General features: G+C 44.9%; 3 protein-coding genes, 1 long non-coding RNA gene, 3 other non-coding genes and 1 pseudogene across 18 annotated transcripts; all 8 read left to right on the top strand.

Moving 5' to 3' along the window:
- The first annotated feature begins 12,082 nt into the window (after nucleotides 1-12,082).
- ARFGEF2 (ADP ribosylation factor guanine nucleotide exchange factor 2) lies at nucleotides 12,083-48,670 on the top strand. Of its 2 annotated transcripts, none has more exons than XM_068208117.1 (39): nucleotides 12,083-12,267; nucleotides 18,835-18,865; nucleotides 19,672-19,795; nucleotides 21,533-21,679; nucleotides 22,521-22,700; nucleotides 23,120-23,321; nucleotides 24,593-24,664; nucleotides 24,933-25,081; nucleotides 25,471-25,601; nucleotides 26,125-26,359; nucleotides 26,620-26,719; nucleotides 26,943-27,082; nucleotides 27,575-27,683; nucleotides 28,196-28,397; nucleotides 29,122-29,233; nucleotides 29,829-30,034; nucleotides 30,893-30,977; nucleotides 31,069-31,240; nucleotides 32,333-32,484; nucleotides 32,671-32,799; nucleotides 33,109-33,267; nucleotides 34,360-34,507; nucleotides 35,363-35,462; nucleotides 36,230-36,270; nucleotides 36,341-36,510; nucleotides 37,144-37,295; nucleotides 37,444-37,616; nucleotides 38,028-38,188; nucleotides 39,046-39,176; nucleotides 39,285-39,414; nucleotides 39,856-39,991; nucleotides 40,722-40,860; nucleotides 41,000-41,054; nucleotides 41,340-41,454; nucleotides 41,725-41,855; nucleotides 42,867-43,035; nucleotides 43,451-43,589; nucleotides 44,458-44,575; nucleotides 45,203-48,670. In XM_068208117.1, the coding sequence occupies exons 1-39, from the start codon at nucleotides 12,129-12,131 to the stop codon at nucleotides 45,386-45,388; spliced, it is 5,370 nt and encodes a 1,789-aa protein (XP_068064218.1). In that variant the 5' UTR covers nucleotides 12,083-12,128; the 3' UTR covers nucleotides 45,389-48,670. The 2 variants fall into 2 exon arrangements, with proteins under 2 accessions (XP_068064218.1, XP_068064217.1); XM_068208116.1 differs by having other exon boundaries at nucleotides 12,084-12,267; nucleotides 23,114-23,321.
- An 876-nt stretch (nucleotides 48,671-49,546) lies between these two features.
- Nucleotides 49,547-70,085, top strand: CSE1L (chromosome segregation 1 like). The gene is made up of 25 exons (XM_068208115.1): nucleotides 49,547-49,705; nucleotides 51,931-52,026; nucleotides 52,577-52,719; nucleotides 53,736-53,837; nucleotides 54,233-54,378; nucleotides 54,677-54,767; nucleotides 55,031-55,138; nucleotides 56,034-56,126; nucleotides 57,356-57,523; nucleotides 57,617-57,746; nucleotides 58,405-58,470; nucleotides 59,991-60,193; nucleotides 60,910-60,994; nucleotides 61,732-61,793; nucleotides 62,547-62,683; nucleotides 62,845-62,948; nucleotides 63,561-63,658; nucleotides 64,526-64,676; nucleotides 65,167-65,375; nucleotides 65,875-65,972; nucleotides 66,180-66,265; nucleotides 67,336-67,417; nucleotides 67,851-67,997; nucleotides 68,806-69,037; nucleotides 69,560-70,085. The coding sequence occupies exons 2-25, from the start codon at nucleotides 51,942-51,944 to the stop codon at nucleotides 69,647-69,649; spliced, it is 2,916 nt and encodes a 971-aa protein (XP_068064216.1). The 5' UTR covers nucleotides 49,547-49,705; nucleotides 51,931-51,941; the 3' UTR covers nucleotides 69,650-70,085.
- A 1,861-nt stretch (nucleotides 70,086-71,946) lies between these two features.
- On the top strand, nucleotides 71,947-98,691 carry STAU1 (staufen double-stranded RNA binding protein 1). 7 transcript variants are annotated; one of them, XM_068208111.1, is made up of 15 exons: nucleotides 71,947-72,087; nucleotides 79,468-79,744; nucleotides 80,522-80,646; nucleotides 81,396-81,552; nucleotides 82,428-82,566; nucleotides 83,241-83,406; nucleotides 88,114-88,212; nucleotides 89,583-89,795; nucleotides 90,334-90,477; nucleotides 91,945-92,091; nucleotides 92,904-92,976; nucleotides 94,374-94,693; nucleotides 95,419-95,541; nucleotides 96,948-97,033; nucleotides 97,707-98,691. In XM_068208111.1, the coding sequence occupies exons 2-15, from the start codon at nucleotides 79,552-79,554 to the stop codon at nucleotides 97,792-97,794; spliced, it is 2,073 nt and encodes a 690-aa protein (XP_068064212.1). In that variant the 5' UTR covers nucleotides 71,947-72,087; nucleotides 79,468-79,551; the 3' UTR covers nucleotides 97,795-98,691. The 7 variants fall into 7 exon arrangements, with proteins under 7 accessions (XP_068064212.1, XP_068064210.1, XP_068064211.1 ...); XM_068208109.1 differs by having other exon boundaries at nucleotides 94,326-94,693; XM_068208110.1 differs by having other exon boundaries at nucleotides 89,565-89,795.
- Nucleotides 98,692-102,653: 3,962 nt separating this feature from the next.
- LOC137484341 (uncharacterized) lies at nucleotides 102,654-106,059 on the top strand. Of its 5 annotated transcripts, none has more exons than XR_011004835.1 (5): nucleotides 102,654-102,671; nucleotides 103,016-103,126; nucleotides 103,848-103,983; nucleotides 104,756-104,894; nucleotides 105,739-106,059. It is a non-coding gene; the product is annotated as an uncharacterized lncRNA (long non-coding RNA). The 5 variants fall into 5 exon arrangements; XR_011004833.1 differs by lacking the exon at nucleotides 102,654-102,671 and adding an exon at nucleotides 102,855-102,873; XR_011004834.1 differs by lacking the exon at nucleotides 102,654-102,671 and adding an exon at nucleotides 102,905-102,928.
- On the top strand, nucleotides 102,864-102,947 carry LOC137484474 (small nucleolar SNORD12/SNORD106). The gene has a single exon (XR_011004891.1). It is a non-coding gene; the product is annotated as a small nucleolar SNORD12/SNORD106 (small nucleolar RNA).
- On the top strand, nucleotides 103,657-103,747 carry LOC137484472 (small nucleolar SNORD12/SNORD106). Its single transcript, XR_011004889.1, has one exon. It is a non-coding gene; the product is annotated as a small nucleolar SNORD12/SNORD106 (small nucleolar RNA).
- On the top strand, nucleotides 104,594-104,684 carry LOC137484473 (small nucleolar SNORD12/SNORD106). The gene has a single exon (XR_011004890.1). It is a non-coding gene; the product is annotated as a small nucleolar SNORD12/SNORD106 (small nucleolar RNA).
- Nucleotides 106,060-111,428: 5,369 nt separating the features above from the next.
- Nucleotides 111,429-114,302, top strand: LOC137484426 (somatomedin-B and thrombospondin type-1 domain-containing protein-like; annotated as a pseudogene).
- The last annotated feature ends 18,396 nt before the right edge of the window (nucleotides 114,303-132,698 follow it).

Raw genomic sequence — 132,698 nt, 5'->3', positions numbered from 1 at the left:
AAGTCTCCACATGATATCACAATACCAAAGAAAATAATCATCCATGATGTGTTCATCTGCATACTGGCTGTATTCAGCCTTGTAGGAGTAAATATTATTTACTCTTGACCTGCTGAAGGCTCTAGGAAAGTCCCAGAAAGTTGGGTGAGATGTAGTTGGTACCCTATTTCCTGTAAAAATAAGATCTAGAAATCCCGAGTGATTGTAGAGTTTGTTGTTTTATACTGGTATAGCCTTTAGGCTCAGCAAGAAAGAGCTCACAGACCACACACCTGCCTTTCCCCCACTTTTTATCTTCTCCTTTAACCACTGCTGTTCCTTTCGAAAAAGCACTATCTGTTCATCAGGCTTCCCAAAAGCATACTGTTGTGAACTTTGGTAAGTTAATAGATGTTTTTTCTGCTAACTTTAGGAAAATTTTAAGCAAATCCCTATTTCTGGCTTATAAGAGAATCATGCGTAGTTTCAAAGTGACTTGATGACTAAGGCAAACGTGGGAGGGAATTACGTATTCTGCATGACCCTTTGTCTGTGAAGACAGTGTATATATGATTTATATCACCAATTCCATACATTTATTTGTTTTTGTGGTGCTAAATAAATTCCAGCTTCTCATGCTTTGATTTATGAAAATGTTTATACAGCTTTACAGTAGAATTTAGTACCCCACAATTTTGCAGATTATTGAAGCTCTCTGTGGTGAAAAGCACATGAACAATAAGAAATGTTAGGTACAGTGTGCATCTAAGAGCAAAGGTGTCTGAACTTTCCTCTCCTGTACTGATCTTCACTTGGTCTTTGTGTGCATCTCCTCATGGCTGTGTTAAAAGAGCCACTGACCTGCAGACCCCTGCATGCTGGAGTCCCTGGGGAGCTGTCTGCACCTCTGGGTGAAGGTGGCTCCCAAACAGGCCACATACGGCACGTTAGCTCTAAGAGAAGCTTAAAGCTGGGCATGAGCTTTACCTGGAGCTGTTCCAGACTGGGTACACCATGTCCACGGGGCACCCTAAATTTGCCATTTCAGTTCCGCATTTACTAGTCCACAGCCCATTTCCCTAAAGAGTACAGAAATGCCCAAAGACTCATGAGAAATTGGCAAGTTGGTTGAAATGTGGCTCCCCAAACAATTTTGGCACTCAAGTCTGCATGTGACATACCTGGCTTAAGGTAGTTGAAGAATTTCCTGAACTAGAGGTTGTATCTGGACCAGTTTTACTAGCCAACAATGGGCATATTTCCCATTGAATCCTCCTTTAGCACACAAGGTGTTTGCCTTTTCCAGGATCCTTTAGCAGCTTTTTCCACATTTAATGATTACTATATGAAAAAAAAATTCTTTTGCTTTAGACCTGATTATTTTCTTGGTTGCATCTTAACTTCGTAACTGCAAACAATAGAGCTCAGTCACTGTCTATGCTGTACTCATCAATTAACAGATTTTGCAGACCTTTAGTTTATTTCCTCTTAGTGCTCTCCACACCAAGTTAATGCTCTAACCTGTTAGAGTGTCCTCCTATTGAAGCCATTTTGCATGGCTAACCATCTTTCTTTCACTTCCCTGTACTTATAGCTCTACTGTATTCTTTGAGCGACAGCAGTAAAAGGTTTGTGCGAGATATTAAAGAAGTCTGTGTGCCAGGGACCTGTTCAGGATACAGTGATGGTCTGCGCTGCTTCCACAGAGCATGGAAATGCTGCTGCTGAGCAGAGAATAAACTCAGCTGACTCCAGCACCTGTTCATTGATTGGCAGCAACTACTTTAAATTCCAACATTGCATCTGTAGATATACAGAGTAATTGTAGAAACTTCAGTCAAAATAATGTAGTTAATAGAGATTTCCATGTACGTGGTTACGATCAGGTTCTGGCCTGTGCGCAGCGGACATGAATCAACTTTCACCTGTCCCTATATAATTCATTGCAGATAACTGATTTTGCTAAAGCCACTGCTGATTTATTCTAGATAAGAATTAATCCCTTTGATTTCTACAAATTATTAATCTTCAAGCAAGATATATGGAGGTAGTTTGCAGTGAGCTTTGCAGAAATAATTTCTTAGCTCTTCAGGAACCTAGACTGCCAGTGGAGCATTTGCATTTCTCTTTTTAACATCAGCCTAAAAATAGGTTTAAGCTAAAGGTGCTCAGGTAACTTGACAGCAGAGTGACTTGGAACAAATAGAGGCTTAGAGTGAACATGGTGAACAAAGAAAAAGAATTGCTAGGAAGGGTGGATGGAATCCTCTGTGATTAGAAGATAATTATATTATCTTCTAATATAATACATGCATTCAGTTAAACTCTGAAAGCACTTAATTAGACACACGGCGTGTGGTAGAAGGACGTAAGTATTACGTCCGTTTGAAAACAGGGAAACTGAGATGCATGCATCTGACGTGGCTGCCCAAGAACACAGTGAATATGTGTAAAACAGAGCCCACTCAAAGGGGCCCCCACAATGTCCCACGAGTTTCCAGTCAGCAACTCAGATTTTACCTGTGGGGTTGTTAGGCCACCTGTGAGTGCAATGAGACAGCAGTGCCCGAGGTTTGTGCTTCTCCTTGGCGTCCCCACTTACTTGATAACCCTAATATCCTAGAGAAAACTGAAGGTTAACACCATGCCATAAAGGATTCTGGATTTGAGAAGAAAGAGGGAGATACTACAAACTGTATCATGGGTCCTGCACACAAGCTTTTGTAAATTGTTACATCAGTGTGTCACTTGGCAGAGGGACAACACAATGAGAACGGAGAGTTGCAGCCTTCCCATGAGGTGAGATGGACAAAACTTTCTGAAAATATGCCTGGTATTGAACTCACTAATTAATTGGAAATGCAGCTTATTTCCTTTTCATAGGTTTCAGATTTGTGTCAAATCCTAAACACATATAATTGGAGAAGAAGTGTGTGTTATTTCATACATTCTGTATTCAAGTCAAAACATTCAATTTTGGAAGACACTCTGGGAGAAGGCTGTATTTGCTATTACTCACTCCTCTGATACTTCTTTTCTTTCCACTGTCTGATTCACTTCTTTAATCACATTTCCCCTTCTTTGCTCTTCCTCAATCATATCCACCTACTTAAAACTAATCACATACAAAAAAGTGCATAATTAGGTTTTCATCATGTTCTTTCCTGACATAATTTTTGATTATGTAATTAAGGGTTCTCACTGAGCTCTTGAACTGAGAGAAGATTTTTGGTTTAATTAATCAAATGGCCCTTCTCAATTCAGGGTAGTTTTAAGCAGTTTTGTTTTTAAGACAGGTGCAGAAAGTGTTTCTGTTATTCCTGACATAATGCTATATGATCTGATCTTTACCCTCTAAAGCCAACAATAGAGAAGCATAGCCTTGACAGCGGGCTCAGGTATATTTATCTAAAGAAAAGAAGATGTATCAAACTTCAATATGCTTGAAGTAGGAATTTTTAAATTTTTTTTTCTTTTGCAAATTGGAATTTGTCAGATTTTGATTAAATAGTCAATTAAACTGGGGTTGTTCCAAGTGGTTTTTCCCCATATGAGACCATTTACAAGTTTGCAACTCCTTACACATTTTTCTGACAAATTAATATTCTTACAAAATTTATTCTATTGGGAGAGTACTAAAAAAGGCTGCTGGAAGATTTGCAGATTGTATGCAAATAAGTATTTGCACTGTGCTAATACAATCAAGCAAAGGTTCACTCTCTGTATTTTGTTCTCTGTAAGTACATGAAGTAAAAATAACATGAACAATAGTGCTTGTTTTTGTTTTGTTATAAATTACTTCTTCCTGGCTGCATTTGCATTATTTCCTCTGCCAGTACATTGAACAGGAAAAGCCACCTACCTCCGTGTCAGCACAACCAATGTATAGAAGTTGTAATGAGGAGGTGGAGGCTGGAATTCTGTGGCCAGTTCAAAACTTGTGATGGTTTCACAACTCAAGCTGTTCTGTGTGGAACAAAGAGCTGAAGATCATAGAAAAAAATGTTTTATGGCACATAAATACACCTGGAATACATGGCATCTATCCACCTGCTCTTCTTCAGTTCTATTCTTTGCTTTTCCCAATGCACCTCAGAGGTGTTGAAGATGTAGGGCATGACTCTGGGGCAAGAGATTGGCACTAGCTCAGCAGTCTGTCAAGCTGAAGGGGTTTTGGTGAATTGTTCTCAGCCTAAGATCAGACCATGCCTGAGGGACTGACTGGGCTGGGGCCCACTCCGTGTGCTGTGTGAGGAAGAGGAGCAAACATCACAGAACATGCTGCTGCATCTCCTGCGTCTTTGACACTCCGTGTTCCAAATGCAGCTGTGCAGAGGTGTCATTTCTGGGATTCATTGTCTGCACCTGCAATTTTGGTCAGGTTTTTTTTAATACTGGAGTATATGAGTAAACTAACATGCTTTTCTGAGATGATATGTGAATTCTTCTCCACTAAATACTAAGAGTGATGGAGGTCTGCATTTGATAAACTAAAGATCTTTGCTAAGGATAGGCCGAGCCAGTTTCATATCACATCAGCACAAAATAGAGAGCCTGGTCATAATACATAATTTTGCCATTTATAGCTTCCCTGTGCATCTTGTATCCATTATAAAACTCTCTCCATGGTTATTGCAGTGCACTCATTTTGTATCTATAAGGCTGAATTCATGTCACTTGGAACCATTTAGTCATCTGTGTAGCTTGGACTGTGTTTTTATTGTTGAACTTAACTGAAGTGTGAGCTACCCTTTTTTCCCTTTCGACATTGTTGCATGTTTTCACCACTTCCTTTGTGACACTGTGGTGAACAGGATCAGGAACTGATCAGCTGATCCAGCTCAAATTAACTGGAAGGCAAACAAACAAAAGGTCCTTTTTTTAGTCAGATTTGCTCCCTGACAAGCTCAGTGTGCAACCCCCAAGAGTTACTGCAGGCATGAGAGGAGGTGTTCAGTCCTGTGGTAAGGGCAGGGATGGGAGAAGGATGGGATTGCCTCCTTTGGCAGTAACTCATCTAGAGATCAGTTTAAAGCCATTTGTGAAACTATAGCCTTGCACAACTGCGTGCATCAACACTGGATGCCGTCCTTGGATTACAACCACTTGTATAGGTCAGTGCATGGGCTGTGAGCTCACAGTGTAAGGGCAGAAAGGCATTCTATGAAATCATCACCAGCTCTAACAGAATACTAATCAACTACAGCAGTCCCTCCAGGGAAGGGGAATCAGACTCTTTCATACTATTGATATTTTCAAAACAGGCTTCTTTATTTTTCCCGATCTTTGTGCAGAAACATTAAAAGTGTAGCAGTAAAAATGCCATTAAACTGACAGTGTCACTCATTAAATCACAGAACACTTTCATTTGAATTACAGTGTAAATGCTGTGCACGTCTTAACAGGAAGCCATTAGTAACGGAGTTAGGAGGAGGCTCATGTGCTTTGCCATGGAAGATGGAACTGTAGGCTCAATGCTATGCTGAGGTTGCTTTTCAGGGGAAAAAGGAAAGATAATTTGATAGAGAATGCTTTTTTTAAACAAAAACGACTTACCAAAGCCAAAGGTATCTGTCTCTGGCCTGCATGATGTTTGGCTTTTACTGCTCATAGGGACATGCTAGTGTGAGGTGAGTACACAGTGTACAGGGTTAAGCAGAGTGTTCTTTCCCATTCTCAGGATGCTTTGAACTGGATTGCGCAGACAGTTTTACAGCTTTACATCCATTGCTGACCTCCGTGATGTTTTATTACATCAGTGGTCCCAAGTGCTTAAATGGACCACCACAATTCAGACTTTCTGGGAGTCTTGGAGACTTCTGACAGCAGCCTTGAGCTCTGTCAGTCCCTGGGGAAGGTGGCAAAATGCCTTTTATGCCTCCTTTCTCCCAAGCACCAGGAGAGAGAACAGCTCTTTAGAAGTGTGCAGACAAAGCCTTCTCTTGGAGCAGCTGATGCTCTGGACATGGCTTGCTTGCACTAGCCCTGTATTGTCATCGTTCCAGCACCAAAGTCCCCACAGGGCCCCGTGTTTCCTGTGCTCCTCTAGAGGGGTAGACGGCAGTGGCTTGTGGTGAAGTGTGGGCTTTGGCTGGATTTCTGTCTGGTGTGCACCAGGGCAGTAAAACATGCCAGCTGCAGTCACTAACAATGCCCGCTTGCTAAAGGGTGGAAAGGGCTGGGTTAGCGAGTCTGAGTCTCCACATTTCATTGGGATGATGATATGGAAATTGTTTTTCTATTCTACTGGCTGAAGAAATTACAAAACCATTTCTGTTTCAAACTGAACATGCTGCCTTAGAACACCAGACCAGGACAACTCACAGGTTCTTTCCTCTGTGTCAGTTCAATATATTGCAACTCAGTTTTTGCACCTTTGCTTTTTGTAACTTTCCTTAAAATGGTGGCTGGGACTCAAGTGATGAAGTACAGAGACAAAGGGAAACTAGAGCACTAAAACAGTGGTTTTGGAAAGAAGGCCAAAAGATATAATATAAAGATGAGATAGAGCTTTTCAAGAAGATTGTAGAAAAGTTTCCATTGACAACAGCATAGAAAAATATTTTTGCACTTTTTAAACTGAACCACTCTGGAAGGAGAGAGAAAGGATCAGTTCCACAGCCCCAATTTCTATATACACGTTTCAGTTTTTTCAATATGTTTCTTCTGATTCAGTAACATTTAGTCTCGTAAAGCATTTGGGAAATACTACAAGGACAAATAAAATGAAGCTTAAATAAAATAGGAGTGACTGGATAGCTCACTGGACCTGTTAAGTCATGCATTTTAATTCTAGTCCAATAGGAAGGAGATACAATAAGCCAAACCAAAACAAAGTTACTTTTGTCTCAATGAAGATTCCTCTGAAGAATACATAACTGCAACTCAAGAATAAATGAGCTCAGTAATGAGCAGAGAGAGGAAGCCTTTCCTGCTGAGAGGAAAGGAAACAAGCCTTAATTCTGAATGAAGGAGCCAAGGACCTGGCTTTGGGAAAGACATGAGCTCTGCACATACATGAATAAGGTCTATACTGTAAGGTAAAACTAGGGACATTTCTTGATGACACTCTGAGTTTCTTACAAGAAATGATGCGAAATAAAGATCAGATTAAAGGTCAGAGAGAAGGTCACATCATTTTAATTCCTCAAAGAGCTACTCTTATCTTCTGACTGTAGTCATCCTGATAGAAACCCACTACAATTGAAAACCAGGATCTTCTGTAGCTTAGTATTCTGTTTCCTTTGTTTTTACTGAGTACAAGGTTTTTGTCAACAAAATCTGTCTCATTATACACTTGCCTTGGTGAAAAGCAGAGTGCTGTGCAAAGCAGGCCCTTCTGTGCACAGATACAATGTGGAACAGCCAGGTCTGTGCCATTCAGATACACACAACTCTAACTAGCACTTGCTTCTGTGGCAAGTAAAGTCTCATTATCACCTCTCAGACAGGAAATTTGGAAGTGAGTGATTATCCAGCCCCAGGTCTTCCACCTCTCCATCACCTCAGGGTGTGGGAGCTACTCAATGGCATTTGCATCTTTACAAACAATTACACTTCTTGCTCTGCTCTGCAGGAGTTGGCAAAAATATTTCTCCCAACTGCTCTTTCGCTCTGGCTGCTATCCTTTAAAAATAAATGCACTTTTTGCTTTTTTCAAAACATGTTGTTTCTAATGTTTCTCTGTATTTAGGTAATTGCAGACTTTTGTGGCTTAGATATGGTTCTAAACACTGTAAAAGGAAAATAGTTAGAAATTTTCAAGCCTGAATATGTTAAGCTCTTCAAATGACTGTGCTTAGGGCTGCTGCTCATCAGAAACACACGCTGCTATCAGTGAGAGCAGTGGCTGTTCAGTAATATGGCCATGAAGGCAATAATATTTGACTATGTGAACACTTTAAATCAAAGTCTGATCTTCAGATTCTGTTGCATCTCTGCTTGTCTGAACACTGTTGTATTCCTAACCCATCCTCTTATGGTTACACATTATTGTTACCATAACAAGGAATAGAGGCTGCAGTTCAGCATCGAAGGGCCTTTGCCTGCTCCTGTCCAGCACATGTGATTTATTGCGATACCTTCATGTGAGTCTGGTACCGCAGCGGATCTCAGGATTGGCTCCTTCTGCCGGGACAAGTGAAAAAAAATCTCTAACTTGGTTTGATTGAAAGGTCAATACAAAATTTATTTAATTTAACAAAACTATTCTGTGCGCTAAGTGTCTGCTTTCTTTGGACAGGCTGCTGATCCTTTGAAATGTGAAAAAAAAGAAAACTGCAGATCTGGGGTATAGCCAAAGTATTTCAGATTTTTTAATAAGAAAGTTGAAGTTCTCTTGTGAGAGAGAGAGAACTGCAAATCTGATCTATTCTGATGGCTTTATAAGCAAAGAATTTAATTTGTATTTACTTAAAACAGTATAAATCTCACTTTTTCGAAATACTGCTATTATCCTTTGTAACTTACTTCAAGGTAAAATATTGGGCTAAAATCCCAGCAGTGAGCAGAAGTGCTGCAGTCAGCTTTGAGAGCCGGGCGGTGGCTGGCTCAGGTGCAGAGATGGCAGCAGTGCAGGGCTGGCAGTGGTGCAGGGCTGGCAGCCATGCAGGGCTGGCTCAGGTGCAGGACTGGCAGCCGTGCAGGGCTGGCTCAGGTGCAGGGCTGGCAGCGGTGCAGTGCTGGCAGCCGTGCAGGGCTGGCAGCGGTGCAGGGCTGGCAGCCATGCAGGGCTGGCTCAGGTGCAGGACTGGCAGCCGTGCAGGGCTGGCTCAGGTGCAGGGCTGGCAGCGGTGCAGTGCTGGCAGCCGTGCAGGGCTGGCAGCGGTGCAGGGCTGGCAGCCATGCAGGGCTGGCTCAGGTGCAGGACTGGCAGCCGTGCAGGGCTGGCTCAGGTGCAGGGCTGGCAGCGGTGCAGTGCTGGCAGCCGTGCAGGGCTGGCAGCGGTGCAGGGCTGGCAGCCGTGCAGGGCTGGCTCAGGTGCAGGGCTGGCAGCGGTGCAGTGCTGGCAGCCGTGCAGGGCTGGCTGCAGCAGCTCCTGCCCAGCCTGGCCCAGCTTGGTGGACAAGCAGCTCCAGTGCCTCTCCTGCCAAGTGATTTTTCTTTTCATCTCATGACATTGCACAGTGCTGTTGAAATACATTGTCTGTCCTTTTCTCACATTACAGAGCTTCTCTGGGCTGGAGTGCAAGTCCTGTGTGAGGCTGCTGGCAGCAAGATGGTCAGAAGACACAGAAGGTCTAAGACTGGGATTTGAAGAAAATGGTGGGAATGAAAGGGAGAGCATTGTCTATACGCATCATGGTGAAATGCCTTGCTAATATCACATAAATACTTATATAATTACTCAATAGTTATCTCAATTATATTGCTAGCAGTGGAAAAAGACTTTACTGTGTGGATTTACTGATTTTAGGACATGCAGTGTTGAACTGGAAAAAATTAGAGGGTTGAGACAGTGAATCAAATGAGGACCACACCCCCACCCCCCCCCGCCACGGGAAATCCACTAATAAGTACATTACTGGACAGCAGGAAAAGTGGCTGGAAGCCAGGCAGAATAAATAGAATCAGTCCCAAAGGAAATGATTAAAAATGGGCAGAAGAAGGGAAAAGAAGTTCTATGCTAGTGCTGGACTGGGAACGAAGCTACTATACAGAGCAGTGCTGGTTTTCCAAGAATTTTCCTGTCCATTCTGCATCTATTTTTAGACTGTGGTTTCCTTCCTAAAACAAGCTATGTAGCAATATGCCAGTGGGAAAGTGCTGCGAGGTTAGTCCTGTCAGTCAGCACAGAGCACCTGGCCTCTGGGCAGAAATCCAGAGAAGCTTCTTGCCAAGGAAGTAGCTTGTACAAACTGTGAACTCTGCCCACCTGTTAGGCATTGTTTGCTCATGATTTATGTCTCACACTACAGACGTATTCGCCACAATGAGCTATTTACAGCAGTTTAATAGTAATTGTTGTAATTGGCATTGAATCCGCTGGCAAGCACACGTGCATGCAGATACATGTATTTCTTCCCCCTTGCTCTGCCTTCTCTCCCACTGGAAAGGCTTTCTTTCTTTGTTCGCCTGCAGCCAGCGACACGCACCACACAGCTCCGCTCTGCAGCATGGGGCTGCGCTCAGCAGCAGCGCTGCACTGGGCTACGCTGCTTTGGAATTAGCCAAATGACTCGCACTCCTCCCTCAGAAATCAGCTACTGTAATCTTAAAATAGTTTGAGGAAAAGAGTATCTGAAAGCAGCTGTAGGAATGATATCAAGCCCGTTATTCTTTCGCTGCGTTTAGTTACGCAGTGACGCCAGCGTGAGGAGAGCACTGTGCGCTGAGCAGGCCTAATTAGACCCCAGAACTGTCTGTCTGCAGCGGTGCACACGTGCTGTGGGCTGGGAGGCACTGAGGCACTGTGCCGCGTGCTGGGAGGCCCAGGTGCACCTGGCGTTCCGGTGAAAGAAGCCCTCGGCTGTAACCCAACTGCAGCTAGGGCAGCGTGCCATGCAGCAGCTCTGTGTTCTTCCCCTGCCGCTGGCAGTCAGAGAGCCCGCTGAAAGCGAGCCCTGCTACCGGCTCTTGGCTCTTTGACATCCAAACCATATCCTCATGTAGCCCCACGCCTGTGAATTCAGATACTACTCTATGATTTCAATAACAGGGGGGTTGCCTGATAGAAAAATTTTTTTAAATCTTCGTTAAACCATCTGTTCAATCTATTTTCTAAAAATCAGCCTGTATCCACCTGCTTCTCTCCTGAGAACTAATCCTGTCCCACGATAAAAACCCTAAAATCAGAACTGATAATTTGGCTGACAATATGTGAAGCGCTCTTCTGCTTAATTAGTTCTGCAATGCTGCTGACAGTAATTACAGCCTCCTTTTGTGTCAATAACTAAGTCAGCAACTCTCAAAAAAGACTCAGGGCCTTATTTGTCTTTTAGTAATGTCACTTCTGCATCACTGTAATTTCAGTGATAACAGTAGAATTACCCTTCATGTGCAGCAGTGTAAGTGAAAGGAGCATCCAGACGTGTACACTGGGGGTTGGGTTTGCAATCACATTTTTGATTTTAAAAATATGTGTCTAAAAATACAAGCACTGGTCAATTTTCCCTGGGAAATAATACTAAACCGATGCTTTGCACAGGTGTTTGGAGCCTTTGTTAGTGGTTTTGGGCACAAAAATTGCAGTTCTTGACAAATCAACACTAAAGGTTCATTAATGTAATTTTAAAGAGTTAGAGTCCTGCTGTTTGAGAAAAAGGAAGCAAAAGTGCAGTCCGGAGAATGGAGCGTGCTCCTGTGTTCTGCATTAGACGTGGCCATCTGAATTTGAGGGGGACCCTTGCGGCGCTTCGCGGTGGAGGCGCGCACAGCGCGGGGGCTGTCAGCGCCGCAAACCCGGCCTACTGCCAACGCCCCGCCGCCCGGCGAGCCCCGGGCTGCATTTCGGCTCTGGGCAAAGGGGAGAGGGACAACATTCAACTAGGTATGAGGCTGTTAACGGGGGGTTAATTTCTGTGCCTGAAAATGTAATTATTAGTGAGTCCTCACTAGCGTACGACTTCGGCTTTTTCAGATGTGCTCTCTCTGCACGCCTCGTTGCAGGACTGTGTGAGAGCTAACAGGGATAATGCGAATGGCGAGATACTTAGGTTAGAAGCATTATAAAACCGAGTACTCCGCCAGCGCGGCTCTCGGGCACTCACGCACAGCTCCGCTCCTGCCCGGCCCTCAGCCGCGGCTCCGCCCTCGGCTCCGCCCTCGGCTCCGCCCTCGGCTCCGCCCTCGGCTCCGCCCTCGGCTCCGCCCTCGGCTCCGCCCTCGGCTCCGCCCTCGGCTCCGCCCTCGGCTCCGCCCTCGGCTCCGCCCTCGGCTCCGCCCTCGGCTCCGCCCTCGGCTCCGCCCTCGGCTCCGCCCTCGGCTCCGCCCTCGGCTCCGCCCTCGGCTCCGCCCTCGGCTCCGCCCTCGGCTCGCGCGGCCCCGTGGGCGGGGCCAGGGCCGGGTCGAGTCACGTGACGGTGCCAACATGGCGGCGCCGTGGCGGCGGCGCGGCCGCTGAGGGAGGCGCTCCCTTCCGGGTGGTGCCGCGGGCCCCGAGTGCTCGCCCGGCTCTTGCTCCTGGCCCCCACCCCGCTCCCGGCCTCGTCATGCAGCCACCGGCTCACGAGCAGGACTCCCGCACTAAGAGCATGTTCGTGTCGCGGGCCCTGGAGAAGATCCTGGCGGAGAAGGAGGCGAAGCGGCCCCCGCACGGGCAGCTGCGGACAGCCTGCCAGGTGGCGCTGGGTGAGTCGGCCCGGCCCGGCCCGGCCCGCACGGGTCACGCGGGGCGCGGCGGTGGAGGGGCCCAGCCCTCCGGCACCTGTCCCCTCCACCTCGCGGCCCAGCAGGGTGCGGGAGATCCTCTCGGGACCTTGGAACGGAGGGACGTGCAAGTACGTGGGGAAAACCCCCGAATACCTGTTTTATTAAGTTCTGGTCTCGGTGTGAAACAGGAGGGACTTGGTCTTGCCGCTTCGGATTTGAGAAAATGAATTGCAGCTTTTGGACTAGGAAACAAGAGTTCTTAGGGCCCTCGACTTCCGGAGTCCCGGAGCTTCTCGGGTTGTTAGATCTGACCCGATCTCCGGGTCGTGTTCGGACTGGCTAAGGACTGTTAGCGTTGTGTCCAAGTACACGTATAATATCTGTGATGTTTTCAGAGCTGAAAGCGCTTTTTGTGAAACTGGTGGACTGGTCCTGACTCTGCAAGTACAAGCTTATGTAAAGGTCGCTGTGGTAAAAGTTCTGAGAACATACGGTGTGTCACAGAGAGGGAGAAGATAAACTGAGTAGAACAGTAGAGCTCTGCAGCTGGGGCTCTCTGTGGCCCTTTCTTAATTTGCAAAAGTGACACTTCTCTTTCGGTTTTGGCTGCTTCCTATCTGTATTTTCCTTTGAATTGGGAACATTTAGTGTCTGCAAGACAGAAGAAAAGACAGGTTGGGTATGTAAGGAGGCTGGGCAGGTGCAAGTTCTGTCCCAGGCAGAGTGAGCTCAAAGACATGCTGTCATTTTTATCTTCCTCCCACTTGTCTTTACTGCCAGGAGATCTGTAAGAGCTACCCGTAGTGACAGTATATCCAGAGAAGGGTAACCAGATAGAAGAGTATTTTAATTATTACTTAAAGTTGGCATTGTGGGCAGCAGAGTAACACATATGCCCCAGCAGTTAGAGACTGCTTTTCCTAATGAGTTCCTTTTCCTGAGCTCTTCCCCAGCTGTCCCCACACGCACTGAACCCATTTACAGGGCTGAGAACCTGTTTTGCTGCTACATAAATATATTGAGAGGTTGAGAAAGGGAACTTCCTTCTGAGAAGCCCGGTGAAGGTCTGTGTTTGCTGAGGCATTGCAGATGATGATTTTGAGTTGTGCAATAGCCCCTGTTGGCACCTGCCACTTGGGCTGTGGTGTGCCTGCGTGTTCTGAGGTACAGTGCGTTGGAGGGGAGCTAATGCCTGTCATGGTGCACATAATAAACTTGCTTTGAAAAGGAGCCCTTGGACTTTGCTGGACTAAAGCAGAGGTCAGCATAAAGAGATAACCTTCTGTTGACCAACTGTTAGGGGCCTGGATGTCTGTGTGGGGCCTGGGTGACTGTTACATTTGGTGAATATTACTTGATCATTTTAGGTTGCCAGTAGGAATGGGGTTTCTTTTATTTACATGTGATTTTTTTCCCCCCAAACTTTATTCTATTTTGGTTAACCCTTTTCTTTCTTTTCTCAAATGAAAAAATCAGTTTTATTTCCATATACTTAATTTTAATTAAGCATATAATTTGTATAAACTAAGACTATGACCGTTCCAAAAGTGTCAACTTAATTTTCAAGCTCTGTGCAATAGTAAATATGTGAGGAAATGTGGGAAGAATGTTACTGGCGGTCTGAAGAATTCAGGCCAAACTTTGTAACCTACAGAAGCTGTCGTGGATGAAAGAAGCTTCACTGTTGTGAATAATAAGTCCAGTTAACACTGAATAAAAATAATTCTGTTTGAAAGAAATGTAGTTACTTTATGAAAGTGGTCATTGTGTCAGCTGCACTTTTCTCCAAGTTATACTTTGAATAATGCATTTCTACTTCTTACTAAATCCCTTTTGCTGTGCAGTCTTCTCTGTGCAGTGGTGTTTTAATTGGAGCCTTGTGGCATTGTGCCAGTTATAAACCAGGAACACAGGATGGAGCATGTGTAGCTGATGTCTGTTCCTGGGACGAGGGAAGTCTAAGATGAATTTTTTTTTTTCCAGATAGGGAGAAACTGGTGTGTTCTACATCTGCCTAATAGAAATGAGCCAGTTTTTATGGTTTCTGCTATGCTGTTACTGCAGTGATGTTTCTATTACTTACCTGTGCTTTACATTTGTTGTTTGGTGAGAGAGAAAGAAGTTTCTAACTATGGGAATGATGCTTTTGTTTTCTTACATGACTTCTGTTTTGGTTTGTACCTGTAACTCCTAAGAATTTAAGTAAATTACTACTGAATGTTGCTGTCTCTCTTGTGTAGGAAGTATAGGTATTCTTTAATTCTAATTTTAATCTGCTTTAATTTTTTCTAAATTTAAATTTTTCTTACTCATTTTTCCCTGTAATTCAGTCCTTTCACTGGGCTAATACGGATCAGTTTTGGACTACAAAATACACATGACCTTGTAGAAATCAGAAGAACATAGGTGCGACTAGGACAGAAACACAAGTGTGGAGGAAAAGGAACAAAACCACTTCAGAGAGGTGTTTTTTTTGGGGTTCTTTACCTCTTTCCACACCCTCCTTTGAAATACACAGCGTTAATGTTAAGTAAGCAGAGTTTGAATAGATTCTTTCATTCACTCTTGCTTCATCAGTAGGTGTAACGGTTGTCTCCTGTAGTTGTAGTGCCAGTAAACCCCAGGAGAGACTGGGAGAAATGGAGGGTTTTAAACAGAGAAGCTCTTCTGCTCTGCTTTAGAAAAATGCGTTTTAAAGAAAATTTGTTTTCAACAGAGCATTGTATTATATAAAAATAGTTGCTTAATAAGCATTTGCATTTACATGAAGCTCCAGGTACACATGATTCTTAGTAAATCTACTGAAATTATCCTGAAAAATTTGCAGTGCAATACTGACAGTCTGTGTCCCAGCAGTTCGTATTAGACTAATGCTAATTGTGCACCTGGGTCACTCACATAAACTGTTACTCCTGCCCTACTGGGGCTGTTTTTGATGACATACTGTGCAGCCACCCTGGTTCTGCAGCCGCCTTTGATAGCCCGGGCAGCTCCACATGCATATCTTCAAGCTTTGTAAACAACAGAATTTGTTTAGTTAGCTTATTAGCAAGTTAAAATCTTTTCAACCATGCCTTCACTTAGGAATCTGGCTGTGTGTTTAGGAAGTCTCTGTGTCTGAAGGACAAATGTCCAAAATAAGTTGTGTTTCTTCGTCTGGCCGCTTGGCCAGCGTGTTCAGGAGCGCTGGGGCAGGGGCCAGGCTCTGCTCGCCCAGCCCTTTTCTGGAGGGCTCTGCAGAGGCGCGTGCGATCGATGCCTGTTGGGCTTTGCGTGGAGTCCAAAGCCCATGGGCTGGGGCAATGCGCTCGGCTTTACTGGGCTGGGGGAGGGCAGCTCTGGCTGCTCCTCCACGTGCAGTGTTGGCACTGCCGCCTGCTGCTCGGACCACGGCCCGTGTCCTTGTGCCAGCACAAGCCATTCTTTGCACGGGAGCTCGCTTACTGCCACTGACACAAACCTGACTCTAAGGCCACAGAGCAGGCGTCGAGTTGCAGGCAGACAACAAATGTCCTCTGGTTTAATGTGTACTTTTCAGTACAAGTGAACTGAACCCATCCATCTGCTAGAGAAAGGCAGATACCCAGTGTGAGCTTCATCCTGCTTTTATGGCCAGAAACTCTGGAAGAAATTGCTGTAAGGCCCTTCTTGTTCCAGGTCTGTTGCCTGCTAGGAATGCTGCTGGACATTCTTAAATGGGCAGCACAGGGGTTGAAGATGTTTCTGACTGAAGGAGGTGCCGTGGGAGAGACAGGGAGCTCTGGTAACTAAAGCACCAAGTGAGGGGTCAGCATTGTGCTGGGGTGACCAGATGTTGACCAAAATTGGGACTGTGTTCTGTAGCGGAAGGGAGTTGAGCTGTGCCCCTTACTCCTGTGACTGGAGAAAAAGAGGACCAGTGGCGGGCGGTTTCTGGAAGCCGGCAGTGTCTGGTTAGGGCTTGGCAAGCTGTTCTTGGCAGCAGACTTCAATTAGGCAACTATTTGTTTCACTCACTTGTGATGGTCAGACCACCAAATGAGTACTTCAGATGTGGAGGTTTTCAAACTGTTTTGATGTAATCAGTTTCACAAATATGCCTGCAGCTTCCTTTTGTCCTTTCATTTATTGTTTTCTGCTAGTATTATCTATTAAAATACTGTTGTGGTGAAGATGTTTTTATATGGCTTTAGAAAAGCTTTTATTATAATAAAATTGTGGGGAACTTGTTCAGGCCTTGGTTAGATATTTTTTGTTGTTGTTGTTTATAGAGTACTTCTGAGAGTTAAACTGTTGTTGCTCTAATATGGGATATTATTCTTGCATTATTTTTCCAGTGCAAGATCTATTACAAGTATCAGTAAAGTTGGGCATGATCATGTCTGCTTAAGGCTATAATCTTTGTGAGTCTTTCAATTCAACATCTTTTGTTGAATCTTTTGCAAAACAGTCAGTATGGGGGAAAATAATCTCCTTGAAAGAAAGAGAAACTTAGTGGAGTTTCTGCATTAGAAACATTTCTTCATTAAGAAAAAGCTCTGTATACCTTAGTTCTACAGGGTGTCTGAAATACAGCATTAATTATGTTTTTGCTGACCCTGGCACCCTGCTGTACTTGGGATTCTAGCTATAGCTAAAATATGCCTTTCTCTGCCAAGACCTGGAGGCAGGACTAAGCGTTCTGAAGGTGTAAAGCTACCCAAAAGACTCTGTGCTTTAAGCAGCAGTTCCTGCATGCTACAGGAATGCACTGTGCTAAAAACAAGGCAGATCAAAACAGGGACACAATATACTGGTGGGTCACATACGTTGTCAGTAGCTCTTTGGATTATAATATGGTGTTAAATATATGGAAGGTAAATAAATCAAAAGGCCTGAATTGAAATTATGCTGAACTGAATTTCTGACTAGTCACCTGATTGGTAGGCCAGCTGGATCCTGGAATGAAAAACACAGTGGTTTAAGAAGTGGTGCTGTGCAAGATTTACGTTGTCTGGCACAGAAAACCTCGGTCATTTCTTACCAACAGCCTCCATTCTGTTGTCTCCTCTCCAGTTGAAGCCTAAAGTATCAGGGGATGGTGGTGCTGGCTTTGTGCTGTCACAGAGCTGCAAAGTTCCTCCTGACCCTGAAGCCCCCAGGCCTCAGTGCTGAGTGCTGGGCTTGGCTTCTGCAGGGCTGGCAAGTGACAAGCTTTAAAACTGTTCTTTAAAGCTGCTGGATATGGTTGTTTGTGTGGTGGGCTTGAGGAGAGCTGGGCACACTGTGCACCCAGGCTCTTCCATTTTTCTGATTTCTCTGGCTGACTCTGGAGTGGATAACATTACTTCAGTCGGTGTGGCATGATTGTGTGCCATGAGAACTGAGCGATGTCAGACTGATGCTCATTAACGAGTGGATATGGCAGAGGGAACAGCAATCCTGGATGGAGCTTATCACTCACAACTTATATAGGTTTTCTCTATGTTCTGCTTCCATTTTCTCTAGCCAGTGTGGGTAGTAATTTTACAAAATCAGTACATGCTGCGAGGATTAATTCCTGTGCCATTTACTGACAAGCAGGTCTGGACAAAGCCCTGTAATCTGTTTGCTGCAGTCCCTGTTCCTTAGTGTGATTTGTGTATCGATTCTCCTGAAACAGAAGAAATTCCTGAGGTTCACAGACGGCACTGAAATCTGAGCTGTGGACATCTGACCGCAAACAATGGAGTCTCTCCAGAGTTGTGGAGTACAAGTATTGAATGAATGATCATTTTCTAATACCTGTAATTGAAACAAGATTTGTAAGCATGGTAATTTGCAGAGTCAGGGTAGTTTGCAGCATGCGCTGTAGGGTGGGATGGAAGGTTCTACTGGTGCTACAGGTGATGAGTTGTGCAGCCTTACTGTGGGTGCTTGTTTAGATCTGGATTTGTCAGCGTTCACAGTGGGTGCTTATGCTGGTCTGTACTGTGCATCGTGTTGATACCTTAGAAGTCCTCAAAGCGCCTTACTAGAATCTTTGGGATCTGCTGCTGTATACAAGAGAAGTGAGAAAGGAATTTTCTTCGCCCCTGTATTTAGTTTTATGAAAAGCTCTTTAAAAGTGTAATTAAAAAAAAAATCTGCTGGCAAAAGGAGAGAGTGCATTTGAGATTTCCTGTCTCCTGGGAGCTTGTCTAGCTGATTCCTGTTTAAGGCTTAAGACGAGCAGGCTGGCTGGCACTGCAGGTAAGGGGAAGGTTGGATGCATTGAACTCATGGCTTATGCAGTAGCTTAAAGGCTTCTGCAGGCCTGAATGCTCTGTGATGTGGACTTACTCTTGAATAGAAGTTGCATAGTATGCCTGAGAGTTCTAAAGATACCTTTTGTTGAGAAAGATACCTTTTGTTTGGAAAAAGTAGCTTTTTAAATGTAAAATTGGAGAGATACACCTTTGAATAACTGGTGAAACTCCAATCTCTGAAGCTGAGGTGTTACAGGAATGGAGTAGCAAATACTGAAGTGCAAAACTAGATTTAAACGTCTTTATTACTGTGTTATTGGTGATGATAGCTAAGGCTTGAATTTCTTTTTCTCTCTTCCAGATGAAATAAAAAGTGAGCTGGAAAAGCAAAGGTAAATTATTAATTACTCTAAACGGAAGTGTATGAAAAGAACAAATGGAATAGTTTTGTGGAAGTGTAAGAGTGTATATACATTATAGCGGTGAGTTTGTGAATACTAGTTACCCAGCTTTCTGCCAAGAACATGTGGCCTGGCCTGTGTGTTTCACTTACACAATGTTTGTGGCTGTGGATACTCAAGCCATAACTGCCAGTGAATTTCACCAGGAAAAAATTGTGAAATTTCTAGAAGGTGCCAGTTTTTTGCTTCCTTTTACTGGACTCAGTAGCCTGATAGGAAGTCATGGGGAGCAGTACATACCCTCTGTTTGATAGCATGTGCTCTTTATTACCTAGATCAAGAACACCAATTTAAATATTACGTAGCAAAAGTTTTAAAAAAGTTTTCCAGTGCTGTGCTATGATTGAAAATGAGCAAATGGGTCTCCAAATGTTTCTATTTGCTTAGTGTTCTGCTTACGGGCACTGTTTAATCCATTTTGAATAACATGGGTAGATGTATCAGTTGTGTAGGAGTTTTCCAATATTTCAGACAGTGGGACAGTGTTGGAGTATAGTGAGGGAAGAGTCAAGCTGAAGAAGATACGAAAAAGATCAGATAGACTATAAATAAATGTAAAATGGAGGTTTTGTGACTTTTAAAGAAAATCTTTGTTTAAGAAAGTATATGCAAGAAAGCTGTAGTACATTTGTATGCTGCTGTGCATTACTTAGCTTTAAATTCAGAAAAAGGAGAAAGTGTAGTTTGCTATGATATATATGCTTAGAAAAATTAATATTTCTTTGTGTCTGACCTAGAGAAGGCACTGCTGCTCCACCAAAAGCAAATTTCATTGAAGCAGATAAATATTTCCTTCCATTTGAGCTGGCCTGCCAGTCAAAGTCTCCACGCATTGTCAGTACTTCCCTGGATTGTTTACAGGTGAGTGTTGTGGGTGAGCTTGGTCAGAGCGAGATGGAGAAAGCTGCAGTGACCAGGTCTGGCACGCAGCTCCTGCAGCGAGGAGTGGCCTGGCCCGGGGTCACAACAGCCCCAGGGTCACAGCAGGCCCAGGGTCACAGCAGGGGTCACAGCAGCCCCTGCCCGGGGTCACAGCAGGGGTCACAGCAGACCCTGCCCGGGGTCACAGCAGCCCCAGGGTCACAGCAGCCCCTGCCCGGGGTCACAGCAGGGGTCACAGCAGCCCCTGCCCGGGGTCACACCAGGGGTCACAGCAGGCCCTGCCCGGGGTCACACCAGGGGTCACAGCAGCCCCTGCCCGGGGTCACAGCAGGGGTCACAGCAGCCCCTGCCCGGGGTCACACCAGGGGTCACAGCAGCCCCTGCCCGGGGTCACAGCAGCCCCAGGGTCACAGCAGCCCCTGCCCGGGGTCACACCAGGGGTCACACCAGGCTCTGCCCAGGGTCACAGCAGGGGTCACAGCAGCCCCTGCCCGGGGTCACAGCAGGGGTCACAGCAGCCCCTGCCCGGGGTCACAGCAGGGGTCACAGCAGACCCTGCCGGGGTCACACCAGGGGTCACACCAGCCCCTGCCCGGGGTCACAGCAGGGGTCACACCAGGCCCTGCCCGGGGTCACACCAGGGGTCACAGCAGCCCCTGCCCGGGGTCACAGCAGACCCTGCCCGGGGTCACACCAGGGGTCACACCAGCCCCTGCCCGGGGTCACAGCAGGGGTCACACCAGGCCCTGCCCGGGGTCACACCAGGGGTCACAGCAGCCCCTGCCCGGGGTCACAGCAGGGGTCACAGCAGACCCTGCCGGGGTCACACCAGGGGTCACACCAGCCCCTGCCCGGGGTCACAGCAGGGGTCACACCAGGCCCTGCCCGGGGTCACACCAGGGGTCACAGCAGCCCCTGCCCGGGGTCACAGCAGACCCTGCCCGGGGTCACACCAGGGGTCACACCAGCCCCTGCCCGGGGTCACAGCAGGGGTCACACCAGGCCCTGCCCGGGGTCACACCAGGGGTCACAGCAGCCCCTGCCCGGGGTCACAGCAGACCCTGCCCGGGGTCACACCAGGGGTCACAGCAGCCCCTGCCCGGGGTCACAGCAGGGGTCACACCAGGCTCTGCCCGGGGTCACACCAGGGGTCACACCAGGCCCTGCCCGGGGTCACACCAGGGGTCACACCAGGCCCTGCCCGGGGTCACAGCAGGGGTCACAGCAGCCCCTGCCCGGCATCAAACTTGGCCAGGCACTGGGCACAGGGAGGAGTGTGGCTGCCCTGCTGCAGCCCATTTGCTGGGGCTGGGGTATCCTTACACCAGGCAGTAAAGCTGCTTCGTCTGTCGTGCTCCACAAGGACTGTTACCATGGGGTTTCTTGTGGTGCCGATGTGACAGAGGATGTCGCACTCTGGGAAAGACTGGTGTTAAAAATTTTTTTGTCTGGTTATGGTATGAAGACATGGCCTGAGTTGAAAAAGCTTTTGTGTCATACTAAAATCTCTTTTGTCCACATATGTGAGCAGTCAAACTATTTGCTGGCCAGACTATAGATGGTGTTAAATTTTCACATTAAAACTGGTTAAGTGAGGTATGCTATCTAAACACACCTTTTTATGCTGCTACGCTGTGTTTTTCCTAACAGTATGTGGTCATCTAAGCTGCATTCTTTCTATCTAGAAACTCATATCTAGAAACTCTTTCTGTCTAGAAACTCATTGCATATGGGCATATCACTGGCAATGCTCCGGACAGCGGAGCTCCTGGGAAACGACTGATTGACCGAATAGTGGAAACAATTTGCAATTGCTTTCAGGGTCCTCAAACAGATGAAGGAGTACAACTGCAGATAATTAAGGTATTTTATTCAATTTATTTTGGTGCAACATTAATTTGCTTTCTCTCTCTTTCATTTTGTAACTGAAAAGAAATAAAAGCAAAATATTACTGAGGGCCCATTTGCTCCATTTCTCACATTGTCCCATGTGTCACTACATCCAGGGAGGCTGTCACCAGGGCAGAATTGGTGAGGAAAATGTACTTCCTGTTTGGAAAGCAGAATGTAAAGGAATCTTTTAAAAATGTTTGTCCTTTCTGAGATAAACCATCTTTCAGACAGCTTGGTGCTCCTCTTAGAGGTTCACTGTGCCCACCTCCATCAGGCCAGGGAATTGCTTTCAGCCCGGATAGCAGGCCCTGGAACGGGGATGCAGTGCCTTGGAATACTGTTCAAGCCTGTCTGCTCCCCTGGCCATTTTTCCAGACAGCTGCCAGTGTATGTTCTCAACAAGGCTTGGTGAAGTCCGTCAGTAGTGTGTGTTCTGGCTCTGAAATATCTTTGGGCTGCTGTAGCTGAGGTTGGAAGTTAGTGAACTTTCTAGTAGACCAACTTGACATTAGTGTAAGCCAGTTGGCTCTTGTGTGGAAATGAAGCTATGGAATATAGTAAATTTTTTGGAGGTGGAGTATCTCCCTTGGTAGAAAATTAGTTTTGATAAGACCCTCTAAGAACAGCTCAGGAGAGAGCAGAGATGTGGAAGTCCTTTTGAACTTTCTTTGATTTGAAATGTTGTTGCTTGTAAAGCCTTAGAAAAAATGTCTGTGTTTTGTAACAAACTCAGTGATTATTCTGGAAGACATGCATGAGGAGCATTGCTGCCTACTTGCTTTCATTTTTACCATGTTATGGACTTTTCTAGGCTCTTCTCACTGCAGTAACATCTCCATATATAGAAATTCACGAAGGAACAATTCTTCAAACTGTTAGAACCTGCTACAACATCTATCTGGCCAGTAAAAATCTTATTAACCAGACAACTGCCAAAGCTACCCTTACACAGATGCTAAATGTAATTTTTACAAGGATGGAAAATCAAGCTGTAAGTAGCTATTACTTTTTCTCATCTCAAATGTTTAGGCTTGCAAATGACTGAAAACTTTTTATTGTTTTTAATGAATCTGTCATTTTAGTTACATATCTGTTGATTTGTCACGTTAGAAAACCTGTCAAACTGTGCAGTGAGGCATACTGACTGAATTGAAAATAAAAGGTGACGTGCACTGCTGATAACAAGGTTTCACACCATAGCTTCTGCCAAATGGCATTGGATAAACAAATGATGCTTTTCAAATAAACTTGACATGTATCTTTTTAATCTCACTGGCCAAGTGACTGTAGTTTCACTGATTCCTGCTAAGACGTGAGTTCACAAAGGAACGTCAGTCATCATAGACAGGATTTCCCTCAGTGTATTTTGTGCTTAGATGAATCTTTCCATATGTGTTTTCCAAGCTGCAGGAGTCCAGAGAAGCAGAGCGGGCGCAGAAGCCGCAGTCCCCCGCGGTGGCGGGGTCGCGGTCCCCACGGCCGGGGCAGCGGCAGCAGACCTCCTGGGGAGGCAGAGCTGGCACCGCCGGCTCCATGCTGGCCAACGGGGAGCCCGGTCCTGGAGAGCCCGGTCCCGGGGAGCTGCAGCGGGCCCCTGCCCTGCGGGCGGCAGGTGAGCACAACGCGGGGTCTGTTGCTTTCACTCACAGCCAGCCTGTTGAAAAGTGCTCTTGTGTCGGAGTCCAGGACATCCCTCTGGCTGCCCTGGCTGTCTCCAGACCCTGGCAGGGGCTCGGAGACCCTGGCAGAAAGTCAAAAACACCTGTGGCTTTGATTTTAGCCTGTGGAAAAAACTGCCAACTCTGTATGAGGAATTACAAGCCACAAGGATTTTAGTAGTGTGATATTTGAACTAACACAGGGTGGAAAAGTAGAATTTTAGTGTTTTTAGAATATAATTCAAGGGGTCAAGATGGAGGAATTTGGGCGTGTCCTATCCTTCTTTTCCTTCTTCTTGTCCTCCGTGTCTTGGTGTGATGGTGACACTTTTCTATTGGTTTAAGGTAGAGATGCACTGTCCAACATAGGTGTTAGATATTGGTGCATTGTTATAAACAGAATATACATAACTTTTGATATAAAAGGTAAACACCACCCGACAGGGCAGGGCAGACTGCCATGGCTTCCTTTCTGGACAGAGCTCGGCAGGTCAGAGAAAGAATGTTCTAGATAAGGAAAAATAAACAACCTTGAAAGCGCAATCGGACACATTCCAGGCTCCTTCTTTGGCTGCTTCGGGCTGGGAAGCAAAGACTCTTCACGATCTCGGGGTCACCCTGACCTTCAGAAGCCCAAGAAATCGACACTCTTGGAGGAGCAGTGATGGGGTGACTGGCTCCCTTGGCTCTCCTCAGTAGACTTTCAGAGCGTGCTGCCATCCTTGGCTTGTGTCCACACTGTGACTGCTGCAGAAAGGTTCCTGTTCTCCCTAGAATTCCAGTTAAACCATGTGTACTTTAACTGTAGAGGATTGTAATGGAATTTGACTTGAATAGGTTGATAAAGGGGAAGGAAAGGAAGAGAGTTGTCATGGTATGTGGGATGTGACAGAAACGCTCTCAGGTAACTGAAGTCCTGTGGTAAAAATGGTGCGTATTATGAAGACCGTATCATCAGCACATACTGCATCCAAATTAGGAATGTTTGTAACAGTTGATAAATAAAAATGACAAAATAACTGCATTAAAAATATCAGTGCTTTGATTCAAACAACATAAATAACATCAATGAGTATTTTTTAATGACTTCTCACAAATTACTTTCAATGAGAGCTGCTGAAGAAAACTGATAAGTTTTTATTCTTCTGCCTTCTTCCTGTCTTTCCTTTTAATCTTCTTCCTGAACAAAAATACTAAATTAAAAATTCTCTCTGTGTTTCATTAGAGGAAACAATTGATGGAGGAAAGGAAATGGTTCAAGGCATCTTGGAAGATGTGGTGGAGTCAGCTGTGAAAGGTAGTAAAGTCTTCTGAAGTAAAATAGTTCTATATTTATCAATTATAGAAGCATGGCAGTAATTTTTGTTACTAAGTATCTTGACAAGAACACCTACTAAGGCAGCAAGAACATGTTTTGATTGTATCACCATATTCTTTTGCTGGTAGCTGAGAAACTTTCTAGTTTACCAGTGCTACTTCTGTGCCACTCGGTGGTAGAGCTTCTCAAAGTCATGGGATAGAAAACTCTTGCATGATTTTAATCATCTTTCCATTTTCCCCTTTAGTGGCTGAAGAAAAGCAGGTAGCAGAACCTGTCAAGGCTCTGCCTGCATTAGAGGCTGCAGATACTTTCCTTTCTGGCTCTAGCAGTGAAAATGTACAAACAAATGGGATTCCAGATGATGGGCAGTCTGTTTCCTCCACTGATAATCTGGTAAATAACTGCACTGGATGCCAATATACATCTACAAAAGAATAAATGTTTTTATTGTGACAACTAATAAAGTGGGATTTGGCAGAAGAAAGGGACAGAAACTCAGTGTATGTGTCCTGCTCAGGTTCAAAAAGGAAGCAGCAGCTTCAATTTAAGCATATATCGAAAATACCTGTCCTAAAATTGATTATATTAGTTGTATTTTAATACAGAGTGGGGACAGAGGTAAAGGGTCAGTCAACATGTGTAAAAAGATCCAGATCCCTTGTAATCCTGTTTAGGTTTAGTTTAAACTGCAGCTGATTCTCGGAGGAGCTGTGGGATCTCCTAATTGCTCTGTTTCTTTGCTCTCTTCACTGAGAGTCTGTGTTGTGTTTCTTACTCTCAAGGAAACGGATGTATCTGGACATCAAGCTGCTGCCAGATTTTCCCATGTTCTACAAAAGGATGCCTTCCTTGTGTTCAGGTCATTGTGCAAGCTCTCCATGAAACCGCTGGGGGAAGGACCACCAGATCCCAAGTAATGTGGTTGGATTTATTATTCTGTCCTCTCCTGGTAGCTTTTGGAGACAGTTAAGTTGCTGCTGTATAGTTAAGCAGGTGTTCAAAATCCACTCGTCAGGCCCTTAGTTTAGTTGGCTTGATGAATCTAGGATTGAAAATAGCTTCAAATTATTAAAAATTCAATACTTGAGATTTTTGGGTTTTGTATAATAGGCTTATTAATCTTACCAGTTGGAGTGGCCTCAACTGTAGTATTTGTGAAGCTTTCGGTGGGAGTGTGGGGAAGTGCTTAAGAAGCACAGAGTTGCATTTATTAGGCTAGTCTAAGGTGTTAATATTACTGAAAAAAATTCTAATTTGGATGGTAGAAGTTCAAAATTCACTTGGCTGATTTCCACCCCTCTTGCCCCCTGCAATTAAATGAATCAAAATAGCAGTAATTTCTTCCTGATGTAGAAGAAATGCTACAGTGCTAACGTCAAATGCAAGTATATACTAAGAAAATATAGAAATACATTTAATGTTGATTTTTTTTCTAGATCCCATGAATTGCGTTCCAAGGTTGTGTCTCTCCAGCTGCTTCTCTCAGTGCTGCAGAATGCTGGTCTAGTTTTCAGGACACATGAAATGTTCATCAATGCAATCAAGCAGTATCTTTGTGTAGCATTATCTAAAAATGGAGTCTCTTCTGTTCCTGATGTGTTTGAGCTCTCTCTTGCCATCTTCCTCACACTGCTTTCAAATTTTAAGACCCATTTAAAAATGCAGATTGAGGTGAGAGACTTTTAATCTATAAATTTCATATGCTCTAGTTCTCAAAATACTGTTCTCAAGGTAAAAAGACAGCTGGAGCTTCCATTTTAATGTCTTAGTTTGGTTTGCTTACTAAACTAATATATTACTACTGTATCCAAATTCTAATATGCATGAAATATTACTCTTCAAGAGGAATTACTGAACAGATGAATCTGTACATTTGATGTGGTTCAAATAAGTTTCAGATCATCAAGTCCTTAATCTTATTTATTTTGCAGGTGTTCTTCAAAGAGATCTTCCTGAATATTCTAGAGACTTCTTCAAGTTCCTTTGAACACAAATGGATGGTGATTCAGACTTTAACTAGAATTTGTGCAGGTATTTCCACTGTGTAAAAGAATCACTTCTTCGGGCAGCAGATGAAAATTATTTTGAAAAGAAATGGCACATACAATGTTTAAGTATGAAAATTTGAATTTGATCCTAGAATGCTTGAGTTAAATGTCTGGATTCATCTGCAGTACCTGGTCCAACTGGCTGATTCCTTTTAAAAATTCTATTGCACAGAATCCTAATACTGCCATTTCCTTTTATTTTCCAGATGCCCAGTGTGTAGTGGATATTTATGTTAACTATGATTGTGATTTAAACGCTGCTAATATATTTGAACGCCTTGTAAATGATTTATCCAAAATTGCACAGGGACGAAGTGGGCATGAGCTGGGAATGACACCTTTACAGGTAAGGAAAACAGCTTTGAAGATAAGGAACTATTGTTTCATAAACAGTGCTATCTTTGCATCGTTACAGATACTTCCAGAGGTTCATGTTGTCTGTAACCCATTGATGTTACTTACATTTTATTAGTTTGATAATTTGCAATTGGACACTGAAGCAGTGCCATTAATTACTTGGTGATTTTGCTGCCTGTTTGCATTGTGAGACCAGGCTGGTTCTGGTCTCTTTAGTTTGACTGGCAAGGGAGAGAGGACCAAATGAGCCTTCCTCTGCCCCAGTTAAATTACTTCCTTTCTGGAGTGCATAAAGCAGTGGTACTGTCTGTGGGGTTTGTTTTGCACAGACTTTATGCCATATTTCCACCATAAGCATTTTATTTTTAAGATTATACTTTTCCAGTCTTTAGAGGGAGACTGTTGTAGAGACTGTTCAGCACAGTTTGTTGGTTGGTTTGATTTTCCTTTTTTTATGTTATTTTTCTTCTTCATGTTTTAGGAACTAAGCCTGAGGAAAAAAGGACTTGAATGTTTGGTTTCTATTTTAAAATGTATGGTAGAATGGAGCAAAGACCTTTATGTGAACCCCAATCATCAGACTAGCTTGGGTAAGATTGTTTCTGTATGGAGAGACTGATTTATTTAATCAGTTCATTCTTGTGTTTGTTCACTGCTTAGAAGCTATTCAGAAGTATGGGTGCCAGGTTTGTATCTAAACAATTTGTTTACACAAGTGAGGTATTTTACAAACAGCTGTTGGTGCTGCTGTAGTAACTGATTCTCCAAGTGTCTGGTTTGAATAACCAGGTTCTGTTGATGAGCTTTAGCCAGGCCCTTGTCTGCTATAAAGGCTGACGTAGAACAAGACATGCGACCAGTCTTGGAGTTACTAAGTTGAAGTACTGGAATTTCTCCATAGATGCTGCTGCTTTTCTGCCTTTTGTTGGATTATTTTAGAATTGCATCAATAGAGCATCTTCATGTAGTGTAGTGCAGACTGCCAAAAAGTATACATGGTAAAATAAGAATATTAACTCCCAGATTTCTGCTTAAAAGTTCTGTAACTTAAAAGCTCTTGACTGAACAAGGATAAGTTAAATCTCACCTTGTTTGTAAATAGGTTCATATAAACCATCTGAACAGGAAATGGCTGAAGGTAAATGCCTGGACACTGGAGGGAGACGGAGTAGTGTCAGTTCCTTGGACTCCACTGTATCGTCAGGAGTCGGAAGTGTTGGTACCCAGACTGCTGTCCCAGATGATCCAGAGCAATTTGAAGTCATCAAGCAACAAAAGGAAATAATTGAACATGGGATAGAACTGTAAGCCCAGTATGACAGGAAAACCAAAGTTCACTTTAAATAAAATGTGTTGTTTCTTATGGTCTCACAGTCACACCTGTAGGGACACTTACAAATTAATATTAATGCTGAAGACTGTTGCCTGCTGTTGTGAAAAACCACTGCAGGGGGCTGCTATAGTTAAAAGGAATTTCATAAAATCCTGTGTGGGGTGGAAGGGGTTTTCACAGCTTTCCTTTTTGCTGGCTCAGCTCCACAAGAGTGTGTATGTCTAGAGAGAAATTGGTTTGAGGGACATAGTTGTCTTGGAGCTCTAACATGATTTGTTGTTCTTTATTGAAATAGTTTGAAGAATTAAATTGTTGTGCAGCTATGCTTTACTTCTTCTTCATTAATTTGAAGCTCTGCATGTCTGTAAATGCTAGAAAAGGTTTTGAACCACAACATTTTTAACATTTCATGTAAAGTGTCAAATTTTTCATGTTCAAAAAGGTGAGTTTTGGAGTTTTTCAGCAATAACTTCTAAGGTTATCAGCAACTTAATGTACCTTATAAGGTGGAGCCTATGGTGTGATACAGGTAATAGATTTGTTGCACATTCTTTAACTTTTTTTCTAACTAGAAAGAAAAGACTTGGAGCCACAGCACAGAATCTTTGATTTATGAGGACTCTGTAAAACTCAGATTTTATAGTCTGTGATATTTTTAATTGTATGTCAGTTTTCCCATGTTTTTGTCTGAATAGGTTTAATAAAAAGCCAAAGAGAGGAATACAGTATCTACAGGAGCAGGGAATGCTTGGCACTACAACAGAGGACCTGGCACAATTCTTGCACCAAGAGGAACGCCTGTGCTCTGTAAGATTATGTGCAGCACAATTAATACCCTTGCCCCTGTACCTTTAGCCCTGTCCCTGGTATCTGTGTGCCCCTGCTCTGGAGTTCATATCGTAGAGAAATGAACGTGCAAGGCTCCTCATGGACACGCCTAATGCCACAGCTACCTGCTGCTTACTTGCTGTCCCAGGCTTCTCAGTAAAGGACTGTGTTACGGTGAAGTGCTGGAGGGTTCCCCATCAATGGAATGTGCATTTTGTCTGTCCCTGGAGGCTGCAGGGAGACCGAGCAGTGTCAGTTGCTGGCAGTCCCTTGCCAGCAAGGGAGGATCATGTGCTGCAGTGGCAAAGCATTCTCTGCTGCGTGTGCAGCTGGGCACAGTTCAGCTTTCCTTGGCTCTGCAGTAATGCAGATCTTGCCTTTGGCAGTGAGGGAGGCAGGAATATGCAGACTGAGGGGGCATATCTGGGACCCCTGTCCCTCCCTCAGCTGCTCTGCCCACGCGGCTGCATGTCAGCTTTACAGAGCTGACAGCTGTGCAGCTCTTGGCACAGAAACCCTCTTGCAGAGCTGGCACTTGGATTGCACTGTAATAACTGTCTCTTGTGTTTTTTAGACTCAAGTAGGGGAATTTCTTGGGGAAAGCAGCAAGTTTAACAAGGAAGTGATGTATGCCTATGTAGACCAACTTGATTTCTGTGGAAAAGACTTTGTCTCTGCTCTGCGTATATTTCTGGAAGGTTTTCGTCTGCCAGGTGAAGCCCAGAAGATTGATAGATTAATGGAGAAGTTTGCTGCTAGATATATTGAGTGCAACCAACGGTAATTCAAACCCTTTGTATCAGATCAGTGCCCAAAGAACATTCCCTGGCTGTACTGTTGTGTGGCCCTTAGGGGCAGGGGATTGATTAAGCTCATACCAGGCCAGGAACTTTTGCAGGTTTGTGTGAGGAGGAGATCTTGCAGCTGATATTGGATAGGAACGATACTGATGCTGTCATTTCCTTAAATCCCACGTACTTGCTAAAAGGAATTACTGGAAAAGGGAAGCCCTAAGTATGTTAAAATCCAACAGCTAATACAGAGACACTTTCAGACAAATGTACATCAGTCAAGTATAAAAGACTGTATTAAGCAGTAGAAATGGCTAGAATTAAAAAAAAAATCATGACATAAACAACTAATAGCATGTTACAATGCTTTTTCTTGCCTGTTAGATGTGGAACAAAATGTGTATATGTTATTTGATACCAAACAGGCAAAGTTGCTATTGTTCCTAGTGCAATAGACACTGAAGTTTAGTCAGGCTTAATTAGCTCCCTTTCCTTAGTCCAGCTGGTGTATCAGTGGGTTGGTTTTGTATCAATCTTTATGAAACTCTGAGTAAAAAATAAGCTGTCATTTAACTTTTTTAAGATTATACATTATTGTTCTTTGGGTAATCGGTAGGGAATGTACTTGAAAATCTCAGTCTATTTTTCAATATTGCAAAAATGATGCACTCTCCCCCCACTTTTTAATTTGTGTTTTAAACTGCATTTCTAATGGTTAGCTTCAGTCTTTGTTGGCTTTTTGGTTGAATCCACAGCACTTCTGGGTATTTTTCTTGCATATGGAACTAGAGCTAATGGATTGAGGAATTGAGAGTCCCTTAACCTGTTTTGTTTTTTCCTCCCTCAGGCAAACACTCTTTGCTAGTGCAGACACTGCCTATGTTTTGGCATACTCCATTATAATGCTGACTACAGACTTGCACAGTCCACAGGTAGAAATTTTAAAAATCCCAACTTACAGAAGTCCAAACATCCCTGGATCTTGCATTCAAAATCTGATATCCGACTTATTCCTTCTTACAGGTAAAAAATAAAATGACAAAGGAGCAGTACATTAAAATGAATCGAGGAATCAATGACAGTAAAGACCTGCCAGAAGAGTATTTATCCACAATCTATGAAGAAATAGAAGGAAAGAAAATTGCGATGAAAGAGACAAAGGAATATGCAATTACAACCAAGTGTAGTAAACCAAGTAAGAAGGAGCTAGAAACTGGGAAGACCACAGTGCTCTTGAACTGTGGCAGGAACTAAGGGATGGCACAGTGGTGTGCAGAGTCCTTGTGAAAATGCCTTGGGGCAATACATAAAGTACACTTGGCATGGTTGATAGAGGTATATGGAACGAAACTGGCTCAGTTACAACTTAACACTGCCTTCTGTGGTGGGAGCAGCCTTGTAGGTGCCTCTGGCACCACTGCAGAGCAGCACTAGAAACCAGATCACGAGTGTGAGGAGTAACTCGAGGGGAACTCACTTTGCAATTAATTTGTTTTTATGTGCTAGACAACGAGTGAGGGCTTGATTTGAGCTGGTTTTTTGTCTCTCCATAGTTCAGTGTCTGGGAGGTGTCACAGTCCTTGTGATAGTGTTTGAAAATCAGAGAGATTAGAGATTTTGTCATAGTCACGTCTCCTTATCCAGACCAAATGAGGGCTTCTTTGTGTAGCATGCAGTAGAAACCAGTATCCCCAGCTGTACCCTACACTTTTACTCAGAATAGCTGGTACTAATTTAATTCAAATTAGTGAATTCTGAATCTTCAGCATAGTGGTTTTCCCAGTGTTTTTATGCTGTTTGCAAATTTTGTCAATCAAAATAGGAACAAATTTAATTTGCTTGAAATTTGAAGTTGCACCCTGTAGTATAAGGATAAAGAAGCACTAATTATTAATTTATTTGTCATGGTGGTGAGGGCTTGTTTTGTTTTGGGGATGTGAGCCTAAGAAGACACAGGATCTTCCATCCACTTTTAGAGGCAGAGTGATTTAATAGAGTATGCACCTCTGACTTGGAGCAATTAGGTAATAGCATGTGTCATATACTAAAGGGCTGAATTAGTTATCTTGTAAAGAATAAAGTCTTAAGTTTGGGTGTGGTTTTTAGTGCTGGACTTCCTTTCTTGCAGCCTGGGGCAGCCTCCTGACTTCCAAGATTTTGCAAGTTTTCTATCTTTAGGTTTTATTTGCAATGCCTTTATTTAACATTTTGTGATGCTCAGTGTGAAGAGAAGGGATATGCTCTTGTAAGAAAAGCAAGCAATGTCTGTGTGTGGTGTTCCCCTTAGGTGTAGCTAATGAGAAGCAGCGGAGGCTGTTGTACAACTTGGAGATGGAGCAAATGGCAAAGACAGCCAAAGCCCTCATGGAGGCAGTGAGCCATGCGAAGGCGCCTTTCACCAGTGCCACTCACCTGGATCATGTCAGACCCATGTTCAAAGTGAGTGTCAGGTTCTCACTGTGTCTTTGTTATGAAGAGTTTAAAGCATGGGAAAACAGTGGAAAATTACTCTGAAGAGTTTGCTAATGGAACAGATGGACTCTTTGGATATATTTGGCTTCAGTAACCAGTGTTTTGGGCTAAAGCTGTAAGCAGCCTCTGAGTTTAGTTTCTGCCTCTGTTTAGCTTGTCTGGACTCCACTGCTGGCAGCTTACAGTGTTGGCTTGCAGAACTGTGATGACCCAGAAGTTGCGTCCCTGTGTTTGGAAGGAATACGCTGTGCCATTAGGATAGCCTGTATCTTTGGAATGCAGGTTGGTGCCACACTCAGCCTGGGACTCGCTGAGGGCCATGTGTGCTCTGGGAGGCAGGTGGAGAATTACACACAGCTTATACATAGAAGATGAAGTATCTCATCTGCTTCCTTGAAATGGTAAAAGGCCTTGATGTAATCTAGCATTTCTTCAACTCTGCTTTTCTTGCTGAATCTTCTATTAAGAGCATTTGCTAACTGGAAAGTGATCTAACAGTGCCAGCTATCCATAGAAGGAAATTTTGTAGGCAAGTTGCTTTCTCTGGTTCTTTGGGGACTTGATTTTCATGCTTGTTTCTCTGTCCTGTAGCTTGAACGAGATGCTTATGTACAGGCCCTTGCTCGTTTTTCCTTGTTGACTGCCAGTTCCAGCATTACAGAAATGAAACAGAAGAACATCGATACCATTAAGACACTCATTACAGTTGCTCACACAGATGGCAACTATCTTGGCAATTCTTGGCACGAGGTAAATCTTTATTAGTTTAACTAGTGAACGTGGTTTTTCTTCTACTATCAGCTCCCAGAACTTGCTCAAAAATGTGAAGGAAGTACATTATATTGTTTAGTTTTCGGGGTTTTTTTCTAATAGGTAGATAAAAATAATGCACTGATTTTTTTTGAAGACTGTGGAAACTGTGTGACAATATTGTAGATTTGTGGCTGCATTTGATATAGGATTAAAATGGTAGAAAAAAATCCCATAGGGCTTCAGAATATTCCTCATATAAAATATTGTATTCTTATTCATGGAAACAAAAATATTCTAGCTCACAGGTCGAGACATGTCTGTGCAATGTTTGACAACATTTACACCATAAACACATGAAAAATTGGGGCTAAAATACTTTGGTGGGTGATTGGTAAAGATGAGCTATCAGGATTATATGCATTTTCTTAAAGCCTGTTTTCCAGGAGCAATTTTATCAGCTCTAAATCTGTGCTGTTGCTAAAAGGAGCATTTCTGCTGCATTATGTTCTCTGGTTCTAGGCTACGTGATGCGAGCCAAAATGTGCTAGAGCTGACAGATGCCTCAGACCTGGCTCACAGCACACTCTCCTGAGTGCTTGTGCCAGCAAAGGGATGTGGCTGTGGGGGAGGAGGAGGGAGGCGAGCACAGCATTGGCATTTAAACTGTCTAGGTTGGAGCAGTGTTACTCAAGTGGTGAGAGCTGCAATGTTTCAGTCTTTTCATCTCTCCAGGGCAATGAAGTCTCTACAAGATCAGCTCCAACTTGTTTATAGTCTTGAAAGTTGATGGTGTAAAAAGTAATGAAAAGGTATCCTTCAGTAGTTAGAGATCCAGGTTAGATTTTGGAGCACTGTTTATTTTAGTCTTATATTGGAATGATTCATGGTGGCTGATAATATTGAATGCAATCAACTTAATTTTCAGTTTTATTAGTAATGTTTTAGCTCCATCAAAGCTGTTATAACGGCCAAAGTTGTTTGAATGGTTGGAAAACCTGGGAAGGTCATAAATTTTAAATACAAATATATGTTAAGAATAAAAAGATGGTAGTGTGCAGAAACGCAGTGTTAAATTTCTTTTGGTTTTAGATTTTGAAATGTATTAGCCAGCTGGAACTGGCACAGCTCATAGGAACTGGCGTGAAAACTCGGTATTTGTCTGGTTCTGGGCGTGAGAGGGAAGGCAGCATTAAGGGCTATGCCTCTGCAGGAGAAGAGTTTATGGGCCTGGGCTTAGGTAAGATTATTAATCCTGAACTTCACAAAGATGCACATACAAGTGGAGTAAGGATGTTAAAGAATCCTCAATGTTATAACATACTCAAATATATTTACTTGCTTCCAGGGGAAGCTGTGCTGGATTAATGAAACTGTGTATTCCAATATGTGTTTATAATTACCAAATCTCTTGTAACTTTGGAATTGGGTTAAGCTATTTAATAACTACTCCACATTTATTTGTTGGAATATGTTGTTGTCAAAACTGTTTTGCTGTATGAAGTCATGCTTTCGTTAAAATATTAATTAATAGAAAAAAAAGCTGTTTCTTTTTAGGAATTAATAGATGTTTCAATAACTGACAATTGGTTTTCCAAAGGAATTTTTTATCTTAACATGTTGGGCTTGCTGTTCCAGTTCCTATTGTTTCTGCAGTGTGTACAAGAAACAAATCTTAGTTTTTTGGCTTAAATTAGAGGGACAAGGCAAGCTGCTTTAATCTTTGCAGAACCACTAAGGAAACAATTTAATTTTAAAAAACTTTGGAGTGAATGCTATAATGATGATTACAATGAACACAGAACTGTGTTCAGCATTAACTATTTGTAGCTAACTTAGAGTTCATGTTTTAAAATGTTATTTTATCTGTTCCGAATTTAATTAACAATATCATACCGTCTTAACCTAGAAAATATGATGTTTAGCTGTGTAATAATCTGGCACAGATCTGGCAAAGGCACTATCTGCTCCATATAAATTACGTGGTAGCTAGAAGCAGCAGTCACTTCTCTTTGTTTACTTGTTTGCTGTTGGAGTTAATATAAAGTCGTTGCTTCCTGATGGCAAATACTGTTTTTTAATGGATTTATGGCAGGGAACCTCGTTGGGAGTGGGGCTGACAAACGGCACATGGCGAGCATCCAGGAGTCTGTGGGGGAGACCAGCTCGCAGAGTGTGGTGGTAGCAGTAGACAGGTACTGAGCATGTAACCTCTGCACTCTTACCCAAATTGTTATCTTTGTCATCTGCCCTTCTGAAATAGTCTAAAGACATGCTTCTGTCCTAAACTACGTGTTGGAATGGGAGGTCTTAGTAACTACTGATGCAATGGTGCAAGTCTGCACAATCGTGTATTCAGACTTGCAGTGTGTATCCTAACCATAAACGCTCTGTTCCCACATCAAAGTCCAGGTCATTTGGGAATGTTCTCTGCTTTATCAGTGTTCTATATGGGCCACTATCAGCAGTCTGAACTCCTCTCAAGATTGAACAGCTGAAGGGGAAAAAGGGACAACAGTGCATCCATAGTCTTTCTCCTGTCTCTTCTGACAGCCAGAGCTGACCATATTCTCAGAGGATATAAAGATCAAAGGTGGCTAATAACCAGTCAAGTCTTGTAGCAAAGCTTTCTGTCTGTTTATTGTCCCCCTGCAATTTAACATGCTGTCACCCAAATGAGTGTTCCAGTATAACTTGGCCTGGGTAAACTTGTGAGCCTGTGCCTGTTCCTGCAGTGGGGCAGGAGCATGGTAGACTGTGATTTGGTGCAGGAAAGAGGATGCTTAGACTATGGACAGATGCATGTACTGCTGCCAAGGAGCAAGAATACAAGAGGTGCAGAGTTCATGGCATGGAGAACTGTGAAGTACCTCCAGATGTGCTGACCTTCTGCTGCAGCACTGAGCTGTAATCGATTCTTGTGGCTGCGCAGCTGAAACTCCAACTCCTGTGTTTGTTGTAGGATATTCACGGGCTCCACGAGGCTGGACGGGAATGCCATAGGTACGTAGGGTGGGTTCCAGGGCCCCTGGCACAGGAGCAGCCTGCCTTACAGCAGGCTCCTCCCGTGCAGTTGACTTTGTGCGGTGGCTGTGTGCCGTGTCCATGGACGAGCTGGCGTCCCCGCACCACCCGCGCATGTTCAGCCTGCAGAAGATCGTGGAGATCTCCTACTACAACATGAACCGCATCAGGCTGCAGTGGTCGAGGATTTGGCATGTGATTGGGGATCACTTCAATAAGGTACTTTTAAAAATCAAGTTACACAATATGCATAAATAGTGGGACTTCTTTAATCAACTTTTCCCTTCTGTGTTGTTAGTGGCTTAAACTCTGATATGGAAAAAAATTACATTCAAGGCACCTAAAAGAAGCACCTACTTAAAAATTTCAAGTGTACAAATAGAAATGTTTATAGGAATGATCTTTAATTATATAATCTTCATTATATGATTTGGTATTTTTGTAATTTTTCTTTGTTTTTTCCTTTGGATAAAATGCCAAATTAGTTTTCCTCTAAAATGTACACCGTTGATCGTTGAACAACAGTTGTTTTCCTTAGGAAATTGAATCGTGTTAGGATGGGATTTTTTAACCTAGGATTCCATTTATTTTATTGTATTGTACTGTATTTTAATTTTAGCATCTAGCTCACTATTACAATTCTGCTTGATACATTCAAAATCCATGGGTCTGTTTAGATGGATGTAATGACAGAAAGCCCCCTTCAACAACAACCCCTTCTTTCCCAAGTGTCAGAACACTGAACGTGCTAGCAATGTTTAGTGGGCTGAGATGGAGCCTGAGTGATGAATTTGTTACTCATATAAATTACACATTAACTGATAAATGTTTGAAAATATGCTTTTCTTCTAGGTTGGGTGTAACCCTAACGAAGATGTTGCCATCTTTGCTGTGGACTCATTAAGGCAGCTGTCAATGAAATTTCTTGAGAAGGGAGAGTTAGCCAACTTCCGCTTCCAGAAAGACTTCCTAAGGCCTTTTGAGCATATTATGAAGAAAAACAGGTGTGAGGCACTGCAATTTCTGCTTTAGCTTTAGTCCCACTTAAGGATGTCACTTGGTATGGGTCATGGTCATGTACAGGGAAGTGGGGGAGTTACTTTGTGCCACTGTAAAGTAGTCTTGCTTTCCTTTCTCTTCTTTTTTCTGAAGATCTCCGACTATTCGAGACATGGTGATCCGCTGTATTGCTCAGATGGTGAACTCTCAAGCTGGTAACATTCGTTCAGGCTGGAAAAATATCTTTGCTGTCTTTCATCAAGCAGCATCAGACCACGATGGGAATATCGTAGAGCTGGCTTTTCAGACTACAGCACACATAGTTAGTAAGTAATGCTTGACAGATGCATGCACCCAAATTAGCCTGGCTGCTGTGAGTCTGCTTCAGAAGGCTCATCTGAATAAGACACTTGTATTTCCAGGCAAGTAAACACACGACCTTGCAGCCAGACTGTTTAAACTCTGCAGCTGGGTCACACCCTTGAAGTCTCCTGAATGCTGTGGACAGGACAAACTAGATACAGATATTCTGCTGTAGAATTTGGCAATGTGGTTGGTGAAGTGGGACAGGGAAGGATGCAAGAGAAGGCAAAGAACCATATTTAATGTAGAAGATCTGGTCCTTTTGTGTTTGTCTGTTCCATAGCAGTATGCCATGGGTGACATGCCTAGATGGATGCAGTTTGTGGATTTTAATATCACTAAATTTTAAAAATGTATTTGTTTGTTCTTCACAGCAAATATTTTTCAGCAGCATTTTCCAGCAGCAATTGACTCATTTCAGGATGCAGTAAAATGCCTCTCTGAGTTTGCCTGTAACGTTGCCTTCCCAGACACCAGCATGGAAGCCATCAGGCTTATTCGCTATTGTGCAAAATACATCTCAGAAAGACCACAGGTATATTTGAATTATAACCCACGCTGCATTTTCATACTCTCTTCTACTGTTAAATGGAGATTAATCTGCTACGTAAGAGCTTTCATACTCAAACTGCAATTGCAAGTGTTTGAATACAAACACTTGCAATTGAAGTTTGAGTATGAAAGTTCTGTTAATTAAAAAGCTCTTTTAATTGAATAATTAATCCTAATCATTCAATTAGAAGAAATTTTGTTATTATGTGAGCAGTAAACTAGAGCTAGTTAAGTAATGTTAAGTCTTGTAAGTCCAAATGGGAAATAACTGAATGAAATAGTTTTTGTTTTTTGTTTATGTGGTGTTTAGATGACTTGGAAAGCAGTGCTTCCAGTTCTGTTGCCCTAGTTATGTCTAGTTCAGTTGGTTACAAATGTGTATTCTTCTCCATCAGTCTGTTGTGTGAATACTGAATGCAATAATCGCTGCCTGAGGAGTGCCTGGAGTTACATTGCAGTTGCATGTCCCCAGTGCATGCTGCCTTCAGTGTACCAGAGACTTGTAGAACTGGTTTCTGCCAATTTTAGATTTCCTTGTTACGGGTATTGACATAACAGTTGTCTGTCACTGTTAAAGTTGCTTTCTAAGAAGTCCAAACCTCACCTGGACTGAAATAAAAACAGATTGAAGTATTTATTTCCATACATTATTTTTTAGTATTTTTGCAAATAGTTACATCTCAGAGCTATACTTACATTTTGCAGAATTGGAATGTTACAGTAGGAACTAAGCTAACTTTCCAAGTTTGTCTGTACCACTGGTAGTATCTAAATTTGTCACAGACAATGATGTTTGAGATAATTTTTTTCTTTAAACCTTTTTTCCTACTGATCCTCAAGGTATTAAGAGAATACACAAGTGATGACATGAATGTGGCTCCTGGGGACAGAGTATGGGTCAGAGGATGGTTTCCTATTTTGTTTGAACTTTCTTGTATCATCAATCGTTGCAAGTTAGATGTTCGTACAAGGTAATAAAGCTTTTATTTTTTTTCTTTTTTATTTTAATTCATTTAGTGAAGCTATCACAGGAACATATTTTAACATCTGTTCCTATGCTTGTTTGGGTTTGTTTATAGAGGCTTAACAGTGATGTTTGAAATCATGAAGAGTTACGGCCATACCTTTGAAAAGCACTGGTGGCAAGACCTGTTTAGAATTGTGTTTCGGATTTTTGATAATATGAAACTCCCTGAGCAACAAACGGAGGTAAAACCAAAAAAACACCCAAAAAGCAAGCATTCTCTAGAGCTGTCTTTTTAAGAACTTGCACATCTGAGTCTGCAGTTTCTACTGACATCAGATATTGCCACCCCATACTGCCCCAGACTTAACTAAACACATTCTGTATTCCTTCAAATTCTGTGGCATGAATGAAACTTGCCACAGTGTCCAGTGACCTGTGTGTGTGTCCATCTGATTATTTTCAAGGAGAATGTTCTCCCTCTGTTGTGCACATGTACTGTTTTCTGACCAGTCTTCATGTGGCCAACTAAGTGCTTCTGACAAGACATCTGTGGTCGTGAGGCTTTAGTTCTGAGTTTTCCTCTCCTCAGAGCTGTGTCTCTTGTTGACCAGCCATGTATAAGCCAAGTGTTGTCATCATGGAAGAATCCCCATAGAACAAAAGACTTTCATTTTCTGTCCCAGAAATCAGAGTGGATGACCACGACGTGCAACCACGCCCTTTATGCTATCTGTGACGTGTTCACACAGTTCTATGAAGCTTTGCACGAGATCCTTCTTCCTGACATACTTGCACAGTTACACTGGTGTGTAAAACAAGGTACCTTATTTACCTGTATCTCTTGATTAAATGTAGTTTTAAATGTCCATTACTTAAGAAGGGGAAGGTTAACTGAATTTTTGAAGAATAAAAGTTCCCATTAGGACAATATGTGTTGCAGTAGATTGATTCAAGATTCAGATATCTTGAATATCTGAGCATCAATCTTTTCATTGACTTAGGCAATTTTTTTGTTACTGTGTTCATAAATGGATCATGGTGTTACTGTGACACAGCAAAAGCTTTCGAGAAGGGTCAGTCTTCTGAACTTTCTGCCAACAGCCTTTTGTGGTTTGACTGCAGTGATACATTACCTCCTTTATTTAGACATATAGATATGTGCATGCATTCTGATTATTTTTCTTTTTTCTTATTTTCTCCTGCATGTTACTACCGTGGAATATCAGGGGATGATCTTGAAGTAAATCATAAGTTTCTGATTGCTGCTTTTCCTTCCTTTTTCTCACTCAGTGCTTCCCTTCTGCTTCTGCCCTGTCTTTTGTCTTCCCTGGTTGGATTTCCATCTCATGAAGGCTATTTTGAAATTCTTTTTTTTATTCAGTAGGTTCTTCAGCTTCATATTGCTGTAACATATTGTATAGGTAGGCTTTGAGCCAAGAGACTGCATTTCACAGTATTGGTAAAAATTTTTAATGGAGCAGTGATAGGGAATAATTAATTTTTCCTTGATATTGTAGAAGTTGATAAATATGGAACATTTCTTTTACAGATAATGAGCAGTTGGCACGATCAGGTACAAACTGCCTAGAAAACCTGGTAATACTCAACGGACAGAAGTTCAGCCCTGAAGTCTGGGGCCAGACATGCAATTGTATGCTAGAAATCTTCAAAACAACTATTCCTCATGTGTAAGTTTATAAGTTTAATTATTATATTGATACCCAGTTCTAAAACAACAATATTTACCTTTTTTTTTTCTTTTTGCTGTTTTATTTTTTGTTTGATTTTTTTGTTGTTGTTTTGTTTGTTTTCTTTAACTCTGTGAAGCTTGCTGACATGGAAGCCTGTAGGAATGGAGGAAGATTCATCTGAAAAACACTTGGTAAGAGTTAATTTAGGGTGATAAACTGACTTGAAGGGTTTTTTGTTAGGTTAGCTTTTGAAATATTCGTTGTCGTCTGTTGTAGATGTTGTATACTTACCACAGTAGTCAATACACTTGACAAGGAATTGACAGTAGATTGTATTTGGTGTTACTGTAAAAAATGATGTAAAGAATGGATGCAGGAAGCCTTTGAATCTAGGAGTAGAGAAGTCCTCTGAAAAGTGATAGCTAGCTGGGAGTTAGTGTTTCAGATTGCTGGAATTGCTCTGCACTCTCTTCTAGGATTTGGACCTAGATCACCAGTCTTTAAGCAGCATGGATAAAAATGCTTCTGAAAGAGGACAAAGCCAATATTCAAATCCAACAGATGAGAGCTGGAAAGGTGGTCCTTACACAAGTAAGGAAAGCATACAAGCTTTTTCAGTGCACCTTTATAGCCAGTCTTAATTCAATTCTGTAGCTCTCTACAGAAAGTTTTGGGGTAGTTAAACTTGGGATAAGTCTTTGCAATTTACGTTTATGCCTTGCAGTGAGATTTTCTCTTTAGAAGATAATTCACAGCATTACTAAATATCAAATTATTAAGGGGAATGTCATATTTTGCTAGCCTGCTGTAAGTGAATCATCATTAATTGCTTCTGAAACATGTGTTGCTCCATTTCATTAGACCAAAAACTATTTGCTGGCCTCCTTATCAAGTGTGTGGTGCAGCTGGAGTTGATACAGACCATTGACAACATAGTGTTCTATCCAGCAACAAGCAAGAAGGAAGATGCTGAGCACATGGCTGCAGCTCAGGTACCATCAGACTTACTTGTAACCTTAAGGTGACAGTAAAGTACAAACAATGGAATGCTCTGACATGCTCACAAAATATAGTCTTCTTCTGACTTTTAGCATTACCCTGAGTGTGTGTGTAAACTACTCTTAAGTTGTGATTTTTTGTCTGCCTCCAGCGTTGCCTGGCAGTCTGCCTGTTATAGTATTATATTACTTTAATTTTTATTATCAATGTAATAGATTATAGTTGTTTGTATCATGAATACATACTCTCAAAAATGTTTTTTGTTTGTATGGGAGAAAGTATTCATTTCTGCTCATTAGACTGAGTGTCTTCATTTAGCCACAGCTGAGGCTTTGCTCATTCTCTGGATGTTTGCACAGGAATTCTTGCAGAAGTTGAACTTCAGCAAGGTCAATGGTCAAGATTTCAGTAATTGCCAACCTCAGAGATGTCCCTGTCCCTGAAAGTTCTGATTCTGGGCAGTAGTGCACGGTAGCTCTGGCTTAGCTGTTAATAAAGCCATGAGCTGGAAGTTCTGGCTAGTACATTCAGGTAGTGTTTTGGGGATGGTATAGTTAAATTCCTAGTGAAATGAGCTAAAAATATTGACCAATTTAATTAAATTTGACATGAGTCAAAGATGGGGAATTTCTACACTAGGCAACATTTAGCCCACACTGTTTTTGTTGTTCATTGTGATGTTTTCAGAATTCAACAGACCTACCCAGTCAGCTTCTAGAGAAGAGGAAATGTTCTGTACCATATTGCTGTGACTGCAATGTTTCAATAAGGGAGTTCTTCCCTCACTCTTGAGTCTTATTTTCTTATCAGTAACGAGGATAGATCATAACTTCTCTCTTCTTAAGTACCCCACTAAGAAGAGTTCAGCTCTGATCTTTGACAGGACCACCTTTCTCTGTTGGACTGCACAAATACTGCATTGCACCTATAAATGGAATTAGAGTTTCTGGAGCTTACAGCATGTGCTCTCTCTCTCTCTTTGTCCCTCTCCCCCTGCTCTTCAGCGAGACACATTAGATGCAGTTATCCACATTGACACAGAAGACCAAGGAATGTATAAATATATGTCTTCACATCACCTTTTTAAGTTACTGGATTGTCTGCAAGAGTCTCACTCATTTTCAAAAGCCTTTAATTCAAATTATGAGCAGCGAACTGTGTTATGGAGAGCAGGTGAGGCTTTTATTTTTATTTGAAAAAATTGCTGAACTGCACTTCTAGCTTTAAGTATCATGACACAACAATGTGCCATTGCAATCACCTCTAGAGTTTATTGGACAGTCGCATGCTTTTATTGCTTGTCTCCTTCCTGATGACTTGAATAATTCTGTTTGCTAAATTATCTGCTTTTTTTGATTAAAGTAGAGCTGCACAGCTGGTACTGCTGTAGTATACTGCTGTATACAGCTGTATACTGCTGTATCTTTATAAATAAATCTGAATTAATCAAAATCAAGGAGGAGGAAATACTGTCTGGACAAGAAATCATTACTGGTCACTAGTGCAGATATTGTTGATAAAATTTATTTTTGCCTAGTAATGCCAGCTTTGGATGTTCCCTCTTATCCTGTGTGGGACTGATTTCTAGGGTTCAAGGGTAAATCAAAACCCAATCTCTTAAAACAAGAGACCAGCAGCCTGGCATGCTGCCTGAGGATCCTGTTCCGGATGTACGTGGACGAGAGCCGGCGGGAGGCCTGGGACGCGGTCCAGCGGCGGCTGCTCAGGTAGGACATGGAGGTGTGGCCACTCTGCACTCAAAGTTCACCTAGCAGTAAGGAAGCAATCTGCCTGGAATGGATGGAGCACCTTCTTGCCTGACATAGGCTTTTCTTTATGGAATGGTGGTGTCTGAATAGTTTTCCCAGTTGAGTACGTAGTAATAGAGGTATAATAGGATACACTAATTGAAAAAGAGTGCAGTATAAGCTGCTGTACACCTGGAATTTAAACAAATGCAGAAAATAGTTATACATTAATATAAAAAGATATTTGGGTGAGTTGGTACATAAAAGTTGAAAGTACTAGTCTCTTCTCAAATGTGAAGATCTCCCAACTTGCTCTTGGTACTAATACAGTGCATTCTGATCTACCAGCATGTATGGACATGTTAATCTGCTTAGTCCTTCTTTAATTAAAAGAGTGTCCTAAAAATAACCATAGTAAGTGGTACAGTTTGTACCTTGTGTTGACAATCTGCAGCAGGGATCAAAAATTTATTAATACAATAATAATTCTTCCTTAATGTGGGATGCTGAGCTGTCAGGAAATAATGTTTGCCGGTTGAAAGTGACAGCACTTCAATTACAAAATGTTTATCAGGCAGATTAATTTTCCTTTTCCTTCTCTGTCACCAAGTATTTCCATTCACTTATATGAAAACTATTTCAGTTCAGTTATCTGGAACAATTCCTGTACCAGAAGAAGTAAATTTGTGTAGTTCAGGTTGTTGCATGTGATTGAAAACTTTCCCATGGAAGTGCATCTTGCTTGAAAACAAAAGTACACTGAGAGGACAAACAGAGAATGCAATCAAAACCTTTGTAAGGGTTTGTGTGAACTTTATGGTTTGTGTGAACTGTGCCATCTCTGCAGTGTGTGCAGTGAAGCCCTGGCGTATTTTATTACTGTCAACTCGGAAAGCCACAGAGAAGCCTGGACCAATCTCCTGCTGTTGCTTTTAACAAAAACACTAAAAATCAGTGATGATAAGGTAAGAAGGGGCTGGAAGTCGTGTCTGCATTTGGGTGTGTTTTTCATTCCTCCATCAGCCTGAGTTCAGTCTTTATTATTCCATCCAGATTGGAAGTGGGTGGATCCTCATAGTGAGCGCTCTCCTAGCTCCACTGTCTGCAGGCATTCTGCATTGTGGAAATGGGGCTGCATCCATGCAATTCCCAGTTGTGTGGGAATGCGGATAGAATTACTAACAGCTTTCATATAAAAGCACAATGAGTGTGCAGTAAGGGACGGGCTTATGCTGTATTACAGCTGCACAGGAATGGTAAAATTGGAATTCCAGTTTCCTTGACAGCGATGGCAAGAATAATTTTCAGGATCTTGGCCCTTTTGAGGAAAACCAAATATTCATGTTGCTACAAATAGACTCTGGTACTACCTCTGGGCTGAGAAGTCACAAAGCCCTGACTCTGTTTAGGGGGTAACACCAAAGCACACCCTGCATGCGCTGCTGCCGCAAACAACACGGAGCCCTTGGGCCATTGGGAGGGCTTGGGTGGGACCTGGTGTTTTAACAAGTTGCTGTAGCCATGAACGTGTCAACACTTTTTATTTTGCTCTAGCAATCGAGAATGACGTTCTGTTTCTGTATCTTGGCCAGTTCAGGGCACACGCTTCCACCTATTATCCGTACCTGTGTGAGATCATGCAGTTCGACCTGATCCCCGAGCTGCGGGCGGTGCTGCGCAAGTTCTTCCTGCGCATCGGGGCGGTGTTCGACATCTGCACGGCGGCTGAGCAGGCACGCTCAGCTGGCACGAACCTGCCCTCCTGGCAGCTCCCGTGAGCTACTACACCGGCCTGCACGGAAAGCTGTGGCCAGGGAGGGATTGAAGCAGATGGGAAAAAATGGGACCCTGGTGTTTCACCACAGGAGCAAGTTATTCTTACCACAATGGCATTTGGGAATGAGGAAAATAATCCTGTTCTGTCCATCCTACAGAAGTGTCAGCAGTTTTATTTAAATTATTGCTTACAGAGTCAATACAGTAGGTGTGCAGTCTCTTTGTTTCAATGCTAATCATTTGTATGATCCAGTATGTCTCTTCTAGTCTTTCATGCACTGCTCAGTCTTTCATCCCAGCTAGAGCTGATCAATCAGCTGGATCTCTCCACAGAAGTTATGCCCCTTGGAACTAATGACTGTATTTGTGTAGCCTTGTGATGTTGGCAAGTGTTCATAATAAACTTGACTGTGGTGGGCAGTGACCACCCGAGAGCCCTCTGGGTTTTCCTTTGTGTCCAGGACCAGGCCAGGCAGGGCACTGGGCTCTTGAAGTGGACAGCCTGGAGGATATTCGGAGAAGGTTTTCCTTCTGTTTAGCAATTGACTTAATTTTGTTTTTAATATCAGTACTGCATCTTCTGAGACTTATTTTTAGTTTTATGGAAGATTTTACAGCAGAAGCACCAACAGCATCTATTCCTTTAACTTATGAGGCTTGAGTTAAAGGCATTTAAGAAAAAGAAAATGCCTAAATGCTTTCCTTTTCCTTTCATACATTGGCAGATCATAGAGCATACACAGGAACACCAAAAACAAGGCTCAGAATAAACCAACCCACTTTTTGACCCTTGAATATAATTTAGCAGTAATGGTGACTGCTTAGCAAAAAGTCCAATCCTTAACACAAGTTTGTCTCCTTTTACTGCAGATCTACAAGTTCTGACTTGTCATCTTGTGCAAATGATTTTTGTTTTCAACACTTAGTTCCCAGTGGTATCTAAAAACCCTGAATTTCCAAAAAACTGCTCTAGCAAAATTAAACAAGTTCATTCACATGCTCTAAGTTAACAACACAATTCTGTGCTTTGAAGGCTTTCTGTGAAGCAAAATGTGACATGACACCACAGCTTTGCTTGCCCAAGAGAGTTTTCTTTCCTTAAAATGCATCAGGTTTCTGTGACAATGTTTCTATGACAGGATGCTGTCTTGACCTTTGAAATAATTTTAAATTTCAAGTTTCAAGACTTTTCTAATGGCAGGATGGGAGGAGAGGCTCCACTTCCTAAAATAATGCAAAGTAGTATTAACTGCTGTGCTATCCAGAGTAGCAAACCTAAAATATTAACAGTATTTAAAGAAAAAAAAAAAAAAAAACAAACCAACAAACAGCAACAACAACCTACCTACTTGAATGGAACTAAGTGTATAACATTATTTTGGTTTCTGAGTTGCCTTTCCTGGTAGGATGGCCTCAGGTGAAGTTGTCTTGGGATATGCTGCTGTGAGCTGCTGGGAATGTGCTGTCTCTGGAGGTTGTTGTCTTTGTGCTGTCTTTTTTTTGCTGTTGTTGTTTGGGGTTTTTGTTGTTGTTTTTTGTTTATTTGTTTGGTTTGTTTTCTGTGATCTTTTTCCAAAGGGTTTTTATGGTGCTCCTCAGTACATCAGTTTGTCCTGTATAAGCATTGTTTGGGAAAGGTTTTACAGTCAGTAGTAGTGACAAAGCTTTCACAATTTATTCTCACTTTTTATTTTTAACCAAAGAAGAGTGGTAGTTGTGGCTCTTTGACTTTTAAATGCCCGTTAGGTTAAATCAATACACTGCTATTTAGTAGAAGGGAGTGAATGGCTATGTATGACAATAGAAGACTGAAAAATAAGCAATGCTGGTATTTACCTTGCTGCATTTGAAATATCCTTTTGTGTTGCATCTTGTGTAGCTGCTCATTCCCTGGGAATGTCACTGCATTGGGTACTGCAGAAAATGAAGTATTTATTTTAACTCTTATTTAAATCTGTAATAACATGCTATTCCTTTTCTTCTGGTCGTAGGTAGTCCTAAGGAAAATATTTGAACCATTATTTTTCAGATTTGGAATGTGTCACTGCCTCATGGAATGTGTTCCCTCATGTCCCATCAGACACACCTGGCCCAGCTGCATGTGTCACAGGTTTGAAAGCCCTGCAGTCATGTCTTGGAAAAAGTCTCAATTTTGAGGTCTTAAATGACTTCACAGTTGCTTCATGGGCTTTCTTTACTGTAAGGGGCAGCATCTGTAGTCTCTGCACATAGGATAAGGATATTTAATCCATGCTTCCCTTCAGCCTTTGGTCTGAGACTGTTCTTCTCCTTAAGAAAAGCTTTTGTTGTATTTATAGCAGTTACAGTCTGCTGAGGTTGGGTATGTGATATCCAGCCATCCCAGGGCCTGCAGAGCAAGGAGGAGAAGGGGGCCTGGGATGCGACTGCCTTGTCAGAGCCCAGTCCTGTTGTGTTCCTGCAGGCCCCTGTCCCTGTACAGCAGTAATCAGGCTGTGTTCAGCTAAGCCCACAGCGCTGGGGGTTTTCCTCAGTCAGGAAGGGCCAAACCCGCTGCATCCCTCGCAGTGCAGCCGGTTCCTCAGCTGGCTGTGTGGGGAGCAGGACCGTGCAGTACAGGAGGGACAGAAGGACACCTCTTGGCCAGGCTGCGCAGCAGAGGGATCTGCAGCTCACCCTCCTGGAATGGCATGGATCCTGGAGCCTCCGTGTGCTTTGCTGTGAGTCTTTCCAGAGCTCTCGAGGGCAGGGAGGAGGAGAGGATGCAAGCGAGGAAAACCCTAAACCCTCCCTTTTGCGGTGATTAGAATCTCCCTTCATCTTGCTTCTCTTGTGTCTTACCGTCCACGAAAAGGTTGTTTTTACAGCAGTTTGCTACCCATGTCTGGTACCTCACATTCTAAACTGTAAACAGAACAATCTAAACCAATGTCCACTACTACAACCGACAACCCCCAGATTTTAGCTCATCTTAGTATTCAGGAAAAAGGTTAAAAACAGAAACTCTGTCAAAAGTGCATCTCCCTTTAATCTGTAACTTCAGTTTGTTCAGCACCTTTGTTTAAAATGTATGTTTTCACATATTTAAAATGCCTGAGTTTTAATATCTCTGTATTAAGTGCATTTACTATCAATAATTTAAAGACTATTCCTTGCCAATGGATGTATAGAGTTCTGAGAGAATACCAAAATTATATAATATGAAAAACTATGTAAAGTTTTCTACATGAAAATACGATGTATAATAGTTATAATATTCCATGCTTTAATCAAGTGATAAATCAATAAAGTTTTACGAAGCGTTCCTTTTTTGTTCAGGTGGTTCCTTAAGCGGCTCAGAGGCTTCGATGCCACTCCGGCTTCTCTGCGGGGTTGGGGGGTTCCGGTTCCTGTTTTATACCGCACGCTCTCTACTCGCCCTGCTCCGCCGCGGGGCCGGGCCCGTTCCCTTGACAGTGCAGGGGCTCCGGCCGGGCCCCCGCTCGCCCCCGGCCCGAGGCCCCCGCTCGTTCCCGGCCCGAGGCCCCCGCTCGCTCCCGGCCCGGGCCCCGCTCGTTCCCGGCCCGAGGCCCCCGCTCGCCCCCGGCCCGGGCCCCCGCTCGCCCCCGGCCCGAGGCCCCCGCTCGCCCCCGGCCCGGGCCCCGCTCGTTCCCGGCCCGAGGCCCCCGCTCGCCCCCGGCCCGAGGCCCCCGCTCGCCCCCGGCCCGGGCCCCCGCTCGCCCCCGGCCCGAGGCCCCCGCTCGCCCCCGGCCCGAGGCCCCCGCTCGCCCCCGGCCCGAGGCCCCCGCTCGCCCCCGGCCCGAGGCCCCCGCTCGCCCCCGGCCCGAGGCCCCGCTCGCCCCCGGCGCGGGCCCCGCTCGTTCCCGGCCCGAGGCCCCCGCTCGTTCCCGGCCCGAGGCCCCCGCTCGCTCCCGGCCCGGGCCCCGCTCGTTCCCGGCCCGAGGCCCCCGCTCGTTCCCGGCCCGGGCCCCGCTCGTTCCCGGCCCGAGGCCCCCGCTCGCCCCCGGCCCGAGGCCCCCGCTCGCCCCCGGCCCGGGCCCCGCTCGTTCCCGGCCCGAGGCCCGGGGCGGGGCGAGGCCGCCGCGCTGCGCGAGGCGCCGCGGGGCCCTGTGGGAAGGGCCCGGCCATTGGCCGCCGCTCATTGAGCGCGGCGCGGATTGGCTGCCGGCGGCGCGCCCGGGGCCGGCGCGGGCGCTGATTGGCCGGGCGGCAGCGCGGTGTGTCCGCCCCGCGCGATGCGGTCACGGAGCCGCCGCCGCGCCCTCGCCCGGCGGTTTGAATGTGAAGCGCAGCCGGAGCGCTCGGAGCCGCCGCCACCGCCGCCGTGGGGGAGCCGCCAGGTAAGCCCGGGACGCGCTGCCCCGCACGGCGATGGGGCTGGGGCGGTCCCGTGCACCGGCGGCACCGCGGCCGCCCGCGCGCCAACTCCGCGCTGCGCTCGGCGCTGGGCCCGCGGCGCGGCCAGGGGCGCAGCGCACCATGCTGGGCCCTTCCGCCCGCCTCTCGCGGCCTGCGATTGGTCCGAGGCCGCTGGGCCTGCACAGCCCGCGCCCCTCATTGGCTGCGGCTGCTGCCAGTCCGGGCTGACGCGGGGGAGGGGGACCGAGTTAGTCTGAGGGGTTTGGGGCCACTCGGGATCGCGCCCGGCCCCGGCCCTGCCGCCCCGCACGGCCCGGCCCGGCCCCGCCCGGCCCGGCCCCGCCCGGCCCGGCCCCGGGGCTCCTCTGCCGGGCCCCGCAGGAGGCTGCACGGGCGGAGCAGGCGCGGTCCGGCGCCGGGATGGACGGAGCCGCCCCGACCCTTCCGCGGGTGAACGGCCCGGCGGGCCGCGGGAGGGCGCGGGGCCGGTCCCCGCCGCAGAGTCGCGGGCTGCTCCGGCACGGCCGTGCCCCGCGGGGAGCGGGCGGGTGCGGGGCCGGTCCCGCTCCCGCCGCCCCTGGCGCTGCTGCGCCGGGCCCGCGCTCCGGGGACGCGGGACCGGCCCCTGCGGAGCCTCGGAGCCCTGTCAGGATGGTTTTCCCCGTCAGAGCTGGGCCCGGAACGTTCTCCGGCGCTGGCAGGCGTTCTCTCAGTGCTGGGCGAGGGCATGCAGTTGTGTGGGGCTCTTCCCGGTCCGAGCCCCACGGCACGGCCGCGTTCTGCTGGCTCTGGGTTTCTCCTCTGGAAGAGGTCTGCATTAATTTGACTGACGTCGGTGATGTTTTAAGCACGCTTTATGGGTTTTCTGAGGCCTTTTCTGCAGACACATGCTAAAGCCCAACGCAGCATCATACCACCCCAGCTCAAGTGCCACCAATGTTTTTTGTACTGGAATACAAACATGGAGAGCTAGAGGAACAGGAGGAAATAAGCATATGTAGGTAACAGGTTAGAATATGTTGGTGGATGTAAACCGTGGTGGGTGTAAACCGGTGAACAAGACTACAGACTCCGAAAGTAAACTCCAAAAGCACAGGGAAACACAGGAGAGAACAGTTCAGGTAGATTTTTACTTCTTGCAAAATATGTTAGGATCTGATTTGCTTATTAACATTAATTTAATTCAAGAGGATACTGCTGCTGTCTTTTTAAATTATATAGATGCCATAACCGACGTAAAAATTGTGTCATTAAAACTCAGTGCCTTTGCAAGCGTGTTTATACAGAGCTGTTTATTGTGCTGGTGATCATCATGAAACAGCTCCAAAGCAGGACAGGTAAATTTCAGTCAATTGTACTTAATAGAAACTCCAGAGGAAAAATGGAAACCTTTGCTACCTCACAGCCTTTGTTGGGAATGAACTGTGCTGCTGGTGGTGGGAAGGACGGGCAGGGTTGATGATGATGTCCAGAGGAACGTCTCCATTAAAGCACGTCTTACTGTCATAGTACTGCTGTAATTTTAATTATTCCAGTGCAGGCTGTGAAGTAAATATATAACTGTGGTACAGAGAAGAATCTGTGTGGGAGGATTACTAGAGAGGAGCAGTATGGACTTATCACAGAGTTATTCTGTAAAAAGTATTGCATTTAAATTAGCTCCCACCCTAGTCTGAACTAATTTTACAGGAAGGATAAACTAACTAGCTTTGCACAGTCTTTTGTCTCTTTTTAAAAAATATATTTTCTTTTGAGATTTTTATTTAATAAGGAGTATTTGATTTTTTTTGAAAAAGCCTTGACTCTTCAACACACTTTGAATTGTTTTATTTACAATTATGTAGGGCAGGACTGTTCAGCTGTTTCAGTCAGGAGCAGTTTCTGGGGCTGGCAGCAGAACAAAAGCAGAACCAAGTTCCTGTTGTCCTGAAAGGGCAAGAGACCATCTTTTGGCTGTACCTGGTTCATGTCTGTGGGATGTGTAAGCCTTTTCTGGAGTTTGGGGTCCATAAACCTGACACTAGCAGTTACCTGGAGCTTGAGAAGTGGGATGTTTGCTGTGCCTGGTGCGCCCTGGTTGGGACTGTGCTTGTGAGGTATTGTCCAAAAGAGCTGATGTTGCTTCTGTGGGATCTGGTTTTAGATGGGTAGCTTTAGGATAGATTTTCTGATCTCTGGTTGTAACAAAACTACTTGTGGGTTTTAGGTTCTGCCAAAATGGAGCTCAGTGATGCCAATTTACAAACTTTAACTGAATATCTAAAGAAAACATTAGATCCAGATCCTGCTATAAGGCGTCCTGGTAAGTGATTCTCATGACTGAGAACAAAAAAGTTCTGTTTCTTTTTGTCTCGCCTGTCTCTGTTTACCAAATTTCAGTGGATATTTATGCAATAACCTCTTTACAGAAGATCTCATTTTAAAATGAAACCGCAAAAAAACTAATAAAGGGTGGATATAAATAGAAATAATTTTATCTGCTTTTTGTGATTTTGTTTTTCTGTAATCTTGTGGGTTTTTTGTGGTTTGTTTTTTTTTTTTTTACACTGTTGTTATTTAAAGCAGTGCTGCTGTTTCCAACAAGTCGGGGTGTACTTCTCTCGGGTTATGGCTTTTCCAAGGGCAAGGAGGCAGAATTTCCCCATCCTGCTGGGGATCCAGAGCTGTTGTTGAGGCAGGAGCGGTGAAGAGCTGGGTAGCAAAGAAGCTGTGATCCCTTTTGTCAGACATGTTGCTGTGAAGCTCTGGGAAGTGTATGTGTTGGGTATTTTAAACAGACACTTGAGAAATCGTAGGGTTCCCGTTGGAGAAAGCAGTTGAGCTTTTGCTAATCGCAGTGTGTTCTCTTACAGCGGAAAAGTTCCTTGAATCTGTGGAAGGAAGCCAGAACTATCCCCTGTTACTCCTAACGCTGCTGGAGAAATCACAGGAAAATGTCATCAAAGTCTGTGCATCCGTAACGTTCAAGAATTATATTAAAAGGAACTGGAGAATTGTAGGTATTCTAGTGAGGAAGTGTGCTAAGAACTAATCATCCTTTTAAGGTACAATAAGCAGATCCACATCCCACCCAACTCAGTGTCATCTGTGAACCTACTGAGGGAGCCCCTGATCCTCTCTTGCAGATCATCAGTAAAGATATTAATCAGTACTGAGCCTGGGGCAACCCCATTAGTGACTGATGGTATAGATAAGCATACCTTGAACTTTTGAAATTGCTAACTTTTGATTTAAGTGTGTGGAAAGATGGTAAAAGGGATGTGAGAAGGGTAGTTGTACCATCAGTTTTAAGGTATCTCAGTACCTTACAGGTGTTGTAAGTATACAGCTGATTGAGTGTCTCCCTGGAGGTGCTTTTCTCTTTTAATTGCTGGATGATTTCTAGGTCTCTGAACTTCAGTGCTGTCATCGTAGATAATGTGACTGTCACTGGTTGGGACAAGCCACCTCATTATTTTATTTCTTTAGTAGCAGCTTTGTAATTTCTACTACTTGGCGCTGCTGACTGACTGGACTTGGAACTGATTGGTGGTTTGAACTGGCTAGATAACTTAAAGTCAGTGTTGGGGTTTTGATTGTGTAACCTGCACCTTCATGTTCAGTCTCTAGAAAGGATGGCTCGAGACAGCTCACACAAAATCAATTTGTGGGATTGGCAGAAGTGCTGTTTGGTGTGGTGGAAGAAACGACTTGGTTAAATGTGGGGATTTTATTGCCATGTGCACCCACCCTCACTGCTGCTCAATTGCTGACCTGAAAAGTTACCCTTAGGGAAGAGAAAAAAAACTTCTTCAAAGTTTTACGAAAGGACATTATTTCATTCAGCTTTTTTCAGATACTGCTGTTCCAGATTCATTGAAGGCAGTCTCTAACAGGTTTGCTTCTTAGGTTCTTCAGCATTGTAATAGCTACATAAATCAGTATAAACTGTTGGTTTCTGAAATGCTGGTCATCTCTCATTGCCTGGAGTATGCTGATATGCCCATAACTTAATTATTGTTTTCCTTTTAGGTTGAGGATGAACCAAACAAAATATGTGAATCGGACAGAATAGCCATTAAAGCCAACATAGTGCCCTTGATGCTTAGCAGCCCAGAACAAATTCAAAAGCAGGTAATATGTCATTTCTGGTTGTATCCATGAAACTTTGGGAATATTCTAAGCATGTCTAGAGGCTATGGTTATTGGCAGAGCTCAGTTCCCTTACCACTGAGCTCAACCTGATCAAAACAACTTTGAGGATATTGTGACAGGTATTTCTACCTACTTTAACATTTTTTAAACATGATTACTGTGTAATCTTATAGCTAAGTTCTAACATTAGGTAGTTAAACAGCAATTCTAGAAAGTGAGACTGTGTAAGTTTAAGGTGAGACTTTTGTATTTGTGTGGAAAGTAGTAGATACTTAATCCAGTGATTTTTGGGTTGGACAAGAATAACCAGGATTTTCTGGGATGTTGGCAGCATCTGGCACAACTGCTGCGTGACAGCTCCCTTTCCTTTGCAGTTAAGTGATGCCATCAGTATTATTGGGCGGGAAGACTTCCCTCAGAAGTGGCCAGACCTGCTGACAGAGATGGTGAATCGCTTTCAGAGCGGAGATTTCCACGTCATCAACGGGGTGCTGCGCACTGCCCACTCTTTATTCAAAAGGTACTGGAAATAAGGGACTTTGTGTATGCATGGTGAAAGTTCTGTTCAGCTGCCATGTTTTGCCGTTAGACTTCATTTTGGACATTTACAAAAGCCCACAGTTGTGACTTCTACATACGCCTTTTAAGTAGTTATCAAACTGTACACCTTGCATGGTTTTGAACCATGTTGTTTAGTTCCTGTTTACTTAACAGCGTTTTTTTCAAGGTTCAGCACAAGACAAAATTCTGTGTTAATTAATTTGGTAATAAATGTGAAGAGTATTCTGTTTTTCATGTGTTCCTCTCTTACTTGTCAGGTACCGCCATGAATTTAAGTCAAATGAATTATGGACAGAGATCAAACTTGTTCTTGATGCCTTTGCTTTACCCTTGACAAATCTCTTTAAGGTATTTCTTGTTGAGTCATTTCTAAAACAAGTTTAATGTTCTGAATTGCTTGCTGTGCATACCTGTATAATTAAAACTCAAGAATTGTTGTTCAAAACTCTTAAAGGGGTTCAAATTCAGGGCATGAAGTGACACCTAACAAGATTGATAAGAGGATGAAAAATAACCATATTTTCTGGTTTTAAAAAAAAGTTCCATGACACTTTTCAGTGTTTTTTTATTGGTGTGGGTTTTGTACTTGACAGTCTTGCATCTTTTTCTAGGCAACTATTGAACTTTGCAGCACGCATGCAAATGATGCCAGTGCCCTGAAGGTTCTCTTTTCTTCTCTCATTCTAATTGCGAAGCTGTTCTACAGTTTAAATTTTCAGGTGAATCTCCTTGTTCTTGGGATAGTTTTGCTTTGTTCTGAAGAAGCTGGTACTATAGAAATCATTTGAGGCAGCCTTTAAGGCCATGCTTTATGGCAAAAAGAAAAAATCACCAGTGCATCTGCTGAAGTAAAAGCACAGTAAGGAAGGATTATTTAAGACATTAGCTTGGCCCTATGTAAACACAGGTTCAGGAGAGTCTGAGTTGGCACTGCTTGAAGGAGGTGTGGTATGGGGCCTCTGAGTAGGAGCTGGGAAAGGCAGGAGTCCAATGCCTGAGTTTCTGTTCACTTTGCCCCTTTATAAATGTGCCTGTACTGACAGGGGCTGGGTCACGTAGGTGAGAGTCCATTACATGTACCGCTGTGGCACTGTAGGAGCAGTAATTCTGGGAGCAGTGTGTGTTGTCTGGCTTTGGAATCAGGTCTACATTTTGGATATTACTAAGTGTGCTCTATGGGAAATGGTAAAAAACTCCCTTGCTGAGGTGACATTTATTTAGTGTCTCAGCATGAACGTAAGTCTGTGAAGTGGGATTGTGCCTGGATTCCTTGGGCTGCTCTTCCTTAGGGGGCAGAAGAACAAGCTGAAGTTAAAAAAGACTTGTGCTCTCTTGTTCTGAGAGTGAGAGGTGATAAGGCTCATTCATTATAAAAATGTGAGCTTTTTAGAGTCTAAGCAACTAGTTTATTTGGAACTAGTTGTACTCCAGGGCTCTGCCAGAGCAGTTTTTGATTGGGAGGAGGAAGGGGCACTGTTTCAATGTGAAGATTGTTTTCCACGGGTTACTGTCCCTCAGTAGATGATAAGGTGGATGCACTACTTGCAGTGTACGTATGATACCTAAGAAGTGCAGTCAGAAATTAAAATGTAGATATATGCTTTTCTTTCACAGGATCTTCCTGAGTTTTTTGAAGATAACATGGAAACATGGATGACAAACTTTCATAGCCTTTTAACTTTAGATAATAAACTCTTGCAGACTGATGTAAGTACTTTATAAACCACCTGGTTTGCATCTGTAGGGGAGAGTGTGGACTGACAGCTTAGGTCTAATTCTGAACAATGCAGTGGTTTTTTTGCGGGGCAAACAAAGGAGTAGAATGACTGCAAGAAAATGGAGTTTAAGAGAAGTTGCTCTGCTGTCTAAGGAAGTTGAGGTTCAGTTCTTCAGGTTGTATGACAGTTACAGGTATACCCAGCTGTGCACAGAGATCAAATTACCAATACTCATCACTGAGTTGATTCTTTCAAGAACAGCTGCTGAAGTAACCTGACCATTAGTATCACAGGGCTCAGGTTTTCTGTATCTGTCTGCTGGTTCTAGAAAACAGGGTATCTTAAAGAACTTGAAACAACTGAACATAGAGGGCAGGACGTCTCTTAAGTACTTCAGTATTTGCTGTCTTGGTCTAATTAAAGAATCAGTAATTTCACTGGTGAAAGCTGATACCAGGTCAGCAAAGCTCCGGTTACTTTTGTGCATATTTTCTACATTTTAAGTGCTGATGTCTTCCATCATCACATCATCGCACCTCAATAGTTTGCCACTTGATGGAGTCAAAACAACTCTATAAATTTCTTGATGACACATAGGGAGGCATATTAAGTGTATGTTGTGCTCTAGTTATCCTTCTGCTAAAGGAAGCTTTGCTACTCTTTTGTCTTGTGTCTGTGGGCTGCTCCCAGCACAAGCACTTATGCAGCTGAACTGGGACAGGCAGTACAGCTGAAAGGTGGGGGTGGAGGGAAGAGGGGCAGACAGAACTGGGGTGGTGTTTGGTTGAGTTGGTTTTTTTTAATTCCAGTTCAATTTCCCAGTTCACATTGTGGTTCCATGAACATCTGTGATCTGGGGTAGGGGAGGGAACCTCTACAACTACTCCAATTAAAGAATCATGATATATTGGCTTTTAAGTGTATTTTTCAATGCCTTGTGTTGTCTTTTTCATATTACATTTGTAAATTAAATTTGTGTGAATTATTGTGTCTGTTTTCAAGTACACAGTACTTGGTATGAAATGTAGGTATGATTTCTAACTTGAAAAGCAGTTTGGGTACAGATCAGCAAAATACAGTAGTTCTAGGGACAATGAGAGGGATTTCTTTCACGTGTTTAGGACATGGTAAAATGGTGATGTAAATACATTGATACTTCTAATGTTTAAGTAGTGTTGAAGTTTGGATGTTTAAGTTCTTAGTTTTGTTTTATGTGAGGATGAAGAGGAAGCTGGATTGCTGGAGCTCTTGAAATCACAAATTTGTGATAATGCTGCTTTATATGCCCAAAAATACGATGAAGAATTCCAGCCCTACCTGCCACGTTTTGTAACAGCAATCTGGAATCTGTTAGTCACAACCGGCCAGGAAGTGAAGTATGACTTGGTGAGTTGCTAAAATCTGATCTTGTCAAGTGTAATAATAAATCATAAATGGATCAGTCATGCTAAAGTTTTGTCTTCTGTTGTGGTGCTATAGCTGGTCAGTAACGCCATCCAGTTTCTGGCCTCAGTTTGTGAGAGACCACATTACAAGCATCTGTTTGAAGACCAGAATATATTGACAAGCATCTGTGAAAAAGTTATTGTTCCCAATATGGAATTTAGAGGTAACTTTTTGAGACTTAAATTTTGAAAAACACAACAAAAATGTAATTATCATATGTTGCTTTTCAGGATTCCCTCTTGTGTACCTTAGTGCTAGATTCAAGCCCAAGTTTCTGCAGCAGATTGCTGTCCTGTGGGCTTTGTAGAGTTGTGTGACTACACCTAACTTTTCTTGTTGAAATCCCAGGGGAGGAAGTCTAGGTCATGTGCCACCAATAAATTTCTACAATTAAAGTGAGTATCTGAGTAATGCAAGGTGCCTAAATAGGCAGGAATATCAGGCCTACCAAATTGTAGTGTTTAGTTCTCCAGGTTTTGATGCTCATACTGATCCTTTATTTAAAATGCAGTGAAAATATATTGCAGTGATAAGAAGCTTCTCTCTCTTACGTCTATGACTCTGAAAACCTCTTCAAATACACCTGGTGTTGAATATGTGTTGAGGTTTTTCTTAGAATCAACACATCAGCCCATGGGTATCAAAGACTAATTTGTGGGACAGAAGCTAAACAGACTAGTCTGGCTGCATATTTCTTGTTAACTAATATTAATGTTATAGAAAGGTTCTTGGCAAAAATAGCAAGTTGATAATGATAGACCCTTTTACTGTAAAAAACAGAGACTTCAGTACTTCAACTTGCATGTATTTTGTATTTTCAGCGGCTGATGAAGAAGCATTTGAAGATAATTCTGAAGAGTATATAAGAAGGGATTTGGAAGGATCTGGTAATCCACAGATTAATACTAAGAATACTTGGTCTTTAAATATAGCTCTAAAGAGCTGAAGCAATTTGCTGAAGCTTTTATAACTTCATTTTGAAATTGAGAAGGTTTCCACACACCGCCCCCGGCTGGATTTTATCCAGTCTGTGGTCAAGTCTACTGTCACGATATGCTTGTCACAGTGTCTTTCTGGTTTGAACGATGTTTTTATAGGGCTTTTTCCTTAATTGGATTGGTATGTCTTCTGCACTGCCCACATTCTCATTTCAGCAAATACAGCCTGCAAGTCAATGCTGAGTAGTAGCCAGTTGTGTATTTAGTTCCTGTGTGTGGAGTTTTAAGTAACAGGGAGAGACTCTTGATGCTGAGGCTGAAATTCTGCCGGGGTTGCACACAAGCTGTGCTCAGGCCAGCTGGCCAGCAGCCAGGCTGGGATGTGGCATGTGTTCAGAGCAGTGCCCTGGGACACGGCTGTGCTGGCCCAGCTGCTGGAGTGCCAGGGGAGGCTGTGCTCTGCAGCCAGGCCAGAGCCCCAGGGAGCCAGACCTGGCTCTGTGTACACGGCTGTGCCACCAGCACTTCACTGACAGACACTTCTGAAGTGATGGCATTTCGTAATAGATTGAAGAAATTACTGTATGCTTGCAGTGGAGGAGAGAATAGGAGGAAACATTTTTGAACGTTTTTCAAGAAAACATCATTCTTACCCAGGATTGGCTGCATTTTAGGTATTTGTGAAGTTTTTTACAAAAAGGTACTGTCAGGTGTGGTGGGCCAATAGCTGGCTTGTGCTCCAGCCTGCTGCAGTCTGATAGGGGTGAGAGTAGGAGAGGTGAAAGTGAGAAGACTCATGGATAAAGACAGTTTAAGTGAAAGAGTAAGAAAGGGGAGAGAAGTTAGTGACTCACCACTGCCCGCAGGCAGACTTTTGCCCAGCGTGTCCCTGAGCAATGGCTACTTCCCCCAGACCCCCTCCCTGCCCCACTCAGATTTTATTGCTGAGCATGTCATACAGCATGGAATGTCTTGCTGGTCAGTTTGGATTAGCTGCCCAGGTTGTCCCCTCCCAGCTCCTTGCCTGCCCCAAACGACTTGCTGGGAAGGCAAAGCAGGAGGAAGAGGAAGCCCTGACACTGTAACAGTGTCTTCAGCAGCAGCCAAACCCTGGGTGTTACCAGCAGCTTTAGTCCCTGGTACAAAACATGGCACTAAATGGGCCACTAGGGTGAAAATGAACTCCCTCCCAGCCAGAGCCAGTGCCTTTGGGTGCATAATGTCCAGCTGGTACGGCCCCCCTGCATGCCTGCTGCCGCTGCTCAGGGGCAGCTGTCCCTTCTCCTTGGCATACAAGTAGTCCAGTTGTGACAGTAAATAAAAGGCTTACAGGTGTTCTTACACAACAATGTGGAGGGTTGCAATAATTAACATAACTTGAGAAGCTGTTTATGTTTTGATTATTATGTTTATTAATATGAAAAGCTGTCTGCTTTCTCATATCCTAAGAATCTTTGGTTCTCATGCAGATATTGACACCAGGCGCAGAGCAGCTTGTGATCTGGTCAGAGGCTTGTGCAAATTTTTTGAAGGACCTGTGACAGGGATTTTTTCTGGATATGTTAATTCTATGCTGCAAGAATATGCAAAGAATCCATCTGTTAACTGGAAGCACAAAGATGCAGCCATTTACCTTGTAACATCTTTGGCATCCAAAGCTCAGACACAGAAGGTATTTGTACATTTTATTCATTGTAATCTGTCTGCATTCAGGTATTACAGTGCAGGTGAGGCCTGCTGCTCGTTTAAGCTGCTTCAGAAAGGGAGTAACTGTGTGTGAGTAGTTGATGTTGATGAGATGAAAAGCTGCTACTTGAATGTTTGATTTGTGAATGACATGTGGATGCTAGTGATGGCTGGAAATAGATCTCATTACTTGCTGTTAGGCTGTAGACACTGAAAAAGCACAGCTGGGCTAACCTGTATTTTGAAACAGGAGCATTTTATCAAATGTCCTATGGAACAAGTTTAGATGTACTACTGGATGTTTTAAATGCTGTTACAGTTCAAATCTAAATGTCTTTACAAGACAGATTTGAGGCAAACCTAGTAAAATGTGTACATCTCTTTATGCAATTTTGCTGAAGGTTCTCAGTCTTTTCGTGAAGCCAGGTGTGTACTGCTGCCCAGCAGTTAGTGATGTGTAATGGGAACCAGTCTGGTAGCATTTGGGAAACTGCAAACTTTGTGTCTTTTTCTATGCTATTTAATGGCATATGAACTAATTTAGAACACTTCATTGAAAAATCTCCATCTAAAAATCCTGGTTTAAAAAGAGGTTGCATTTCTTGTAAGAGAAAACTAATAGTCATTTTTTTTAATTAGTAAGAAAACTAGCAGTTTATATGTCAGCATATAAAAATACGAGTTGTTTTTTGCTTCTTCCAGCATGGAATAACACAGGCCAATGAACTCGTTAATCTGACAGAATTCTTTGTGAATCACATTCAACCTGACTTGAAGTCTGCTACTGGTAAGTTAATGTTAATTTTGATGGGGTATTTTTGTGATGTATCATAACCTTGACAGCAACCATTGTTTGTGAAGTCTCAAGCAGTCCTTTATCAGCAGAATCTCTGAGATGGGCTCTTAACACCTGGCACAGAGTAATTCATCTTTGTTTGGCCAGCAGTGAAGGAGCTGTTAACAGCAAGGTGGATTGCCACCTTACCACCTGCTCTCTGCAAAAGCAGGGCATGTATACACATGGTTGCTATCAGGTGCATGCTTAAACTTGTTGAATCAAAGTAATCTGATTTCTGTATTTGAGACCTTATGGTAAACTTCTGTGCTCTGCAAAACCCTGAGAAGTTAAAATACTGAGGCCCTGTTGATGAGGTTGTGGATGTCTAGATTTAAGCCACGGGGTTTATTTTATACTTGAACAATTATCTTACTACAGCTGAAGCATAGTGGGTTGTCTCAAAATGTGTACTTGAAGGCTGCTAAAATTGAAACCAGAAGATGAGATTTCATCTGAGCTGGACTGTGCTTTTAATGGTACTGGGATGTGATTTGTACCTAAAACTGATAGTCTAACAGTGCCCATATGAAAGTGCAGGAACTAAAAAATGTGGAAAAACATTGTATTATTTTCTACAGGGGAAAATTATTACTTAGTGACAAGTGTCACTTGTATATATAGTACATGTTCAGTCATCACATTTGTATGAGAAGTATCAATGAAGCTTGCATATTTTTCTATTTCAGTGAATGAATTCCCTGTGCTAAAAGCAGATGGTATCAAATATATCATGATTTTTAGAAACCAAGTAAGTTTTTCTTTCACTCTTATAGAAAAACATATTGTAGGTTGTTACTTTATACTTGCCAAGCCTAATTTATCGCACTTGGCCATATGCTAACCATGTTTGGCCATGTTTGATAGTCATCTACAACACTTCATGCAGAATTTTTAGTTTAGAAAGTAAATGATATTGTTATAAATATGCAATTAACATGTAGTCTATGTGCTGTCCATATGCTGTGGGAACACTGAATATCTTAGCTGCTTAATTCTGTGACACACTCAGATGTTTGCAAGTCAATGTTAGTCCAAATACCCTTGATTCCTTGTATCATTGCAGTAGTTGTTACAGAGTACAGCAGTTTTGTCCTTTATCTTTTCTGATTCATGAGATGGGGTGAGAAAATATGTTGCATACTATTCTAAATTCTAGATTACCTTTATTAATTTCTTATGAAATATCTGTGATACTGTTTTTTAAACCTTGATATTTTTAATTACCTGTTAAGACAAAGTAAAATGGAAAGGGAAATACACATTAGGATTATCTGCACTTACTGCTGATCCAGTGTACCATTGGTGTTCAGGGGAAGTATATGAGCTGTGACAGAAGTAGGTACCTCCTGGTTGTCAAGATGTGAAGGAGCTACAGGAGGAGCCTCCAAGACACCTCCCTCTGCCAAGCTCTGTGTGTCACTGATGAGCTTGGCTGTGCTCTCTACAGTTGGACCATCTGTATTTTTTAACATACTTATGATTTGTTGCTATACTTTTGTAGGTACCAAAGGAACAGCTGCTGGTGTCTATTCCTCTCTTAATCAATCATCTCCAAGCAGAAAGTATTGTAGTCCATACCTACGCAGCCCATGCTCTTGAAAGACTGTTTACCATGAGAGGGACAAACAATGCTACCCTGTAAGTTTTCAAGCAGAAATAAATTCATTTCTAATAGATTTTGTGCATTAAGGATGAGAAATACCTGTAGGGGATCCTTTGTGTCATGTATTATGGTATTGTATTAGGCTTGAAGTTTGTGACTCTCTTTCACCATTAAAGAGCTGTGTTTCACTTAACAGCATTACAGCTGCAGAAATGGCACCGTTTGTAGAAGTGCTGTTAACAAACCTTTTCAAAGCTCTGACGCTTCCTGGCTCATCTGAAAATGAGTACATTATGAAAGGTAAATGCCTAATGAGTCCTGCAATATAAGAATAACGTGTTTAACTTGAGATAAAGGCTTACAGTTGCAGGTTCCTGACATTTTTATTTGCAAATCCTATTTTATGCAAATGTGTTGAAGAGTCTGCAGTTACTAATGAGGCTGTATCATGTCATCTTCAACTAAACTTACGGTACCAAAGAGAAACACTAAACATAATGGTACTAAGTTATTTCTCAAATGGTAGTCTTGTAGTCAGAGCAGCTCCGTGGACAGTGTCAGGGGAAGATCTGAGCAGTCTGGTCATGGGGAGGACATGTGGTCATGGCTAGTAAAAGGATAGATCTGATCATGGCTAAGGGGATGCTGAGATCTGAGACTTGCCCAGGTCACGTGATGGCCTTTGTAAAGTTGCTTGATCTCCTGTGTTCATCTCTAGAATGAGAATAAGGAGGCTTTGTTTTATGCTTTGTCATGATTATAGATTGAATGTTCTTGCAGCAGGTGCTCTTTGTTCTGTACCTAATTCCTTGGGATCCTATTTTAACAGTAAAAGGTAAAGGATTTAGGCATATGTTGAGTGGCAGAAGTGTATTTTGTCTTCAGAAGTTAAAATTTTCCATTTATTTGCAGCCATCATGAGGAGTTTTTCTCTGCTACAGGAGTCCATAATTCCATACATCCCTTCTGTCATCACACAGCTCACACAGAAACTGCTGGCTGTCAGTAAGGTAAAGAAACAGAGCAACAGGGTCACATTTTTACCTTTTAGAGCAGTCTTGCTGAGGACTTGCGTCCTGTTGGTGGTGTTCTGTTAGAATACTCGAAATAGTTCAATATTTTCTGATGCAACTAATTTGAAACAGCATTCCAGTGAGGTACTGCCTTCCTTTTAGACATATTCTCAGATCATTTTTCCTGCTGTCATCTGAAATTTAGGAGCAGCATATGAACTCTTTCTGTAAAGCTAGTTTGTTGTAGTATAAATGCTTGCTTGTGCAGAGGCCACCAGTACAATAATCTGGTTTTATCACAGCTCCTGTATTCTTTGCCCATGAAACTTCTGAAGCTAATAATAATTGGCATTGAAATGTGGGATTGAATTAAATAAATTACCCTTCTGCTTTTGGTGGGTAAAATTCTCTTAGTTTTTTTATTTAGACTTGACAAATTCTTAACCATTGACAATAGGGAATGCCTTAGAATACCTTCGTTGATTGTTCAGAAAACTACTTCTCTGTACAGTTTAAACTCAGCTGCAGCTTATAAGAAGTATTCAATAGAGAATTGACTGGACACTTGAAAGATTGAAAAATAACCTTTTTCTGGTTTTTGTTCTGTGGTATTTTAACTGTTTGGTAGTTTATATACAAAAACACTTGCTACCAAAAAAAAACCCTTTCCTTTATGCCTTAGACGTCTTTAGGTTTGCTTTTATCCACAGAATTAATTTTGTAAGCATATTAATACATAAGTTACAAGTATCCCTAGTCAGAAATGCTACTTTAGTCTTCAGTTGAAATAAAAAATATATTTAGCAAAATAAGTGACCTGTCTGCAAGTTTGGGTTGATTTATCTGTTTATAACTTGTTTTCAGAATCCCAGCAAACCTCACTTTAACCATTATATGTTTGAGTCAATCTGCTTGTCGATAAGGATAACGTGCAAGGCAAACCCAGAGGCAGTGGGGAGCTTTGAGGAGGCTTTGTTCCTGGTGTTCACAGAGATCCTGCAGAATGATGTGCAGGGTAAGGACAGTCAGTGAGTGCCTGTGCTCTCTCTGGGGTTGGCTTCTAGGATTTACCTTATGGCAAGATTTTTGTAGCACACAAAATTCAAGGGGAGAAACAACATTTTCACAGTCTGAAAGTGTTTAGATTTTTCCATAGGGTATGTCAACAGCATTCATTTATTTTAAATTGCATTCTTAAAATATTTACCAATCACTACTCCAAAGCCTCTTAATATCATTCTTAATTCTGTTGCCTTTTTTTTTAGTAGTTTGTTTTTTTATGTTCTTAAACAGTAAGGGGTAGGGGAAACAGAAAGTGTATACATGCAATGCATGCTAATTTTTGGAGTAATTACATTTGGGAAGGTATGTTTCTTCAGAGTTTTATTTGTTGAAATCTTTGTGATAATATCAAAATTGTGGGTTCAATCCATAGATATGTGGTTTCTGGGAACTGACAGTGACCATGTTGTCTGACTTTGTAAATGTCATCGTTTCTCTTCCAGAGTTCATTCCCTATGTGTTTCAAGTGATGTCACTACTTCTAGAAATGCATAAAAATGAAATCCCATCATCCTATATGGCATTGTTTCCCCATCTGCTCCAGCCAGTTCTCTGGGAAAGGACAGGAAACATTCCCCCTCTGGTCAGGCTCCTGCAGGCTTACCTGGAGCGGGGCGCCAGCACCATCGCCAGCGCAGCCGCCGACAAAATTGTGAGTGCCTGGGGCAGAGTCAGGGTGTGGGCCTGGGGACATGGGCATCTGAGCTTCCAGATTGTGAGGAACTCCAGCTAACAGCTGGACTTGTGCAGACATACAAAGACAGACTAATACTCTGAATGTAGCTTTTTGGGTGCTTTTCTGTTACGTGGATAAGATTCTAGGTTATTAGGCTTTTGTCAACTGAGATGCAAAACTTCTGCTCTTAGTTCTTGCAAGCAGGTAAATTTCCACAGTTTTCCTGTCTTGTTTGCCTCCTGTTAAACATGTGCATAATGAGAACTTTCAGGTTCTTTTCAGAACAATCTTGAGAAAAATGAGTGAGAAGAAGCCAAAATGTATCTTCCTTGGCCTGAACCATAAAAACTGAATCCTGGCTTAGGTTATGAAGGCTTTTGCCTTGGTGTATGCCTTAGATGGTAATGCTCAATTTTCTGGTAGGGTCACATATGAAGAATTGTTGTCTAGGATTTTATATGTGCTTTTCTTGCAGCCTGGATTGCTGGGTGTGTTCCAGAAGTTGATTGCCTCTAAAGCTAATGATCATCAAGGGTTCTATCTTCTAAACAGTATCATTGAGCATATGCCTCCGTGAGTATGAGCTGAAATTACATTTAAAGCTAACTTCTGTAGACTTTAATTATGAATTGTATAAACATGCCAAATGCTAATTTTTAACAACTGAAAAAGTCACATTTTTCAGTCAAATAGGTTTGAACAATTCTATATATGTTTTCTGTGAGGTGACATCAGTAAAATCCTAGTGTGAATTGAATAACTGTCCTTTTAAATTTCCAGTGAATCAGTTGACCAGTACAGGAAACAGATCTTCATTCTGCTATTCCAAAGACTTCAAAATTCCAAAACAACGAAATTTATCAAAAGTAAGTTCCTTGCTCTGTGGAAAGCTCTGGTGACAGCAGCAGTTCAGGGGTGCAGAACAAGTCCTGTCGCACCCCGCGGATACGCGGACAGAGGGGCAGTGGTGACTCCTAGGACTTGCTCCAAATTATTTATCGTCAAGAGGGGTGTATGGGGCAGTCACCATAGCAGGTGACACTTACTTCATGAAATTGAGGAAATGGAATTAAAATAATGAACAAGACTTGGGTTTTTCTCTTCCTTTCCTAGTGTATGATGTCATTATTGAAAATGTCTCTATTTAATCTCCAGCCAGTAGCAGCAAACTTTCCCTCTGGTGCAGCACAGCAATACTGACCACACGTCCTGTAGTTACCTGTAGTTGTGTGTTAGGGCTGTGAAGTATTGCATGCTTGTGTCATTTTGGCCTTAGTATGACTAAATTTATTGGTAAGGTTTTATGTTGAACTGGCAAAGTTGTGACAGATCATTGCAATACTTATTCTGGTTATTCATGCTGTCACAAGAAGATTGTGATATTTATTAAATTATTTTAATGATACTATCACTACCCAAGTTAGGCAGTGTCCATTACTTAACCCTATAAAATCTGGTTAATGCCACCTGATAGGAACAAGAATGATAGAGTTGCTTATAATGGTCTTCCACAAATAAAGTGGAAGTGGTGCTTTTAATATACTGCACCTGTGCAAAGGGGCTCATACCTCACCTCAGAGTCTGTGTCATGTGAAGTTTTCTGCTAAAAGTAGAGTTTTTGAAGAGTTTCTTTGGTTCCTGATCTGAAAAAAAATTGCAAATTGCTTTTCTAGCGCCTTTTTATAACTGCTATAAGGGGAAAAAGGAATAACTCTTGTCTTGTTATACCACCTTGTTTTTGTGTTGTGGTATGTGAAATGATCAGTTTTTATGCAAATTTCAAGGCAGCAAGTTCACGTACTTCACTTAAACTGAACACGTATAAAGACTGCCATTTCTATCCCCTTGAAAATCTTGAAATGTATTTTGCTGCTGCCTCTAAAGCTATTCTTTTGTTTTCATGTTAGGTTTTACTTTGATTTTTTTCTTGTTACAGGTTTCCTTGTCTTCATTAACTTGTATTGTGTAAGATATGGAGCATTAGCTCTGCAAGAAATATTTGACAGCATACAGCCAAAGTTAGTATGTTTTGTTTGTTTGGGTTATATTTAATACTGCTGTTATTTTTATCTTTTGAAGTAAGAAGGAGTAGTCTGTTTAGCTAGACTGTCAGACTACATTCATCACTAATTTGACTGGCCAAATGTTTCTCTTAATGTGGTTCATTTATTTGTCTAGAAAATCTTCTTTTTTCCAAATTTCTGACCACAGTTCCTCACTGATAGTTCAAGTTACTAATCTAAGAAGATTATAAAAAGGAAAGATTGATGTGTTTAGTTGTTATCCTTTGTGAAAAGTTTGTATGTGCAAATGTCTACTGCAACAGGGCAGCATCCTAACAAATTATCTGGTTGTTTCTATTCCCTAGTGATTCACATTGTTTCTAATTCTCTTTTGTCACCATAAAGCTGATGAGTCTTTCTAATACTTCTTCTCTCAATGCCACCATAGGATGTTTGGAATGGTGTTGGAGAAAATTATAATTCCGGAAATCCAGAAAGTGTCTGGACAAGTTGAAAAGAAAATCTGTGCTGTTGGCATTACAAAAATATTAACAGAATGTCCTCCCATGATGGACACTGAGTACACCAAACTGTGGTAGGTACCACACTTCTTCAGGTTGTGCTAGTGAGGCTGTTTGAGTTACTGAAAATGGGAGCTCAGACCAAAATACATCCTTGTTGGAAACTCCATTGTGATCTCCTCAGACCCACAAGGCTGTTTTCAGCCTTTCATCCTGCTTCTGTTTCTCAACAAATGAAGCTGTATTTTCAAAGAGGATGACAGAACTGGTTTGAGATGTTTTTGATGGAGATAGCACGGATTTGGCTAGCTGGACCTGCATTTAGGGAAATACACTGCTTTCCTCCAGCTTGTATTCTTTCTGAAAAGCTAGGCCCAGTTTTGACTTACAGCTCTTCTAGTCAGGAGAGATGAGCATATTCATAACGTGGCAGAGAAACTAATATCTTAGCTTGAGAGTGGAACTCCAGGGAGAGCTACCAGGGAAGTTTGCTTGTCAGCCAGTCCAGCAGTCTAGCATGCCCAGTAGTTTGAATTTGATGACAATCACTGGATCCCAGACTAGATCCCCAAACTAGAACTTTTAAAGTACTCAGAGGAAAGTTGTGATCTGGAAGATCATTGCACATACATACATACATACATTGTACATACATACATTGCTCATGCTGTTGATAGGAGTACCCCCATTGTGCCTGTAAAATATTCAGACCCACAATTCTCCTGGTCCAGCATACCTTGGGCATTTAGAATTTCAGTAGCCAAGCAAGTACCTGCAAAGGCTAAATTATAAGGGGTCCAGATAACTTGAACGTCCTTGTAAAATACCCTGTCCTAACATATTCTGAGCACTCCAGTTTTGCCCTCCCCTCTTTGCCCCCAGGATTCCTCTGCTGCAGGCCCTCATTGGCCTCTTTGAGTTGCCTGAGGATGACACGATCCCTGACGAGGAGCACTTCATTGACATAGAAGATACTCCAGGCTATCAGACTGCCTTCTCCCAGCTAGCCTTTGCTGGGAAGAAAGAACACGACCCTGTAGGTCAAATGGTGAACAATCCTAGAATCCATCTGGCACAGTCTCTCCACAAACTGTCTACAGCGTGCCCGGGCAGGGTAGGTGACTTGTGCACTTGCATGCTGATATTGCATTCTGCAGAGAATGGCTCTCTTTGCTAATGTTTGATAATCAGCAAAATTAAGTAGGTCATAACTAGAATGCAAGATCGTGCAGTGTTTTATTCTTCATTGGAATGTAGCTTTTGCAAGGTTTTTCCTTAGGAGCCTTAGAAAGGCTTTATTTTCACAGCACATCATTTTGCAATAAGCTTAAATAAGCCATTTTAAAAAGAAAATTTACACACTTGATGGTCTATAACTAATAAGTGTCTCGAGTTTGGTTGCATGCACTTGTTGAATTCAGGCAGCTCATATAAAATTAGACAAGGTGAGTGTACAGTTAACTCTTTTAGCCCATAGCATGTTTGTTTTCCCCAAGATTTTGGTAAGTAAAGATTGCCTGCTACTTTCCCCGTGGGTAGCTGCTGCTCTGTGTCTGACTTTGTTCAGGGAGTGGCGGCAGGAGGCAGCAGGGGCTCGTGTTCCACCCACTGACACCTGTGCTCCACCTGTCCTCAGGTCCTGTCCATGCTGAGCACCAGCCTGAACGCAGAAGCGCTGCAGTATCTCCAGGGATACCTCCAAGCTGCAAGTGTGAGTCTGCTCTGAGCTGCAAACTCCACAGCAAGATCAAAAGCTGGTTTGTTATGCAGAAGGTCGACACTGACTTTTTTATAGCAGAGCCCAGACAAAATGAAAAAGCTGCTTGAAATTGTATTGCAGGTTCCATCTTGTAAAAGATAAGTGTGGCTTTAAGCTGAAAGTGAAGAATTTGATGGTTTGTGTACTCATAGATAAAGGTGGCTAACTTCCATTCCCAGTTTATTTTCAAAGGGAATAGTCATAGCGGTTTGTTACGGGATTGATTTGAAATCTGCATCTGCAGTGTTTGGATAATATTTGGAAATGTGTGGAGAGCCCTGGCTGTAGAAACTCACTTCAGTCACTAAAATACCTTTTCATTTTAATGTTGTCCTTTGTATTTCTTTTGTCTTTCCTTAAACTTTATCTGAATTGTGAATAAATAAGAAGTACTTGTTTAAAATGCCTGTCACTGTGCACTTACTGTTTCAGAAGAATATAGTTGTTTTTAAAAAAAATGTTTTACACTTAGGATAGAATATGAAATAGTGGACTGTGAGGGTTGTTCTTTACATAATAGTTTAGGTGCATTGTAGGATCATCCAGAGCAAATCTACACCTCTGGGAGAAGAGCAGAGCTGTTGTCACTCGGGCTGCTCAGCAGCAGGCACAGGTGCTGTGGAACAGGTCCTGTCAGTACCTTGCACTGAGGGCAGGTGCTCTTCCCTGGGAGCAGGGATCAGGCTCCAGGTGGAGTTTTCCTGCTCCGTAAAAACTGAAGCAGTGATCTCGGAGTTAGGGTTAAGTCAGGTGTTCTCTGTGTCTCCTCATAAACGCATGGTGAGGTTTGGGTGCATGGGGAGAGCTTCTGGGTGGCTGTAGCAGTGAGCAGGTGAATGCCTGGCTCTGTGTGTGTGTGTGTGTTTGGGGCTCTGGCAGGTGAATGCCCGGCTCTGTGTGTGTGTTCTATAGGGCTCTGGCAGGTGAATGCCCGGCTCTGTGTGTGTGTGTGTGTTTGGGGCTCTGCAGGTGAATGCCCGGCTCTGTCTGTGTGTGTGTGTTTGGGGCTCTGGCAGGTGAATGCCCGGCTCTGTGTGTGTGTGTGTGTTTGGGGCTCTGGCAGGTGAATGCCCGGCTCTGTGTGTGTGTGTGTTTGGGGCTCTGGCAGGTGAATGCCCGGCTCTGTGTGTGTTCTATAGGGCTCTGGCAGGTGAATGCCCGGCTCTGTCTGTGTGTGTGTGTTTGGGGCTCTGGCAGGTGAATGCCCGGCTCTGTGTGTGTGTGTGTGTGTTTGGGGCTCTGGCAGGTGAATGCCCAGCTCTGTCTGTGTGTGTGTTCTATAGGGCTCTGGCAGGTGAATGCCCGGCTCTGTGTGTGTGTGTGTTCTATAGGGCTCTGGCAGGTGAATGCCCGGCTCTGTGTGTGTGTGTGTGTTTGGGGCTCTGGCAGGTGAATGCCCGGCTCTGTGTGTGTGTGTGTGTTTGGGGCTCTGGCAGGTGAATGCCCGGCTCTGTGTGTGTGTGTTTGGGGCTCTGGCAGGTGAATGCCCGGCTCTGTGTTTGTGTGTGTGTTTGGGGCTCTGGCAGGTGAATGCCCGGCTCTGTCTGTCTGTGTGTGTGTGTTTGGGGCTCTGGCAGGTGAATGCCCAGCTCTGTCTGTGTGTCTGTGTTCTATAGGGCTCTGGCAGGTGAATGCCCAGCTCTGTGTGTGTTTGGGGCTCCCGGGCTGCGCTGCAGAGGCAGAGCTCGGGCCCGAAGTGCCCCGGGTGCCGCCAGGGCTAGAGGCTCCTGCAGCTCTGTGCCTGCCGGCATCACTTGTGGGGCTTTAGGGGCTTGGAAGCACTTTTCCTTCCCCCCGTGTTTTGAAATGTGAGGTTTTTGTTAAATGCTCATCCGCGCTCCTTCCTGCTTCGCTCCTGCGCTGGCCCCGCTGAGTGACCGCCCCGGCAACGGCTGCGCCCGCTCGTCTCACGCTTCCTTCCCGGAACGCACAGCTGCGAGGAGAGCACCTGCATTTGGCAGAGCGTGGCCGCTTTCCGGGCAGGGCAGGGCCGGCCGGGCACCGGGGCTGCGGCCGGGGCGGGGCGGGGCCGGAACGGACGGCGGACGCAGCTGCACCGCCCGGCCTCGGCCCCGCGCGGTACCCGCCGGGAGCCGTAGTCTTCCGCTCTGCGGCTCGCGCAGAGCGCGCTGGGACTCGTAGTCGCCGCGGAGGAGGCGGTGCTCCCGGCAGGGCTGCGCGCCCATTGGCCAGGGGCGCGGCGATGGGCGGTGTCTCTGGGGGCTCGCTCGCTGCCGATTGGCTGTGCGGAGGCCCCGCCCCCGGCGCGGTGCCGTCAGTTCCGGCGGGCCGCACCGCCCCGCTCATTCTCTTTGGTGTTTGCCCTGTGCCGCCCCGCCGGTCCCGCCCGGCCCATGGACTGAGCGACCCCGGCCCGCCCCGGCCCGGAGCCGAGCCCAGCGCAGGTGAGGGGGCGCGGGCGGCCCGGGCCCGGCGGGGCCGCGGGCGGGGGGCGGCGGGGCCTGGCGGGCCCGCGCCGGGCCGGAGCCGGGCCGGGGCCGTGGCCGTGGCCGTGGGGAGGGGGCGGCTCGGAACCCCCTGCCCGTGCGGGGCTCGCCCTGTGCCCGTTCCCGGCCCGGGGCTCATCCCGCGCACGGCCGGGCTGTGCCCGCTCCCGCGGTGGCGGGGCCGGGAGACGGCCCTGGCGGGGAGCGGGGACCGGACCGCCGTGGGCCCGGCACCGGCGCCGCGGCCCCGACCCGCGGGGGAAGCGTCGGGGCTGGCGGCGCTCCGGCCGTCCCGAGGCGCTGGCAGCACAGCCGGTGCCGTGGGCGGGGGCTGCTCGCACTCGCTGCCCGCCGTTCCCGGCGCGGCTCTGCGGGGGCTCCCGGGGCAGCGGAGCCGGGTCGGCTGCCGGCCCCCGGGGACTGCCCAGAGCCCGGCATCCTCCCGGGCCGCGGACGGCGGTGCCAAAGCGCCGAGCCAGCCGGCCGGGCTGCGGGCACAGCACGGGGGCAGCGGGGGCGGCAGCGGGGGCCGCGCCAGCTCCTCCGGCACGGCTGAACGGCAGCCCCGGCTTCCCCTCGCTGCCAGCGGGGCTGGCGGCCGGCGCTGCTCCGGGATCCCTTCTCCCTGTTTCCCGAGCAGAACACTTTTCCCTGAGATGTAAAGCAACAGGTTCCGCTGAGGCTTTCCCTGCCTGTGTCTGGCCCGCAGACCGGGCGGCTTCGGGCTGCCCGTCCGGGGGCTGCTGGCCCCGGAGTGCCAGAGCCCTTTGAACGGTGCACGATCTGCTGCGAGGTTTTGGCGTTACCTTTGCGGCAGGTTTAGGGCGAACCCGGGAGGAACGTCCTCTGGACCGTCGGTGAAGGCTAGGTGTAGATGTATATACGCACATATATCAGTGAACTAAAATATCTGAATGAAGTCTGTGCTCTGCTTTTGGAATGGTGCATTTATAAAATCTTGTTTCTTCTAACTAGAAGGTGCAGGTGTACTGCACAGTTCCCTTGCTCAAACTGGAGGCAGTGCTTTGGGTTTGTTTTTTTAATACTAGTGGACATGAGAATTTGAGTTCTGATTATGCAGCTGTGGCTGCAATATAATAAAGTGATTTCTGCTTTGTCTTGATTATTTCATACGCGCAACAAATGTGTGTTCTGACTTTTACAGAGATTCACTCAAGGTCTGTCACATCTTGATGAGAATGTAAAAAGACCAGGGACTGAGTTTTTTATTATATTTTCTATTTTCTGAATTTGTACCCCAAACTTATTTCCAAACTGTTCTAAAAGGAAGCATGCAAGAAACCATGTCTTTTAAAACAGCCACTCTGTTCAGAGTTTTTCACAACATCACCATTTTTGCACTATCAGTACAGGTCAGTCAAAATGTGTTTTGTGGCAAAATTATTCATAGGTTGAAATAAATTTGAAGTGCTATGACTGTACAAAGAGCAAAACTGGAAGCTGGTTTGTGCCTTTCAGATCTTCCTGAAGAACAGCAGCTTTATTTTAGAGACAAATGAACACTGCAAAAGCCCTTTTCCTGGCTCCTTTGGCCAGGATCCTTGCCAGGGCTGGTTATATCACCAGAGGTGCTGGGGATGCCCCAGGACATGCAGGAGATCTGGGCATGTTGGCTCTCAGCAGTGTCTGTGGGTTCTGTCACCTGTGCTACTGCAGGGAAAAAGCCAAAATCTGTCAACTCTTTTGTCACAGCACCGATTGAGCTAGAAGTAAACAGTTGTTTATTCATTATATTACTTCCTGGTTTATCAGTTTGCTTTATTTGGAACTGTCTGGTTTATGTGTATGTTTGGTAGTTCCCTCTTTCCATTCAGCTTTTACTTTCAAATTTAACTTTTCTTCTCTTACTAATAATCCATACCTTGGCACCCAGACTACTCTGCATAACACTGAGTGTTTGTGCCCTTACCAAAAAGAGCAGCATCTTTTTCTACAGTGTTACTTTTGGGAAGGACCCTGTCTTGCAAAAATGTTGCAGAAGATTTATCTAAGAAGAAAACATTGTTCAACCAATATTTTACATTTTGTCCAGATAGCCTTAATTCTGTAAAATTCAGTCATTGTTTATCAATTTACAGTCAGACTTTCCAATTGTAAATAGATGCTGTTAAACACTGTTGCAGCAGCTTGAGAATTTTATGCTGTATGTTACAAAGCTGCACCTAATGTGGGTTTTTAAAGGTATTTTAGGTAACAGCATCTCAACAAATCTCCCAGAGTTTGTGGCTATTTATTTTTTGTGCCTCAGAATAGTCAGTGGTTGCATGCGGCATTTGTCCTGCCTCTCAGGCCGCTCTGCCAGGTGCTGGTGGAGCAGAGTGGGGAGTGTGTGCAGCCCGGGTGGGAGTGGGGGCACAGGGAGGTGTCAGGGCCTGCAGCCTTCGCAGTCTGCACCCGCTGAGGAGCGGGACACCTTTCCGTGTGCTGGTCCTGGCCGGGAGTGGAACCTGTTCCTCTCAGGCTTTGGTGTCTCGTGCTTGCAAGTGCTTCCAGAGTTCAGGGCCAGCCTGTGGCAGGACCCATGTGGGACGCTGTGCTGCCAGAGCTGTTGTCTGACAGCAGCCGGGCCCTCGTGTCCCTCGGGTAGGAGGTGGAAACGTGCTGGGCCAGGTGCGCAGAAGTGTGAGCAGTCCTGGGAATGCCGCCCCAGTGGGATTGAGCGCAGGGGTCTGTCCGTCCCTCTGCAGAGGGTCTGTCTGTCCTTCTGCAGAGGCAGGTGTGCCAGCTGCAGCCTCCTGGGTGGCTGTCAGTGGCTTGCAGCTTGCCACCGGTGGGGAACCCACTGCCACCAGAGCAGGGTACTTCAGTGTGACTGTCAGGAGCGGTTTTCTTGACGCATTTTAAGCCCATTGCCTTTTGTTCTGTCACTTTAAAGTTAAAGAACAGATTGTTCTTTTCCACTCCAAAATCCTTACAAGTACATGAACTGCTGGTTCTCAGGCCCCAGCCAGCCCTCTCCTCTTCAGAATACGCAAGTTCAGATCCTTTAGCAGTTTTCCCATAGGTTGTATTTCTCGGAAGGGAGTGTTTTGGGCTTTTCCTCCTTTGCTTCTGCCTGGAGCTGGTCCCCAGGCAGGTGCAGGGCTCCAGCTGAGGGCTCAGTGTCTGAGTGCAGAGCAGGACTAGTGCAGACCTTGCTCGGGCTGGTTCTTATTGCTGCATCTCAGGATGGGGGGGCTTTTTCTGAAGCAGCCTGGCAGCATCAGCTTGTGCTAGGAAGTGGTGTTGGTTGTAACTGTCTGTGCCATGGTGACCAGCGGGCAGTGCCTGCACAGCCCCTTGGGCTTGTTCTGCTGAAGTGGAAGGGTTCCTTCTTGGCAGGGCTGCCAGGAATGGCTGGGGGAGGAAATTCTGTTGTCTTTATGCAACTTGGTCTTGACCCTGCCTGCAAATATGGTGCATTTCCTTGTTTTTCAGATGCTTAGTTTAGCCTCCAGAAAACCCTGTAGAAGAGAAGTTGAGCTGTCTGTAATCCTCTTGTGTTCCCTCTTCACTCTCCTGTTGGTAAACACCAAGTGTGATGCCAGCCTGGTTCAGGCTCTGCATCCTCCTCGGTTCCAGCAGGAGAGCTGCTCACAGTCCTAGGAGTCAGCCTAAGAGTTTGAAATGCCTGTCTCGAGTAAATTCAAGGGCTCTGCCCTCTTCTAACCCTGATCAAGATTGGGCTCTCCCTCATTTTGTGGCTGGGAATGATGTTGCTGGCATCTGCACTCAGTTGGCTTAGGCATGGAAAAGAAGGATTAAACACTTTGTGCTATATTTGTAAGCAGAATAAAATAGGTTTTGAATTCCATTTAGAGCAGTCCGTGCAGTGGCAGGTTTCATATGCAGCACTGAGATAATTTTATTCTGAAATGGTTTTAGACTATTTGTGAGTGAAATCACTAGATTGGAAATGTAGCCAAAAGGTAGAATTTCTATAATTTTCTGTGATTAGTAACTACCTGAGTTTCTCAGTTTGTGGCTTGCTTTTGGTTTGGCTTTGTGAAGGAAGGTCTGAGTCTAATTTTGGGAGCTGATCTCTAGGGCTTTTAGGAAGTAGAGCTTCACTACAGAAGAAATGGAAGCCTCACTGCAGAAGGAAAATTGGCAAGTGACTCTTGCAATTCTGCAGAGAGCACTACTGTGAGATTCCACTGCTTGGGTGAGAAACATCACTTGGGGTTGGGGAAAGAGCAAGGAAGATTCTTGGATCAGGTTGGAAATTCTGCTTGGAAAAGCAGCTGTGTTGAGCAGTTTGTCAGTGGTAATGAAAGGGTCACACAAGTCCTCATGATCAAATAGATGAGGCAAATTCGGTGTAGGGTGAGAGATTCTCTACAGAAGATTATTTTGTGCCTGTAGGAAGCAAAATGCTAACTCTCTGTTTTTTCTTTTTAGGCATTCTCCATCATAAATATCCTATTTAGAACTAAATACAAATCTTCACTCTCTGGATCTCCTGAAGGTACTGGAAACTTACTTAAAACATTAAAGTTTCTTACCTTTCAATTTGCATAGTATTAAAAAAATGACAAGTTGTGGTAAAATAGGAAGTGTTTGATTTTTGTTTGGTCCTCTGTCTTCTACATGCAACTCCTGTGTGAATTACAATACAAAAAGACCCCAAGAAAACTTTTATCTGAAAATGTTACGTTCTTTTATATATGTAGATCTTAATTTATTTTTGGCTGTGTGGACTGGCCATACTCACATCTTTGTTCATTTCTTTAGTTACCTTAGTGACACCTGAACTTTGCATTTTAATGTGTTCACAATTTCTGGGAATGTTCTAGGCACTGATGCACCAAAATAAAAATCGCAAAGCAAGCGATGAGTGGTCGTCGCTCATCTGGAAATCCATGTAGTTTAGCTTTGCCCCCAGGTGACTGAGCTGTTTGATGGCAGCCAGCCCCGGCGGGGATCACCTTCTGGTGCTACTGTTGTGGTAACACTGCAGATGCTCTGGGATGAGCTAGCGGAAAGTGACTGCGGCAGGGTGGGAAAGCAGCAGTTCTGTAAGTACTGCTGCCTCCGGTTGTGTCAGTCAGACGTTTGCTCTTTCACCTCTCCTGGGTATCTGAGTGGGCTTCAGTTCTAGCAGCGCCTCGACTATTGAGTAGGGATCAGTTACTCGCAGCACTTGGTGTCTTGAAAAGTTTGAAGTATCTAACCCCTGATTATGTGGAAAATTCTAGCATCTTGGTTCTTCTGTCCACTGAAACAGCCTTTATGGCTTGTAGCTTCAGCTTTCTCAATTATGGTGCTTTTTTCTTGGATAGTTAGAATTTTATACACCTGTTTTAGGGTAAAGATCATATTCCACCGCTGTGTTCTGCAGCTCGGACACGCTTCCCTAAAACCAGGCAATGGCAAGCATGTGAAAGGGCCGTGCTTTAAAAGCACACTGCTTGTAGAAGTTTTCTGACAATATCAAGCTTCCTTTCCAGCATGATCTCAAACATCCTGATGTTTCTGACATCAAAATAACAACTTTTGGTGTTGTTCTCTTAAAGCGGGTGGCTGAAACTGTAACTTCAATTCCTTAGAGAGACATGGCACTTCACCAGGAAAGGAACGTTTTCTTTTCTCGCTGCAAGATTCCATTGCATTTCTTCATCTGCAAGACTTTGGTCTAGTCTTTGCCAGGCAATTATTATTGTAGTGTTATATCTGAAAATTTTCAGTGATTCTAGTGATGCTCTTGGGAAAGAAACTTGGTGATTGTAAAGTTATTACCCTGGAGTCTTATTCTAAATACTTTTCTTCTTTGTCTTAAAATTTCTTCTATGTCCTTTAGACAGATTCTCTAATGCCACTCTCACAGTTACAATGCACCCCGTGTGTAACTGCTGCAAATTTAGTAGTCAAATATAGGATTTGTTTTGAGTATGATCTGCATATGTGTCTCCTGGACTAATGAGACCTGAACTATTTTTGCTCTCTAGTAAAAACAAAAGTTATCCAGGTGGTAGTCTGACATGTTTGTGATGTTTTTTTCAGAAGTAAAAATACTCCAGATGGTAGATTTGGTGAAATATCTGTTGTTTCCCAGTAGTTTCTTACTTCTTATTTAATAGCTAATTAAATCTTTCTGTCCATGAATGTATTAATCTAGGTTCTCCTCTTAGGCTTGTTTTGTCAGTAACTAGCTAAAAACTTCCCTCTGACTCATTGCTGCTCCTCTCACATTTGGAAATCCATTCACAGGTTCAGAATTTGAAGCTCACAGAGCACTAGTGGAGTTGTGTTGCTACTAATAGCCCCCTGGTGGTAGCTGGAGCAGTGATTTCTCCTTTTCACCTGTGAGTTAGGAAAGAATAAACCTTTGTTTGCTGCCCTAATCAGATCTCTGTCTGTGTGCATGTGTGAGTGCCTTGGTGTGTCAAATGGATTTACTTGGCTGTAAAATGTATTTTTAATAAATAAATTGATATGTGGCTTGTAAGTGGATATGGACAGCTGACCTGTTTGTGTCTATTTAGGTTCTACTGGCTGAACATGAAGATAATTTTGCATCCATGTGTAGGAGAAATCTAATACTAATTTGTCAGCAGAGGGAAGATCTGTCACAGCACCGCACAGGGGCTGGGGCGCGTGCTGCACTCCCAGGGGTTTTAAATGGCCACAGGTGCCCATGAGCACTTCCTACACTTGTTCATAGTGCTGCAGAGCCAAGTGACTCTAAAGTGATGCTTGAACTGTGACTGAGACATGCCCTGACTTAAATCGAAGTAACCTTCAGAATACATGTAGCTGATACAGTTTATGAACGCCTTTGCTTTTCCCAGCATTTCCTGCTGGACTCCCGCTTTTTCTCCTCATAAGTGGCTTGGCATTCTTGATGATCCTAGGGGAAAACTCTATGATAATAATAAAGGATGTATTCTCTGAAGAGTTTTTTTGTAAAGGCTGCATTTATTTCTTGCCCTCCAAGTGAAAAAGTTTAACTTCAAATGGTAGAATGCATGAAATGCAATTTGTCTGTGGAAGTTGCTCTTTGTTCAGTGTATAACCAGTGGCTCTGGGTGTAAGTAACAGGATTTGCTTCCTAAGTGGATTCAGTCTTGGGGAAAAGAGATGGACAGTAATGAACAAGCATAAATAAAGCTTCTGTACTGCTCTTCTGTGAATGAAAGAAGTGTGAAGCACGTTGGGGCGTACGGGTGGAACTGTGCTGTGCAAACTGGATGTGTGAGTGACTAACTGGACAAAATGGGAACAATGGGTGTTTGGTTGAACACTGTTTCCCTTTTCGCTGATGGAGGAATTATTTCAGTAGGTTGTTAGAGAATGCTAAATATTTAGTGTAATCTATTTTTCATCTTTACATTTTAGGTCAGCAATTCGGCTTCCAAAATTGGAGTTTGTCTGCGTTCAAAGCTGTTTGCCTACAGTAATCTGCTCTGGTTGGAAGTGAACATGTCTCAAGTTCAGATTCAGAATCCTTCTGCTGCCCATGCAGGGAGCCAAATACTGAATAAAAACCCATCTCTTTCACAGCCTTTGAGTATTCCTTCTACTACCAGTTCTTTGCCCTCTGAAAATGCAGGCAGACCTATCCAGAACTCTGCTTTGCCCTCTGCTTCAGTTACATCCACCAATGCAGCTGCAGGTGAGATAGAGGGTCAGTAACTGTATATATTTTTAATGCTTATAGTTTGGCATGATATATTCCTTATGTCTTGCACCTACCTTAAAAGTAATATTTATCCAACTTCAGTAGCTCCCTATGGAATGAAATCTGTTGGAGACAGGTAGAAGCATACTTTTACATAAAGCTCCAGCAATTAATTGATATGTTTGTAATAGTAAAGAATATTTTTAATTATATTACATTAAATTTTTGAAACATTACTATCAATCTTTTCTACCTGTAGCTTGTTTTAAATATGAAAAAGTGTTGTTTGAAATAGTTTGTTTAGTTCTGTTATCTCTAGTTCTTTTATGACCAGTTTAATGATAAATATATTATGCTATCAAAATGCACCAGAACAAATAAAGAGTAATAAAAATAGCTAATAGGAGAAAAACAGGAGAAGGGAAATGAAATTAACTGAGTTTTAGAAATTATTCAAAGCACGTGATAATGAGGAATACTTGGAAGATTTGGTCCTTGACACGTACTAGATAAGATGTGAGCTGTTTGCAGGAGTCTTCTAACTCCATACTTCTGGCTAATTAATTCAATTATGGTGCTTTTTAGGCGTGAGCATTGCTTGCAAAACCCAAAGTTCAATAGATTGTTACTCGTTTGGCCAGTGAGCAAAGCTGTCTATTCCAGCAGTGCAGACAACTAGATGCTAAGCCACTGAGATGTCTTTTTTAATTAAAATTTGTAGTAGAGTTCACAGTTATCAGTTCATTTATCTGATCTTATGCAACCTTTCAGCTCCTTCAAACATGGCAAACCCCAAAGAGAAAACCCCCATGTGTCTCGTGAATGAATTAGCCCGTTTCAACAAGATTCAGCCCGAGTATAAGCTTCTGAGTGAGCAAGGTCCAGCTCATTCCAAGGTAAACGTTCACACCAGTTTCGTACTGCTGCTGCTCATGCTCCTTCACCTTCAGGAGTGGGAAGGCAATGTGTGTGATTTTGGTGTAAGACAATCCAGGGTAATGGAGAGGAAAGGGAAGCCCCCCACAGCATCAGTGATAGGGAAGTATGAAGCTGGTACCTGGGAAGTAAAAAGTTGAGTTCCAAAAAATGTCACATGAGCTTCATGGTGTGAAGGAGGTGACATTTATAAAAAGTACTGGAATAACATTCAGAACATCTGTTCAATTGTGTTTCATTGACCTGTGGGCATGTAGAAGCTTTTATGGTACATTGTGAACTTAACTTTCTTCAAACTGCTTAAAAATATCTTTAATAAACCTTTTAGAGGATTAAAGCAAGAGTGGAGTTACGTGTCACAAAGAAGGGCGAGTTTCCAGTCTGCTGTTCAGTGACACGGGCACAGCAGCTCTCCTGGGGCTGTCACCTCTCCCCACGCTGCTCTTGAGTTTTTAGCCTGTCAGATCTCATGCAGGATACTTGCCAGCTACAATTGTTGTGAAATTCTTAGTTCAGTAATCGGGAAAATCCTGTTGATGTCCAAAGGGATGGAAATCTGGAGATGACATGGGAGTTAAGGAGAGCTTGGATTACCATATATTGTCAACTTGTGCATCACTGAAAGACTCATTGTTTTGTGTAAGATGGTCTGAGAAACTACATAAATTCTGAAGAAGCTTTTTACAAAATACCTGTTTGTGGTTTTGAGGTGTTTACAGTGCAGCTGACTCTTGGGGACCAGCATTGGGAAGCTGAAGGAACTAGTATTAAAAAAGCGCAACATGCAGCAGCTGCCAAAGCTTTGGAAGGGACAAAATTCCCTAAACCTACGGCTCGTCCATCTCGTAGTGAAGGCAAGAATCCAGGTATATGCCACAGCAACTGATTTAAAATAATCATACATAGAGAGAATACACCTTTCTGCTTTTGGTATGTATTGAAGTTGTGTAAGGATGAATAAAAACTGTGATTCTGCCTGTTTAACAGTGGCAATTGTCAGATAGAAAGTACTTACTTTGTGCATCTGTTCCATAGGTCATTTTCTTTTGGCAATTACCTTACACCAGACCTCTTGTTCTGGATTACAGCTGATTTCTGAGCCAGTGAGACCCATGGTAGAAAAGATGACACTTACTGAGTGTTCTATAGACTAGGAGTCTGTTCTTCATGCCCACAATACCGGCACTGAGAGTAATGTTTAGCCCTCAGTAGCAATTTACCTGCCTTTTGACAAGGCCAGTTGCAATTTGAAAGTGAAGAGTCATAGAAACCCTTCTAGGTCATTGAGGACAGAGAAATGTTTGATCATTCTCAGTAAGAAAGAGATACAGAAGGGATGTAGCATGTCTGGTAACTTCAAAGTATATTTGGAGAAATTTCTTTACTGCAGAAAATTCTTCTTCTGCACTTCGTTATATACACTGTAAATGTAGGTAAATTAGCAGCTTCAGAAATTAAAAGCAAAAGGATAAAACCCTCCAAAACAAATCCAATAAGAGCTTCTAGCAAATTCACTTTTTTGTAACAGGATTTGTCACAACTGTACTAGGCCGTTTTAATGTGCATCGTATAGACATTCTCTTTTTGTTCATTAGCTGTTCTGTTTGGAATTCAGTCATTTAAGATGCTGCATGTGGCAAAGGTTGAGCTCATTTTTCCCTGCTGCAAGCCAGCAGTAGGAGTTTAAATTGTCTCAGTTCCTTGTGACAGCTGGACAACCCTTTCTATTCCTTTTCTGTAGACAGCGTAACCCCCACAGTGGAGTTGAATGCACTTTGCATGAAGCTGGGGAAGAAGCCCATGTACAAACCCATCGACCCTTACACGGGGATGAGATCCACCTACAGCTACACCATGCGAGGTGGCACCTACCCCCCACGGTAGGTGTTGGCTCGGGGTGCAGGCTCCCCCTCAGCGCTCCCTGCCAGGCTGCTGCCTCCGAAACCGCCTGTGCCCCCCTTCCAGGGACACTCAGTTTGTGAGGCAGGAGCTTTGGAGAAGTCCACCCACCAGTATCTGTAACTTATTTCCAGCGCTTTATTTCTTTGGGGTGGGGCAAGGCAGCTGGACTGAAAGTTGAAGTGGTTTTGAGAGTATTCAGGTATAGCCAGCTTCATTAAGCAAATAGCTAAGTATTAGGTAAATATTTCTTGCATTTCCTTTCTGTGTAAAAGCAAAAGTGAAGAAAACAGGTTGATGCTGCTTCTTCTGAAACTGTTTAAATTAAAGTTGCAGTTTAAAGAATTTTATGTAGGCATAGGAACTTAAAATTCAAAACTTCCTGGCTTGCCAAGTCCGTAGAAATGCGGTTATGTTGTCTTGGTGTAGCACTCGGTCAGAAATGTGTTCCTGTTGTGGAGCAAGGAGTGTCAATATTTGTTTCAAAGGTAGCTCACTAAATTCTTTTAGGCTCTAAATCAAAATTTGGCTTTTTAAAACTAGTGCTTCAATGCTGATGTGATTACTGATATCCAAGAGATTGACCCACATCTGACTTAGGTGTCTGTTTACTTTGTAGACAAAATCATTTATTTATTCACCTCTCTCTTTGCAGGTACTTTTACCCATTTCCTGTTGGGCCTTTACTTTATCAAGTGGAGCTTTCAATTGGAGGGCAGCAGTTTCATGGGAAGGGAAGAACAAGACAAGCTGCTAAGCATGATGCAGCTGCTAAAGCTCTGAAAGTTTTGCAGAATGAGCCCTTGCCTGAGAAACCAGAGGTGGGAATTAATCTTAATGTTGTAAACCTAAATTGCTAGAATAAACTGGGATATTATTGTAGATTTTTTTTTCCTTGTTGAGAGTTGAGGAGACAGTTGGGAAATCTAATTCTGTGTAGCAGTGGTGACTTACTTGTGTCAATAGAAACACTTTGATTTAAAAGCATAAATTTCTATGGAACTAGAATTTTCCCAGATGAAGTTATGTTAATTTTTTTACTGTCATATTTTTTCCACAGCAGTGCTGTAGATCTCTGTCAGATATGAGCACTGGAAGCATAGATAGGAATTAATATCTTACCAGGTACAGATCACACACAAACTTCTGAAGAAGTGCATAAATGGGCAACATAAAACTCAGGCATGGATTTACTTCCTAGGACAAATTCCTACATGATTTTGGAAAGAACCATGGAAGTTCTAGAAGAGCAGAAAATGCATAGAAATAGTAGAGTCATACACACATTTTGATAGGAATATAAGAAGTCAGTTTTTATCCCTTCATATATTTATGGCTGCCCAGCACTTTCCATTCCAATGCCGTTATTGTGTTTTTCATGCTTTTTTGTTGAGTGGCTTTAGGCAGAAGGTCTCACTGTGAGCACAGGAGTTGCTTTGCTGCTGGGCTGGCTGGGAGCCTGCACCCCTTCGTGTGTGTTGGCTGCTTTGGGCAAAGACAGAAGTGTAACTTGCAGTCTGGGGAGTGTGAGAGCTTGCTGGATATGGAGTCTGGCTGTGTGCTGAGAAAGAAGGAAAATGAAGAATTGGACACAAGGTAACAAGGGATCTCAGAATGAGAAAAAAAATCTCTGGGGACTACCAGGAATGGCAGAGCAAGAGGCTTGAGGAAATGTGAAGCCAAGGGACACCGAGTTAAAACTTGTGGTGTGTGTGAGTGAGCATTGTCCAGGTGGTTGGGCAAAAACACTGGATTTGACAGTTCAGGGTAGAGGCTTGGGAGGCACTGATGGAGGTGCTTCAGGTAAGGGAAAGCTCTCCTGGAGGAATGCAGGCTGAAAGATGGAGGCTCCTAGGGATTACAGATGCTGTTGGGAAAAGAGCATGATGCTGGGAACAGGAGCTGGGACTTGGGCTGAGCCCTGCACTGAAATCTGAACTGGTCACTGACAGAGTGTGGGCAGGGGCCAGCTGGTCTTCATGCAGGAGAGGCCAAAGCAGAGGAAGATGTTCCCCTTCAGTGCTGGGAACCCCAAATTCTGGAATATTGTTCTGTGCCAGAGGTGCAGAACATCCCTTTTTTGTGCCCACCCTCGTAACAGATGAGCTGCTCTCGTGGGCCCTTTTCCCCATCAGGGAGCACAGACCCAGGGAGAGCAGCTCTGCAGGGCTCACATGTCACTGAATTATTCTCTGTTCACTCTTCTAGGAATGCTTCAGTACAGATCACTTTGTGAAAATATATGGAATTGTGGAGTTGGATAATGTGAGGTCTTCAGAACAAACTGCAGTTGTTGTAGGATGTCTCATTCTGTGTGAGGGGTGTAAATCCAGAGGCAGAGGAAGTAAATGAGGCAAGAGACTGCAAGAAGGGAGAATTATTTTATTAATAAAACAGGACCTGAATGGTGTCTTGACCTTGAGAAAACTGCATTTGTAATTTTATTTTTCAGTTTTAATTTGACTTGTCTGTAGAAGGAACAGTAGGAAATACAACTTAGGGAAAGGAGAGTGGGCCTTGGAACAGGGTGTGCTGGTTTATAGCAAGTGCTTGGATAATCAAGTTTTCATTTCAAGTTTGGTACTTAAATTCATTGATATTTGTGGCTTTCAACTGTTGTCGTTTTAGGAATGTCTGAGGGAATTGTTTCTGTAGCAGCATTTCACCATAGCCAAGATGAAGGTAGAATAAGGAAGGTTGTGGTGCTGAGTGAGCCCTGTTCATTTCTGCATCCAGTGAGGCAGGGGCCTGAAAGGATACAGGAGTGCGAGGTCATGAGAGATGCTGTTAAAAATGCCAGTATGCAGTAGAGGCAAATGAAGATTTCAGAAGCAGACATAATCCTGATACTTCCTAACAGTTATTTGATGTTGCCAGTAATTTTCCTTTTAAATGTAGTTATTTTGGTGTATCCCATTTGAGTGTACACTTGTGTAAACAGAATATTCTGATGTTTGAACTCACGTGTTTTAAGGGGGAATAATTTTGTATTTTTTTTTTATTATTTGGGAGGATTTTTTACAAGTTTTTGTTTTTATGGAATTTTACTCTTGTATTTTTAAATTAGAAAATATTCGGTGCATAATAACAGTTGGGCACAATGATCTTAAAGATCTTTTCCAACCTAAATGATTCTGTGATTCTAAGAAGAAATCATTGAGTAAAATGATTACACTTTAAAGGAAAGAATGACCATTTCCCACACTTTTTCAGGCTGTAAATCTAGGAGCAAGTGGCAGGAAAAAACATGTAATAATATTGGCTCTTGGCTGGACCAAGCCCTGCCTGAAGAACTGAGCTGAATGTTGGAGCATTCAGAGGGGGCTGTGGTGGGAGAGCTCACAGGGACCTTCAGTGTGGCTGGGGCTGCATGTGCTGGTGAAGGAGCAGGATGGGTTACTCAGCATATTCAAAGACAGATGATAAAACATTGACTTAAAGCTTAGGAAGCATGGAGAGCTGGGCTTCCTAGCACGATTTTTAGGCAGGAATTCTAATTTTGCCTCAAAATTTGCTTCTGTGTTTGCTGCCAGCTGACTTGGTAAATATCAGCTGCTCTTTATACCCTTAGTGTGGAAGGACAGGCTCAGACTGATGGCTGTGGTCAGTCAGGGCAGTTCTGGGCAGCACCTCCTCGGTGTCCAGCATTTGCTCACAAGCAGTCTTGAGGAAGGGAAGGGAACTGGAAGGCATTCCTGGAAGAGGGCAGGTCCCTCTAATGGAGTACAGGACTTGTGGAATTTGCTTGAGCAATATGACGAGAACTAAGAATGGTAAATGCTTTGGGGTCTCATTCAGATTCAGAGGCATGTAATTCTTGGGGAGTTTAGTCAATGCAAACATGCAAAATACCTCAAAAGCAAACTTTAGGCATCATCTGTCTTGAAGTGTGCAGGGAAAGGGGAAGATTGTGTGTGTATGATTATTTTTAATTTTTAAAGTAAACTGATCCAGAACTCAAGTAGAGTCAAAATAATCAGTAAAATAGTTGTAGTCTGTTAAGGGTTATTTTGCTAGTAATTCACTCTATTTAGATAAAGGTATTGTGAGGAAAAGAACCTTCATTTTGCCCTGTGCACAGACTTGGAATGTATTAAGAATATACACTGCAATAGAGCAGATAATTCCATTCTATTTATTTGTATTGTCTTGAGAAGTGGGAAAATTGAATCCAATAAAGAGAAGTCATAGTCATCTTCACAAAGAAAAGCATTAGAATTTGAAACACTAGAATCTATCTGAAGTTACAAGGAGGGGAAAAGTGCTTGTAATCGAAGTTGTTGTGGCAGTGTTGGTGAGTGAGGGCAGGGACAGCTGGCCTGGCCTGGCTCTGGAGCAGAGCAGGGCTCTGGGACAGCCCTGCTCACACCTGCACTGCCCTGCCATGGCACCACAGGGCCAGACTGGGCCCCGACTCCAGCCCGATGGACAGGGGCAGCCTGCGAGAACCGTGCTAAATCCGGGACAATGGGAGGAGCGAAAACTTGAGATTAATTTTGTCAACTGTTTTTTTTCTAAGATGGGAAAAGCCTGTCTTAACTGGTGGGATAAAAAAATCCTTTGTGTTTTAAACTAACCTGTTAGTAGCAAACATGGGGGATGCTCACTACCATCCAACAAGTTTTCATGTACGACAGCTCTCTAGCTCAGCTCCCCTGCTGCTCTCCAATAAGATGCTTAAATCATTTTTATTACCTGGTTGCATAACCAGTATTGTGGCATGATAAAATCAGTGATATTGTTGCTGTTCATCTTTATGATAATCTTTCCAATATCACTGCTGGACACCTAAAATTTCTCTGTTGCTGTTGACATGCCTTAGCTCATGTTGGTGCCAGCATCAGTGAAGACACTTTTGGAATGCCAGTCAAAGTTTTACCTGGAGATACGTAGACGTGCCTGTAGGAAAGCTTTGCTGGCACTGTTGTCCCAGCAGGTTTGAGTTCTCAGAGGTGGTCAGTGTTTGATTTAGGGCAAGTTCCTGATAGGATGTTCTTGACATGAGAAAGCAAAGCTGCAGATGAAGCACTTAGAAGGGAGCATGTGAAAAGACATGACTGTGCCAGGGGCTCGTCAGCCATCCCTCGTTCACATTGGTCCCACTCTCAGAATCTTTATTTTTCCTGCCCTTTCTCTTACCTGATCCTGTCTTAGTGCTTTTGGTACAAATGTCCAATCAGTATATGAAACTTGTATTTCATAAAGGTACTTCCATTTGGAAATCAGTGCACTTAGCACTTCGATTTCATTTTCTATAAACACATTTTTAAACCTATTGGCCCTTATTCCATTTGTTCTTTCTTGTAATGAGCACATGAAAATATGAAGGTTTGAAAGCTTTTACACATACACCTTAATGAGCTTCTTAGGATTCAGTTCTGTAGTATGTGGGCTGCTTTTCACCACATTCATGTAACATGACAGTAAAGCTTAGAGTATTTAAAATTTGGAGAGTTCAGTAAAGTGGTTGAATGGATAAAATTCAATTTAATAGGATCTTTATTTTAAATAGAGTATGCTTCTTTTAGGTTAACGGAAAAGAACCAGATGATGAAAATCTCAATAAATCTGAAATAAGCCAAGTTTTTGAGATTGCACTTAAAAGGAACTTGCCTGTGAATTTTGAGGTATGTTTACTTTACAAGCTCTAGATTTGTTTTTATTAGACTATTAAGGGTACATATTAAGTTGAGTCTCTCCTAGATAACCAAACAACTGACTTTTAACATGTCTTGTTAGTTGTGAATACACGTTAACCTTTGACAGTCACCCTGATTGTCTTGGAGTTTATATGGTAAAGGAAAGAAAAAAGAAAAATCCACCTGTTCACAAATTCATGTCCTAAAATGATCACATGGAGTGAACAGCTACGCTGTAGTTGTCTGTGCAATCTTTTTTCCAAGCTTTTTGAGAAAAGCTTATTACAGTGAAAAGCCAAAACACAACCCTGCATTAATGATTAGAACATGGAAGTGCAGAGTTGAGGCAACAGAGTAGAGCTCACTCTGAAAGACACATATGGAAGTATTTCCTTAATTAAGCACTGATCTGGACTACCCATGAGTGCAGAATCTCACAAGTAGGTTTCTTTTCTTGCCATGAGGTGACCTCATGTGCATCTGACTTTCCTTTCCCTTTGGCCTGGCTGCTTGCTGCCTCTTTGTCCCTCTTGATCATTTCAATTATCTTAAATCAGGAGCTTCCACGGGAGCATTTGTGTTTCACTAAAATATTAATTTATCGTGCTGCTTTTCTAAGCTAGCAAAGTAACATTTAAGCCAACCATCTGAATTATTATAGTAAGAAAATGCAATTGTGTGTAACTAAATTGCTTCTGAAACTGTTCTATGAAATTTTACATGAAACTTTCAATTATTGTAGATTAGCCTGAGCATCACTGGTAAAAATACACTGTCACATAAAGCTAATTGTGGGTGGAAGCTCTTAAAATTAATTCTTACTTTTTGACTATATGGATATTTTGGAGTATGATGTGTTGTGAATGGAGTTAAAAGCCTAAATCTGTAGTGGGCAGCTGTCTCTTAGATGTCTTTAGAATTCTTCAGAAGTTCAGAGTTCAGAAATCAGAATTTCTGGACTAAAATGCTAGATCCAAAAGAGTTGCTTTCTCTGTAATGTTTTATTGCTGTACCATGATATATTTAATGAGGTGCTATTAACTGTGGGGAAGTACACACTGGTGAAATAGAACAGCCCTATTTTTATACTGAAACAGTAAATCAGTAAATTAAATAAGTTGGGTTAATGACTTGTGTAAATACTGTTTACTGCTTGCTGCATCTGATGTTTTAAAAATATATGCTTAGTTGGGTGGGAATATGTTATTAGAGTGAGTATGTTTTACTTTTTGGATTGTATGAGAATCTAAAAATCTCTTTATCCTTAGTTCTTGAGAGAAGTTTGCTATAAACAATGTGCCCTGCCATTTTTAATAAGTGTTTATCACGCTTTCACTCAGTTTTTCCCTCTGAAACAGGTGACTAAGGAAAGTGGTCCTCCCCATATGAAGAGTTTTGTAACCAAGGTATCAGTTGGAGAATTCATGGGTGAAGGTGAAGGAAAGAGCAAGAAGATCTCAAAGAAAAATGCTGCAATAGCAGTCCTAGAAGAACTGAAAAAATTGCCACCCCTTCCTACAGTTGAGAAGATGAAGCCACGAATCAAAAAGAAAACAAAATCAATAGTGAAGGTAAGGGGGGAAAGGTTGGAAATTTGACTGTGCAAATAATCATCAGAGAGGCTTTTCTGAAACAGTTATACACACTCTTCAGCTGCTCAGCCTTTACCAGCCCTCTGGTGCACCAATGAGCTGGTACTTTGCTCCCACTCTAATGGGGTTCTGACGCCACTTTTATAGCAGTTATCAGTAAATTCAGGATGAAAGAGAAACCTTATAAAGGAAAGAGCAGCATATAAAAATCAAGCTCCGACTTTCAAGCCTCAGACTTCACAGCTTTGGGTTTTACTTGTACAAATTCTCCTGCAAGCTTGTGCCTCCTAATATAGCAGGATTAGAATCCATAAAGCTATTAGCAGGGTAGGTTACACGTGGTCAAGTGTGACAGCAGAACCAAATAAATTCAGTATTTCTCTTTGGCTGTGACAGTGTTTCATTAAGCACCTTCTATTTCAGTATTTTTGAAATCTAGAGATGGCATGCTGCATTCTGTCTATTATACCAAATATTCATAAAGTTTGGCTTATTTCCTAAACACTCTTCTACATAGCTGCAGACAAGTCCAGAATACGGCCAAGGAATGAATCCCATTAGCAGACTTGCCCAGATACAGCAGGCCAAGAAGGAGAAGGAGCCTGAGTACATGCTCATCACAGAACGTGGGCTGCCCAGGCGCAGGGAGTTCGTCATGCAGGTGGGTGTGATGGCACAGGCCTGCAGGTGTGCCTTTGGCCCTGGCACGAGGCTGCAGGTGTGCCTGTGGCCATGGCACAAGGCTGCAGATGTGCCTGTGGCCCTGGCACGAGGCTGCAGGTGTGCCTGTGGCCATGGCACAGGCCTGCAGGTGTGCCTTTGGCCCTGGCACGAGGCTGCAGGTGTGCCTGTGGCCCTGGCACGAGGCTGCAGGTGTGCCTGTGGCCATGGCACAGGCCTGCAGGTGTGCCTTTGGCCCTGGCACGAGGCTGCAGGTGTGCCTGTGGCCCTGGCACGAGGCTGCAGGTGTGCCTGTGACCCTGGCACAAGGCTGCAGATGTGCCTGTGGCCCTGGCACGAGGCTGCAGGTCTGCCTGTGACCCTGGCACGAGGCTGCAGGTGTGCCTGTGGCCCTGGCACGAGGCTGCAGGTGTGCCTGTGACCCTGGCACAAGGCTGCAGATGTGCCTGTGGCCCTGGCACGAGGCTGCAGGTCTGCCTGCGGCCCTGTCACGAGGCTGCAGGTCTGCCTGCGGCCCTGGCACGAGGCTGCAGGTCTGCCTGCGGCCCTGGCACGAGGCTGCAGGTCTGCCTGTGACCCTGGCACGAGGCTGCAGGTGTGCCTGTGGCCCTGGCACGAGGCTGCAGGTGTGCCTGTGGCCATGGCACAGGCCTGCAGGCGTGCCTGCGGCCCTGGCACGAGGCTGCAGGTGTGCCTGCGGCCCTGGCACGAGGCTGCAGGTGTGCCTGCGGCCCTGGCACGAGGCTGCAGGTGTGCCTGTGGCCATGGCACAGGCCTGCAGGCGTGCCTGCGGCCCTGGCACGAGGCTGCAGGTGTGCCTGTGGCCCTGGCACGAGGCTGCAGGTGTGCCTGCGGCCCTGGCACGAGGCTGCAGGTGTGCCTGTGGCCCTGGCACGAGGCTGCAGGTGTGCCTGTGGCCATGGCACGAGGCTGCAGGTGTGACCATGGCACCTCATTTTTTTTTCTTATGGCAGTCAGGTTGTCATGATCATATACAGACTTAACAGATTTCCATGACATGATTTAACAATATATCTAATGGACTACATTCACAGAAGATAAAGGTTCAATAAAATTTATCTGAGTAATTTTAAAAAAAAATGCACAGGGCACCAGTAGTCTATGTTGTAACTGCCTAATGTTTTAATTAACAGGAGCATTAGTACTCTGCGAAGAGGTACTAAGCTGCTTATATTTTGTAATGTAGGATTTAATAACACTAACCTGGGTTCCCAAGGTGCGATGATGAAATACAGTTCTTTGTGTGACTTCTGTTTGGGTTTTTTGTGCTTGAAAGCCAATGGTTATTGGTAATAAATGACAACTTGCTCAGAACAATGATCACTTAGCTATTTTGTGACTTATGGCATGCTGGAGACACAGATCACTAATAATGGAATCCCCATGCTACTACTTAAGAATTGAATTTTCTTCCTCTTCTGTCCAGGTGAAAGTTGGTGTGCACACAGCTGAAGGAATGGGCACAAACAAAAAGGTTGCTAAACGCAATGCAGCAGAGAATATGTTGGAAATATTAGGTTTCAAAGTCCCTCAACCTCAGCCTCCAAAACCAGCATTAAAGACGGAGGAGAAGGTGAGTCTTGAGGAAACAGCAGCTGGTTAATGCTGCAGCAAAGGCTGAGCGGAACAGAAGCAGCTTTGCAAGGCAGTAACAGGGTAGGAAGTTCATTCCCTCTGCCCTAGCCAGGAAACAATTCTATTGAGGGGACTGCTCTCTGAAAAAACATTAACTGTCCAGTGTTTTGGATACATTAAGCGTTTGGGTTTTCAGGTAAATCAGTCTAATCAGAAGGATAATTAATGTGTTTGTGCTCTATGAAATGTCTCAGAACCTGTGATAATCAATATGTTGGTCTTAGAAACTTGCAGACCTGTAGGCTACAGTACTCTGCTAGCAATAGTTTTACACAGCCTTGTCACAGTTGCAGTGAAAAGTTTGTTACGGGTCTCTCTGGTGTGTCCGTTAGGGAAGGAGCCTTCTGTGTTCTGCTGGTGATTCAGCAGATACTACCAGGGAGTTCAAACAGCAAATCCAGGGTTGCTTTTCTCCTTTTCATGCATGTGCTCACTGGTGTCTGGTGTGCTCCCCTCAGCAGTATCAGTGATTAATGGCAGTTAAACTGGCGTTATTCTGGTATCCGAGTAGCTGTGTTCCTAATACTACTCCTCTGGCATGTGGTAGTTTTAGGCCTTCAGTGAATAAGAATCACGGAACTTCTCTTTTTTTGATAGCAATGTAGTTATTGATGTTTTTGAATAATAACTTTTTCAGTAAAATTTTGGCTGGTCAGATCACCTGCATCTTGAAAACTTTAAAGTTTAGAGGAAAAAAAAATGTTTTGAAGAGATATTGTGTGTTTGATTTATTTTCCTCTTATTTTTAAGACCCCAGTGAAGAAACCAGGTGATGGAAGAAAAGTAACCTTCTTTGAGCCGGGCTCTGAAGAGACTTCAGCTAGTGAGTAACCTGGTGCAAGCAGCAGGGCCCTGTTGGGGTGTCAGGTCTGTTCCCAGTCCCTCCAGCAGTGCCTTCTAGCACTCTGGGATGAGCAGAGCTGTGCAGCTGCTGCCTTGCAAACCAAATGGAGTCCTTGGAAAGGTTTGGTTCAAACCCCAAAGAGCTTATTCCTCCTGAGGCCCCTGTTCCTGGCATGAAGATGAGAAGGGGTGTCAGTACTAACTGGTCAGCCTCAGGCAGAGTTGCAGAGGGAAGGAATAGCCTTGTCCAGAGCCACCTCAGTCTGTGCCTGGTCTCTGATTGAGAGCAGGAGCTGTGCCTGCCTTTGTTTCAGGCAGTGAATAGTTGTAGTGGTCACACCCAAGGTGGCAGGCTGGAGCTAAAACACTTCAATCCTGGCCACCCTGTACACAGACATTGCTTTCTGGAATATCATCTGGTGGGAGGAATCATTATGGAAGGTTTGTCTATCACCACAGATTGCTGTTCTGGAGAGCATGTTTCAGGTACTTTATGTGTTTAACTTTGCTATTTAAATTATAGTAAGTTGGAATTGACTTGGACTTTAGTACTGTTTTGCTGCATTCATAAGATCTTAGGTAAACTTCCTGGCTTCCTATGCAGATTTTGCTATCCCTGTTTTCTTCCATTTACAAATTTTGACTTTCATCCTTAGACTTGAAACAACTCAGCCCTGCAGAACTTCATTACTCTGTTCTGCCATAAAAATGTCTCCTTGGTTTATTTTGGTGGCACTATCTTCTCCACCTTTCTTGAGCACACCTGTGCAAGTTTCATCCATAGCTCTGTGTGAGTTCCCCTTAAAAAGTTGTTCTTATCCCTCTTTAACTTACACCATAATGTCAGCAAATTGCTGTCAATTGACTGTGGCTGGACATTTGCTGTAAATAGTCTTGCCTCTTTGTGTTAACCTTTCCTACCTGCTTGTTCTCACAATATAAAGTTTAAACTTTGTGGACTGTCACTCTCTTTATATCATTTAATGGTGGCTCTGGCCATTCTGTGGTTTCATTATTTGCTCCTACAGTTTAAATGATGGAATAAAAAATTCTGAAAGCAAAAGATATATCTAGAATATGGTTGCAGCTGAGGTGTCTGTGAGCTTGACTGATCTGGAGAAGCTCCTCCTGGAGGTAAAGATGCTCCCTTTGGCAGAAGCAGCTGTTGCACTGAGTCAGTAATTCATAAGAAAACTCTTGTCTCGATGGTGCTGAAGCTCTGACCCTCCAAAGGCTGATTGAGCTTACCAAGTTTGTTAGTATTTCAAAAGTAATTAGGAATGAATTATTTTTTCCAAAGTGACTTTTGGTGCCTGTGTGTGGCTGCAGGAGGGCTCTCAAACAGCAGCTCTTCAGCATGCACCTCTCTGCTCCCAGGTAATAAAGAAGATGAGTTTAGGATGCCTTATCTCAGCCATCAGCAGCTTCCTGCTGGAATTCTTCCCATGGTCCCTGAGGTTGCACAGGCTGTAGGAGCCAATCAAGGACACCACACCAAAGAGTTCAGTCGGGCAGCTCCCAACCCTGCCAAGGCCACGGTGACGGCGATGATCGCCAGGGAGCTGCTCTACGGGGGCACCTCTCCGACTGCCGAGACCATCTTGAAGAGCAGCAACTCCTCAGGCCACTTCCCCCACGGGCCCCTGACCAGGCCCTCCGAGCAGCTGGACTATCTCTCCAACGTTCAAGGAATCCAGGTAAACATTCAGCTTCACAGGACCGCTTCCAAAGCTGTCCAAGCTGGTCTAACCTTTTGTTTGCTCAAAAGCTTTTTAGTTCTGCTGGTGAGAGATGAGTTCTGAGCCTGCTGAAATTCACGTAACAATTTCACTTTACCTGTGGCAGGTACCAAATTTTGGGTCTTTTTAATTTTCAAATGTGCATTTCTGCACCATTCTCGGCCCCAATTCAGTGCTACTCTGAGGTCTTGGAAGAACAAAATTAAAGAAGCATTTTATGAAAATTGTCCCAATGTAGGAAGACATTATGGACTTGAAGTTGGCTGATGTGAAGTCAAGTTTCTTCACTAATAAGTCATACATTAACATTTGCTGTAAGCTCTGCATTTTCTTACATTTGCTCCCTTTAATGAGAATTGCATTAAGTTCCTATATTCATATGACAGATGAGCTCAAAAAGCATAATATAGAAATTTGAAATGCAGACAGCAGTGATCAGAATAAAGGTTCCAGTAACAATCATTATTAAGTAGTCACTTGTATTCAGGAGCCTTGCCAAGCTCTTATGAGTACTAAAAAAACATTGTAAGTGAGGTTAAACTTAAAATAGAGGGGTTCTACTGGCTGAGAGAATGATGAGAAGAAAGGCTCAGCTTCATAGATGGCAAATAATCTGTAGCACTTGTGATATAGTTCCAGTACTTGGTTAACTGAAAAGAAATAAATCCTTCTCTTCTCTTCAGGTTGAATATAAAGACTTTCCAAAAAATAACAAGAACGAGTTTGTATCTCTTATAAACTGTTCCTCTCAGCCACCGCTGATCAGTCATGGGATTGGAAAGGATGTGGAGTCTTGCCACGACATGGTATGATGAACATTGCTGAAAAGCTGCTCTTGGGCCTTCCCTGAGGGGAGACCAAGGTTTTCTGTCACTGTTGGGAACAGTTAGATGTTCTACAGTTCCCTGGCTAATTTTTGTCTCATATTTCACAGATTGCAGAAATAATGATTAATAATATCAGAATCTAATCTAAATAATGCTTAATATGCTACATATATGATCACAGTACCTAACAGCATCTCAGCTTATTTCCTTGTTGTATCAGAATGGGCTGATGTTTCACTGGGAACTGTGATACTTGGGCTCAGGTTCCCAGACTTGCAGCAGAAGTGGAATCCCCTGTGAAAGAAATGCAGTTCAGCATTGGATAGTAAGAGACACTCTAAATCTGTTCAGCTCCCTTTATAAAAAATATTATTTATTACCAGTGGCTGAAATTTTTCTTTGTGAAAGAATGAGCCTGCTATAGTGAAACCTGCAGGGGACTTTGGCTCTGAAAGGCTAGGTGGAGCTGACAGGATGTTCCCAGTCTCCTCCCATTCAGAGGAATTGTTCTTGTTCTTTTGGTCTCCAGATGTGATCTGAGTGCAGCAGCCTGAAGTACTCGTTTGCAATATTTGAATACCCTTAGGAAAACCTGATTTTGCTGATTTTTATACTAAAAACTGTTGCAGTACTTTTCTAATGGACACAATTTGATACAGATTTCGTTGTACTTTGTCACTTTCTTTGGACATTTTCATGCCAAACTCTACATTCTGCTGTGCAGAGCTCCTGTCAGACTGAGCACAGGGGTCAGGGCAGGGGGAGAAGGGGGAAGACCTTGAACACTGTGACTGGGGTCACTGTGAGCCCCCTCCTCAGTTCAGGGTTCAGCTAAGGGTCACTAAGGCACATGTCAGAGTCAGGGATATGCTGGAAAGCTGCTCCTGAAATTGGTCTGAATGAAGTGGAATAAAAATGTCAGTTCTCAAGGGGGGTGACTGACCTTGGCCTGAGCCATGTCACACTGACCCTGGTAAACAGTCACATGGGCCCCCCTGTTCTGTATTTTTGGTTGTCGTGTAACTTGTTTTCTTTTCTGGAAAAGGACCCTGGTTCTGTGTATTTCTCTGGCCTTTGTCTTAAGCTCTGCACAGTTTTAGCTGTTACTAATTTAGTGTTTCTTTTCTTGCTGTTTCTAGTCCTGGTGTGTTAGTTTTGCCCCAGTGCTGAAACAAGTGCAGTGGGAATCCCCAGTCACAGCACCATCCAATTGTTTAATGAAGCAAGATGAAATTCTACACTTACATTTTCCACCATAACTATGGAACTTAAAAAAATTCTTTAAAAATATTGCCGAAATAAGAACATTTGTTGGGTTGAGTGCTTTCACTAAATTACTGAACTGTCCAGAGGCTGAATTGCTGAGTGCTCTCTCTTCTCTTTAGGCTGCACTGAATATTTTAAAGTTGCTGTCTGAGTTGGACCAACAAACCACAGAGATGCCAAGGACAGGAAATGGACCAATGTCTGTGTGAGTGGTTCCCACCGACTTCCCTTGCATTAACCCCGTGGGAGTTTTTAGAGAAAGAACATGTGAGGGTTTTGATTTGCCAGAAAGGTTGGAATGCCAAGGGCTGTTTGCCCTCCAGCAGGACCAGAGGGAGGGTTGGATGGTCAAGCCTGTCACTTTCACGTGCCAAAGGCAAAGCACTGAGCAGGAGTGAGTGTGTGCTGGTGAAGTGTGAAATGTGCTGGCTGTGGTGTGACCCCAGCCCAGCGTGGCAGCTCTGGGGCTCAGCAGTTCTGGCCTCCCTCAGCTCAGCTCCCCGTTGCCATTTCTCTCTAAGGAGCGTGACTCTGCAGTGGCCTTGGGGTTCCAAGTGCTCCTCTCTCTCTCTTACAATCGTGTGTGTCATAGGTAAAGGGCTATGAGGGATCAAAGCTCATTTTCAGCAGAAGCATGGAGAGGGTGCAAATTATTCTCTTGGCTGGGTTTGCGAGGAGAGAAGGTTGAGCCTCTCATTGAGATAAGCTCTCAAATTAGCAATGATGGCATTAACAAAGTGCTAATGGATTAAAAATTGGGGCAGTTATATGGTAACAAATTGTTAAATGCACAACAAATTGTTTGTATCCAATTTAAAGCATCTTATTTGTGGAAATAGTGTTTTGTCTCCTAAGTAACAGGTGTTTTCTGATTTTAGATGTGTGAAACAAGAAATGGAAAGTGACCCTCTCCTCAAACCGGCGAGTGCAAACCCTTTGGGACAAACACTGGACAGCACTGCCTGAAACAGGCTCTTGACTGAACCCAAACCTGAAAGCACCAGAGAAAATCAAATGCTTCCTCTTAATGTAACCTAACTGTTGGAGTGCTACAGTCTCTACAACCTACTGTAGTGTCTAAATCATAACTGTTGCTTTTTCTTCAAGCAGTGATACATTTTTAGTTTCATTATGTTGTTTTGATTGAAATGACACTATACATTTTTCATTTAAAAGTTTCTTAATTGTATCTAGAACCATAGCACAGTTTAGAAACTTTGTCTTCTGAGACTGACATGTTACCTGTGAACTAACTTGGGAAGATCATATCCATGTATGTGGTTATTTTGGTTTTATTGGAATAGCAGCGTTTCACTGGAAACAGGCTGTGTCCCACCATTTTTAAAAGCCCCATATTTTGGCAAACCAACCCTAATTATCCAATAGTTGAATGAATTTAAACACTTACGGAATTTTAAACTTGGTTTGATCATTTTTGGTTAATTTCTACTTTTCTTGAGTGTGGGGTAGGGGAACTCGAATGCAATGTGACTTTCAGTGATCTCTGAGCTGTGTTTTAGGGACTGTGTGTTGGTGGCTCACAGCTCACTACAGTACAGGATATGATCTCAATGTAGTGCATATAAAACTGCAGATTGATTTTCCTTGAGTGCTTTATACTGTTTAATTACATCTCCATGTAGGGCTGAAAAAAATTACCTATGTTTATATATAACTGTGTTGCTTTTGATGTTGTGTTCTTGCGCACGGTCGGTGCGCGCTGAGGTTTGCATTGGTCCAGGTACAGCACGATAGCCGCGCGAGTTCAGTACTGCTTCCGTTCATTGTTTACGCTGGAATTTTTTCTCCCCATGGAATGTAAGTAAAACGTAGTGTTTGTCACCAATAAATGGTAATACTAAATTTTTTTGGTTAGTTTATTCCTGTACACCACCACAGGGGCTGCTTTTTTATAGATTTGTAATGCTTGTGCTCTAGTCTGGGCAGTGTGTTGAGCTGTGGAGTAACTTCCAGTGGTTCTCGAGTGCATAGAGAATGTTCTATGTTCTGTGCTGTGCAGGGTGTGCAGACCTGGCAGGGCAAAGGAATGCGAAGTAACGTGGGTACAGTTTGTTATTTGTGCCACAGTGTTAGTGCAGCTGTGTTAATGGGAGCTCAAACTGGACTTTAAAGTGAAACTTAAAAAGTTTGCTTAAACGAGGAACCTGGCACAGCCAGTGGATGGACTTCCTCGAAGTAGAGACTTTACCTGTTTCCTTGTTTGCTTGTAAGCTGAGCCACAGCCTCGCGATGCCTCAGCGATGCTGGGGGCAGTGCTGCAGAGCAGAGCTTGGTCCTGCGGCAGCACTGGCCCCAGCACCGGCCCCGCAGGCTGACGTGTGTCGGTGTCTCGTCCAGTGTGAGCTACGGTCAGTGTTTACTTACCTGTGACCTGCAGGAGCAGTTCTACACCTGTGTGCAGCGCCCACAGGAACTTCTGCCACAGAGGGCAGTTCCTGCAGGTGCTGTCTCAGAGCTAAATGTCTTGGCCGTTTTATTTGCATCATCCAAAGCAATCGGGCCACAGGAACTGCAGACCAGATTGCATTGAATCACGTTGGGTGTGATCATTATAAGCTAAAAACCCCCAAACATTGTAAAGGTTTTTTTGATTTTAATTTTTTTTACATTTGTAGAACTAAAATGCTGTACATTTAAAAATTAAAAGAAACTTGCTAGGCTGAGGCTTTGTATTGCAAATTTTTCCAACTCAGAAACTCCTTACCAAACCAGTCCTATGGGAAAGCAGGGAGCGCGCTGACAGCCGTGGGCCAGGTTCTCCCTACCTTTATCTGCTGCACCTGACTTTTCTCCTGGGATGGGACTAGAGCCTGCTCTTGGGACTCTTCTGCAGCTGTCACTTGTGGCTAATGCTGTGTTTTATCAGAACCTGGATTAAGGCACTTTGGCACAGGGAGCTGTTCAGTGCTGTTAAACACCCTGATCCCCTCTTGGGCCTGTGTAAGAGAAGTGTCTCCTCTCCCAGACCTTGCTGCAATCACAGCATCCTGGTGGGACACTCCGTGGCACCCTGTGGCGTCCGGGTAAGCTGACATGAGCTCTGGATAAAAGTGGGGCTTTGCCTGAGTACTACAGTCCCTTGCTTTTCCTGTTGTCTCCTCTGTGCCTGATGCAGTGAAGGCAGAAGACACAGCTGAAACTGTTCTTGTTTCTCCTCAGAACTGCCCCCCTTACTGCCCCAGCCTTTTAACCCTGCAGCCATTCTGCATGCAGAGCTGCCAGGGCAGAGCAGGGAGGGCTGGGCTCACCATCTTCCACTCCTGGTTTCAGTGCCTGACGGCCTGACTCCCCAAGGAAGAAATGTGACTTTGTGATCCATCAGGCTTGGTTTCAGGATTAAGGTCTGAAAGAATTTGTGCCAATTTTTTTTGGAATGTTGACCTGCAAGATAGCTAAAATGCACCTTTTAACTCTTGTAAAAGGCTCTGTAGGAGAGCCAGATGGGAATGGGAAGCAGCCTAGAGCCATAGCAGTAATCCATTCTGTGAATTTTGTGTTTGGGATTTTTCCTATTCTAAAAGAACAGTGTATGTGATTTGGCAGAAGCTTATGAAGCATTTTTTCCCAACCCCCATCAGTGTGCTGACTGTTTTATTTTGACTATCACAGTGAAGCTGCTGACCCAACAGTTCAGGGAGAGATCTTTTCATGGCTTTCTTGATGCCTTTTTTTAAATAAAGTCTATTTGCTGGAGAATCACAATCTGAATTAAAAACGTCAAGAATATTGTAGGCATCTGGTGCTGATTTTCTGGTTTAAGTTATTATGTTGGGAAAGCATAGGTTGTATGCCAACCAAAGTTTGGATTTCTTCATAGTCAGTTTTAATTTTAAAAGAACCCTGAACGTAACAATGTAGCAGTTAAGAGGATGGCACATGAAACATTAATCTAACAAGGCCTTGTTTAGCAATTCAAGAACCTTTAATTTTTTCCCATCCTCCTTGCCCAGAGAAAAGAAGGTTCTGTGCTGGCACTTGTGAGCTGGCACGTGGGAGATGCTGACAGAATCCCTGTGAGAGCTGGGAGAGAATACAAATACATTCTTCGGGGCTGTGGTACTTAAAGAAGAAACAAACGTGTCTTTTAGCATTTACCCCAACCCCGGGCAGGCCTGTGAGGCTGGGCAGGGCACGGGAGTGTCCCCTGGTGCCCCGGGATGGGCTGTGGGGCACCAGAGCTCCTGCTGAACTGCACTGGAACGAGGAGGAGAACTGGGACTGGAGACTTCTGCTGCCTCTTGAGGAACTTCCTGAGTTCAACGAGCCTGACTGAGCTGAACAACTCATTTAGCTAGAGATATTTTCCACCTGGTTTTGCCAAGGGGAATAAAACCCAGACATAAAATTGAATAAATTTAATACTAAGTTCTGTTGCAGCTGTTGACTATCTAAGATGTCCCCACTTTCCCTTCCTTGCCAAGCTAGGCAACACAAATCACGTTTACAGTTCCTTTTGTGTTGTGCATGTGACAGGGGTTTGCAGTGTAACAAGATTAGTTTTCCCTGTAATCCTCTTAAAATGTCCTTCCTTTGATTGTCTTTTCATTTTTTGGTGTTCTGGTACTTGGATTAACAGCATTTGAGATTTATTCCACGAGTCCTGTTTGATAAGCTGCTTTCAAAAATTATTTGCCTACAAACACACTTAACTTGGAAAAAGCATTTTAATGGGAGCTGAATTAAGCAGTGTGTATTTTACAAACAGAAAAAAAAGCCCCAAAGCGTGGAGCCATGACAAGATTCTGAGCCAGTCTGGACCAGAGCTTCTTCCTGCAGGACACAGCTCCTCCTCTCCTGTGTTTAGTCCCAGCTGCTGTAAAGGCTTTGTTCCTCTCCCTGCCCGTGCCCCTGCGTGACTCCATTTCAACTCCATCTCTTCAGCCGGTGTTCCAGAGACAGAAGTTCCTGCTTTTCCCGGAGGGGCAGCTCGGGATGCTGCGGCGGCAGCTGCTGCAGCGCCCAGCCGCGCAGCGGGCGAGCGGCCGTGCCTGGCTGCCCGCCCGCCGCGGGGACGGACACGCCGCGGGCGAGCGGGCAGGGAGCTCCTGCCCGTGTATTCGGGGCTGGCGTGTGGCAGGCTGCCCCAGAGCCGCGGGACTGCCTTCACACCCCCTTTCCGAGGTGGATTTTAGCTACGGAAATCACCACTCACGGCAGGGCTCGGGTTACAAAATGGGTTGTTTTCATTCAAGACACATCCTTTGCTTTCTCCTTTGCTTTCTATCCCATTCCTGACGTTACTCAATGGCAAACTATTTAACGGAACCTGTCTAAAGCACCTAAAAGCCAAGGACCTGTGATGTGTACCCCAGAGAGCCGAGCTGGGGCTGAGCGGGCTGCTCAGGCGGCTGCGGCTCTGGGCTGCCGGGGGAGCACGGCCGTGATGGATGCTGGCGCTGCAGCGGCTCGTGCCTTCGGACAAGGCACTGACTATCTCTTAACTGTTTTGTATTTTATTTTGTAAAAGGAAATTAAGTGTCCAAAGCCACGCTCGCGGATCCCGGTAAAGGATACCAAACGTACCCGGGTTGCGCTGCTCGCCCGCCCCCGGCCGCCCTCGGCCACGCGGCACCGCGAAATGGCGGCGCGGGCCGCGCCTCCCGCGGCTCCGGGCGAGCGACAGCGGCGGGCGGGCGGGCGGCCCGGCCCCTCCCCGTGAGCCCGGCCCCTACTCCTGCTGGAGCAGCAGCGGCCCCGCGGCAGGCACCGCCCGCCTTGGCGGCGATGGCGGCCCCCGGCGGGGCGGGCCCGGGGCGGGGCCTGCGGAGCCCATAAATGCCCTGGCGCGGAGCCCCGCGGCCTCTTGCTGCGGATCGGCCGAGGTGGGTGCGCGTACTGGCGGGGCCGGGCTCCCCTCTGCCCCTTTCTGGGCCGGGCCGGGCCGGGCCTCTGCGGGCGGCCGGGGCCGTCTCTGTGCCCGCCCGCCGCGCCGCGTGAGCGCCTCGCTGCCGCTCGGCCCGGGGCCGGGCCGCTGGGGAGCCTCGCCGGGCTCCCACGGAGCTCCCCGGGCGTTCGCTGGTGCAGGTGATGACTCTTTCCCCGTCAGAGCGACAGTGTTGACTTTCGCTGTCCAAGCCAGGTCGTGTCTGAGCACCAGCGGAGCGGCCGCGGGCCGGTGCTGACCGTCCGCTGCTCCCGGTACTCACCGTGCTTTGTTTCCCCGCAGGGCGGCGGAGCCCAAGGCGCCTACCGGAGCCTCGTGCCCGGAGCCAGGCCGGCGATGGGGGCACTTCCCCGGCGTGCGCCGGCAGGCCCGAGCGTCTGCTGGGGCCAGGCGGTAAGTCTGCAAAAGAACTGTTTCGCACCGAGTTAAAGCCGCACGTGTTTCTATTTGCTCTTTCAAAGGCGTTACCGAGCTGTCCGGTCGCGCATTGCCCTCGTGTAGGAGCTCCGCGGGCAGGGACCGCAGGGACCCGGGGCTGTGTGCGGGGCCTGGCCTGCACCGGCACCGGCACCGTCCGGTGCTCGTGGCCTCGTGGCCTCGGGCAGCACGGCGGCCAGCGGGAGCCCCACGTGGACAGCAGGCCTGGGGCTGCAAAATGCAGTAAATACCTATTAATCTCTTCCTGATGCCTCTTTTTCCATTAAATGTCTTGGCTGTCTTGAACTCTGCTCTAGAGCACCCATACGTTGTTCTCCATTTTTCTGGGATTATGACCCTGTCCTGTGCACTTGCAGAGCATGCCAAGCAGCCACATTTTTGGGGGAAGAATTTACATTAACTCCCTCATTGCCCGTAGTTCTGCCAGGGCACGTGAGAGTGTGACACAGCTGCTGTGGATGTGCACCCACAGCTCCTAGGGACTTGCTGGTGTAAGTGATGACTGAATTTTTTCCCCATCAGAGCGACAGTGTTGATTTCTTGCTGTTCAAGCCAGATCGTGTCTGATACACCAGCAGGGAAATGCTGCTGTGTCTCACACCCCGGTGTTAAGAAATGCCCAAAATACTGGAATCAGGGCCCTGATGCTGATGGTTCCTTTTGGCTTTACCCCCAGGGCACTGTGAACGCAGAAGTGGGGAGTTGAGCCTTGGGGAGACCTGAAGTTAAGGATGCAGCTGACGGTGAAGAAGTATGTGATGTGGGCAGTTCTCTGGCTTGCTCCACCGTGCCTGAATCTCTAGCAAATAATGGTAAGTCTTTGAAGTAAATGAAATTTATAAAGGAGAAAGGGGTGGGGAAGAAATACCTTTCTGCAAGGGAGTTGCTTCCAGTTTATCCCTAGAGACAATACTGAGGAGTGTTAACCTAGGTATTGTAGGAGAGTACAGGGATTTTTCTTCCTGCAAAAGCATTACTTTGAGGTCCTTTGGGCCTCCTGTTCCATCATGTCCAAAGTGAATAGCAACCAGCAGGCCAGGAGGCTGCAAGCTGCCCATGTGTGTGCTGAGCAGAAACAGCACGGAGGCTTGCAGCCCTGTCCTGTTTGCTTCCCTGCTGCGTTGTGTTCAGAGGGCTCATTTTAAGGGCACTGTGTGGACATCCGTGGGTGATGGGCAGCCCCAGCAGCTGCCCCGGTAAGGAACAGGAACCACTGGCTAAAGGGTGTCCCTGTGGGAGGTGCTGCTGGCAAAGCTCTTTGTTCCTGACCCTTGCTGGCCAGGTTAAGGGAGTGCAAAGGAGTTGGCAGTGTGGGCACTGCCACTGCCTCTGCTATTAGCTCATAGTGCCTGTGGCTCTGCCAGGGCACGTGGGAGTGTGGCACAGCTGCTGTGGATGTGCACCCACAGCTCCTAGGGACTTGCTGGTGTAAGTGATGACTGATTTTTTTCCCCATCAGAGCGACAGTGTTGATTTCTTGCTGTTCAAGCCAGATCGTGTCTGATACACCAGCAGGGAATTGCTGCTGTGTCCCACACCCTGACAGGGTCTGGTGCTGACAGTTCCCTTTGCCTTTACCCCCAGGGCACTGTGAAGGCAGAAGTGGGGGAGGTTGAGCCTTGGGGAGACCTGAAGTTGAGGCTGCAGCTGACAATGAAGAGGTGTGGATGAGGATATTGTCTGGTTTGCTCCACCATGTGTGCCCTGTTGTCACGGTAGAATGGTAAGTCTTTAATTCACCTACGTACACTTTAATAAAGAAAAGGGGAAATAACACCTTTTTCCAAGGAATTTGCTTCTGCGGTGCCTTGACAAGTCCCTGGAGGTTTGGCAGAGTGGGGATTAGTATTGCAGAAGGGGCCCTGGTAAGTGCTAAAACCTGAGCATTCCTGTTAAAAAAACTCGTTTCCTGCAAGGAAGCTCCTATTAGTTGAAGTTCTTTCCAAAGATCTTAAATTAGTGGTAGAGAGGTATGAAAGGTTTCAATTAAACTTCAAGGGCATGAATGTAATGGTTTTGTCTTGCCCTGTTGAAACAGTTGTTGAAACAAGGTACTTCTTGCAGAGTCTGGGAGCTTTTATTCTTTACAGTTTTTGGGTTAACCCTCCCCACAATGGGGGGAATTCTTTAGAAAATGTGCTTAACAGAACTTCATCAGATCAACAGCTGTTGCCACTGGCTCGTCCAGTTCAGCCTCCTGTTGCTGTTGAGGTGCAGGTGTTCTGTCTCCAGGGAGGCTGAAGTTTCCCAAGAGCAGGACTGTGCCCTCTGTGAGCAAAAGGACACAACTACTGAGATCGAATGGTGGAGCTGGTTGAGCTGACTGAATGTTTCTCTGGCACTCTGCTCTGTTAGTTCCCCCTGGCTGATGTCAAGTCCCGCTCTAAAAACTCCCACAGTACAGTTTGAGTTCATCCTGTTTGGAGTGTCTGGCAAGGAGGAAACTTCTTCTCTACAGAGCAGCCATTGTCTAGTGGTTTTTATGGGGAGCGGGGTGGATTTGAAAGCTGTATATTTGCTCTTTGTGGTACAGTGGAAAGACAAAATGTTGTCTGTTCTCTTGACAGGTTGAGATTTATAAAAAGTTGTCCTGGGCCCTGCTGGAGTTCAGTGTTCTGCTTAAGATGATGGATGGCTCTGCTGCTCCCATGCTGCTGCCTGGGATCCTCATTCAATTCACAGCATTCCCATCCCCTGCCATAGCTCTGCCCTCTGAAAGCTGTCAGGAGTGATTAATTTGTGTCCTGCCAACTTAGATACGGAGGGTGTTACATTTTCTGTCCCCTGGGTATAAGGCATGTAACTGGAATGGCTTCTGGAACTTGATGCATGTTTAATGCAGTTGGATGCTTTTTTCTGCAGAGGCAGCATTCCCTGCCTGGCAGCTCTGTGTTGTCCTGAAAGGCACGGAAGCTTCTCCTGGGAGCAGCTGTCAGGTACGGGAGGATGGCCTTGTGTGTAAGGAAGGGAGTCAGGGCTTGGTTCTCCCTTGCCATCCATAAAGTTTCAGTGGGGTATCCCTGGCAGCCTCTGAAGTGGGCAAGGGCTGTCTGGGGTGTGCAGCGGTGTGTTTCTGTACTGTTGGAAGCCTGGTTTTAATAAAATCTTGAGTAATGGCTGTAACTGAAGTTGTTGACCCATGTTTAACAGCTCATTCCTGGATCTCCCAGCGTCTGGGGAGTTGTAGAGCACAGCACCAGTGTGCTGCTGAGAGTGGTGCTGGAGCTGCCTGCTGCCTCAAGCCAAAAGCTATGCTGTGGCAGCAGAGCTCCACATACCCTGGGGCAGAAGTGCTTGGCTGAGGCTTGTGGCTGCTGCTGTGCTGCAAGAAGGTGCAGTCTGTGCTCAGCTGTTGCAGAATTGGTTTCAGTGGTTCTGGGATGGGACTTCAGGTGCCTGAGCTGACAATGGCCTTTGGCACGGATGCTTAGGAAACAGCAATGACTGAAAATCACTAATCAACATTCAAAGCAGTCTTCAATTAAATTATGTAGAGATTTTTCTTATTCAATTAATATAAGCAGCCTGATCTCTTAAAACTGCTTACTGGTGAAGGACCAGAACTGCTGCTAATACAATTACTTTCATTAATGTAATGAGCAGACCTACCGGCAAACATTCTGTAGTGCTTGTCCAGTGGGAGCTGGAGGCACAGATGCAGCTGAAACATGTTCTTGGCATATTTTATAGCCTCTGCAAGAATAGTTGCTCAGTTGCTCAAGTTTCAAGCTCTGCTGCTATTTCATATATGCATCGCAGTGAAATTTGAAGGTTGGTAGGTTACTAATCCCAGGCAACCCCTGAATGCTGAAGAGATGGTTTGGGCACCTGGGGCAGGGTTTTGAGTGCCTGGGGCAGGGTTTTGAGTGCCTGGGGCAGGGTTTTGAATGCCTGGGGCAGGGTTTGGCCACTTAGGGCAGGGTTTTGAGTGCCTGGGGCAGGGTTTTGAGTGCCTGGGGCAGGGTTTGGGCACCTGGGGCAGGGTTTTGAATGCCTGGGGCAGGGTTTGGCCACTTAGGGCAGGGTTTTGAGTGCCTGGGGCAGGGTTTGGCCACTTGGGGCAGGGTTTGGCCACTTGGAGCTGCGGCCCGCAGGGGGCGCTGTGCCGGGCCCGCAGGGGGCGCTGTGCCGGGCCCGCAGGGGGCGCTGTGCCGGGCCCGCAGGGGGCGCTGTGCCGGGCCCGCAGGGGGCGCTGTGCCGAGCCCGCAGGGGGCGCTGTGCCGGGCCCGCAGGGGGCGCTGTGCCCGGCCCGCAGGGGGCGCTGTGCCCGGCCCGCAGGGGGCGCTGTGCCGGGCCCGCAGGGGGCGCTGTGCCCGGCCCGCAGGGGGCGCTGTGCCCGGCCCGCAGGGGGCGCTGTGCCGCTGCTGCTGCCGACCCTCGGGGCGGCGCCGGCCCAGCCCGCGGCCACCCAGGGCCCACCGGCCTGTCCCGGTGTCCCCGGACCCGCCGCGGTGTCCCCAGGGCCCACAGGCCTGTCCCGGTGTCCCAGGACCCGCCGCGGTGTCCCCAGGGCCCCCAGGCCTGTCCCGGTGTCCCCGGACCCGCCGCGGTGTCCCCAGGGCCCACAGGCCTGTCCCGGTGTCCCAGGACCCGCCGCGGTGTCCCCAGGGCCCCCAGGCCTGTCCCGGTGTCCCCGGACCCGCCGCGGTGTCCCCAGGGCCCACAGGCCTGTCCCGGTGTCCCAGGACCCGCCGCGGTGTCCCCAGGGCCCACAGGCCTGTCCCGGTGTCCCCAGACCTGCCGCGGTGTCCCCAGAGCCCCCAGGCCTGTCCCGGTGTCCCCAGACCCGCCACGGTGTCCCCTGAGCCCCCAGACCCGCCACGGTGTCCCCAGACCCGCTGTGGTGTCCCCTGAGCCCCCAGACCCGCCACGGTGTCCCCTGAGCCCCCAGACCCACTGTGGTGTCCCCAGACCCGCCACGGTGTCCCCTGAGCCCCCAGACCCACTGTGGTGTCCCCAGACCCGCTGTGGTGTCCCCAGACCCGCCACGGTGTCCCCTGAGCCCCCAGACCCGCTGTGGTGTCCCAGAGCAGCCGTGACAGAGCCTTCTGGGGCATGGGGAGCTGTACAGACATTGCTTGGGCTGTAGCAGCCGTGGGGGACAGACAGCCCCGTTAGAAAATCTCTTTGTGCAGTGCTTTGGTAAGAGGTGGGGATGAGGAGGTTTAACTCTGAAGTTAAAGCAGCCTGACTTTTGCTGGCCCTGGTCAGCTCCTATGTTTTGGATGATTTGAATGGAGGTGCAGGTCAGAAGTGTGTTCTGGATGAAGGCTGACTTGCAGCTGTTCCTGTGCAAGGAGAGCTCCCTGCAGAGCAGAGCCGCAGCGTGCCCGGCTCGGTGCCGTGCTGGGGCGCTCTGCAGGGCAGGGGCAGGCAGAGCTCTCCGTTCCATCAGCTGTAGCAGAAACAGACTTTGCTGTTGGTACTTGTGTAACTTTCTAAACTGAAGCCTGCAGTCGCTCACTGGGCTGGTATGTTTAAGCAAATGTTTACTTTTCTCAAACAGATCTGTTTCTTGGTGCCATGAGCATTTGAGAGAAAAATAGCACAGATTATTTCTCTGTCTGATGTTGCTTTTAATAGAAATTTTCATACACATGGAGAGTTTCAACATTTGTATTCCCAAAGATCCAGGCACATTTTGACTGCATGGTGATTATTATATTCTTTCTAGACCCATGTGTTAGCTGCTGCATTAGTTTATAGCAAAGCACAGCCCATTACTGATTGCTGCTTCCATTGCTGTGCTATTTCCTCTCTGTTCAGTGATAAGATTATCTGACACATCAGCTGTGTTGACAGGCTGGACACTACCATGGACAGCCAGTGAAGCACAACTTGAGTTTGTGACCACCCAAGGAGCATCCAGATTTTGGGACCCTTAGACTGCTCCAGGCAGTAAGAAGAAGACTTTGTTTTGAAGCAGAGCATTTCTGTCTCCTACAGCATCCACTGTTTTAAACAGGTGTTCTGCAGCTATAACCTTTAGACTATAGACTCTTCCACACTCCTTGGCAGATCCCTTGCAGTGATGGAGATGTCGCTCAGGTCAGTGCCTGTGGTTTTCTGCTGATGTGGTCTAGATGTGACCTCTTTCGTTGTTCAGATGGGAACAGCATCATCCAGTTTTGGGAAGAGCAACCAAAGAAAGCTCTTGTTTCTCTGTGATGTCCAGCTACTGAACAATAGCTGTGAGGTCTGTAGGCAGCTCTGGTCATTCAGCCAAACACCTTCCTTTATCATCCACACCACAAGTCGCCTGACTTGTGAATTCTTGAACTTCTTGACAATTCTCGTCAAGAATTGTTGGTGATCCCCACGCTGTAGAATGTGTGTTGGGACTCATGGGCCAAGCCCTGCAGGCAGCAGAATAAAAGGTGATGCTACCACAAGTCCCAGAGAGCTGCACTTGGTTGTCTGCCTGTGTAAACTTGTGAGATCCCAGGGCAAAGACAGTTCCAAAAAACCTGGAGGAGAAGGTGCAGTTAACCTGTTCTCCCCAAAGGTTACCATCCTCTACTTGTATTGCTCTTAAAACTTCTATGGTGACCATCTATGCTTTTCATCAACAAAGAATGCCCCTTTTTATGCAACAGCGAACACCCACTGGTGTTCCCAAGGACATCCCTGCAAGCTCTTCTGCTCCTGAACCTCTCCCTGTATGACAGACTAGCCACATTTCCTTTCTGTAAAAGCACACTTTCTTGGCTCCTCACAGGGCCAGCAGACCCACCCAGACTCAGCACTTTGTCTTGCAGGAAACCTGTTGCTGGGCTGGTGGTCCAGCATGTCTTGGACCATGTTTCCTTGGCATCTTTAGAGCCTGGCAGGGGAAAAAAAAAAAAACCCAAACCCTAACAAATCCCCAGGGCTACATAAACCAGAACAAGGGAGAGCTGCTTTCACTCTGGGAATGTAAGATAAGAAGCAACGTTTGCTCCCAGGAGCTTGCTGGGTATCTCCTTCTGAGATGCCTGGACTGAGATCCAATTTTCCTGGCCACACAGGGCCAGTCAAATTGCAGTATTTATGTAGACCCATAGCTTTCTGAAGCTAATTTTCATTCAGTCTGTGTATCTCAGAATAATGTGAAGGTATTCCTCCTACCACAGCCGTTGGCAGGGGGATGTGGAGCATGGCAGCACGAGTGCTGGACCTGGGAAGTGTGCTCTGCTACTGCCCCTCGGGAAATTGCGCAAGAGCTGCGCCCCACCTCTCTTTGTGTGAGCGAATTCTGAGTAATGCAATCTCCTGTGAATGTCCTTCCTGCTCTAGATCAAGAGCCAGACATGCCTTGGTTAAATGACTTACCCGAGGTCACAGTGACTCATTGGCAAAGGCACGAATTAACATGGTACCTTTAAATTCCAGCTTCCTAGACCCCATAGTTACTGATTTTGAGTGCTCTTCTCTTTCCTCTCCCAGCCTTTATGCCTCTTGCTCACTGAAGGATTTGCCACACGTGCGATTCCAAGGTGACAATATCTGACCACTGCCAAGAAAATGAGACTCCTGTTCTTTGCTGCAGACATCTAGTGATATACAAAGACGCTAACGTTCTATTTCTTATCTGTTTTGAACATTTTACTGTGTTGTGCCCAAACCTCCAAGACTGTACATGCTGAAGGTGTTAACCTGTCCTCTCATGTTATTTTCTGTTTTTCTAGAAACATCTTTGCTGCCGTTTCCCTGAAATGGGAACACTCTGTCCATACCCAGTCTTAGTACAATAGCATAATTACTTTCAAAAAAAAGTCAGTGGGTGGGTTTTATAAATCCCAGTTCAGTGTTCAGCAAGGTATAACATATGTTGTGATCAATATTTTAGAGCAAGCCTCTTTGACTAAAAAGTTACAGTAAAGCCCTTTGCTTTGTACTGAATAGCTAAATAATTCACAGGAGTGGCTGTAATCTCTCAAAGCTTCTTGCATTTCGAATTAAGAAGAAAATTCAGGGTAATTCTGTAGAGAGGTAGCATAGCTAGCTGGATCATTCTCCTTAGGAGCGACTGCACTGGCAGTGAAGTACTTTCCATTTGTAATGGCTCCTAAGGTATGCTGGAGTCAAATCTGGCAAAAAAACATTGGTCTCCTTTATCATCTGTTTTTGATGATAATGTGTCGATAATCTGGTGGGTAAATGCCACCAGTCAGGGCTGAAGAGTTTTTGGTTTGATGAGTCCCCAGGAAGGGACAGTGGGGTGTGTGGCCAGGGCGAGGCGGCCCAGAGAGCGTCAGGAGATGGGGATGGGCCAGAGATGGACCGTGAGCAGCAGGAGATGGAGACGGGCTGGCGGTGCCCGTGAGCGGCAGGAGATGGACATGGACCGGCGGTGCCCGTGAGCGGCAGGAGATGGACATGGACCGGCGGTGCCCGTGAGCGGCAGGAGCTGGACATGGACCGGCGGTGCCCGTGAGCGGCAGGAGATGGACATGGACCGGCGGTGCCCGTGAGCGGCAGGAGATGGACATGGACCGGCGGTGCCCGTGAGCGGCAGGACATGGACATGGACCGGCGGTGCCCGTGAGCGGCAGGAGCTGGACATGGACCGGCGGTGCCCGTGAGCGGCAGGAGATGGACATGGACTGGCGGTGCCCGTGAGCGGCAGGAGATGGACATGGACCTGCGGGGCGAGCGGCAGGAGATGGACATGGACCGGCGGTGCCCGTGAGCGGCAGGAGATGGACATGGACCTGCGGGGCGAGCGGCAGGAGATGGACATGGGCCGGCGGGGCGAGCGGCACCAGCCGCCGCGGGACTCGGCCCGGCCCCGCCCGCCGTGGCCGCCTCCTGCCCGCCCGGGGCCGTGGCCGCGGTCCCCGCTGGCTCCCGGCGCTGCCCCGCCGGCCCTGCCCCGCCGGCGCTGCCCCGCCGGCCCTCCGGCTGCCCCGGCCGCGGCCCCGCCTGCCTGAGCGCCGGCCGGCGGCCCGACGGCTCCACCTGCCCTGCCGCTCGACCGGGCGTGCGCCCGCACCCTCGACTGCTGCCAGCAGCACGCCCAGGCCGGCCCAGGTGAGCGACTGCGGCCCCGGCCCCGCCGGCCGCCTGTCGGGGACCGCCGGGCTCAGCGGCGCTCGTGGGGAAGGCGGAGGAGCCTGGAGAACTGCTGAGAACTGCCCAAGACAGCTAGGGACAGGTCTGAAATAAGGGAGGATGTACTGAGCTTTGTCAAAAAGTGTTATTTCTGCAGCAGGCATTTCACTGGCATAATTCCTGTGACCTTCCACATCCCCGTTTGTTGCTCTTCCTCCAGTCATCCCCTGTGTCGTGTCTCAGTGGAGTGCCTGTGCAGAGCCCTGCAAGACAACCTGTCGTGTCCGGATGAGGCACATCATCCCGGAGCCCAGGAACGGGGGGCAGCATGTCCTGCTCTGTAGGAGAGCCCTGGCTGTGTGCAGTACTGGACTCGGCAAGGAGCACAGTGCCAGCAGTCCCTGAGTAAGTCCACTGAAAAGTCGTGGGGAGGACTCTGGCCCGGGTCAGCAGAGCTGTTTTTTCCTCTGCTTGAAGAATTGTTTTTAGACATTGGTATGTTTGTCATGGGCCTGCCTGGGCTAATTGAGAACTGAGCTCTTCACACAGGAGCTTAGGCACATCCTTCCCAGGACAGTGGTGGAAGTGGTGCCTACCATTTGCTGTGATCCGCTGTGTCTCAAAAGTGAGATGTTAAAGGTCTGCTGTGCTCTCACTTTTACAAGTGCAAATATCTGGAAATTTTGGTGAGATTGGCAGATTTATGTCTGTTTAAAACTTCTGTGAGTGTTGCACACTTTTTTTTTTTCATTTTTATATATAAATATAATTTTATTTTATGACTTACCAGCAAAAAGTCACAAAGTCGCCTTCTCTGCACTGGAGCAGAGTACAGGCTAGGGAGACCTCCAGATAATTTCTGGAGAAAAAGCATGGGTTTAGTTTGTTTAAATCAGGTTTTCATGGAATGCCTTTACTGATTTTTTTAGACGAATTGCTTGTCATTTTGGTTGGTATTTTGGGGTCAAAATCTGTCCAGTCTGGATGTCAGACTCACTGTGGCTGCAGTGGCTTTACAGTGGTAGAGAGGCAGAATCAGGCCCATGGAGTAAAAATGGGTGTTATCAGACTAAATGGGATTTACTGGGTGATTTAAAAATGGATGCTATCAGACTAAATAGGATTTACTGGGCGATTTAAGCCCTATTGTACCTCGTGGTGACTGCCCTGCAGTGGAGGTGCAGCTCATTTTCTCTCACCTGTAATGACTGTGTTTCAGGAATCAGCTGTTGCACTGGCAGGCGAGGGGGGACCATCCACGCAAGGGAACCTGGAGGAGAATTCGCCAACTGGACACTTGTTCCTGTCCTTCTGTTCACAGCTTCTTGTTCATCTGACTTCTCCTGGCAGTCCCGTAAGCCCCAGTGTGCGGCAGCAGCGTGAGCCCCAGCCAAAGCAATGACTTCTCCATGTCAGAGGCTTTGCTTTCCCTGCCTTTCCAGAGGTCACTGGCTGTACAGGGTCTCTGTGTGTGCTCCTCAATTTCCAAGGAAATCAGGCTGGCTGGGAAGTGCCAATCTCTTTCTTTCCCTGAGAGAATCTTGTCAGACCTTCATGACTTCTTGCAATTCCTCCTTTTTTGAAAGGAATGAGAATTTACCAAATAACGAATCACACAAAAAAGGCCATAAGAAGCCAGGTTTAATTATTCTTTTTTTTTTAAGTCTTAATGAAGAATCAACAATGCAAAATAAATTAATCCAAATGCCTTCTTTTTGTGGCAACAGCACTTTGTGAATACTTCCTGCTCATGCTCCTTCTATTTTCATCCTCCCTGGTCTCATAATTTCATTAAGCCCTCAGTCTTACAGAGGGTTGATCTTGTGCTGCTGATGTAATGACAGAACTTAGAAATGTGCTTGTCAAATCTGTGAGAATAGGGACAAACTGGCCCTTGGACTTCAGCTTCAAGGAACAGCTCTGAGCTGGCCCAAAATGCAATGCAGTCCTGGGGCTCTAAATAGGAAATCAGCTCAGCTGTGCCAGAAGGGCTGACTATAGCCTTGTGGTTTTGACTGGGAAATACTTGAAATATTTTCCTTATATTCTGCTTACTAATAGTCATACTTTTCTATAAATGAAAATAAAGGAGACTGGAGATATTTTCCCAATATCTGACGGTTTGATTAATCTGTGTGGTGCCATTTCTTTAGCTTCTTAACCTAATTTATTCCAGACAGGCACTCACTTCAGGGTGAGATGGAGGTCATTCCATTTGTCACACCCAGGTGAGTGGCTGGGGCTGGCTCCAGCAGAGACTTTTAATGCTCAGCTCCAACCCTAGTGTGGAACTGGATCACAAAGCCCTGTAATGACCATGCTGAAGGTCTTGCAGGGAGACATCAAGGGGCACTGTGGATTTGTGCTGCAGATGCTGAGGTGTGTGGCGGGCCAGGAGAGCTCTGGAAGCACCTGATGCCTTTGGCCAGTGCAGTAGGGATTTGAGAGCAAGGCTTTTCATTATGTGCTACAAGCTGTCTGTGAATTAAAGACTCACAGGGTTTGATATCATCCCAGAGGAGGAAGATTTTAAGGAAATAAACAAAAGGTCTTGTATTTCACTGTGTAACATAACCTGTCTTTAACTCGTGGCCCGCTGGGGAACACTTGCTGGTGTGTGAGTAGAGGGGTGTGATCCCCAGAGATGGGTTGGGAATAAATCACTGGAGCATGTAATTTTGGTTTCTGCAGTGAGGATCTCTGTCCAGCTGAAAGCCAGTTTCATTTCTTGGTGGTCTGTAATGAGAGTAGCAGTTTGTCACTGGAAGATTTTCTTTGTCCTGCAGAAGTCCCTTATTGAGCCATCAGCTCCTAAAGAAGGCAGGTGGTTATTTCAGGAGCAGAATGGAAACAGCTATTGGAAAAGTTTTTCAAAATGTACCCGAACTGTTGATTATGGGAAACCATGCTTTTACCAGATTCTTTCAGAATTGAGTACTGAAGCTATAAAGGATGCAGCTTTTGTGTAGTAGTTTTTAAAAAACTAGTCTTCCACAAGGGTTTTCTTTGCTGCTGCCTCACCCCTTAGAGCTGATAACATAGGGTCTTATCAAGAGCTACTGTTGGAGGCGTGGTAGGACTGCCAGGCCTTTCCTTCTTTCACTGTGGCCTGGGGATACAGAAGTATGAAAGATTGAGCCCCCAAGGGACCCTCACAGCAGCTGTGTTTCTACACAGACTGTCGCTTGATGAGACAAGACATTGCAAATGTCTCTGCATCAGCACATCCTAAAAAGGGCTGTGCAGTGTGCTGGCTTCACATCCACACCTTGTGCGACTGTGCAGACAGATCCTGTTGGTAAATTCCTGGGGGAAGTGTGTGTGAGAGAGCAGGAGTGAGTCTTTTGAGTAGAAGAAGGTAATTAAGTTGTCAGAGCCCTTTCCCTGCAAATGAAAATTAGCTCATGGTGTTGAGACACACTGGGTCCTGCCTGTTTCCGTTTAGGAGTTTTATCACCATTCATCATTATGATCTCCATAATTTCTACTACCTGGGTTTTGGAAAAAGTGAAACTTTGGAAATCCAAGGCAGAATACTCCTGAAAAATGGCTTTGTACTGTGAGCAAGCAGGGCAGCCTGGCATGGAGGAGAGGCTGCTCCCCGAGGATGACAGCCGTTCCCATGACAACGCTGAAAACCTTCCACCACTGGTTATCAGCAGGAGAACGTCTCCCACAGCAAACAGCCGGGCCAGGAGCCCAGTCCCTCCTGCACAGATGCTCCTGTTGGCTCCCAGGACGCAGCCCTGCTCGTGGCTGCTCCGCCTGGCTCCACACGGAAAACAGCAAATAACACAAAGCACCACCAGTTGGATCTATGCAAAAGCAAAATTAAGCTCAACTGATGTTCCGACACTTCCTCCTGCTCTCCAGCTGAGGATCTCAATTTTTAATGATGGAAAGTCAAGAAAAAATTCAGATCCTTTTACAACCTGCTGAAGAACACGTGATTTTCTTTTGTAGAGAAATCTTTCATTGACATGGGATGGAGAAAGAGAAAGGCCATGGGAGAATTGTGCTTTTCCTCACTCTAACCCTGTAATGTTCAGCCTGGGATTAAGCAGTTTTCTTCTGCATTTGAAGCAGAAGGTGTTTAAAGACCACTTTTTTCATGGTATCTTCATAGGCCCATCAGCTCCCTGAGTGTCCTGGCATGTGGGATTGCATTCATCTGAGGAATGAGGATCTGCTTCTTTCCATAAGGAAAGAGCCCTTGCACATTTAGAAACAAGAGATAAAACATGCCCAGAAATGGAGCCAAAGGTAAAGAAAAAGAACAACAAAATAATTAATATTCTTAAATAGCTGTGTTGTTCTAATGACAAACTGTTCCTTTTGTGAGTTGAGCATATTCTGCTGGAATGGTAGGAGTTAGCAATACCTCTCCATAGCTGAGGCTATTCTGTTATCTCTAGCTTTCCAAACATTTTTTTGTCCTTTATTCTTAATTTTGAGTATTTTGAGTCTTTAAATATTAAGATCACTGACTCTCTCTTCTTTTTTTTTTTCTTTCCCCTTTTTTTTTCTTTTTCCATTTCTTTTGAAAAGAACACTCATCCCCCAAAAGTTTTGAGTAGCAAGTGTTCATTATTGCTACCTGGCCTTATCTAAAAATGTCAATAATGTGATATCAGGCTCAGCACTTTGATGTCTCACAAGTGGTGCCAGCTGCAGCAGGGTGGCAAGGCTGGGACCCTGCTGTCGTTTTCAGCTCCTGGCCTCTTACAAACTTCCAGGACTGCAGCCCACTGCAGCCCTCTCCTCTCCTCTCCTCTCCTCTCCTCTCCTCTCCTCTCCTCTCCTCTCCTCTCCTCTCCTCTCCTCTCCTCTCCTCTCCTCTCCTCTCCTCTCCTCTCCTCTCCTCTCCTCTCCTCTCCTCTCCTCTCCTCTCCTCTCCTCTCCTCTCCTCTCCTCTCCTCTCCTCTCCTCTCCTCTCCTCTCCTCTCCTCTCCTCTCCTCTCCTCTCCTCTCCTCTCCTCTCCTCTCCTCTCCTCTCCTCTCCTCTCCTCTCCTCTCCTCTCCTCTCCTCTCCTCTCCTCTCCTCTCCTCTCCTCTCCTCTCCTCTCCTCTCCTCTCCTCTCCTCTCCTCTCTGTCACCCTGTCCTGCATCTGCGAGCAGCAAGTCCAGCCTCTCCACTGATCTCATTAAAGCTCTGGTTTTAGCAGTTGGGGATTTTTTGTAATTTTTTTTTTTGTTGCTGCTACTGCTGGTTTTCTGCTTCACCACTCATAATTAAAATGACAGCTCTTGAACTAGTGTGTCAAAACAGCATGATTTAGTCAGAAAAGTACTGGGAAGATCATCTCTAATCAGACAACATTGATTCATGTTTAACGAGGTAAAGGTAAAACCTAGATCCTGCTGGCATCTGGAGAAGCTTCCCCAAGGAGAGGGTGGTGGTAGCAGCTCGCACACCTGAGCCCCACTGCTGGGGGTTTATGATGGAAACTGTTTAACACACGGTTTGTGTTTGTGTCAGGGCTGCAGCTGGACAACTCTGAACCTTAGCAGAGCTTTTCAGACTGATTATCTAGCAGCTGTAAGGAAAAAAATCAAAACAGAAATGTAAAGGAAATTATTTTGGTCTGAAAAAAGAGTTGATATTTCCAGGTTGGCTGTAAATTCATTCTTTCCAGAAGTCCCAGCTCTTTGTTCCCTGGTCTCCTGGCATCACAGACCAGGTATGCCAATCCTGAAGTAATCTCAGTGCAGAAATCTCAAGTGTGGGTGATGTTTGCAGCCACAGGAATGTGCATCTCCCCTGTGGTGTGTGCGGCAAGAGGGGCACAGGGCTGGGCAAGCATCCTGAGAGCCTCTGACTCTCTGCTTTCTCCTACTCCCAAGCTTAATCTTGGCTGAGTTCTCACCCTTCGTCCTGCTGTTTCTGCTCTATGCTCTGCTGGCACCAGGCCCCGGTGCTGTGGATCCCACAGTACATGTGTATCTGTGTGTCATTACTGTTTGGGTAAGATGCCCTGGGACTCCATGAAGCTGCACATGGGGAGGCCTTTAAATCAGTCCTGCTTACAATGGCTGTTCTCCAGCATCCTGGTCTGTAGGGTACAAGCATCCTGGATTAATGGCAATATTTTTACATTGCCTTAAATAAACTTCCATTCTTGACCAGAGTGTTTTACTTCATTACACAGGAATGTTAAATGCAGTATTTATCTGCAGAGCTACACAATCTTACAATAACAACATTTGATGCTGCTTAGATTAAAGGGCTCTGGTTTCAAGGGCAGAAAGGATTTCTAGCTGGAAGGAACCAGCCCTTTAGTGCTTAGGTACCACATAGCAGGAACCTGATCTTCCAGTTAATTTTCCAGGAAAGTTTCTAATGCTGAAGTCACTGACCTTTCTCAGAGAAGATCACTGGAGTGACAGACTGGTGCTGGTTCAGCAGGCACCTCCTGTGCTGCTCCTACTTCTGAGACAATATCCTCTCCATGCTAGGGATTGTATCTTTGATTTCAGCACTTGTGACCTGAGCGGAGAAAGAGGCGCGAGTGGGGGTGTGCAGCTGCTCTTTACACGTGTGCTGCCCTGTGAAGGTCACTGAATTGGGAGTTTGGTCCTCAGGTGCAACAGCTGAGGTAGTGCAGTGGCTCCAGGAGTGGCTTTGGGCAGCCTAAGGGCTGCTAGGACCTCCGCCAGGATGGAGGTGAATATACATTACACACTTGTGAATTGCTCAAAGAACTTAGTGGGTGGGAGAGGAAAGAAGAGGGGGTGGTGAGGATGCCTTTTCCTCCTATGCTCTCCTACAGTGGAAAGCTGATTACTGGGAGCTACTGAAATGCTTATAATTGTCTCATTAGAGACAGAAAATATAATTAAAATAGATAGCAATCTCCTTCCAAGTTCCAAACATTGCAGTCTATCTTTGAAAGCAATTTTGGCTATTAGCACAGGTGGTAAAGTCCCAGCAATTGAACCCAGTCTAATTGCTGTGTCAAACCACTAAGGAGAGAAAATGAGTTCCCTTCCAGATGCCACCAGACACATCTGCTGCATGGGGAGGGGGCAGAGGCAGCCCAGGCGGGGAGCCCCTGAGGATGGGCACCCCAAGGAAGAGCAGAGGGCTCTGTCTCTGCCAGGGGGCTGCCCTGGCCCTGCAGCCCCCGGCGGGGCTGGCTGCAGAGGGCATCGAGAGCACTGAAGCTGTGCACGAGCAGCTCAGCCAAGTGCTCTCCCAGACAACAAGCAAAACACTCACACATTTTTTCATGTTTCAGAGCTCTTGGTGCTCTTCAAGACTTTCTGAAAGGCCTTCAATTCTTCAGACCCTTACACAGATTACAAGATACTTAGTTTTGTATTTCTCAGACATTATGAGGTTGACCAAAATATTTGGCATGTGAAGCTTGACTTCAACACCTCATGTATTTCCTTTGAGAGAAAATCTACAGAACTCTGCTCTCTTGCTCTCTCATTGACTTGCATGTATTGCTTTTCTTCTGGGACCAGAACAAAAAGCACTGAAGCGCAGAGAAAAAAAATCTTCCTAGGTCTTCCTTACCCCATGAAAAATGGAGCTGTAAGAATTGCTGGGAGTGAAAGCAGTCCTTCTCCCCGGGTCCCCCCTGGCTTGGTGCCGGCCGTGTGTCTCTGCTGGGAGAGACTGCCTGATCCAACCAGTCCTTCTGTCTCTCACCCGCAGCTCCAGTGTGCCCTGGCAGCCAGAGGCTACCTCTGACAGGTCCTGACGTGTCAGACATGCTGACCCCACCTCTGTCATGTCCTGCTGCTCCTCTGCGAGGTGGGGTCAAGAAACCCTGCCCAGAAAACCATGAGTAAAGTATGAGGACTGGTGGAAGGGACCATCTTATGGTAGCTGAGAGTTCACCTGTGTCTCCATGGTCTCTAAGACCTCCTGTCTCAGCTTTGCAGCCTGGAGAGTGCTGAAGGAGATGGGAAAGAAGCAATCCACAAGGAAAGTAAACTAGCTGACTTTTTGTTTCATTTCCCAAGAAATAAGAGAAGATTTTTTCACCTAATGAATTATTTCTGAAAACACTAGTATGAGCTGCAGGCAACATTGGCTTCAAGTTTCCCAATGAGCAAGAATCCCTTATGTACCCTTTTAAAATTCCAATGTATTTTCATTTGCTGTAGCTCAACTCTAACATGACTGGAGGCCTGGAAAGAGGCCAGAAGAAGTTGCCATGTTTCCAACAGATTACTGTCTCCTCAGATGAAGCAGTGGAAAGTAGTTCCTGGATCCTATTGAAGCCTGGGGCTACCAATTATCTCAGCAGAGAGGCTCCAGAGCCCTTCGTTAACACTGGGGATGGGCGATTTCAGCTAAGCAGAAAAATTGGTTGTGTCAGAGGTTAAAAAGCTCAGCTGCTGCTTAAAACCAGGTTTGCTCTGGACTTCAGAGGCACTGGGGTTTCTGCCCCCTTTGCAAAGAAACCCTATGGCAAATCTGGGGGCAAAATCCAGCCAGGAATGTGGACTGGAATGTAGTGACCCACCAGCACGTGATCCCCTCCCTGTCCCAGGGGGCAGGTGATGGCATGAGGTCCCATCGCCCACCCAGAGCTGAGGCTGGGGCACAGGGAAGAGGGAAGGTGCTGCTCTGGCAGTCTCCAGGGTTGTGTTGGCTTGCCATGGCACTGCTCAGTGACTGAGGGATGTATCATCTGAGAGAAAAAGAGGAACAGATGGTAGAGGGAGTTACAGTGGGAGGAAAACCCAATTAGAAGTCCCAGCATGGTTTGTGCTGGGGATATGGATCTTATACCTTAAGTAACAGCCAGGAAAAGAGAGATACCAGGCTTTGTCACCCATGGTGGAGAAAATTCTTGTTCCAGGCAGAGAATGATATGAAAAAAAACTTTGGTGAAGCTTCTAGGAGATTCTTCTCTGAAGAGAGAGTGAATAAGGGAGATATACAATAGGCAAGATGGACTTAATACGTCTGGTGTGAGGGCTCAGTATTCCAACAGAGGTTTTTTAGCTTCCCCCTCCTGGAAGAATAATAATTAAAACAGCAGCCTGAGATTTAGGAGTCTGGGGAATATCCCAGATACTCCCCAGGGAATACCCCTGGGAATATCCCCAGCCCCTCCTGGCATAAACACCTTGGCATCAGCCTTGGAGGTGGTCACGTGCACCCTCTTTTGCCTATCCAGAAGTTAATTTTCAGAAGCAGAGAGCATTCTCCTAGCTGGACTTGGGCAGGGGCCCCTCTCAGCCTCAGCCGCTGTAAAATCCCTCATCACCGAGACAGTTTGCAGCTTTTTGCCACGCACAGGGATGGGGCTGCCTGGGAAACACTCCTTCCTGGGAGGGGGCCAGGCACTGGCTTTCAGAGTCCCGGGACTGTGAAAAGGCCAAAGAGAGCACACGTCAAGATCTCAGCAAGTGCAGCTGGGTGTCCTTTTGCTGGGTGCCCTTTTGCTGGGTGTCCTTTCGCTTGCAAACACACGCCCTAAGTGCAGAAAGCCCCGAGCTGTGCTCGCAGCGGTGCCACAGCCCTGCCCTGCCCTGCTGTGCCCGGCCCGGCTCTGCCCGGCTCTGCCCAGCCCTGGCACAGCGGCGGAGCTCTCACCTTCCCCTGCCCTGCCCGAGCTGCTCCCCCGCAGCTGCAGCAGGCGCAGGTGATGCTCTGCAGGTGATGCTCTGCAGGTGATGCTCTGCAGGTGATGCTCTGCAGGTGAGGTGTTTGTGGGAGGGCAAGGAACAAGGTACATGTTCTGGAAGCAGGATGAGGGACTGAGCAAGAAAGAGTGAGAGATTCCTGGTTTTATTCCCTAGTAAAAGGGCTACGGAATGAAATAAAAATAATGATTCCTGAATAACACAAGATATGGGAAGATTAATGTATTTTTGCTCATTCTTTCTCACTCTGTGGGGTTTTTTTTTTCCATTAAATTATATTTCTACACGGTGCTACACTCTTAATTACCTTGCTGAATACACCATGTAGGTCTCAGATCACTGACTAACGTTGATAAATTATTCTTATGAAACAGATGAGTGTTTTCTGAGGGGTGCTCAGGAACAAAGGATCAGAGCTAAATACACGATCAGAGCTCGGGCATTCCCAGGCCTCACGGGTATGTTATGACCAAGTCAGCCTAGAAATTCACAGAAGCAACCCTGGTGGAAAGGACTGCTCATCCCTAAAGCTTTTTGTTCTCTATAAAGAAGTCCTAGAAATGCTGTTTGGTGAATTTATTCTGGAACTTATGATAGTATCAGTGGCACAAACTTTTCCTGATGTAGACATATATTAATAAAACTGCAACACAGTATGGGGTGCTTGCTGTCCTGGAAATCCTCTTTAAATACATCAGTGTCTATAAAATCTTCCTGCAGCTCAGGGTATGGCCCAGCACATCCCATCTCAGCTTCTACCCATCCACCCTGACACCAGCATCGCAAAAGTATTTATTTGGGAAACAGGCACTTAGAAAATCCTTCCTTCACTTTCTCTTAATTTCTGTTACATAAATTCTGTATTTCCTGGAATAGAGTCTCTGAACTGCTGAACTCAGTCTGAAAGCAACCCAGATAACGAGCTCATTTACATTAATAAGAAATCAACTGTTCCTTTTTGCTGGATTCCCAGGGGAGCAGCTGGTGGTCTGCTTTTTCCATGCAGCCATTCTCCTCCATACTGAAATGCCTCAGAAGTATTTGTTTGTCTGAAAATGTTACTGGAAACCAAAATAGGTGATGTGAAAAACAAACAGAGAAAGCCATGGATTGTTCTGGTCAATTAGTCCTTCAGAAAGCGGTGTAATACTTTGTACATTTATTCGATAGCTGTATTCAAGCCTCATGGCTCTTAATTTACACTTTCTTATGTCTGGATCAATCTTCATCTCACTGTCCCCAAGCCTCTCCACTGTTCAGGACAGTGCTAAAAGCTGCATCACTGTGTGGTTCATTTTAAGACTAATTACCATCAAGGCATGAAAACAGCCTTTTACATTATGTAATTTTGGGTTTGCACATAGACCAAATCATTTTAGCTTCAATTATTACTGAATAATAATGTCTGCTTGCATTAGAAAAATTGTAATGGTTATAAAGTGCAAACTATTATTTTTAAAAATTAAATCTATTTTCTATTGATTTAGATAGATATATTTTATATATCTATAAATAGGTATCTATAAAACAGATACATAAATAAATGTATATAGATCTACAGATACAGATAAAAGGATAAGATTCTAAAAAATTCAATTAGCAATGTGGGTTAATTGTTTAATTATGTAAGGCTCAAACCTAATGATGCAGTGTTGCACATATTTGCTTTTATTTTTCAAGACTCAGGTTAATGCTCAGTACTTGTGTTTCCAGCCAGAAACCACAAACTTTTATTGCTGTGATGCAGTAGTCTCAGCTTGTGCCTGGATGGTTGAAAATGATACTCTGGGGCAAAGTTACCTCTAAATGCTCTTGCTTGCTGAATAATAATGATGTTGCATCTCTTAGTAGCCCAATTTCCTTACAGAAAGTAGGAAAGAAGGTAAGTAAGTAGAAAGAGGCTGTATGGAAGAATCTAATTCATATTTTATAAATACCTTGTAAATTATTTATATTATTACTTTCTCTTCTGAAATGATCAAAGTATATTGAAAAGCTTACCCTTTCTTCATGTTTATCCGTGCTGAAATGCCTAAAGATCCTCTTTGGGTTTGGTTCCTCAGGACGATGTCAGGTGGGAGTGGAAACATCCCTGGAGAGGGCTGTGCTGCACTTCAGCCCAACTTCCAGCACTGCCTGCCGAGTTAAACTCTGGAAAAACTCTGCTGGGTTTATTGAAGCAGGAATTGAAGGTAGCACAGCGCAGTGCCCATGGCTGGATCCTGGGACCCCTCTCCCTGCAGGTGATGGGATGAGCCCCAGCAGTGCCTGGGGGAGTTGCTGGGACTCAGTGCCCTGACCTGGGCGTGCACTCCTTTGCCAGAGGGTTTTGTTTGATTGCCCTTTGGGATTGTTGGCTGTCTGCTGGCTCGGTCTGAGGCAGACACCCCCTTGCTCTGGGTGCTCAAATCAGAGATACCGTGGGTTTGTAGGTGGTTTAGAGGATGGTGGGCAACAAAGAAACAAAAAGCTTCCTAGCTCAACCTAATTAAGAACAATCAAAGGTAAATCCATTCAGGTGTAAGGAAGAGCTGGTGAGGTTATTTCTGATGGAGCCAGAGAGAACAGGTACCTGAGGATGTGGGCTGGAGCAGGAATTGAGGAGTGAGGAACCTCCTGCATTTCACTGATCTGTACCAGGCCTGGAAATTCTCAGGTGTTGTTAGAAAATGAAATGCACAGGTGATGGCCCCAGCTCTGGCAGCTGGTGCTGAGCAAGCAGAGCTGAGCTGCCACTGGAGACTGGGCTGGGGGTCCCTGCTTTCCACAGGGTCACTTTAACCTGCCCCAGTCAGTGCCTTGGTTTGGCATAAAGCATATGTGTTTTTGGGGCTGAGGGCATGTGGCATGAAGGGCCTGGGCAAGGTAAGGCAAATTTCTGTAGTGTATGCTACCTAGGGCAAAAATATTTCCTATCTATAGATTTGGGACACAATAATGAACTACCATGCCTCAGGAGATGGGCATTATTTTAATTGACTTGATAAAGTAAATCAACTCATAGAGAAAACCTCCTTGGACAGTATAATTACAGACACTGGGTTATAACTCATGAGCTTGCACGCTTGGGCTGGCAAGGCAAATAACAAGAGAAGTCATTAGCAGAAAGTGAAAGAGGAAGACAGATGTTACAGGAATTTCTAATTCTTCATTTGTAAACTTCCCTTCACATTCAGTGCCTTAGTCTTCCTAGATGTGACTGCCACTGCTTGTGATGAAACATCTGATAATTTAGATTTTTCTTCTAAAGACCTAAGTGAAAATGAACACAAGCAAATGCAGAACCATGCCGTTAAATACATTGACTTCTGTGATATTTGTCCATTTGTGCATTTAACTTTCTGGTTTTCTTTTGCAACTGTATAAACTGAGATGTACAACTGCACTTAGTCTTTCTCCTTGGATTTGTATGTGCAGGAACCTGTAAGGGTACGTGGAGTGCAGAACCACACACACAGGCGGATGGTCTGGACAGATCACATGCTGACTTGGTCTTTGTTCTTCTCATTTTGTAATGGCCATAAATCAAGGTCTCCAGAAATCAGGGGGTTCACATTAGAGCTTTGAAGACACTGACAGAAATAGCATTCCAATATAAAACAACATTTGATGTAATAAACTTAGAAAATATTCCTGAGCAGTTTGAATTATCTTTGCTGTGATGACTTGCATAATTTAACCAGGCCAATCTAATGGAGCAGAAGACCACAGTGACTCTCTGAGAAAGCCCATTTCTGTCCCAAGTAGCAGCCAAAGCAGCCTGTTTGTCTAATTTTCACACCCAGAGCTCCTTGTCTCCAAACATCAGCTGTTCTCCCATCTGCATCTGGCTTTGCAGCTGCACAATTGCGTGATCAAGATGCTGATCTCCTGGTACGGCACGAGTGTGTGCCAAGGAACGTGTGTGTGCAGGGATCACATCTGTGTGCCAGGGATCACATCTGTGTGCCAGGGGCTCTGTGTGTGCCAGGGATCATGTGTGTGCCAGGGGCTCTGTGTGTGTGCCAGGGATCACATCTGTGTGCCAGGGATCACATCTGTGTGCCAGGGGCTCTGTGTGTGTGCAGGGATCACATCTGTGTGCCAGGGATCACATCTGTGTGCCAGGGGCTCTGTGTGTGTGCAGGGATCACATCTGTGTGCCAGGGATCACATCTGTGTGCCAGGGGCTCTGTGTGTGCCAGGGATCATGTGTGTGCCAGGGGCTCTGTGTGTGTGCCAGGGATCACATCTGTGTGCCAGGGATCACATCTGTGTGCCAGGGGCTCTGTGTGTGTGCAGGGATCACATCTGTGTGCCAGGGATCACATCTGTGTGCCAGGGATCATATGTGTGTGCCAGGGATCATGTGTGTCGGCCAGGGGCTCTGTGTGTGTGCCAGGGATCACATCTGTGTGCCAGGGATCACATCTGTGTGCCAGGGATCACATCTGTGTGCCAGGGGCTCTGTGTGTGTGCAGGGATCACATCTGTGTGCCAGGGATCACATCTGTGTGCCAGGGATCATATGTGTGTGCCAGGGGCTCTGTGTGTGTGCCAGGGATCACATCTGTGTGCCAGGGATCACATCTGTGTGCCAGGGATCACATCTGTGTGCCAGGGGCTCTGTGTGTGTGCAGGGATCACATCTGTGTGCCAGGGATCACATCTGTGTGCCAGGGATCATGTGTGTGCCAGGGGCTCTGTGTGTGTGCCAGGGATCACATCTGTGTGCCAGGGATCACATCTGTGTGCCAGGGATCATATGTGTGTGCCAGGGCCTCTGTGTGTGCTGCCCACCCCTGCTCTGTGCCCTGGTGCCCAGGCTGGCCGTGGTGCCAGCTGCGAGGTGTGGATGGATTTTCTCCATGCAGGGAGAGAGGGGACTGTGGTTTGTGCACTGCAGGTGCCAGACTCACAGCAGGAGGTGTCAGGCTGGGCACGGCTCTCCTGCCTGGTGGCCTCAGCCATGAACAATGACATGTCCAAACCTACTGGCAGCTGCAGTGAGCTCCAGCAGGAACTCAGCCAGCCAACAGGAGTTAGATTTTTGGCCAGTATATGTGACCATGAAGCAGAACAATAAAGGCTTTAGGTTTTTCCATTCCTTTTTATTTATTTCTGTAGGCTGTAGTAAGGGACCATTGCTTTAAAACCCTTAGACATTTGGACATATTTTACAAGACAGAACAGTTTCTGAATGTCACACATTGATCACAGTTTCATACTATTACATGCATATAAAGACACGGAATTTTTTTAATAATTTGTTTTACAGAAACAACTGGAGAGGTCAATAAACTTCAACAAAGAATGACTAAATCAAAGTTACAAAAAATGTAAGACTCTAAGTACACTAGTATATGGCTAATGTTGCTGTAATCACCCCAAGGTGCCAGGGCATTGAAACATTTCTTAAAAGGGAAGAAAACATCTGCTGGTGCATTGGACCAATATAATTGAGTGAATTCCAATATACCCAATGAAGAGATTGTGCAAGACATGCAGGATCTGCTGGGCACAAGCACTGCCCTTCCTTACAGCCACGCTGAGCTGGGTTCCCATTGATTCCCTGTTACACAGGTTAAAAAAATAACTCTGTGCAAGGCAATGGAGAAACCGGTCCCAGGCTGCCCTTTCTGGGGCACAGCCAGGTTCAGTTTCCAGCTATAAAAGCAGTTTGATCTAAATGCACCAGAAGAGCCACAGGAAACTTATTTCCAGTTTTTATTTGTCATTAAGTATCACTTTCTTTTCAAAAAGGACCCCCACAGCTTTCCTATCCTGCAGTGACGATGGGTGCTGCCCTTTGGGGATGTCCCTGGGAAGCCTTGGCCAGGTCCTGGGCTTTCGGAGGAGACCCGGGCTGGTGCCCGGCCCTAGCCGGGGTGGCAGCGCAGCCCCGGCGCCCTCCGGCATCGCTGAGCAGCGCTCTCCTCGCTGATGTACTAAAATTTCCTCCCTTTTCCAAAACTGCTTCACTGGCCTGATGAGCGAGCAGGATTCTGCTGCAGGAAGTGGGGGTGTATTTTTTTAATGCTAATCTACTTGGAAAGCGAGTTTGGTTGGTAGCTGTGGCTGGCCTTTCTGAGTACAGTATCATGGCTTCAAAATTCAAAGTAAAATGGAGATGCTGCTCCCCCACCCTCCCCCCAAACACACTAGTGGGGAATGGTTCAATGCAAAAATTATTTTCTACACTGACCACCAGAAAGCCAGAGAATGGGGGAAAAAATGTTCTTCACAAGCCGACAAAACTGACATAAATAAAATAATCCCAGGGGTTCTGTGAGCCAACGTGTGGCAAAGAGTATGTGGAGGCAGTAAAACATAACAGGAAGAAGAGTCATAAATGGCAGAGCTCCTTAAGTGAAAAATACAGAGTAGAGAAGAACGGATGAATGTTCTTAAATGCAGATTACCAACAGGACCAGAGGTTGGGCCACAACTGAAGGTGACCCATGGCCCATCTGCTGGCAGTGTCCTCCCAGCTTCAGCTGAGGGCAGAGAGCGCCGAACTGTGGGGCTGAGGCTGGGATCCTGCTGGAGGGACAGCCACCTGCGAGTCCACAAAGAGCCAGCTGCCCTGGAGGGATGCTCAGTCACCCTCCTGCCTCTGTTTCCCTGCTGGTTTCCAAGGAAGCGCTGTGGGCAGATACCTCCAGCCCTGAGGCCATACAAAGCTATTAATTTTCCATTAGCTTTTAGAAATATGGGTCCAAATTCTTTACTGATCTAAAGGGGGCACAGCTCCATTGGCCTCAATGGGCTTTAAGTTACAGCAGCAAAGAATTTGGCATTTCATATAAATTTGACTTCCTGGCTTTCATGAGGCTCTAGTTTTGAGGGGTCTTTGCATGGAGTTCAGCCTTATTTTTAATTTTCAAAGATGGTGTCACTGCAGTCTTGGAAAGACCCCTTTAAAAATAAAAGTTAATCCTTGTTCAGTCCTACAGAGCATCAACAGTATTACTTCTAGTTAAAAGGAAGAAGGAAGGTTTTGCTTTCTCTTCTAAGCCTCTAAGACTGAAAACTTCTTGTGCAATGAAGCCAGAATCAAGCAAAGCAAAATTTGGAGTAGTATTTACAGATATGAACACTTGTGGCACCCAACCATTGGTGTCAAAGGACACTTATCGTGGCTTAGGTAACACCAGCAGCGAACGGGATACACATCCTGGATGCACTTTCCGTTTTCCTAAGGTTTCCTTTGCCTGGCCGAGACAAAGCTTCAGTGCAAGAGCCTAACGTGATCAGCATGGGTGTGAGATGCACACTGGAAAATAAACATCTCTTCTTCAAAAGCTGGGTTGTGTTTGGGCCACTCCTCTCCTGGAGTGGGAGGGCAAAGTTAAGAGTGGTCTGACTAGAAGTTTTTTATTGTTTTGTTGACTACGCTCTAACAAACTTGCTGACATGGAAGGTGCCTTTTGAAGGGATTTATGTGATTGCTGACAACAGATATGGCAGCCTATTGCATTAATTGCTTCCTAAGAAAGAAAAATCCCACTCAACTTCAATACCTTAATTTGTGAACAGGTCTTGCTGATAATCACATGCTAAACTGGGTCTACTGGTTATTCCTTTCATTTTGAGGGATACTTTCTGAAACACACACCTTTCCAAATTACATATGTTTCAGGTTAATTGGCTGTCATGGTGGACATGTAAGAAAATCTCACAAACAAACAAAAGGAAATGGAACCAAAACTCCATCTTTGGCAAAAGCATGGTCACTGACCAAACTGCTGGGCCGAATCAGAAGGAAATGTCTGTGCAGAGCTGGAGTGGCTGTGAAGCTCTTCAACAGGCCATGAGATAGCTTCAGGATGAACATTTATCTCATGGACTTTTTACAAAATTTCTCTGAATATAGCTGTGCTACAAAGGAGCAAAGAGGATCATTACGTAAGCAGGTACATGGACAGATTTTACCATAACTCAATCAAAATCTGGTCTCTTTCTGAATGTTTATGTTTCTCATTCCTCCAAATTTTTTTTTCTTATTTCCTGATTTTCTCTGGGACCAAAAATAAAAATTCCAAAACCCAGCGGGGAATGAAAGTCTGGACACTTCTGTTTTAATCCAGGAAAAACTTCTCTGAAGGTGCCTGAGCATTGTCAGGTCACTGCTTTGAATAAGAGCCTAGATTCTGATATTTATCCCAACTCCATCATGTCACTATTAGGACAATTAGATTCAAAACCTGTCTCTTCTTTCTGTTCTCAGCTTAATCGATGTAAATCTGGAGAAACTGCAGCCAGGGGTGTTGGGTGACCTTTTCCCTGCTGTCACCAAGGGCAGTCTGGCCTGCTTCACGAGTCTCAGCAGGAACATCTCAGTTCCCACAGCCAGTCCCCGGTTAAAGTACCACAAACAGGAAAATACAAAAACACGACAACATCAGACAAACCCCATGACCCTTCACAGATGCACTTCCAGGAGGAAAGTTGCAGGTGTTCATCAGAAAAAAAAGAAAAGAACAACAAAAAGGTTGGGGAATCAGGTGTGTAAATGAACACTGAGAGAGCATCTAATATATTATTCTGTAATACAAAAAGAAGAAATCTGACTTGATTGCCCTATTATAAATTTGCTAAAAATACAGATATATATTTATATTTTTATATATATATATATATTTTTTTAAATCTGAACAGAAAAATAGACTACTCTGGAATGCATGAAAGTCACATGACTTTTCCATACATCAGATACTTATAAAGCCAACACAATGGCAAGCAGGAGGTACAGAGGTAACTAGAACATCTGTACTTTATTCAAGAACTATTTAAAGCCATATTCTCCCCAAATGGGTGATCCAAATGAACCCAAGGCAGCACTTGTTCTGTGCATAAGTGAGTGACCCAGCAGGGAGGGGCTGACTCGGGGCCCCAGGGAAGCCCTGGTGACTGGTCACAAACACAGGAATGCCTCGCTGCCTGTGCAGGAGGGAGCAGCTCCTCGCCCGCTGCACTCAGAACTGCGGGGCTTGCTCCAGGATGAGGTGTTCCGTGGAGCTGACCAGCAGAGAGAACGTGGCTTTACAAACCTTGTCTTCGTGATGAGTTTTACATAACCTTATTATTTACTATAAACTGTACCGGTCATAATTCTGTCAAGACATAAATATACAGTAGGTACAAATATTAACAATACATTACAATTTTACAGAGGAGAATACTGTTTTCCTTAGAAATGTGTTTCTTATTAGCTGCAAGGGAAGAAAAGGCTACAGTTTATCACAGCCATAGTTGCCAAACAACCTGACCACCTCAGATGTGTTTCTCATGACTCGCCCAGGCAGATACTCCCCGGCATTTGACACACGGCATGTTCAGGAAGGGAATGTGCGTTCCATGGATTTCTTTTCCTCTCTCTTGCCTTTTTTTTTTTCCCCCTTTCTTCTACCTTTTTTTGACTCTCAAACCTTTCAGAAAAATGTGGATTTCATGGGAGACTCTTTTGTTTTGGGTTGGGTTTTTTTTTTCTGTAAGTGTGCTTAGTAAGTGTGAAGTTTTTAAGAAAAGGCACTGAGAAATCTACTGCAAAGTTACTGCTTTTTTCCTCTGTTCAAGGCTAAAACTCAAATAAACTTTAGCCTCCTGATTAAGAAAACTGCACCCTCTCTTTCCACACACACACACAGACACACACAGACACACATATATGTGTGTGTGTATGTGTGTGTGTGTGTTCAATATATATATTTGTAGGTATGAGTTAAAAGTGATGTTGATGGCATAAGATACAAGCAAGTGCAGACATCACACATCCAGAGAGAGTCCTTGCAGGTATGATGTGTTCTGCAGCAGCAGGTCAGGCTTTGTCAGCTTGGTTGATACTTGGTGCACAGTAAATCTGCAGACCTGAATTCCACATATCAGTGATTAAACCACCTCCTATAGCTCGGTGCAAGAGATGCTGCCTGTTTTCCCCAACCACTATGAACTTTGGGAAACATGTATCAAACAAACAAAAATGAAATTGTCTTTCCAGGATCTATAGGATTTGGTGAGCATTATGTTTTCCCAGCACTGCCTTTCCTTTGCAATGAGTACAGATTTAGTCTACCATAGCCTTAGGTTAGAGTAGATTTCCCAGTGCTTACATTATATATATGTGTATTATGCACACACACACATATATAGATACGTATTTCATATTCAGACTTTATTTCATTAAAATAAATTAAACATATTTCCTTTTTAATTGGGCACAAAATGAGAGCTACATCTTTGTACACAAATAAGAAAGAAATGCTCTTCAAGCATATTATATGCTTAATTTTAAACTATTTGCTTTCTATAAGAAATCTATAGGACTTTGGCTATTCAGACTTAAAAGGAAGATTTTTTAAAATGATACTTTTGAATTTGACTTTCAAAAGTGACTCAGTAAAATGCTACTTCAAAGGTAGGACTAAATAGATGACATAAGGTGTGTGTCATGAGTGATCACGCAAGGCAGACAGAGGGCCTTTGGTTACAAGGAGAGTTGCACCAGTTGACTATCAGATAAAAAATGATAGAATTGCTGATTTATACATTTTCGTCAGTGCCATCTATAAACCAAATACATCAATTTGGATGAGAGTGTGGCAAATACTACACTATATGGCTATATTTAAATACGTTCACTTTCGTGATATGCAAAATATGACTTTTTTTCCACATGAGAGCATCAGCTCTAAAAATATTTAACCTGGAAATCACTATTACTTTATAAAAAAAAATTCCCTGATTTCTTTTCTTTTTACATTTGTGCTGATGGCAGACATGACTGATCACCGAAACACAGAGATTATATTATAACTGTTCTCTTTAAGATTTCTTGTTGCCGCTCCGTGGCCTCAGAAAGCCACAGAACAAATCGGTATTTAAAGCTTATCTGCTGGAAAGTTG

The sequence above is a fragment of the Anomalospiza imberbis genome, chromosome 17, assembly GCF_031753505.1.
Source record: "Anomalospiza imberbis isolate Cuckoo-Finch-1a 21T00152 chromosome 17, ASM3175350v1, whole genome shotgun sequence".
NCBI lineage: Eukaryota > Metazoa > Chordata > Aves > Passeriformes > Viduidae > Anomalospiza > Anomalospiza imberbis.
The sequence above is the reverse complement of the archived record's forward strand: the minus strand, read 5'-3'. Positions and strand labels throughout refer to the sequence as shown.

Coding starts and splice junctions, on each gene's coding strand:
- STAU1 (XM_068208107.1), top strand. CDS start 79,552: ATGTCTCAAGTTCAGATTCAGAATCCTTCTGCTGCCCATGCAGGGAGC. Junction 92,092..92,903: donor CATTAAAGACGGAGGAGAAG/GTGAGTCTTGAG, acceptor CTTATTTTTAAG/ACCCCAGTGAAGAAACCAGG. Junction 92,977..94,325: donor CTCTGAAGAGACTTCAGCTA/GTGAGTAACCTG, acceptor GTGTGGCTGCAG/GAGGGCTCTCAAACAGCAGC.
- CSE1L (XM_068208115.1), top strand. CDS start 51,942: ATGGAGCTCAGTGATGCCAATTTACAAACTTTAACTGAATATCTAAAG. Junction 60,995..61,731: donor TGACTTGAAGTCTGCTACTG/GTAAGTTAATGT, acceptor TTTCTATTTCAG/TGAATGAATTCCCTGTGCTA. Junction 67,418..67,850: donor TTTGACAGCATACAGCCAAA/GTTAGTATGTTT, acceptor ATGCCACCATAG/GATGTTTGGAATGGTGTTGG.
- ARFGEF2 (XM_068208116.1), top strand. CDS start 12,129: ATGCAGCCACCGGCTCACGAGCAGGACTCCCGCACTAAGAGCATGTTC. Junction 32,485..32,670: donor ATGTCAGACCCATGTTCAAA/GTGAGTGTCAGG, acceptor GCCTCTGTTTAG/CTTGTCTGGACTCCACTGCT. Junction 41,856..42,866: donor AGCACATGGCTGCAGCTCAG/GTACCATCAGAC, acceptor CCTGCTCTTCAG/CGAGACACATTAGATGCAGT.